The sequence below is a fragment of the Xyrauchen texanus genome, chromosome 42 (genome assembly GCF_025860055.1).
Source record: "Xyrauchen texanus isolate HMW12.3.18 chromosome 42, RBS_HiC_50CHRs, whole genome shotgun sequence".
Taxonomy (NCBI): Eukaryota; Metazoa; Chordata; class Actinopteri; order Cypriniformes; family Catostomidae; genus Xyrauchen; species Xyrauchen texanus.
Window position 1 is genome coordinate 11,622,459 of NC_068317.1, and position 144,179 is coordinate 11,766,637.

The following is a 144,179-nucleotide window of genomic DNA, read 5'->3' on the forward strand; positions in this document are numbered from 1 at the left end:
ATAAACCATACACAATAATAAACAAAATGACAAAAATGCCACACTGAGGATCAGCAACTTCCAAGGTCTCCCCTTAATGTGAACAAATCAACAAACAAAAAGAATCAAAACAGTGAAATCACAACAAATAGGTCCATCACTTTGGATATCAACAGCAGAAGAAATACAAGGGTTCAAGAAATAAACACCGCAAAACAACTTAACCAATGCAAGTTGCCCGTTTAACTTGAACTAACCGCGGGACCGGTGATATTGGTCCCGTGGAAAAGAGCAGCCGAATACTGACGCAGAAACCGTGGGCTGGCGTAACAACAAAAACATACGGCAAAGCAAAGCAGCAGATGTTCGACGTAGAGGCAGCCAACCAGCGGCCGCCGACTAAATAGCACTCCCTGAAATACACAGAATGTCTACTTACAAACATATCCCACCGTAATCATTCACTTATCACTCAGTGTAGCCACATACATTACCTATGATTAACAGCGTTGAGTCACGAGCCCCAAGCTCTGATTACCAATAGCAGGGTGCACACTCAGCTGATGAAAGGGCTGCTACAGCACCGGAGATTCTAAAACAAAACATTCCCTATAAGCAACTTATAAAGTCAAACAAGTGGAAGGAGGAACGGAGCTAGTCATACCTGCGGCGCTACGATGAAACCGATAACAAAGGCAGGCGTCAGATCACTAGGCAGGTAAACAAGGCAACAGTCAGCTTGCGGTGGCGTCACTTGTCAAACGAAAAGTCCCGATTTATAAAGGGGCTTGGCTATCGCGATTGGCTCGCAGTTGACTGCCCAGAGCCACTCACAGCACAGCAAATTAAGTAACACTTGGGGAAGCATGAGCCAGAAAGCTGCATTCTGCTACAATCTGCCCCCCTTTCTAAATCGTCAGCCCGACGAAAAATAATAAAACCCTTCCCAAACGGGGCTAGGTGATTGATTCAGCGTGTAGAGACGGAACTACGCACCGGGTCAGGGATCTAGAGGGCCTCTGTAGTCAGAACCGGCATAGACCGTGGCATATGATGGATATTAGAGTGCTTTCCGCCGTAGACCGAGATGTTTTCCGTCTGGTCACGTCACCAGCATCCGGATGCGACAAAGATGACGCTGTCAAAGAGGTGGATAAATCATCCGTCATATCATGATGGAATGACTGTGCCGAAGAGCTAGACTCTGGCAGGGATGTACCTGGAAGTGTATGCTGGAACTGCGACTCTGGATTAGCCATGACAACTGGTCTACTAAACTCTGGCACACCCATAGTAGCAGGCCCTTCACATCTCAAAGCCATCAGGTCAGAGTCAGAATAGAAGTCATCCTCGGTAGGCCGAGGCTCACGGGAAGGATTAGTGGACAAAGGTTCACCTGAGCCGACCAAAGCAGACAAGGGGTTCTGTGCCACACCCTTCAAAAGAGAGCGGTGCACTTGACGAGCCCTGGTAAGGTCAGCTACGGGTGCCACCGTATAAACTGACCCCCCATCCTTAGATGCCCTCAGGACTTGATGCACCACTGGGCTCCACAGGTCGCAAATCTTATGGCGTCCACGGGTGCTAAAATCACGCAAGAGCACCTGCTGACCCTCCACCAGTGGAGCATCTCGAACGTGTTGGTCATAGTTCTTTTTCCGGCGTACAGCCGCTATGTCCAACCGCTCCCTAGCCCCTTGGAATGCTACCTGTAGTCGGGCTTGGTGCTCCTGCACCCACTCATGAACCGTACCACCGACCGGATCCCGAACCCTGCCCAGAAGGAAATCCACTGGCAATCTAGGCTCCTGCCCGAACATGAGAAAAAATGGAGACTCTCCAATGGACTGGTGGGGAGTGGTATTGTAACAATAAAGCACCTGCGGCAAACAGGACGGCCAGTCCCGCTTTCTAGAAACAGGCAAGGTCCGCAACAAATTATGGAGGGTCCTGTTAAATCTTTCACATTGACCATTGCCAGACGGATGATATGGGGTTGTTCGAGTCTTTTGGATGCCATAAAAGCCGCATAGCTGCTGGATCAGGGAACTTTCAAAGCTGCGGCCCTGATCGGAGTGAATCCGAGCAGGAACTCCAAACTTGGAAAACCATTCTACCACCAGCACTCGTGCTACAGTGGGAGCACGCTGATCATGGGTGGGCACTGCCAGAGTGTACTTACTAAAGACATCAGTCATCACTAGGACATTCTCCACACCAGACCTACCAGGCTCCAGGGTGGTATAATCGATAGCCAGGATCTCGTTAGGCTGTGAAGCCAACAAATGTCCCATAAAACTTTGGGCCGTGGGTTGAGAATTCTTGGCAACCTGGCATCGCTCACATGCCTGACACCACTGTGCTACTTCCGCGGACATACCCGGCCAGAAACATCGTTGGCGCAGCAACTCTAATGTTCTTTCCACCCCTTGATGGCCATGCTCCTGGTGAACCTGAGTCAGCACATCCTGTTTTAATGATACGGGCAGCAGTACTTGAAGCACTGCCTCTTTTCCGTCAGGGCGCAATACTTGACGATATAGAACTTCACCAGCTTCCAGTAGGCGATCCCACTGGCGAAGCAGTGCCAACACCGTTGGAGACACCTGCTTCCGTTCCTCGGGGTTAGGCCGCTGCTTACGTCGCCAAAACCGCAGGAGTTCCCGAATGGCAGGGTCGGCCTGTTGGAGTGAGGAAACATCAGCGGGCCAACGACCTGGCAAAGCGGCGATGGTCGCCTGCGCAGCCTCCACATTTCCCAGCAGCAATACCTGCTGGAGTGGTTCAGACAAGAAGGTACCAGAAAGCATAGCTTGCATTTCCGAGGGGCCTGGGGGATGTTGGCGAGACAAAGCGTCTGCATTCCGATTACTTCTACCGGAGCGATATTTTAATTCAAAGTCAAAGGCAGCAAGCTGGGCTGCCCAACGCTGTTCAGTGGCCCAGCCTTGCTGATGCTAGATGACTAAGTGGGTTGTTGTCGGTGAAGACAATGCATTTGTGACCCAACAAATATTCACGGAATTTTTCTGTCATGGCCCACTTAAGGGCCAAAAATTCCAATTTCATGGAGCTATAATTTTTCATATTACGCTCTGTGGGCTTCAATCCCCGACTGGCGTATGCTATCGGCCGTACCTTGCCCTGTTGCTCTTGGGAGAGTACCGCTCCCAGGCCACCATAACTTGCGTCAACCTCCAAAATAAAAGGAAGGGAAAAGTCTGCATACGCAAGCACGGGCGCAGTGGTCAATTTACGTTTCAGGGCTTCAAAACTACCCCTACACTCCTCGCTCCATATGCTAATATCTCCCTGCTCAGACCTCCGTTTTGACTTGGTGTTCCCTTGGGCAGCCACCAAGCGATGTAAAGGGGCAGCCAACTTGGCGAACCCTTGCACAAAACGGCGGTAGTAGCTTGCGAACCCCAGAAAAGATCGAAGCTCTGAAGTGGTGGTGGGGGTCGGCCAGCCAGCGACCACCTCAATTTTACCTGGGTCAGTGGCCACACCCTGGTCAGAGATCACATGACCCAAATACTGAACCTGTCGCTGAAAAAAAACACATTTGGAGAGCTTTGCCTTCAGCCCCTCTCGCTGCAGCCGTCCCAGCACCACCTGCAGTCTCTCCAGGTGTTGTTTTACTGTGGAGGAGAAGATCACGATATCGTCGAGATATAAGAGCAACGACTGACATTGCTGATCTCCAAATAAACGTTGCATCAACCTTTGGAAGGTGCTGGGGGCATTGCAGAGCCCGAAGGGCATCCGGTTCCACTCGAATAACCCAAAGGGTGTACAAAATGCCGTCTTGGGCCTATCTACTTCTGCCACCGGAACCTGGTTATACCCACTTGCCAGGTCCAGCGTGGAGAACCAACGAGCACCGGTCAGTGCATCAAGTGATTCCTCAATTCGGGGAAGAGGGAATGCGTCCTTCCTAGTATTGTTATTTAGCTGGCGGTAGTCTACGCACATGCGCAGGCTACCATCCTTCTTTTTAACTAGGACGATTGGAGACGCATACGGACTACAGCTTTCCCGTATGATGTTTACCTCGAGCAATTGGTTAATATGCTCTTTTACTACCTCGTACTCTGAAGGGGGTATCCGGCGATAGCGCTGACGGATCGGGGTATCATCCACAAGAGGAATATCATGGACAATCAGGTTAGTACAGCCGAGATCCATGTCATAGGCCGAAAACACGTCCGTATATCTGTCCAACAACTCCCTCACTGGACCTTGGTCATCAGGAGGCAGCGAGGACAAATCTAGGGCCTCTATCTGGTCCGGCACAGAGGGGCGGACCAGCTGGGATGATACAGTAGCGATAACGGAAGGCATCTCAGTGACCCCTGCCGGCAGACTAACAATGTGAGCATGATCAATCATGCCTACAATAGTACGTGGGAAAAGCAAAACATCAGTAGAATTTACATTAACTATGGGTATGTAGGCTGTACCCCGATTGACCTGAACTAACGCCGGAGAGGCCAGCAGGCCAACCGGTAGACCGGAGTCCAAAGGCTCAAAGAGCACAGTGGCTCCGGAGTACTGTTCGGAACAGGTGGCTGCCACCAGCTTTATCACTCCACCTGGAATACGACAAGCCTTCCTACCTCTGACCCTGACCGTACCTGGAGCAGAACTGGGTCCCTGTATGCTGCAACTATAGCACTGTTGCAGCGCCTGCAGAATAGAGGCCGGAGCCTCTGAAACTGAGGGCAAATCAAAGAAAGCCGCGCCATGCGCCCCAAACAGCTCTTGACAACATTTACGGATCACATTCATCCCTAGAACACCGGGAACCGGATGGAACTGGCTGTTTGGAGGATCACGAACCACCAATACTCCACAGCTGGGCATTGATTTCCCACAGAGCTCGACATCCAACTCCAAATAGCCAAGGTAGGGGATAGCCAATCCGTTGGCGGCCCTAAGCTGCAACCAGTGACAAGATTGGAGCCGCTCTTGACCCCATGGTTCATAATGCTGGCGAAAGAAACTTTCAGTGACTGTTGACACCATAGACCCGGTGTCAAGCAAACAAGGTACCTTAACTCCCCCAAATAACACTTCAAGATGAGGGCAAGACGACATCAATTCTAATGCACCCCCCAACCCTTGGGACCCAAACCCTGAGCCAATAGTGGCCCCACCCAAACTGTGGCTCTGCAGTTTGGTGGGCACTAGTTTTCCGACATCGGAGTTGCACGAGGTTGACTACCAAAGTCTCGCGGAGCCTGGGAAGGAGGTGGAAAGCGAGGGGGAACACGAACCCCATCACATTCCCAGGCAAAGTGGCCAGGCTGTTGGCAACGCCTGCATGTCTTAACAGGATCACGGGGAAAGCGACTACGTTGAGGGGAACTTTGCAAAAGGGACAGACTCTGGGTGAGCTTCTGCAATTGATCTTGTTGGCATTTCAGCTGCTCTTGTTGACACTTCAACAAATCCCTAATCTCACTCAGTTCCGAAGCAGGCGGGACAAAAGCCCCCATCTGAGAACTACCTTGAACCCGGTACTGAATCCCTAGTGCTGAAGGGACAGAGTAGCTACGACCTCTCGTACCACCAGGTAAGCCCTCCCGCTCCCACCTAATTGCCTCACCCCGCACCTCCAATAAAGTAGCGATCGGCTGCCGGCGTACCATCTGCTTAAGTTCACGACGCAGGGCCCCATCGAGGACATGCTCCACGAACTGATCTCTTAGCAGGGCCTCGGCGTTGGGCATATCCCCAGGTGCACTCTCCTTCACTTTCGCCATAAGGCTCATCAAGGCAAGGGAGAACTCCTGCAAGGACTCCCCTTCCTGTTGCCTCCTAGAGAAAAAGGATTCTTGTAGAGCTACATAGGAATCAGTGCAGCCATACACCTCCCGCAACACAGCAAATATCCTATCTGGGTCTGCCCGATCTGTACTCGGACGGTATTTTAGCTCATCCCGAGCCTCTCCATCTAAATGATCGTAAAGAAAAAATGCCTGATCCGCAGGGGTCAAATGTCGTGCCCTCATACAAGCTTCCGCTTCCTCAATCCACTCCCTCAACTTCGGACTTGCCCTCCCACTAAACAGAGGGCATTTCTTATCACGTGGGACAAAAACTAACCTTTCAGGAGCAGAGGTAGGACCAGGAACAGGGGCAGAGCCTGGGGCCTGACGCAAGCGCTCATTATCGGCTTTCAGCTGAGCTATTAAGTCCCTCAACTCCTGCAACTCATTCCCCTCAGCCACACCTTGTTCCATATTCTGGCAGTGCACAATCCAATTAGTACAAAAAAACGAATCCCCACCTTACCTGCCTCGTTACCAGTCCACCAAAGAACAGCTGCTGCTTTGCTTATATAAAAAAAGAAAGAGAAAAACAAAACAAAAACACAGAACTGGAACACGTCTCTGGCTTTACAAAGCGTTCCTGCCGACTATACGCCAAATGTGGCAGGTGGAATACGAATAACAGGGGTTTAGCAGACTTTAATTTACATTACCTATGATTAACAGCGTTGAGTCACGAGCCCCAAGCTCTGATTACCAATAGCAGGGTGCACACTCAGCTGATGAAAGGGCTGCTACAGCACCGGAGATTCTAAAACAAAACATTCCCTATAAGCTTAACTTATAAAGTCAAACAAGTGGAAGGAGGAACGGAGCTAGTCATACCTGCAGCGCTACGATGAAACCGATAACAAAGGCAGGCGTCAGATCACTAGGCAGGTAAACAAGGCAACAGTTGCTTGCCGGTGACGTCACTTGTCAAACGAAAAGTCCCGATTTATAAAGGGGCTTGGCTATCGCGATTGGCTCGCAGTTGACTGCCCAGAGCCACTCACAGCACAGCAAATTAAGTAACACTTGGGGAAGCATGAGCCAGAAAGCTGCATTCTGCTACATATTGATCATGAAATTTGATCTGAACACAGGAGTTAATGAACAACAGAATAGCTTCAGTCAGACCCAGCCAGAGCCCTGACAGACCTGGCATTTCAAGTATACTGTCTAAACCGAAAGTGATTTTGTACAGAGAAATGGTTTAAAATGTATCCTGACCATAGTGCTGGTCTGAGAAGCTCTTGGTGTATTTCTGCAAAATGAGGGTCAACATACAACCAGTTATTAAATCCAAGGGTTATATATATATATATATATATATATATATATATATATATATATATATATATATATAAACCACAGTTAGTTCCGGTCCTCGAATCTGATTGGATGAGAGATGTTCCATGAGCACTGATGGTGTGACAGCATCAGCACTCAGATGCTTCACTGTGTGTATCACTCTGCTTGTGTTCGTGCTGTTCTAAACTAAAGTGTAAGCATAGTGCATATGTGTTAGGAGTTACTGTCTTTATTTTTGAAATGACATATGTTAGCCATCAGGTGGTGGCAAAAGATCATTTTTGGGTGTAATATGTGCCAGTTGGTGACGTAAAGTGAATCCGTTAGTCATTGTTAACATAGAACAGTGCTCTGTGAGTTTCCACACTGGATACATACTGTTTAAAGAGGCGGAGGACATTGCTGTTTTTATAGTGAATGACATTTGCACATCGGCTACCCCGAAATAGAGAGGAATACCCTGCTAAGCATCTCTGATTGGGTGTGGCAACAGGTGATTGCACATGCTCCATTTCTCTCTCTCTCTCTCTCTCTCTCTCTCTCTCTCACATGCTCTCACACACACACACACACACACACACACACACACACACACACACACACACACACACACACACTATATGTTGTGTTTCCATGTTTTATGGGGACTTTCCATAGACATAATGGTTTTTATACTGTACAAACTTTATATTCTATCCCCTAAACCTAACCCTACCCCTAAACCTAACCCTCACAGAAAACTTTCTGCATTTTTACATTTTCAAAAAACATAATTTAGTATGATTTATAAGCTGTTTTCCTCATGGGGACCGACAAAATGTCCCCACAAGGTCAAACATTTCGGGTTTTACTATCCTTATGGGGACATTTGGTCCCCACAAAGTGATAAATACACGCTCACACACACACACACACACACACACACACACACACACACACACACACACACACACACATCCATCCTTGTTTATCCAATGACTAGAAACAGCACAATTACAGTAACATTTTTGAATTACTAACGGAGGCTTGGACGCATCATTTGTTTTGAACTAGCAACGGCAGATTCTGATCGGTCACTTAAGAAAGTAGTTCCATGCACATTTAGTTTTTCCAAATGTTTTTAAATGTACTTGTTCATTGAACTGTTGTATATAAGCAATATAAGACTTGCAATCGTGCTATATGGCCCTACATCAGCACTGCTGTAATTACCTACGGCCGAATCACAGCAGTGCTGATGTAGGGCCATATCACACTCTTGCTCATGTGATGTTGCTTACATATATACACACAATCTACACAGTGAATGTTTATGTGGTTTGATCAATCATCACAATAAAACCTTCCATTTGTTTGTAATTTACTGTAAGGAGACTGTGTTTGTCTATTACTCTGAACTACACTGTAAACTGGAGCTTACTGGTTCATAAAATAAGGGACAAAGCAGTTTTAAAATCTTAGATTTTATTTTGTATTACTGAATTAACTTCAAATGGATATATTTGTAAAAAAATGCTCTCAGCTAATGAATCATGTAAAGGAACAGGTTTTTATAAAAAAAAAAAAAAAAATCTGAAAATTGACATTTGTCTGCTTTAAAACTTGCATCTTACTGTAATTTCATCAGACACATCATGCTATTTTTGTTTGATCCATCAAGCAAGAGTGTAAAGTCAATTATCTAATAATGGTGTTCAGTAAAGGAGTTAAATGATAAAATACATTATTTAAAATAAAACGTTTTCACACTATCCTGAAAATTGTTGACAAATTGAAGATTTTTCCATTTTACCCTTGTGTTGTACACTGGAGCCATTTGGGCTGTTGTTGTTGTTTCCCTCAGTTTAAGCTGCCTCTATAACCTAAATTATATTACCAAAAAATATTTAGTCATAGAAACAGATTTAAATAAAAAATAAATGTAAAACAATAGTGTATACTTATACACTTGTAGTTTTATTACAACTAAATTATAATTAAATTAATGTTTGTTAATTTTTACATTATTAAAAATTGTTTAATATCAATGCTCTTATCACAGTCATCTGAAAGTATAAGTAGTGCTTCCTATTTTCTCTCTGGGTCACACACACACACACACACACACACACACACACACACACACACACACACACACACACACACACACACACACACACACACACACACACACACACAGAAGCACTCAAGGAAAGTCAAATCAATGCTGCATGGAAGAAAGTGCATTGAGACAGTTCTTTTAAAAACAGTGAGGTTAGTCCGCTTATGCCAGATTTTCTGTCTGATGCATCACCTCGCTCTAATGATCTTAAGAGTTCTGGTAGGCTGTTTGCCATATGTATTGTCCAAAAGCAATTTTTGTAGCTTACTAAGGGAGATAATCTCCACTCTCAACCAATGTTCAATTGTATTAACTCTAGTGGATAAAGGGCACAAACAACAGTAGCTAAAGAAAAGGTGATTTTTGTGCCAGTTCAAAACCTAGTGAACCATGATGCCCTTGGCAAAGTTAAATGGTTTGTGCATCAAGACCAATATAGCTTATCCTTGTTTCCTAAACCCCAAACTAATGGGAAACAAAAAAAAACTCCAGCGAAGTTAACCGGATGATGGCATTACATTTTGTGAATTCAGATATTGATTTATAGACTGCAAACAATGTCCAAACTGGTTTGGGATTTACTGTAAAAAAAATACACATCCTCTTTGAGTCTAGTCATTCTGAAGAAATACATTATTTTTACCTGAGCTGTTACTGAAACGCAATTGCAAAAATAATAATTGTTACACTCCCATTGTTTTCCATTTGTCAAAAAAAAAAAGCATAGTTCTGCCCCAAACTCACGGTAATTGTTGAACCAATGTTGCTATGTCAGGCTGATTTGGATGCTTAAAAAGTGTTATATTTTGATAGCTCCGCAAAGTCACAATCAGTGACGTGCACAGACCTAAGCAGGGGCAGTGGGGAAAATGTTCACACTTTTTGAGGAAACCAACCTACAGTACAAATGAAATCATAGATGTACTTTCAGTCCAAGATATCACAGTTTAGATTTTCCTGAGAAAAGTCGATCACCCCATACTGCACAACCACATCTTAATGTACAGACTATTTCTCACCGATTCTTGAAATAAGGGACAAAACATGTCCTACGTAAAAACAATTATAATAATAGTTATAATAATAAAAATCCTCTTAAAATTAAAAATGATGAAATTCATAATAATAAAAATTATTATTTTGCCTCGCATACCTCTGAACTTGAGAAAAGGCCAATGAGAAATTGGCAGACAGAATTTGCATGTCCCGCCCCCGGACAAACGGGTATAAAGGGAAGCGGGCATGTGTCTGTCATCAGGTTTTGGCATTGAGGAGCCGAGAATAAGGTACGGCCGTTTACAGTGGTATGTCTAGTGTCGTGGCAAAAGGGACACAATGTCTCGTTCCCTCCCTCAGGGAACAGAGGTTACAACAGTAACCGTAATGTTCCCTTTCTCCTTTCACTCACTCAACATTGTGTAAAATGAAGTGACACAAGGAGTCCTGTTCAAAAGCGGCATGCACTAGACCGTGTTACGTGAACTGCTGACACAGTTGCAAGCAGGCTGCTGCTAGAAGCAACTGTATCGGCTGCACAAAACCCTCCCCAACGCTCCCAAAAATTGTGTCATATACAGACCTTAGGTTCGCAGCACCCCTGAGGGGGGAACAGGTGCTATATAACTAGCATGAGAGCAAGCCCGGCAGCCGTGGCCTTTGTCTCTCACTATGAAATGCATCAGGGATTGTGGTATTTCCCGATCCTATTCTTTCAGGGGGACAAGACCATGCGGAGGCCACATCCTGCCCAGAATAGGGGGAGGTGACATGTGGTAAATACACCATGTGGGTTGTGAAGCTACACGTGGGAATGGCGCGGTGGTAGGTCCTGCCTGATGAGGGAGGAGCTCTATAAACACTGCGACCGGGGGCAGTGGGACTGCGCAAGGGAGACGTGGGTCCTCCAACAGGGGGACTGTACTACTGAAAATACATCACAGGGAGTTGCCTGAAGAGGGAATTAAGCCTGTGGAGCCCTACAACAGTACAGAACACTTGTGGCTTGTAGTGGGTCTGGTCACACATTGCTCTGCTGAATTCGCAGGCCAGTAGGCTAGGGAGGAAGAACATCCAGGAAGCGACGCTTAGTGGCTAACCTGGGAGAGAAAGCACAATCTAAGGGACCTGATATGGCACTATGTTAAACAAACAATGTTTAAGTCTCTGCAGTCACAGCTTCGACATGTCAATTCAGTAAATTCCATCAATAATATAAAACTAAAAGTGTACAAGTATACACCATTGTTTCACATTTTAGTTTTACTTAAATATATTTCTCTGAGTAAAATCTACTGTAAATGCATTCCAATGACAGACTGAAGATGACGTGTAAGTAAACAAAACCGCAGGGGTTTGTCTGTCACCAGAGACGTATACAAGAATCATAATTGATAAAAAAATGCTGCAATACTAGCAATTGTACTACAGGTGTACAATTATTAAAAGAGAGTATAATTTACCATGTTTTATCAAGTGGTCTGAAGCCCCTATATATAAATGCCAATTTATTGGCTGATGACGCTTAAGCAACACCACTAGGGAGCTATGTCACAGGCTCCATAAAGTGTTCACTTTTGTGCCATTGAGTCAGATGTTCATGTTCATTCATTCATGTTCTTCAGTGCACGATTTTGTCTAAGCCCTTGTTTGTTTGTAGCGACTCACGTCGAAGCGAGGATTATTAATTCTCCCTTTTGAGTGGCAAACATACCCCTGAGCGAAAGCACGAGTCTCATCAGACATGCTCTGAGGCCAAGCTCAGTGACCATTTTCCGACAAACAAAGCATGCAAAAGAGATACCATGCGTATCTTGAGAATTTTTCATTGGAAGGGAACAAATTGGCCCCTTTGTCCCTATTGTCTTTTCTTGTTACATTCTGGGAGAATGCTCATGAATAAGACAATGGTGGTGTGGCCACTGCTTTTCTCTCCACTCCCCTTTCGAAGCGAACTGCTCACAGTGGAGGGGATCAAGCAGAACGATGGGGCTGGAATAAGAGAATATTCCCCAACAGCATAATGGCGAACCAACACATGGAGTGCTTCATCTGTGCCATTATTACTTCAGGATTCTGTCAGGAGATGCAAGGTATTTTAACTTGTTCAATGAACGAAACTGGGCTGTATCAACGTATCCATTTCTCTCCTGTTTGCCCTTCGATCAGTAGCAGTATGAGTTCGCTGTTGTACACACCTCAAACGTCCGACAACCAAAATATGGTTCAGTTTTTCCTCCGCAGCTTGCTGGGGAATGAACATTAAAAAAACTCTTCCAAAATTCAGCCTCTGTTGCGATGACCAAGGGTCTCGAGAGATGCATAACAGAGTTCTATGTTCATCAAACACAAGTGTACACAAAACACACAGTGAACATAAGCAACACACATTGTCCCCCCATAAAGAATGCTGGGGCCATTGTGGTGAACCTGCTTGCTCTCAGTTCAATCCATGTTTGCATATTCTTCCCCATTCTATGCTAGGGAAGATGGTTTATCTGGTATTCTCTTCTGTAAATATGTTCAGAATGACTGCTTTATGGGCTTGTTGGGGAATGAACATTAAAAAAACACTTCCCCTCTGACTCTTTGACCAGGTCTCGAGACTTGCATAACATAATTTGATTTTCATCAAGCACAAGTGTACACAAAACATGTTGTCCCCCCATAAAGAATGCTGGAGCTTATTCTGTCAGCATCCCTGCTGTAGATACATTTCAGAACACTCATCATTTATGCCTAAATACAATAAAGGGCGCTGGTTCTGGGGCAGTCGCCAAAAGTAAATAAAGTGTGTCATCTGGTGGCTACAGGTCACATTGTAGGCATTAGCCATGTATTTGCTCAGATTCATTTTTGGGGGCAAAGAGTACCAATTTTGCATCCTTCCATTCAGACTTGCACTGGCACCAACCATTTTCACAAAATTCTTGGATGCAGAATTGATGCCCTTGAGGCTTCAAGGCATATGTGTTTTAAATTATCTTGTCGATTTTTTTGGTGTTAAACTATGCGGGGTCTTTGGCTGCCTAGCATCAAGATGTCGTTCTCAGCCATTTAAGAAATATAGTGCTACATGTAAACCTAGACAAGAGTGTTCTGTTGCCAAGGCAACAGACTAGTTTCTAGAAGTGGAGCTGGACTTACGGGCAATGCAGACGCACATGTCTCCAGCTCACATTTCTGTAATTACATCAGTGTCTAGCGATGTTTAGAGTGGGACGCGTTCTCCCTGAAAGAACATTTCACAGGCTTTTGGCATGATTGCGGCATCCGCTGTCATTCCCCTGGGCATGTTGCATGCAAGACCTTTTTAGTGTTGGATGAACTCCACAAAGGGATTTCAATCACTGACGCATACAGTCCGTCTCTTTAAAGTGATGCGTGGGTGCTACCAAACTGTGTTACCATAGAAACGGACCTGCCTTCTGATGTCGGGCATTCCATTGGGACAGGTGATAACTGCAAGTTAATAATGACAGACACCTCCTCCACGGGTTGGGGCGCTGTATACGAGGGTCATCCAGCCTATGGGGTTTTGATGGGCCAAAGGAAATATTGGCACAAAACTGTCTGGAGATGTTCACTTTGCTGCTGGCAATAACGTTTTTCCTCCTGGAAATTCAGGACAGCCATGTCCTCATCAAGTCGGACAAAAGGATGGTGGTGTCATTCATCAATCACCAGGAAGGAGATATCATGTCTTGCTTAGGCTGGCACGTCACATTCTTCTGTGGGCACAGGACAATGTGCTGTCTCTTCGAGCCTTACATGTTTCAGGCCAGATGAATTCGGAGGGAGATCTCCTGTCCAGACAGGGCTTGGTGCCTGGAGAGTGGATATTACATCCTCAGATTATGGAACAAATTTGGAGAAGGTTTGACAGAGCGGAAGTGGACTTGTTCACTTTGAGCGAGACGTCGTACTGTCCCCTCTGGTTTTTCCTCTTGCCCCCATCACTGCTGGGCATCAATGCATTGGTGCATCAGTGGCCGACAGTGCATCTTTATGTGTTTCTACTTATCAGTCTGCTGCACGGGGTAGTTTTTGGCAAGCCCATCCGAACTTGCGAAAGTTATGGTCAAGGCCAATCAACGGGGCGCTCTTTTGAATGATGGATCATCCCCTGCTGTTGTTGATACCATTCTAAATGCTAGAGCTCCATCAACTAGGAGGCTTTATATGTTCAGCTGGTGTATTTTTGCTTCTTGTTTTTCTTTTTTTTTTTTTCTTTACTCAACAATTTGGAATGCCCAATTTTAATGCGCTCTAAGTCCTAGTGGTGGTGTAGTGGCGGAGGGCGAATTTCAGTTACCTCTGTGTTTAAGACTGTCAGTCCACGCGTCTTATCACGTGGCTTGTTGAGCACCTTACCATGGAGATGTAGCACATGTGGAGGCCCACTCTCTTCTCTGCGGCATCCACACACAACTCACCCTGCGCACCACCAATAGCATGAACCACACATTTTAGCGTCCAAGAGGAGGTTACTCCATGTGACACTAACCTCCCTAGCAACTCGGCCAATTTGGTTGCTTAGGAGACCTGGCTGGAATCACTCAGCACACTCTGGATTTGAACTCCACTGGGGAATATTCAGCGTCAATACATGCTGAGCTACTCAGGCTCACATATTTTTGCTTCTTGGTGCACATCGCGAAATGAAAATCCAGTTCAATGCACTGTCGGTATAGTGCTGGAATTTTTGCATCAGCATCTTGGGCCAGGACTGCTGTGGCAACGCTTAAAGTCTACATTGCCGCTACAGTGGCTGAGTATGCGCTTATCAATGGAGTCTCTGTCAGTAGACATTCTCTTGTCTTTCATTCTATGCACAGGGTACGCAGGCTTAGACCTTTTTGTCCTGTCCATGTTCCTTAATGGAATTTATCTGTTGTTTTTTAGGCACTCTCAGGTGCTCCTTTCGAGCCTGTATCAACAGTCACTGATACGTTTTTACTCTCAAAATGGCCCTGCTAGTGGCTTTGGCCTCGTTTAGAAGAGTTGGTGATTTGCATGCCTTGTTGAACAATCCCATATGTATGGATTTTGCACCGGTGTGTTCAAGGGGTTAAGACCTCGTTTGGGCTATCATCATTTTCGACATCATTTCGCTCGCAGACTATTAATTTTAAGGCTTTCTATCCTTCCCATTTTGAGTCGGAGGAGCATGAAATGCTGTATAAACTTTGCCCAGTTTGTGCGCCACGAGTTTATGCTGACTGTACTAGCGAGTGACGGAAATCAGAAAAGTTGACATAAACAACTTTGGTGGCTGCAACAGGGGTGTTTCGGTGTCTCATTGGATTATTGATGCAATTTTAAGTGCTTACAAAGCACATGGTTTACCTTCAGCTTTGGGTATTCAAGCCCATTCTATGAAGAGCATAGCATCCTCATGGGATTTGGCAAGAGGTGCCTCCTTGGAGGACATTTGTATGGCGGCAGGGTGGTCCTCTCCACATACAGTAGATTTGTTAGATTTTATAATCTGGATGAAGGATTGACTCCTGCTTCCCAGGTTTTCTCTATTGGAACAGGAGTAAACGCATAAATCCTTCTTTATATTTAGATGTTTTAGCTCGCTTGTGCTCCACTATATGCTTGCCACAAGAGCTTATATAGCTGGCAGCTACTGTTCACATGGCTTAAATGTATATCGTTCCTATAGTGAATACGCAGCTCGAGTTCCTACGAAAGGGAATATCTCTGTTATGTAGAGCGTAACCCTGTTTCCCTGAGTGAGAACGAGATGCTGCAAAGCTGGCCATACTCAAACAGCTGCATAGGCTCGTATCTTCCAGCAGAATATATGACAAGTGAATTCCTTTATGGAGCCCATGATTTTGCTCCCTTGGGGCATCGTTTATGTGCCAATAAAATGGCGTGATTGTATAAGGGCTTCAAAACTTGTGACACTTGGATGGTTTCCCATAGCGAATACACAGCATCTCATTCCCTCTTAGCGAGCCATGGTCACATTCTACGTAACCAAGATGTTTCTTCCTAAAAAAGAAAACTTATCAAGTATAGAGGCAGCAGCCACTGAAGAAAGTGTAATGCAGGCAGACAGTAATACAACAGATGAGGTTAGTAATGAAAAATCAGGCTAGTCAGACAGGGATGCCAGTGGACTCAGCCACTAGTATCGGCCATCAGTGTCCACTGTGTTAGCTGCAAATCCAGGTATGCGAAGTTAAGAGGGAATTCTAAGGACATTTAAAGCTCAGACCATGGTGACAGTAAAAACTAAATGTTTTTTATTTTGGTTCGTTCTTAGCAAAAACAATATTTTTGTTCCATTTGAGATGTTCCGCAGCCACTGTTAATAATGTTCTTTTTAAAATGACAGTACTCTGCATTAATGTAATGTAATCTGCCAGAGGGAGCCCTCACCTGAATTCTGAACTCTGTCACTTCCTGATCCCTGCCACATAAACTCCTGCTATATCACTTCCATTTCATTATGTATATAAGCGATGCGTTCACAGTCACAAATTGCGAAGTTTTGCCAGTTTACCCTGCCTTACCAGGCGATCTTTTATAGTGTTTGTTTCATGTGTATGACTTCATTGCCTGTTTTTGGACTCACGTTTTTGGACTTCTGCCTTTGTTTGTTTGCTGATTGGATTATTTGCCTGTGTTTTGACTTTTGCCTGTACTCTGACTGCATCTGCCTGCCTTATGATTTGGACCTGTTCTTTCTGTGTTTTTTTCTTAAATAAACACCTGCATATGGATTCTATCACTCCTCCTGGAGTCCCTTACAGCTAAGGGGTGGATGAAATAAAAATTGCAGTGTTGCCAGAGCTCGCCCACAAACAAGCCCAAAATAAGCCACTTGCCACACCAAAGTAAAAAGACAATAAGTAATTTTGTTTTCCCTGTTTGGTGGATTTATCTGCATAGAACAAGCAGTTAATTTAGAGTTAAGTATATTTTTAAATACAGATCTGCATCTCAGTCAAAACCCGGCAGCTTCAAATCTGTGTAAATGCATCATACCTAACAATAATTCAGTGAAAACTTGGAAATAACTGATATAACTTTTTTACCCGATACTTTTTCTTTCATCTGGATTAATGCATACAGTATATGTAATAATTATACATAGTTGTTAAAAAGGTCTTCATTCAGAGAATGCAACATCCACAATGGGCAATTAGGCAAATAATTGTGTGATACAGTAGTTTCCTTCAGTATCAAAGCCCAAATGTTTCATTACTTCTGGCAACATGCAGTTGTATAGTTCCAAAAATGAACTGTGATAAACCTTTTGGCATTTGGTTTCATGAAAAAAAAAATATCAGAACAAATTTAACTGGTTATAACCAGTTTCCAGCATTTATAAATTGCGTTTTAACTCTGGAACAATTGAAAATCACTTTGTTTTGGTTTTCGGTTACGCTCTGTTTAAGGTTTTCGTTCCTTAAACCGTTTTTAGTCCCTGGTCTAAACAACAACAGCATTAACGAATGCAGTAGTAAATGTTTTACAATTTGCTCCTAAATTAATATAAATGAATATCATGAATGTATTTTGGAGTAAAAGGGACAATAAAATGCACTTTGACTAGTTAAGGAACTTTTTTACTCATTGATAAAATATTTAACTATGTCATTTCAATATTTTTCAGGTTCAACTAGTGATGATGAACAGACATCTGCAGCCCCGCCAGTACACAAAGGTATGTCTGATTCTAACTCAGTGATCAGTAGTTGATCTGTAATCACTTTTTTGCTTAAGTTTGTTCAGAAATGGACCCTAGTGTAACTAATGTCCAATCTGTTGTTGAAAGCAATATTTCACTGTACACTGTAAACCCAGATTTTGTTTCTAATTAAACTTACGAGCGATCATTACTTATTCTTTTATGTTTAGTAAAAACCTGCTATCATTACTAAACAACATTAGTTGTTTGTACTTTTTAGCTGAAAGATTAATTGCACTAATCAGGTTTAGCAGAGATAACTTGGTATGTTTAGTTTCATAAGGACGGGGAGGGGGCTAATTCAAAAACCTGCCTGGTCACGTGAAAAGACCCGCGTCGGTCTAACGTGCGTCCAAGGGGATCTACATCTACACCTGGCGGGACAAGCACAGGCCTTGACAGCAGACAATACCCTGACTAGGAAGCAGCCTTACTCCAAGTGGAATGGTTAGTATGTAAAATAACTATTATAGCCTAGTTATCTTTGTGGGAATTTTTAATACCCAAAAACTTGCAGTTAAATTGATGACGCAGCTTTTTTTCCGTCTAATGTTAACGTTACTGTTTGAACCTGTGCATGGTGTTAATACATGCTTATTGCTAGTAACACTACTCAAAGAAGTGTCAGCTGAATGTTAAAGTTAGCTTAGTGTTAACAGGACGGCTCACATACCGGAGAGTTTTCTCGACTGTATCATTTATATAAATGTCATTTTTTTCGCAATAGAAAAGCGATTCAGCCATTTTTGTAAAACAACTTCAACATTAATTTTTGGATGTTGTAGTTTAAATCCATGTTGCTTTCTGTAACGGTTTAGTTCATCAATAAGGAATAATGCCACTTCCAATAGGTCCGTCTGATTCTTTCGTCTGTATATTACAGTCTCAGATGTTTAAGATGCCGAATACGCAGTGTTCGCATACTAATAATAATCCTGTCGACATGGCTCAATGCTAATAAAATGTCTTTGTGACTTAAACCGTGGAGAAAGATCAGTTCAGTTAAATATGCCATGACTTTTCAGAGTTCATTTAGGCCTAGGCTATAACGTTACCGTTCGTTCAAGTTGCCGCGTCACTTACAAAATATGTCGTTTTAATGACATAAGATGTCGTTATTACGAGAAAAATATTTCGTTTTAACGACATATGATCTCGTTATTACGAGAAAATATCTCTTTATTACGAGAAAAGATGTCGTTAAAACTACATAACATCTCGTTATTATGACATAATTGAGTGAAAGAAGAATATGTATGTGGCACACTTACACACTGCCTGCTAGAAATAGAACCGACGCCTATTTTTCACATGACAGGCAAGCGTGTTGGAAGCGTTTCTAGGCAAAATAGAAAAGGAAAAGATGTTTATGTCATTTTGACACAAATACATAATACTAAATGGCATATTGATGTTTGAAATTCTCTAGGTTTTGACATAAATGCAGATATAAATGTAATTTAAAACAGTGACATTGCTGAAATGAGTCGTTTTCTTGTTTTCTTTTTTTTACAGATCCTTTTGGTGTTAGGATGCTGTGGAAGTGTAAGTACTGTGAGTTTGTGTGTGAGAAAAGGGGTTACCTTTTAAAACATTATCGGTTAAAACACGGAAACTATGGTAGAACTGTCCCATTTTCCTGCTTACAGTTCGATGTTACAGTAAATGCAGGTAAGCGGGGAAGGCATTCAGCAGGACAACCAGCTAACAAGCGCATCAAGAAGGCAAACAAAGGTGAAATCAACTACTTGCCCAACTTTCCAGATGGATTTGATCAGGCAGCACTGGAGGGTGCCTGTAAAGACTTGGTAGATGAAATGCAAAAGAGAACATCAAATGGACCTCTTGTGAAACAGAAGATGGATCAGACCTTTTCTCTGAGAAGAAAAGAGGTAGTGGAGTCGGAACCCGCCATAAGCACGATGGTGAAGCGCTGGCCTGCCCTTTTCACTGAAGATCAAGTATGTTTAAGAAAGAGAACATAACATCTTTCTATTATTATATAATGTGTCTAGATGTATATTTCTCTTGTCTTGTTTAAGGAAAACATTGGTATTTTCAATTTGGGGCATGATGTTTTTCATCAACATTGCAAATCATATAAAAAGGACATTAATGGATGTTTTTCAGCACTACTTTGCAGATGGCTTAGCTGCCTTGTATAGTTCAGTTTTTTTGTTCTCTGTATTTTTCAAGTGTTCATGGAGTTCAGCAGGATTGTGGGCAAGAACCTCAAGCTGGAATTCTATGAGAGCATCGATCGGCACAGTCCTCGTCTCCTCGAGTTATTTCGATCCAAGAGAGCGAATGTTGGACAGTTGTTGACACAGATTTCACAACAGACCAATGTAAGTCCATACACATTCTGTACTTGCCGTTGTTTTTCTCAGGTTTTGTATAAACTTCATATCATAATGCTACTCTATTAGTTGTATAATTCAGTCCAAACATTGCTTGTTTTTTTTTTAAGCTTTATTTTTTTTATAGATTATTATTTGTTTTTTTATTTTAGCTAGCTAATTTGTGGTACTGTGTTTAATTCTCAAAAGACTACAGAGCCAACTGCAATCCGGACACAGGTGCTCAGAGGGCTTCCTATCATCCTTGGGGACAACCCCGCAAACTTCTTCAAAGCAGGCTTTGTAAGTAAGCTCTTGCTTTCTTATAATTTTTATCATTATTTATGTTTCACCATGACACTCTTATATTGATTAAAGTTTTTTTTTCAAATGAGAAATATAATGTAATGATTGTGCTCTTCTGTTATTCTTTATTTAGGAATCTGATTATGATGATGATTATTTTCGTGACCTTGACGTTGGGATACTTCTTATTGAGCGTGAAGGTGCTGTGCTCACATCTTCCCAGCATCTCAGTCCAGCCTCGTTGAAAATCATCATTGAGGGAGAAGTCGTGATGGACAATATTCAAGATCTGCCAAAAGCAATGTGCATTCTGTTTGGACTCATGTATGCACTCCATCTTAACTACCCCAAGACTATGAAGCTCACATTTCAGTTCATCCAACAGGTATTGCTCTTTTTAGGCCACACTGACCTAAAGCCAAAGCTACAGACTTTGAAAAATCAGCTTGCAATGTAAAGAGATGTCAAGTCTACTGTAAGAACCTGTTGACTACATTTTTTTTTTTTTTTGCCACACTAGTAAAATACTTTCTTACCTGTGGGGTAAACCTTTTGATTTTCTGTTAAACAAGTGGATGAACAGACACACGTAAAACGCAGACACACACAAACCACAGACACATTCAGCACCCACACACAATACACACGTACAACACCCACACACAACACACACGTACAACACCCACACACAACACACACGTACAACACCCACACACAACACACACAAACAGCACTGACACACCTACACACACTTAAGTGCTGTAGGAAGCATGCTGTAGGATGTGACTTGTGTGAAAACTTGAGTTGTAGCAGAAAGACAAGACATTATTGTTTCAGTTCTTCACCAGTCTATGTAGATGGAATCAGATTTTGTTCTGATATGATAGTCTGTTGGTTCAAGCTCAGGCCTCTCTTCATTTAGGCAGATGAAACAGATCCTGTTTGTTTGCGTTTCTTGTACATTTCAGTGGGTGTTTCTGGTCAAATTTGTTTTGTTTATGGATTTACCACTTTAATCTCAGGAGACATCTATGTTTTTTTCTTGTAAATTTGTGACACAGACAACACACACAGCAACATCCACACACAACACACACGGCAACACAGACGGGCAACACCCGGACAACACCCACACACAACACAGACACGGACAAACCACACACACAACACAGACACGGACAACACAAACACACACAACACAGACACACACACACAACACAGACACGGACAACACAGACACACACACACACAAAACACGGACAACACATACACGGACAACACCCACACACACAAACAACACAGACATGGACAACACCCACACGGACAACACACACAGACACATACAACACCCACACACACAAACAACACAGACACGGACAACACACACAAACACATACAACACCCACACACACACACAACACAGACACGAGACAACACACACACACGGATAACACCCACACGCAACACAGACACGGACAACACCCACACACACAAACAACACAGACATGGACAACACCCACACGGACAACACACACAGACACATACAACACCCACACACACAAACAACACAGACACGGACAACACACACAAACACATACAACACCCACACACACAAACAACACAGACACGGACAACACACACAAACACATACAACACCCACACACACAAACAACACAGACACGGACAACACACACAAACACATACAACACCCACACACACAAACAACACAGACACGGACAACACACACAAACACATACAACACCCACACACAATTGTTTCAATGATTTTAAATTACCTTTTTCAAGATTATTCATGGATATGTTGATGTTGACCTGATGTTAAGTTTGTCATAACAAGATTGGCTGTTTTGCCATTTAAAAAAAATAAAATGCATGGAAGCATTAAGAAGTGTTTCTTTTTTTCCATACAATTTAATTGAAACAATGTTTTATAACATATTTAAAAAAAAAAAAAAAATCAAAAGCTAATTAAATTATAGTAAAATACAGTAATTGTGTTAAATTATGAGTAGCAATAACAAGTCATAATAGCTAGTTTTATCTAATGATTTTGAGAACACACTACTAATAAATATAAATATTAAATTAAGGTTCCATGTTAATACAACTCAACATGTTTAGTTTTAGCTTGTGTAAAAACTAAAGTGGTGTAGGGCAATGGGTTTCCACGCGATTTGCGAGTTAAGTCAACTAATTCGGGTTAAGAGTGTATCTGCAGACAACCCAACCAGTAGTGACCAGTCCAAATTTTCAGATGGCCACTAAGAGTCTTCGTGTCAGCACAGCTCAGGGGGCAAGAGTGACAGAGTTGAGGCTCCACATGCTAGCATCTCCAAACAACCCATTCTAACAGGACCTTGTGGTATAGTCCTCTTACTTTTTTGTTTTAAATATTTCTAGAGGGCAATGTCTGAACATAGTTTAGTTCAAAACTAAACAATTGCCTACTAATTTATGGAGGGTCTAGGACTTAACAATTTTTTTCATTATTACTCATTGTTTTAATTCATTGCATGTGAGGACCACTGGTAGACTGGTCATCACTATAAGAAAACTAATGCAAATCCAAATAAAACAAAAGAGACATGACACTTAAGATACAGCCATTCAGATCAATGTCTGAGCAAGTGTGGAAGAACTATGTTCTGAATTAAGACCATGTTTTTACTTTCAAACACTTCACAGTCTTGGGCTGCAGGACCAACACAGCCACACTTGAAGATTTCATGGAACCATGCAGGGTGACCAGAAAAGAGCTTTCAACAAGATTTGGTACACACAACACCAATGACTTGAGTATTCTGTAAGCCATTATTTTTTTTGTAGACACTTTTCTCTCCCTGGTGTTCCAGATACTGTGATCACATCACCACCTGGGCTACTCTAATTGGAAGAAGCCAATGCATAAAATTTGGGGGTTCAATGCATGAAAAATCTGAAAATCATGTGAATGCCATGTTGGCATGGAACGAACACAAAAAAGGGTTATGACAGACACCAAAATGTTGAATGCCCTTTATAAGGAATACCAAAAAATAGTTGAAAAAATTAACACCTTAAGGCCGATGCATCCACAAACAAAGGAAACTTTTTAGGCATTATGGAATTGATTGGTAAGCATAATCCAGTGATTGCCATAAAATTAAAAGCTGTAAGAAATGCAAAATATACCAGTAACACCATACAAAACCAAATTCTTGAATGCTTCTCATTCCAACATCACATCTTTTTGTACATGTATCTGAAAATGTTCATGGGTTTACATTTTTTTTTTTAATGTTTTATTTATTTATTATTTCAGTGTTTGCACATACTTTAATAGTATGCCTATGTGATGTGTTGCAGCCTTTAAATACAAGACAGAATAAGAATTATTATATATACATATTAATTTACATATTGTTATCAATTTTACATACAGTGAATACTGTATGTAAAATTGATTATGAAAGTTATAATTATTTATATAGGTCCTAAATAATGAAGGCATTCTCCTGAACGTGACCATTAGGATCAATGATGAATGTTACTGACTAGTGTTAGATATGTAATAAGTTGCCTTAAGAAATAAACTCTGGCTTCACAGAAATTTTACTTTACAGATCTACCATACATTTTACCATGTTTTTCAGAGCACTCATGTTGGTCTATGGCAGCCACCCTCACTGCCTCAGCCTAAGGGTTAATATAAGAGTTAAAAAAAACACCAAAAGCAAAAGCACACTAGACACCATGTATATAGAGTGAGAAAGATGCATTTGAAAGTTTGTTTTTCAAAAGTTAACAGGGACAAAAATGCAAAAGAAACACCCATGCAGTATAGTCTGCGAAAATATTTCTGCCATAGTGCAAAAATAAAAAAATAAATTATAAAAATAATTTCTAGCGTCACCTGGATAATTTAATTTATTCATCAAATTGTATCTGCTTCCTTGATAGCAAGACTTAACTGAAAGCATGGCCTCATTGCTTCAGTGATGAGGTATACTGTAAGCTACTTCATAAGAGAAATCTGTGCTGTTTCATTGGCTGCTTGAGTGGCCATTCTATCACACAGTCTCGTATGGCTGCAGTAATCCTGAGGGAGGAAATAGCTCAAATGCAGCATATGGCTGAAGAGACACAGCAGTAGGCTGAAATAAGTGGAGCGTTGAACCAAAACAAATAAACTGATAATGCTAATCAGACACACAGCTGCATGCTTTCCTTTTTGTGTCTCTCCTCACTTTAAATGGGATTTTTTTACATCAACTATTATTGTAATTACCATTTTTAAAGTATCAATAGACTATTCTTGTTTTCAGATTTTGAGGGAATGCTTTTGTGTACAGTAATTACAATTTCCAATAATAATAGTAATAATAATAATTATTATTAAAACAATAATTTAGTTGTCACGATCCCCTGTTGTCTGCCCCGTGTCTCACTTGTCAATTTTCATGCACTACACTTCCCATGATTCCCGGCCCTCATCACTGCCAGCCCTGTGTCATTGTGCTCACCTGATTGTCGTTTGTCATCATTATGTCTCCTGTGTATTTAAACCCTGCAGTTTCTCTATTGCCCTGTTGATTGTTGATGTTTGTGCATGTTATGGTAGTCTCTGTGTTTAAATCCTGCCCGTATTCTCCGTCAATGGTTTTTAATGTTTATGTTGTGTTTTCCCCTCGTGGTTATTTTGTTTGTTCCTGGTGTTGTTTTATTTTAGTTATCCTGTTCACCCTTTTGTTCATCTCATTAAAGAACTGCACATAGATCCTCACTCCTCGTCTGCCTCCTTCTGCCAAACCGTTACAGAATGATCGACCCGTATGGATCTAGCAGCATTTCTCCAAGAGCTTACTCAGGCGGACTTATCAGTGTGGGAGTTCACCCACTTTTTCTCCTGCATGGCCAGTTACACCGGCTGGAACGACGAGGTCCTGAAGGTAGCGTACCGGTTCGGTTACCTAAACACAGATGGTGGAAGTTACCGGAGACTACACCTGGCAGGAGTACGTGGGACTCGTCGTGAAGGAAATCGCTGCCGGGGGACCACCTCTCTTGATCCCGGCTCCCGGCTCTGGGCTTTCCGCGCCAGTCACGGTCAGCGAGCCAGAGCCCACGACAGCCATGGTCAACGAACCAGCGCTGCCAACTTCGTCTGCCCGGAGGAGGAGGAGAAGAAAGGCCTCTGCTCTCCAGCCTCCGCCTACCACGGCCAACCAGCCAATGCCTGCAGCCCTGAACGTTGGTGAGCCAGTGCCTGTAGCCTCGAACGTCAGTGAGCCAGCGCACGTAGCCTCGACCGTCCCAGAGCCAGCGCCAGCAGCCTCGACCGTCCCAGAGCCAGCGCCAGCAGCCTCGACCGTCCCAGAGCCAGCGCCAGTAGCCTCGACCGTCCCAGAGCCAGCGCCAGTAGCCTCGACCGTCCCAGAGCCAGCGCCAGTAGCCTCGACCGTCCCAGAGCCAGCGCCAGTAGCCTCGACCGTCCCAGAGCCAGCGCCAGTAGCCTCGACCGTCCCAGAGCCAGCGCCAGTAGCCTCGACCGTCCCAGAGCCAACACCTGTAGCCATGACCGTCCAAGAGCCAGCGCATCTCGAGCCTTCCAGGGCTCCGCCTCTAGAGACTCCTACGGCTCCGCCTCCAGAGCCTTCCAGGGCTCCGCCTCTAGAACCTCCTAGGGTGTCACCTCCCTCGGCTCCACCTCCCAAGCCTTCCTCGGCTCTGCTTCCCTCGGCTCCGCCCTTGGAGTTCCCCATGGCTGTGGTCCTGAGGCCGACTCCCAGACCTCCAGACCCTGTCTTTGCTCTGTGGCCAGCTCCCAGGCCACCTGACCCAGTCCTCGTCTTGTGGCCACCTTAGACTGCCTGTCTGCACCCTGTGCCTCCTTGGACTGCCTGTCTGAACTCTGTGCCCCCTTGGACTTCCTGTCTGCCCCGTGTGCCCCTTTGGACTCTCTGTTTGCCCCTTGTGCTCCCTTGGTCTGTCTGTTCACCCCTTGTACCCTCTTTGGTCTGCCTGCCCCCCCTCACTCCTTGGATGATTTTTGTTTTTTTTGGGTATTCCCTTTTCAGGTTTTTTTTTTGAGGAGCGTCTGGAAGCCGCTCCTTTGAGGGGGGGGTTATGTCATGATCTCCTGTTGTCTGCCCCGTATCTCACTTGTCAATTGTCATGCACTACACTTCCCATGATTCCCGGCCCTCATCACTGCCAGCCCTGTGTCATTGTGCTCATCTGATTGTCGTTTGTCATCATCATGTCTCCTGTGTATTTAAACCCTGCTGTTTCTCCATTCCCCTGTCGATCGTTGATGTTTGTGCATGTTATGGTAGTCTCTGTGTTTAAGTCCTGCCCGTATTCACCGTCGATGGTTTTTCATGTTTATGTTGTGTTTTCCCCTCGTGGTTGTTTTGTTTGTTCCTGGTGTTGTTTTATTTTAGTTATCCTTTTCACCCTTTTGTTCATCTCATTAAAGAACTGCACATAGATCCTCACTCCTCATCTGCCTCCTTCTGCCAAACCGTTACATTAATAATTACTATTTTAATAATAATAAAAATAATAAATATTAAAGTAACATAAATGTAGCCCTCTGATCCAGGATCAGCAGCTCCTTGCAGCAGCACGTGTCTGCAATTCCGGAGTCTCAGTGAGATTGCGGCCCTCTCGGAATAAAATAATAATAATAATAATAGCTATGTTAACGAGGCATCTCCATCAACCCCGATCTCTCCAGACCACAGGTGAACCAGCTCACATAACACCTTGGGATGCCGCCTTCCCTCAAAGTTGATGCCGTCGCTCCATTTCAACTTTCATCAAAACTGCGAGGCGTAAACCATCAGCAAATCGGGATCTTCATCCAGCCAAAAGCATCGCATCAAGGCAGTAGCTTTAATACCCCATCAGAAATATGCTAAGTGCTCAATCATATTAATAAAATCTTATATAGAGGATGGTTTAAAGGTCTTAATATCACATTCAAGCAACAATATTTCATTTCTATTTAGTATTCGGCTCTCTTAGTTCATGGTTGGCAATCATGCATTTCACAGCGTGATGGCCGCGCCATGGCGGGTAACTGAGGGAAGGCCCAGGTATACTTCATTTTTGCGTGTTCTGGATCGTCTTGCATCTGGTCGAATGCATTGCCTTTGTGAGTATACTCTTCGGACTGCGAGCGAATAACAATGTGTTTGCAACTACTTTGTTATACTCATTTAGTAGTGTCAATGGCCGGCGCATGCGCCGACGATGTGCACAGACGATGACCGTCCACGAGTCGAGAAAATATTGCCGGTGCGCAGTCAGACAGAGCGAACAGAATTACGATGAAATTTACATCACGCAGTACTGTGAGTGGAGCACAAAGTATACTTTGGCCTTTAGGGTCACAGTGCATGATTTAGTCACTGTGTTGCATCCCTGAGTGTACCTCTATCGGGGAATCAAGATTTATTATTCATGCATGTCGCGATGTACAAGTACATATCCTATGTGGTCTATTACTCCATTTAGTTAAGATGATGCTTTGTTTTGTTGGTCGCTCCTATCCCATGTAAATCACAAAATATTTCTTAATTTTGTAAATAATGAGCAGTGCTTTCTTGAGGTAATGTCAGAAAAACAGCATCTGGAATTATTTACACTAAGTAATGACAAACCTAGACATGACATATATTATAATGGGCTTGTGTGTTAATTTTACTGGTTATTTAAATTCAGTTATTAAAACATTGATAACAATATGTAATCCTTGTTAATAAATGATAGCCTTGCGAAAACTTATCATTGATTTACCAATATAATTCTTTATAACCATAGTAAATATGACTATAGTAAACTTGTTTTTTTTTTCTTCTTTTTGGCAGTAACTAAGGTTTTTATAAAATTAACCATGGTTTTACTATAGGATTACTGTAGTATCCATATGGTAACTTGGTTTTAGTAATAGTAACTATATAATAATATCTATGGATAATTTTTAGGTTTTATATGTAGCAGGTAAGTAAGGATTGTTTACTCATTGGATAAAGCTGTGCTGGATTCTATTTTCACAGGTTCGAAATGTCAAAAGCTCATTATTTCTATTCGGCTACGGTTACATTTTCCGTATCGGCTGGTAAGACAAACTTCCTCATAATGATTTCTACATTATTTCTTTGACTATGTTTGCCTATATATATATATATATACACTCACCTAAAGGATTATTAGGAACACCATACTAATACTGTATTTGACCCCCTTTCGCCTTCAGAACTGCCTTAATTCTACGTGGCATTGATTTCATTTCATTTTCATTTAATTTATTTCGATCTCCATTAGCTGCACACGAGCAGCTACTCTTCCTGGAGTCGATACAATCCAACATGCCGTTTACAAAACTTTTACACCAATATTCAATGCATTACATTTTGCAAAACAAAACACTAATGCAATAAAGATTAAAAACACAACACCCCTACTCACACATACCTACATACAAATCCAAACAAACACCCATATACACAAGACCTAGTTTAGTCATAATTCTAAGATCTGAAATAATCTTTTGTTACAAAAATACAATTTGGCCATGATACTGTAAGCAAGGATTTATAGTGGAATAACAATTTACCATTCGCAATACATTTTAATTTATGATCAAATGCCGTTTTAAAAGGACTTTAAACTGATGTTTACTGTGTGCATTAACAATGTCTCTGGGCAAAATGTTCCAACCAAACATGGCTTTATAGAACATAGTTCTCTTTCCATAATTTGTTTTTACTTTGGGTAGTATAAACCTACCCTCTGTAGCATGTCTAGTGGCATAATGGTGCTCATCAGAACTAAAGTATAGCCTACAATAAAGTAATTTTGGTAATTTAGTTAAAATAATGTTCCTTGTTAAATTTAGCAAGGAAACTGTAAATCTTTCTTTTACCTTTAACCAGGACAGTGTGTTATGCATCCAGTTCACATTAGTTCCAAATGAACACTGAAGTACACATCGCGCTGCTCTATTTTGGACCATTTGTAAATCTGTTATATATGTCACAGCAGCACATGACCAAACCTCTGAGCAATAATCCAACTGTGACAAAACAAGTGATTTCATAACATCTGCCCTCATGTTAAAAGGCAGCATGTGAGAACACCTTCTCACCATAAACAGACCATTGCACATCCTGCGCACAACTATACTGATATGCTTGGACCATGATAAGTGGTTGTCTACTTCGATACCCAGAAGCCTCGTCTGTATTACCTGCTCAATATACATATCTTTAATAACTAGATTCAATTTGGGTTCACTCAACAACATGTGTCTGGTACCAAAAACAATACTTTTTGTCTTGCCTACATTTAAGACTAGCTTATTATTTGTAACCCACTATACTACAGACTTTAGTTCTTCCAATAACACAATTTCAAGGTCTTCAATAGTTTTGTGAGATGAATAGATAGTCGAGTCATCAGCGTACATAGCTATTTTTACTTTCTTTAAGACTAATGGCAAGTCATTTGTATATATAGAAAACAGGAGTGGTCCTAAACAACTTCCCTGTGGTACACCACAGTCAACTGCTCTTTCATGTGGAAAAACTTCCATTGAAAAAAACATTTTGCCTCCTATTTCCTAAATAACTCTGAAACCAAATTATTGCTGTTGAGCTGAAACCATAACAGTGCAATTTGCTTAGTAAAAATTTGTGATCAATCAAATCAAATGCAGAGCTAAAATCTAACAGTACAGCTCCTGCTAACTTTTTATTATCTAATGTTATTAGCCAGTCATTTGTCATTTGAGCCATAGCAGTGGTGGTCGAATGACCTGCTCTATAGGCATGTTGAAATTCTGTATTTAAATTATGATCGGAAAAATATTTTTGAATTTGTTCCACAACAATCTTCTCCATAATTTTACTTAACGCAGGCAACAGACTAATCGGTCTACAGTTGGGTCCACAGAAAGTTGAAGATGTATTTTTTGGTAACGGTACAATTTTGGCTGTTTTCCAAGCCTGAGGATAAACCCCTATATTTAGGCTCAAATTTAAAATATGAGTAATAGGGACAGCAATTAAACTAGCAACAGATTTAAACAACTTAGAATCAATATTGTCCATACCAGATGGTTTTTCCTTACATTCCAATAGTAATTCTTCTACCTTTTGCACTGTAACATTACCAAAATGAAAATAGCAGTTCTTTTCCTGCATAATGCTGTTCCTTATTAAGATCTCAGCTTTTATATTTCCAGTTTGTTCCATATCACCCCTTAGTTTATTGATTTTATCACAAAAATAATTATTTAAATGATTGGCAATATCCATTGGCTTTGTAATAAAATAACCCTCTGATTCAATAAATGCTGGGATAGATTTAACTTCCTTCCCAATATCTTGTTTAAGACATTCCATAATTTCTTATTGTCATACTTCTCATTTATAATCAAATTTTTATAATACAATTTCTTTTTCTTTATGTTTAATTTAGATACATAATTTCTTAACTTTCGATATATTTGCCAATCTGATTCAAAACTAGAAATATTTGCCACTTTTTTAGCCTCATCCCTCTCTAGCATACACTCCTTAAGTTCATTATCAATCCACCCTGCTCTAACTTTCCTCACTGTTCTTTTTTTTTAAAGGGGCATGTTTATCACTTACTTCTAAAAACAACTTATTAAAGGCTTTAACAGCATCATCAGGATTGTCACTTATGAGGACCTCATCCCAACAAATACTACGGACGTCCCTTATAAAGTCATCTTCAATAAACTGTTTATATGATCTTTTTACAATTATACTATGTCCACCCTTAGGAACTTTAGTTTTCCTCACGGCTACTATTAAATTGTGATCACTACAGCCAACTGGAAATGATATAGCTTTGCTACAGAAATCACCAGAATTTGTAAACATATGGTCAATTAGAGTAGATGTTATAGATCCATCACTCCTACAGCATATTCGAGTAGGATCGGTCACAAGTTGTTCTAAGCCACATGCCTCTGTTACAGAGTAAAGCTTATTTCTTGAAGAACATTGTAATGATTTCCAATCTATATTAAGGTCTCCCATAATATATACTTCATTTAGACTATCACACACATTATCTATCATAGCACATACATTATCTAAATATGCTGAATTAGCATTGGGTGGACGGTAACAACAGCAAACTAATAAGGGCCTTAAATGTGGAATATGAACTTGAAGCCATAAAGCTTCAATCTCAGATGTCATTAAATCCACTCTTAGTTTAACTGGTATATGCTCCTGTATGTATATAGCAACACCGCCACCCCATACATTTCTATCTTTCCTATAAATGCTGTACCCTTGGATATGCAATAACGAATCTTCAAATGTGAAATCTAAATGAGTCTCAGTAATTCCTAATATGTGTAAATGACCCTCTAATAGAATGTTTGATATATCAACTACTTTATTTCTGAGGCTACGAATATTTAAATGTCCCAACTTTAGTCCCTTCCTAGGCAATTTTGCGAACAGCACCATTGTCATTTATCCATATTGCATATATTACCATTTATTATTTCAGCCATTAAATAATTATGATCTCCATATTCATAGAAACCAGGTCTTAACATATAAACTTCTAAATGTTGAAACTTCATCCACACACATTCATTCCACCCATTCACACCCCCAATATCTGTGTCCATTATCAAGTGAGTACAGTAATTTTCCCCTCATCGTCCTGCTTAGACGTATGTTTTAGTCCATCTTATAAATAGATTCAGTGCACTCCCTCTCGTACCATGTATCATGAAAAAGTACTAAAGTAAAAAAAAACAAAATAAATAAAAAAAATGACTGAGCCGATGTCGTTTTCCAATACACTCTAGTCAGCATTCTCCTGATCGTACGTCTTGAGGAACAGCTCCACCTTCGCTGGATCCTCAAACAAATTGTGTAAATGGCCGTTGGATATTTTTATAGTTGCTGGGTAGAGTAGGAAAGCCTGGAAACCAGCATGCCGAGCCTTTTCCATGACAGGATAACACAACCTACGCCAGACCCGTGTTGTCAGGCTATAATCAGCTGTGAAGCGAATATCCTTTCCGCCAATCACAAGTGGTGAGTCCCTTGCTGCCTTCAAAATTCTCGCTCTGTCAGTGTATCTGAGGCACATAAAAATCAAGACCCTCGGTTTTAAAGCCACATTTTCCCAGGGGGGTCCTACCCGATGTGCCCTCATGATCTCCGGTGGCGCGTCTTTCAGTATAGGAAACCACAATGGTAGTTGAGTCATGACGTATTGTAGAGCATTTGAAATTTCCCTTCCCTCGCAAAGGCCATGGACAACAATATTATTTCTTCTGCTCCGATCTTCTAGGTCAGCTAACTTTGTCTCTACTGTTGTCATTGTTCCTGCTAAGGCTGTTGATTTCTGTTCCACACTTGCGATGCGAGCCATTGATTTTATGTTTGCCTCCCGAAGGACTTTTGTTTCCTCTTTAAGTTCTGAGAAGTCAGCTCGAAGTGAGTCCAAACGTTGCTCCAACCGATCGAATCCTTCCTTTGATGCTGCTTCTGCTTTAGAGAAGTATTTCTCAAGTGCCGTCTCGATGAGTGAAGTTAGCATTTCAGTAGACGCCATTGTGTTATCCGTCTCTGCGGCAGGTCGTGGAGTTACTTTGGTTTGACGCGGCATATGCAATGTCAAAAAAAATACCCAAAGCATTAAAAAAATATATACTTCCAAAATATACCCTTTACCACAGTTTTACTTGAATCAATTTAACCTATGGACTACGTGCTATGACATATCATGCAGGAGGGGAATCCAAACGCAGCTACATCCAAGCAGCCATCTTGTGTCAAAAACAAGGTGCTGAAAGCATTCTTTAGAAATGTTGGCCCATATTGATAGGATAGCATCTTGCAGTTGATGGAGATTTGTGGGATGCACATCCAGGGCACGAAGCTCCCGTTCCACCACATCCCAAAGATGCTCTATTGGGTTGAGATCTGGTGACTGTGGGGGCCATTTTAGTACAGTCAACTCATTGTCATGTTCAAGAAACCAATTTGAAATGATTCGAGCTTTGTGACATGGTGCATTATCCTGCTGGAAGTAGCCATCACAGGATGGGTACATGCTGGCCATAAAGGGATGGACATGGTCAGAAACAATGCTCAGGTAGGCCGTGGCATTTAAACGATGCCCAATTGGCACTAAGGGGCCTAAAGTGTGCCAAGAAAACATCCCCCACACCATTACACCACCACCACCAGCCTGCACAGTGGTAACAAGGCATGATGGATCCATGTTCTCATTCTGTTTACGCCAAATTCTGACTCTACCATCTGAATGTCTCAACAGACATCGAGACTCATCAGACCAGGCAACATTTTTCCAGTCTTCAACTGTCCAATTTTGGTGAGCTCTTGCCAATTGTAGCCTCTTTTTCCTATTTGTAGTGGAGATGAGTGGTACCCGGTGGGGTCTTCTGCTGTTGTAGCCCATCCGCCTCAAGGTTGTGCGTGTTGTGGCTTCACAAATGCTTTGCTGCATACCTCGGTTGTAACGAGTGGTTATTTCAGGCAAAGTTGCTCTTCTATCAGCTTGAATCAGTCGGCCCATTCTCCTCTGACCTCTAGCATCAACAAGGCATTTTCGCCCACAGGACTGCCGCATACTGGATGTTTTTCCCTTTTCACACAATTCTTTGTAAACCCTAGAAATGGTTGTGCGTGAAAATCCCAGTAACTGAGCAGATTGTGAAATACTCAGACCAGCCCGTCTGGCACCAACAACCATGTCACGCTCAAAATTGCTTAAATCACCTTTCTTTCCCATTCTGACATTCAGTTTGGAGTTCAGGAGATTGTCTTGACCAGGACCACACCCCTAAATGCATTGAAGCAACTGCCATGTGATTGGTTGATTAGATAATTGTATTAATGAGAAATTGAACAGGTGTTCCTAATAATCCTTTAGGTGAGTGTATATATATATATATAATTTTTTTTAAGTTACAATGCATTTTGCTCTCTTATCCTTTCACTGTTAATATATTTGCGGTCAGGGCAGCTTCCATTTAGCGGCAGGTAAGTAAGATTTGTTCTCTCTTGATAAACCATGCCAGATTAGCATTCTTGCAAAGCAGATACCAAATATTCAGTCGACTGAAGCTTTACCTGTCATGAACCATGCGTCGTGTTGCTGGTTTTACGGGCTTTATCAGAGCTTCAACTTCAAACATCACATCTTCACTTCACATACTTTAATCCCATTCAAGGCTGGGCATGGCACCCTCCACACCAAAGCAAACACCAAGATGCTCCAAAATTATACCCACTCACCCCACTGACTGGCCCATTTCGGCATCATGTGAAAAAAAAAAGTTCACTGTCTGGCTCACAACTGAGTGTAGAAGTAGTCCCCACATTTGATTCTCTGTCAGCAGGCTTCTCTGCAATCTTCCAATCTTTTAAGCTCTGTCCGTATGCTCCGATTCTCTATTCCTGTCCTCACAGCTCCACACTGTATGTTTAAACCCTTTTGTCCCTGCTAGATTCCACTAAAGATTTAATTAGGCATCGTATTTCCCTGTCTATGCTCAAAGCTTACGATTCTGCTTGGTCTCAATATTCTTCATTTTGTAACTCTCATAAAACTCAGTTATTCCCAGTGTTAGTGTCAACTGTCTGTGCCTTCATTGCTTTCTGTTTTAACATCCGATTATTGAAGCCTCTCCTCTAATAAAATGGTGGCGAGCATTCAGTTTCACGCTAGATGTCTTTTCTCCTTTCCATACAACTAATTTTAAGAGGTATCAGAAAAAATGTCCCTACCATTCCCTATAAAAGGCTTCCTATCACTTTAGACATTATTGGTTATAATTTTCAAGAATTTTGCATGACCAAACGCTCGCTAAATTAGGGCTCATGCATGGCAAGCATCACCGAACTTGATGATGTGGTTCCAGCTGTGCATTGTTGCACAGTCGTGAGTCAGCAGAGTGAACAGCAGTGGACTGAGCACACAGCCCTGGGGGGCCCCAGTGCTCAGTGTGGTGGTGGAGATGCTGTTCCCGATCCAGACTGACTGAGGTTACCCAGTCAGGTAATCCAGGATCCAGTTGCATAGGGAAGTGTCCAGGCCCAGCAGGTTCAGCTTTCCAATCAGGTGCTGAGGAATGATTGTGTTGAATGCTGAGCTGAAGTCTTTGAACAGCATTCAAATGTATGAGTCCTTATTATCTAGATAGGTGAGGTCCAGATGGAGGGTTGTGACAATACGCAAACTGCAGTGGGTCTAGTGAGGGGGGCAGCTCTTAATGTGCCTCATGATGAGCCTCCCAAAGCACTTAATGATAATGGATGTGAGTGCGATGGGATGGTAGTCATTGAGGCAGGACACTGAAGACTTCTTTGGCATGGGGACGATGGTGGTAGCCTTGAAGCACGTTGGAACAACGCCGCTGCTCAGAGAGATGTTGAAGATGTCAGTAAGAACATCTGCCAACTGGTCTGCACATCCTCTAAGCACTCTGCCAGGAATGTTGTCTTGTCCAACAGCCTTCCGTGGGTTGATTCTGTGTAGAGTTTTTCTCACCTCGGCCATGGTAAGACAGAGAACCTGGTTGTTGGGAGGAGGGGTGGTCATCCTCGCCACCACGTTGTTGTTCTGCACCTCTAACCAAGCGTAGAAGTCATTCAGCACATCTGGAAGGGAGGCATCTTTGTCACAGGCAACTGATGTTGTCCAGTAGTTTGTGATGGCCTGGATGCCCTGCCACATATGCAGCATGTCGCAGCTGTCCAGGAAGTGACGATGGATTCTCTGTGCGTGTGCACGCTTTGCCTCCCTGATGGCCTGGGACAGTTTGGCCCTCGATGTTCTTAGGGCTGCCTTGTCACCTGCTCTGAAGGAGGAGTCTCGGGTTCTCAGCAGCGCACACACCTCTGCAGTCATTCATGGCTTCTGGTTGGAGCATATGGTGATGGTCTTGGAGAAAGTGACATCATCAATGCACTTGCTGATGTAGCTGATCACTGATGCTGTGTATTCCTCCAAGTTGGTAGGGTCAACATATGATGAGATGGCTCCTGCTGGCCAGGTTTTCACCTGCTTCTGGAACAGTTATGTGCGTCTAATGAGTGGTCTGTATGCTGGAATTAGCCTAACAGAGATGTGGTCTGAGTAGCCGAGGTGGGGACGGGGCTCTGCCCGGTTGTTTGTGTGAACAAGATTAAGCCTGTTCGCCCCTCTTGTTGCAAAGTCCACATACTGATGGAATTTAGGGAGCACTGTCTTGAGATTCGCATGGCTGAAATCTCCGGTGACAATAAACAGTCCGTAAGGGTGAGCATTCTGCAGTTCTCTAATAGCCCCATACAGTTCACAGAGCGCTTCCTTAGCATTAGCGCTGGGGGGAATGTAAACTCCGGTTATTATGACTGTGGTGAATTCCCGTGGTAAATAAAAAGGTCTGCATCTAACAGTCACAAGCTCCAACAGCAATGAACAGTAGCTAGAGACTTGCACAGAGTTCTTGCACCATTCCATGTTGATGTAAACACACAAGCCACCACCGCAAATCTTACCGCACATTGCTGCATTTCTGTCGGCACAAAACGAGGCGAGCCTGTCTAGCTGAATGGCGGCGTCCGGAACTCTGTCGCTGAGCCAGGTTTCTGTGAAAACTAAGACGCAGCAGTCTCTAAACTCACGCTGCGTAGTCTGCTGGAGTCGGATGTAGTCCAGGGAGCAAACATTTGAGAGAAGGATAAACGGGAGAGCCGGCCGTCTAGGGTTTGTTTTGAGCCTAGCATGGAACCAGTCCCTCTTGCCGCACTTCCGCTTCCTCGCACACCGCTTACGACATCCTCTCCCCTGGTCACCGTCATCAGACAATGCCGAGGACTGGAGGCCTGGTCTCGTAGCTTCTCCTGCAGATCATCATACAGCATGGTTGTTGCATGTATCTTATATTTTAGTAGTGTCACCAGTTGCGCCGATGTCCATGTGCTGTAAAAGTCAGCCAAACTAACAAAAATAGCACCATTTTGGATCCGGACCGGCCGCTGCGTGCTACAACATCACCATCTTGGATCAGGATGTCATCGGCTAAAATGCACTGCTGTCGGTGGTGACTTTTCTCATGATATCAAATAATTTCTATTCATATTTCTAAGTTTAAAAACAATTTTACTATAAACAGAAAAGCACATTATAGTACACAAATAACCATTAATCCTTATGTAGGCTATATATGGTAATACAAGATAACATGTTAACATGAACATAACTACACTCATATTAGCTACACAATGCTTAACAGTTTACTGTGTATTATGTATATATATTAGTTCATTTAATTCATAGAAGCCTAATGAAAGCAACATTAATGAGACCTATTCATTTAAATACATATTTAACAGGCTAATGTTAAAAAAAAAATTTATGGAAAAAATATATTTCTTACACATTTTACACATGTACTGTATATACATGTAAATATATATATATACAATTTAGTGACAGTGTGCATGTTGTTTTATTAAAAAACTTAAACATAAATTCACAGTAGTCCAACCTCTTCAGCCACTGCTACAATAGTAGTACTCCAATACTCAAAAGAAGGTATTGAATGTTATTGATAAGTTATGAGGTAAGGTACGATAAGGTACGATGGCAAAATTCAATTCAGAATCAGACATTCCAGCACTTTTTTATTGTTATTTAAAAAAAAAATGTATCCCTTTTTCTCCCAATTTGGAATGCCCAATTCCCATTACTTCGTAGATCCTCTTGGTGGTGCAGTTACTCACCTCCATCCAGGTGGTAGAGGACAAGTCTCAGTTGCCTCCGTTACTGAGACAGTCAATCCACGCAGCTTATTACGTGGCTCGCTGTTCATGACACCGCGGAGACTCACAGCATGTGGAGGATCATGCTACTCTCCGCGATCCACACACAACTTACCACATGCCCATTGAGAGCGAGAACCACTAATCACAAACACGAGGAGGTTACCCCATGTGACTCTACCCTCCCTAGCAACCGGGCCAATTTGGTTGCTTAGAAGACCTGGCTGGAGTCACTCAGCATGCCCTGGATTCGAACTTGTGACTCCAGGGGTGGTAGTCAGCATCAATATTTTCTGAGCTACCCAGGCCCCATTCCACCACTTCTTAATGATCAGAGAATATGGAGCTGAGGCACTGTACTTTACATCTTCAATCAATACTATGGACCTCCCGTAGGCAGTGAATATTTCCTTTATAGATTTCTCTGCTATGTCCTCAAAACAAATAATTGTGCAAACATCATCTATACAACCAAGTCTTCTCAGATGGCCTGTGGGGTATTTGCCATGTTCAGGTAACCAAAAAATTATATTCCTTTTCTTGATAACAATGGTATATATAAAGTATCCCAGAGGGTGGACATGTTCAACTTGATATCTTTAGTATTTGTTGATATTTTTATGTTATGTGTGGTTCTAGAAGACATACCTCATTTTACATTTTGATAGACACTGATGCATATAATATCAACATATTGACAGCTTCTTAAACATAAACACTTATATCAATACAACTTTTAAAGTAATACTTACCCTGCAAATGAAAATTGGACAAACTGAAAATTAAGCAGTCATCTTCTCTGTTGCCATAGTGGAAGGGACACTCTTTAGAATTAACAAAAAGAAACTAAAAAATATAAAAATGTCTGCACTGTACATAACAGAAAACAGATTTGTATTATTGTGTGTGTGTGTTTATGTATGTATTTGTGTGTCTGTGTGTGTATGTACATATGTGTATAATTATTTTTATTATTATTATATTATTATTATCAATGTGTTGTTGTTGTTGTTTTTGTATTGTTTTGTATTGTTGTGCACTGGATAAAATAGGAGTTTTGCTATTAGATGTTTTGGCATTTTGAAAAGTTGTTTTCTGCAGCATGTCAACTGGTAGGATGGGTGACGTATTACTCTTTCTCCTTCAACTCTTCATCATCATCTTCTTCTCTTTCTCTCTCTTCAGGCCATCTGAGTAGGGTGAACATCTTTAATTAGTCAGTCTGAGTTGAGGCTCAGAGAATGAACCTAAGTGAACAATATTTTGTGTTAATTAGAAAGGATCCCTGAAGCCAGAGTCTAAGTCAGAGTCCTTTTTATAGGTCAAATGAGCTTTCTCCTTTGGACACTTTTAAACTTTTAAATCTCTGAATACCAATATCTTGTGTCCTTAAAATCCTGCATTACTTTCCTCACTTGCAGTATGATCTCATGCATAGCCGTAGGTGTTCGGACATAAATGGGAACGTAAATAATTTTGTATTTTTGAATTTACATTGAAAAATAAACTGATCTAAAACGTAAACAATTTTATGAGTGTGCAACTTAAAGAGACATTCAAAGACATTCAACTGTTATTGATTCCTCTGCAGACTGGTCAGACCCATTTTCACAGTAGTCGCATGCCAGTTTTTAGAAATCTGAATGAATGTCGTAATTATAAATGTGGAAAAGTTAACCTATGAACTCCAAAAAAGTCAATATTCCCCAAAGCATTGCATGTTTCTAAAGTTGTCCATAAGGATTTATGTTTTGAAGTAGTCCATGCATTATATTGAATGTATCAGTAGCTATCTACAAATAATAGTAATAATAATAAAGACTAATGCTATTATTGATCAGATAATTGTGGGATTGTATATGATACGGCAGTTTTGAAGAGCATCATTTAGCACTAATATTTAGTAATTATGTATTACCACAAAATATAATAGTGAAAAGTTCAATAAAATGCTGTACCTTTTTAATATTCTGCTCTTGACATGAGACAAGTCACAAAAGAACAACCAAGCAAAAAACACTTTTCACATGGCACGTAAATGCTTACCTCTTCCAAAAAACAAAACAAAAAAAACACAAAGGCACAAAGACCCCGTCACAAGTTTTTTTTTCTTTTCTGACACTCTACTTTAATATTGATTGCGCTGAAGACATTTTAGGACTTGACATTCCCTCCACTCAAACAACTTGACAACTACATTAATCCATGTCTTCTGAAGTCACAAGAGAACAGACCAAAATTTAACTCAGTATAAATCTTGCCATGTGCTATCTCCAAGGTGCGATTATGATTTGACGCTCGATTACTCTTCCTCACACTTGTTGCATGTGTAGAGTGTGTGAACAGTGTGTGAACAGTGTGTGTAGCCTACATGGGGAGAGTGCAAGTACAGCGCTCTATGGGATGCAGGTGCCCCCCAGCATTCATTGTCACATGCCCTCTAAAATAATTCTCTCCCTGAATCCTCATGATGTTTTTTGACCCTCTTTCTATTCACTCCAAAAGCACAAATATCTCCCCATTGTCAAATCCTCTATATACTGTAGCTCTCTCCATTCCCCCCCCTTTTAATTTATACCCACTCATGACTCGCAGCGGTTTCATTTTCCCAGTATTAGGGAAATTTTCATCTTTGTGTCAGACGCACAGAGAACAACAGGGCTGTCTGTCTGTCTGTCTGTCTTCAAGCCTTGCAAACCTACGGCAAGGACATGCCTGTGTCATGCAAAGTGTTTTAAACATTACATTGTTCTTTTGATGTGTTTAGCAGTGGATGTGCTATAAAACAAGTGCCATGGGGGAATTTTGTTTTTGTTTATCTACATTGGCGTAACTATGCTTCCCTTTCCCCCTTTTTTCTCTTTTTGACACTTTTTGTAGACTAACAACCACATCACAGACTGATGTGAGAGCCACAGTTCATTAACAGGAGTCATTTTAATATACATTTTGTTTTGTTAACACTGTACAATATGGTTCTATTCATTAAAGGGTTAGGTCGCCCAAAAATGAACAAGGTCTCAAAATGTATTCACCATTAAGCCATACCAGATGTCTATGACTTTCCTTCCTTCTTCAGCAGAACCGAAGTGAAGATTTTTACAAGCAGATTTTAGCTATTTGTCCACACATTGCATGTAAATGGGTGCTATTAGGATGCCGGCTGATTGAAGGTCCAAAAGGTATATTTAGTAATCCACACAAACTCTAGTTGATTAGTTAGGCTTGTGTAAAAAATAAAATTGATAATTAAACGTTATTAATTTTAAAATACCACTTCCTGCCAGCAGTCGACAGATCAGTGACATAAGCGCAATGGTGCGTTCAAGTGAGAAGTAGGAAATGAACACTTTGTATACAACAGAGGAACGAATGTCATGTGCAATTTAGTTAATTTCAAACAGAAATACAGAGCTAGGAGGAAGTAATGATTAAAATTAAAAGCATTTTAATTATTGATTTATTTCGTACGCCAACCTATCAGTTTGCTACAGAAGACATTAATTGATCGACTGGAGTTGTGAGATTAATTTTATGTTACCTAATATGCTTTTTGAACCATCAAACAGCCTGCAGTGTATGGCACCCATTCACATGCATTGTATGGAAAAACTGAGCTGAAATCTGCTTATAAAAAATCTTCCCTTCGGTTCTGTTGATGAAGGAAAGTCATACACATCTGGATGCTTAAAAATAAGTAAATAATGAGAGAATTTTCATTTTTGGGTGAACTAACCCTTTCAAATTAGTAAATGCATTCCTATATATTTACTGTTCATTTTTACATTGAGAATCAATGTATTCATCTAAAAGGAGGAAAATGTTGCTTTCAGAGGCTTTATATGGATTCGGATGAAAATAAGGTGCATTTTGAACTCTTCTCTTGACCAGTGCAGACAGACAGCACACTTGAAGTTATGTTATTCACTAAATAGGGAACAAGGGTGCATCATATAGCTTTCTACGCAGCTAAGTGCATTCACTCCTAAAATCCAACCAAAAGTTCAGTTTCATGCGGCAGATGATGTTTGGACCACTCCACATGTTTGGCAGACATGGGACAATTATAATCAGTACATAGATTCAAACGTTATAATGCAAATATTATTTTAACATGTTGGCAGTGATTGGATGATACTGGCCATTTCTTTGAATAATAATTGTTTATTCTATTTATAGAAAATCATCTGTAATGCCTATAACATCTATAATGTGAATAACAACACTCCTGGAAACATAAACAATTTGATGAAAAAAAACTTTCTATAGCTTGTTATTATTTATTTATACATTTCCCAATTTAGTCCTGCTGTCCACATATGTGGACATAATATTTTAGGAAAACTATTTGCACTAGAAATGTTTTTTGGCTTGTTTATTTTGTGCTACTAGTGTCGAGCTCTCTGGCTGATCTGGCGTAAGACTTGTCTATTGTGTTGTGTTTTATGATTCTCCTCACATGTGCTTTGTTTGTTAACAGGCACCATGAGCATGCCGGTTTCGCAGGGTTTTCCCTGCAGAGTTTGGCGGACTCATTACCCTGATTACTGGCACCTGTCTCTTGTCCTTCCCCTTTATTACTCCCTTGTGTTTGCTGTTCTGTGCCAGATCATCTTGTATTCCCAAGCGTCAGCCATGCTGGGCGACTCTCAGCTCTGTCTGTCTAGTTGTTGTGTTTTCCCATTCTGTTGGTTTTTGTTTTGGTGCTGTTCTCTTACGAGAGGTTCTCTCGTATTGCGTAAGCTAGCTTACGCTACGGGAAAGATTCATCTTTTCTGAGATATTGAAGCCAAAAAATTATCCTTAATTTTGTATCATTTGTCAACGCAGTGCAGCAACTGCAGACCTTGAGCGGGCTAGCTAGCGAGCTCATTGGTTGCTCTGCGGCAACTGCTGCAGCCTATAGACGAACTTGCGTGAACTCGCGCCCAATGAGAGGCGCCCGCGCGCTCACTGTCCCAAAGCCCGCCAGAATGGCCGTGGCTAGGGTGCATATAAGCGCAGTTCGTAGGCTGGAACCCTGATTTTCATCTCTTCAGCGAAGCTCTTCGCATCTCTGAAACTGCAAGAAGCCGCGTCGCCGTTCGAGGGGCATCAAGCAAGCTTGGACAGTGCTCGAAGAAGCCGGCTGCCGCCACCTTCAGCCATCCTGCAAGCTACGCCATCCGGCGACGTATCCTTTTTAAAGCAAACTAGTTCCTCAGTGAACTTCACAAAAGAGCACGAGCGTCTTTTTAAAGATGCCTCGCACCTGCGGTTCATGCCGCACCCCTCTCAGCGCCGGAGACCGCCACATCATCTGCGCTCTCTGCCTGGGACTGGGGCATGCAGAGCTCGCCTTCGCTGACGGCGGATGCGACCTCTGCGAGGAGCTTCTGATGTCGACCCTGCGGGCTCGACTCGAAGCACTCAGGACCGAAGCCGCCGCGCCGCCTTCTGTTTCGCCACGCTGGAAGAAGCGCCGCTCCCAAAGGCTGCCGGAACCGGGTTTAGAAGTGACTGTCTCGCCGGAGCCTCTCCCTCGAGCATCGCGTTCACCCTCCCCGCCCCCCCGGGACGTGCAGTTGCCGCCGAGTGGCCGCACTGCTGCCACCTCGGAGAGCGAGGCGGAGGACAAGGGCTGCTGTTCCATCATGGCTTCGGACAGCGAGGAGTGGTCACAAGCCTCCTCATCGGCCTAGGAATCCAGCAGGACCCGCGCCGGAGTCGAAGGGGAACTGATACGCCTCCTCACACAGGCCGTCGACCGCCTCGGGCTCGAGTGGTCACCGCCCCCTGAGCAGGCTCCCAACAGACTCGACGGCTGCTTTCTTCAAAGCCGTCACCGCGCGGCGCCCGCGGCCCGGGCCGCTCCCTTCCTGCCGGAACTCCACGCCGAGCTCTCTAAATCGTGGAACGCGCCTCTCTCGGCCAGGATTCGATCCCACGTCTCCACCTCTCTCGCTTCAGTGGACGGCGCCACCGAGAAGGGCTACTCTTCCATCCCCCCGGTCGAGGATTCGGTAGCAGCACACCTTTGCCCGCCCTCCGCGAGATGGCGGTCTAAGCCAGTGCTCCCGTCTAAGGCCTGCAGAACTACTTCCGCCTGTGTTGGCCACGCCTATTCCGCCGCTGGCCAAGCCGCATCTGCTCTGCATTCCATGGCCATCTTGCAGATCCTCCAAGCGGACCTTCTTCAGGAATGGGATGAGAAAGGCAGGCACCCAGAGGCTGTTACAGATCTAAGGAGTGCGACGGACCTCGCCCTTCGCGCCACCAAAGCTGCAGCTCAAGCCCTAGGGAAGTGCATGGCCTCGCTGACTGTAACCGAGAGACACCTGTGGCTAACGCTAGCCGACATGGGAGAAGCTGAGCGCTCCACGTTCCTCAACGCGCCGCTCTCTCCGTCCGGTCTCTTCGGTTCCGCGGTAAGTGGCAGTGTTGACCGTTTTTCGGAAGTCCAGAAAGCCACCCAAGCCATGAATCTCTTCCTGCCTCGCCGCGCTAGCTCCTCTGCAGGCCGCCCACGTAACCAGCCTCCTGCACGAGCATCTTCACAGCGCCCAGCTCAACAAAGCCAGACTTCCCAGCGTCGACAAGGCGGCCGCCCCAGATCGCGCTCAGACAGCCGCCGCAGACCGCCGCCCCCCCGCGGGCCTCGGCCTAAGATTGCGCTGAAACCTGAACAACCGAAGTCCTCCTAGCTTTGTTGAAAAAACGACGGCTCAGTCCCGCCGCGGCCGGACCACCGTCAAAGCTTCGCCCCCTGTCAGTCCCCTTCTCTCAGGCTACTACAGTGGTGAATTCAGCAGCCAACAAGCCGGTGTTACTACCCGCTTGCCTGCACTCAAACGCCGTTTTCACGGCGACACAAAAAGATCTTGTAAAGAGCAAACATGTCTTATGTGTAGAAAATGTGCCCACAATCCAGTGTTCACCCCTACACACAAGCATTACACTTCCCGTGTTCCTATCAGAGCACACTCACATAAAGCGGGCACAGCCCGCTCGAGTGTTAGAGTCAATAAACGCGCCCACGAGCCCGTGCGCGCGTCCCCTCTCTGCCCGCTCTGTCACACGGCCAGCAAACACCTCTCTATGTGTAAGTCCCGTGCCCGTGACTATGCTCGCGCATCACTTAACAGATGTGACTCTTTCCCCATTCATCTCAATCGGGAAGTCACTCACAGAACAGCATGTCCCTGCTGTCTGCGAGCAGTCATGCATAAGCACAATAAGCGCGCTCACACATTCTGTTCAGCCCGCTGTGTACGGCAATCAGGGCGACTCGGCCATTCACCCTCTAGCGTTACGCTTCAAAGCGTGGGAAGCTATCCCAGGGATATGCAAATGGGTGTTAAGCACAATAAAACAGGGCTATTTGCTACAGTTCGATCGCCGCCCTCCCCGCTTCAGGGCGCGGCTCGAAACTACTGTGAACACGGAAGCAGCCTGCATGCTTCGTTCAGAAATAGCAAACCTTCTGTGCAAAAGGGCCATAGAGAGAGTGCCGCCTTCACTGAGCGAGTCGGGGTTTTACAGCCGTTATTTTCTTGTCCCCAAGAAAGACGGCGGCCTCAGACCAATATTAGATCTCAGGGTTTTGAACAAGGTGCTTGCAAAAAGACCGTTCAAAATGCTTACAATCAGGAAACTCCTCGCGCATGTGCGCCAGGGGGACTGGTTTATTACTCTCGATCTGAAAGATGCCTATTTTCAGATTCAGATAAATCCCCGTCACAGGCCATTCTTGAGATTCGCCTTCGACGGTCAGGTTTATCAATACACCGTCCTTCCGTTCGGCCTGTCCTTAGCACCCCGTACTTTCACGAAGTGCATGGATGCGGCGCTCGCACCCCTGCGGAGTCAGGGCTTGCGAATTCTGAACTATTTGGACGATTGGCTGATTTTGGCACAGTCACATACGGAGCAGTCTCACAGGACAGTTCTCCTCAGTCATCTGAACAGTCTGGGTCTTGCAGTCAATTGGACCAAGAGCTCACTACAGCCCAGTCAGGCAATTTCCTTCCTTGGAATAGAACTAGACTCTGTGGCAATGACGGCTCGCTTATCTACACAGCGCGCGTCTTTTCAGATGAACAGCCTCACGCCTCTGAAAAAATTTCAGAGAGTGTTAGGTTACATGGCCTCAGCCGCAGCAGTACTTCAGCTGGGTTTACTGTGCATGCGCCCGCTTCAGCATTGGCTAAACACCCGCGCGTCTCGCCGGGCGTGGGCCACAGGCCGCCAGCCGATCAGAGTGACTCAGACCTGTATATCAGCTCTGCAGCCTTGGACGGTGGCCGAATGGTATCAGCGGGGAGTGACGATGGGAGCTGTATCTCGCCGAAAAGTCATCTCGACAGACGCGTCCAACACGGGTTGGGGCGCGGTCTGCGAGGGCTCGCCGGTTTTCGGCCTATGGTCAGTTCAGGAAAAGCTCCTTCACATAAATTGTCTGGAAATGATAGCGGTCGAGTATGCGCTCGTGCGCTTCCTCCCGGTCATTCAGGGTCACCACGTCCTGGTCCGTTCGGACAACAGATCTGTGGTATCCTATCTAAACCGTCAGGGCGGTGTCAGATCCAGGAACCTCTTCCATCTGACAAAACGCATACTAAGTTGGTCCCAGGGCCACCTGCGCTCGCTGAGGGCGACGCACGTGCCAGGCCACCTGAACGACGGCCCAGACAGACTGTCCAGAGACAATGTTCCCCCAGGGGAATGGTCCCTGCACGCTCAAACAGTCCAGAAATTATGGCAAATATTCGGCAGAGCAGAGATAGACCTCTTCGCGTCAGAAGAGAACTCTCACTGCCCAGTATTTTTCTCGAAAAGCGAGGACGCGCTGGCCCAGGACTGGCCCAACCGCCCGCTTTACGCCTTCCCTCCCGTCTCGCTATTGCCACAGGTAATGCAGAGGATCAGGGAAACGCGTCACTCGGTGCTCCTCATAGCCCCGCGCTGGGAGAATCAGACATGGTTCCCGGAGCTTACGCAGCTGTCACTGACAGCCCCGTGGCCCATCCCAGTGAGAGCAGATCTCCTCTCTCAAGCTCGCGGCACGATCTGGCATCCCCACCCAGAGCGCTGGGCGCTGCACGCATGGGTGATCAACGACTACCCGTCGCTTTGCCAGAAGGAGTAATGAACACTATCATACACGCTAGAGCCCCTTCCACGAGAAGACTCTATGCGTCCAAATGGTCGGTGTTTTCAAAATGGTGCACCGACAGAGACCTGGACCCACGGACATGTGGGGTGTCGTCACTGCTCGTGTTTTTACAAGAGCTGTTGGATAAGGGCAGATCCCCATCCACGCTCAAAGTGTACGTGGCGGCCGTCGCGGCGTTCGCCGAACCCCTGCACGGCCAGTCACGGGGAAAAAACGAGCTGGTCATCCGCTTCCTCAGGGGAGCTAGAAGGATGAACCCCCCGCGCCCCCCATCGGTTCCTATCTGGGATCTTTCTGTAGTTCTCGAAGCTATGAAAGCCCCCCCTTTCGAACCGCTTGAATCCGTGGATTTGAAATACCTTTCACTCAAAACCGTTTTTCTGACTGCCCTGTCATCAGTTAAACGTGTGGGAGACCTTCACGCGCTGTCTGTCAGCGCTGCGTGTATGGAGTTTGGACCAAGTGACTCCAAGGTCATTTTAAAGCCTAGACACGGCTATGTCCCCAAGGTGATCGGTACTCCTTTCAGAGCACAGATTATTTCCCTATCGGCTCTGCCAGCATCCGATAGCGAACGCGACACAAATCTCCTTTGCCCAGTCAGAGCACTGAGATTGTATACTGCGCGCTCCGCCTCTTTCAGACGCGCTGAGCAGCTTTTCGTTTCGTTCGGAGGGCGCACCAAGGGTCTCGCCACCTCGAAACAGACACTGTCTAGATGGATAGTGGACGCTATTGCTGCCGCGTACGCGTCGAAAGACCTGCCATGCCCGTTAGGCATTAGGGCTCACTCCACCAGAGGCATGGCCTCCTCGTGGGCATGGTCCAGCGGGATTTCCATTCAGGACATATGTGTGGCAGCGGGCTGGGCTTCCCCTCCACCTTTGTCAGATTTTACAATCTGGAAGTGCCCGCTCTGCAGGCAAAACTACTAGCGGTTTAATACGCTACAGCTCCCCTGGTGAGCTGCACTAATGGGACACATTCCACACAGACCGGCACCGCCGCTCTGTTTTTCCCTTCCCACTATGTGCTTATGTATCACACACACACTGACCCGCACTCTTGCCGGCCAAATATTATTTCCCCACTCACAAGGGCTCCCCCGGGTCCCCCCACCCCCCTGGGGCTCATGCAGTGGATGCTTGGCGCGCACGGCGTTGACAATGGGTTCCCGTAGCGTAAGCTAGCTTACGCAATACGAGAGAACCTCTCGTAAGAGAACGTCTCGGTTACCTACGTAACCTCGGTTCTCTCTAGATGAGGGAATGAGTATTGCGTAGCTGGCCGTGCTCGCGCCACGAGCGATTTTCGCTTCATTCAATGAAAACCAGGGTTCCAGCCTACGAACTGCGCTTATATGCACCCTAGCCACGCCCATTCTGGCGGGCTTTGGGACAGTGAGCGCGCGGGCGCCTCTCATTGGGCGCGAGTTCACGCAAGTTCGTCTATAGGCTGCAGCAGTTGCCGCAGAGCAACCAATGAGCTCGCTAGCTAGCCCGCTCAAGGTCTGCAGTTGCTGCACTGCGTTGACAAATGATACAAAATTAAGGATAATTTTTTGGCTTCAATATCTCAGAAAAGATGAATCTTTCCCGTAGCGTAAGCTAGCTTACGCAATACTCGTTCCCTCATCTAGAGAGAACCGAGGTTACGTAGGTAACCGAGACGTTTTCAGTCCATTGCCTCCCTATCGTTCCAGTGCTCACCCGGTTACCATCATCAACTGTCTACTCACCTTCTAGCAGCTTGCCTCCATTATTGGATTATCTCTCTCTCTGGTTTATCTACACCTTATCTGCTGTTCCTTGGATTTCGCCACCTCGCTGGTCACGGACATAACCCCTCAGCCCCCCAGCTTTGCTTCTGTTTGCTCTGTACTATTATTGTTTCTTTTTGTTGCTGCTGAAGTGTTTCATTAAACCTTAGTACTGAACTTTGGTTCTTGGGTCCTTTTTGATTGACCTTTACAAATAGTTAGTCAAATAAAAAAGGGAAATGGAAAATGCACACCGCAGTTATGCTTGGGTCACAGACAGAAACAACCTTTAACAATCTCAGAGCTCACGATAAATCGGCCTTTCAAAGTTATTGTTAAAAATCTATTTGTCTGTGGAGAAAATGTATGTTATTTTTTTTTTTTCTCATGGAAACCTACAGTTGTGCCCTAATAAGATAATATTCCAAAATAAGATGAATAAAAATCACTATGTTCAAAAGAGAGAAAATATTTGTTCAGTCTGTCTGCTATATTGCAGCATTCGGTGTTAGCAATTGTCACCCCCACTGATAACTCTCATATTGTTGTTAACATCTAATTATAAGCTCTCAGGATAAATATACAACTTGGATAATTGTCAAACAGGGTCTTTGCCACATTCTATTTTTCATTTTGGAAAGGTTGGCAGGTTGGCAGGATCATGGCATCAAAACACATTTTATTTCAAACAGTTGGTATAGAAGAACATGTGGGTGTTTGTTGTTCATATTTGCATTTTTAGAGGTGTAATGAACAAAAATGAAGGCAATGCTTGAAAGCATTTTAATTACATTTTACATGTGTAAGAATGGTGGGGGAAACCATCTTTGAGTAGTTTATATAAATTTGTGTTGTATCTTTCCTCCCATGTTTATAAATCAACTGTCATTTGCTCAAATTCTTATTTGGCAGGATGTTCCACAAACATCAAATGCTTTAAAGTATATTTGCAGATGATGCACAAGTAAATGGCACTCTTTAAACAGTACATTTTAACAAGCAGATACATTTATAGAGCACTAAATTATACTGTAAACTCACCAAAAAATCTATTTCTAGACAGGCCGTGAAGATAGCTTTTCAAAATTTGGCTGATTTCAGCACTGCCATGACAGCTTTAAATTGTACCAATAAAATGAAAATCACATCTTGAATTTTAAACAGTCCTGAAAACGTTTAACTATGACTCAGATAAGATGGCAAAGAGGTGATCTATACAGTATATACATTTTAAATCCATGTGTTGCCACTGATGATTTACCTGGATGAGGAATATTCCCAAAAAAAAAAACTAATCCTGGGCTTTCTCAAAGTGGAATTGATATGATTTATGTCCCATATGCTAATACAATGGATTAAATGTTACATGCAGAAATCACAAAAATTGTTATCTGAACCATTCAAGACAACATCCAGAGATCCAAGAAGCAGCTTCTTCTTCAGCTATTGTTTTGGGAACACACAAAGCCCTATTGATGGAATGCATTTCTTTTGTCAGACATAATCTCTGATACTCAACTGAAGCTGTTTGGCTTTCCAAAACTAGGACGATATCTTGAGAGGTGTGGCCAAAACAATATCCCAAAGGCTGTATAGGGATCAGAAGTCTTTTCCGCAGAGATCTTCGAGCAGATGGCAACACAGAAACACACATATATCTTTTCTGTACTTTCATTTAATTATAATTCCATACACATATACATTGTGTTCCTTTTCTGAGTAAAAAAAGGAAAGAATAAGAAATGGAAATAAGTCACGCTGACTGTTTAGTTTACATTGAATTTTAGGCTGTACAAGGCATCAAATATTGATCTGAATTCCATTAAAAATAATCAACTTCATAAACCTATTTATAAAACGGGTTTGTCTTTGAAATTTGAAGTATGTAATAGTGTGTCAACTTGTATCATTTTAAATGAGATTGTCAATTAACATCTAACAGATAAGCGTTCTGCTTAAAAATGCAACTTATGGGTTTAGATAAAGTGTTTTGTCTATTTACAGCACAATCAAATTTGGATCATCATTGATAGCCCCGTTTAAAGTACTGTCTTAAAGTAACACAAAGTTGTATGTAGATCAACCTACTCAAATCAACAAACCTACACTGCACTTACTACTGAAGGACTCTTGGAGAGCAGCTGCTCTAAAGTCATGTATACCAATAAATCTGAAGTGAATTTAGAGGTCCCAGCTGGTTTTATGTCTTGGTATTAGTCTTCAAATTATACAGAGTACAATTTGACAATGTCTTGTTGCATTACTCAAATAAATACTATGGCATATTTTTTAGTTTTATGACTCTTATATTTTGTGGTTTATGGATCAATCACCATTCAGCCATGACAGTACAAATAAACTCTAGGAACACTTTAGATTACAGTATCAAGGTACACATATTAATTATAATAGCAAAAACAATAAAGATGTGTAATTACAAGCTGCCCAGTAGCGGTTTTGTCTTACTTGGTGCCCTTAGCGAGATCCGACATGGCACCCCCCTTAATATCAACAACAACAACAACATCAATGTGTAAGTCCTTTTTATACACTAAATCTCCACTTTCACATCTGAAAGTCACATTTGATGCCTGTTCAGTTTCACTTTCACATTTGAAAGTGTAAGTGGAGATTTAGTGAAAAGAGACTTAAATATTGACCTGTTTCACACCCACATCTATCATGTCACGTCTGAAGATATTTATTTAACAACTTGAGTCTTATGGATTACTTTTATGTTGCCTTTATGTGCTTTTTGGAGCTTCAAAGTTATGGCCAACATTCAATTGCATTTTATGGACCTACAGAGCTGAAATATTCTTCTAAAAATATTAATTTGTGTTCTGCAAAAACATATTTCTGAAATGGCATGACGGTGAGTAATTTAAAAAAAAAAAAAATAACTAGACAATGAATATAGAAATTAAGTAACTAATATATATATAGATGCCCCACAAATTAATTATATATAAAGTACATTGTTTGTTATTAGGCTATACTAATCCATACACATTCATGTAATAACAGTGTAACACAGATACTGCAATGTAAAGTGTGACCTAAACTTTGTATTTAAGTTAGCAGCATTCTATGTTGGTTCTGGGTTTGTTGTTGAGAGATTCTATTACTTTTGTTTTTAAATCCTTGTACAATCTCAATGCATTTGTCTGAGGAACAAATAAATAAGAACAACTCAACAATGGGTGAAAATTAGTTTTCAAAACAGAGCTTAGATTTGGCATAATACATGGGAGACGTGCATTTTGGAAACAGTACTACAATGTGCCCATTTCATCAGTCTTTGGTTAAATTATATAAAAACACCCCAAGACATCAATGCCAGAGCAGAATGAACCTACAAATAGAGTAGTACCAAAAAAATCAAAGACAACTTTTTTTAGCATTTTTTTTTTTTTTTGTGCATTTTGAAGTTTCCTAATGTAATACACATTTTGTAATTATGAATTATATTATCAAGAAGTTTAATATATTTATTACACATTAACACATTGTATACATTTGATTAATGAACTAAAAATTTTGTGTAATCTTAAAAATGTCTTATTCATTTCAAGTCATAACATTTCAGTTGTTGCAATTTGTTGACATTTATCATAAACATAACACTTTTTTATTAGCAACTTTAAATGAATGAGTAAAAAACTAAATACATGTAAAAATATGAATAATAAAATAAAATAAAATCCAGAATTTCAATGTAGTTCCAGACGTTTGGACCCCACTGTACCTTTGCCTCACATAAACATCCAGCAATCATTAGATTCCACTGTGCGATGGTTAGAAGTTTTAATCTGGACTTTATTATCCACAACAAGTTTCTGGTGGGTATTTTATATTTATTTATTTTTTTGTAGCACTTCAGTCATCAGAACGAAGCAAAACTAGATCAACCAAAATAAAACCTCAATCGTTTTAAGAGGTATACTGTAAGGGCAACTCTCCTAATTTTTTTGGAAAATTTCACCTTCTTTTTGATAATTCATATCACTCTGCAAATCTACCATAAATTTAAGAGTCTAAAGATTTTATAATATTGTAACAAGGAACTAAGCTAATAATAATAATAATAACACACTTGAGAAAACCAATCCAACTATTCAACCACATCCAACTATTGATTTTGTCAGCTAAAGTGGAAATGTAAGGGTCTGGTGCAATGTGATTTTTGAAGACAGTAAACACATTGGAAATGACAGTTGCTTCAAGTGGTGCAAAGCAATCATCTTCAGCACCTAAACGTAGGTGAATCATACTTGGCATGTTTAGAAGGACGCAATCACAACATTTAATAGCACTGATGGCCACGTAACACCTTTAGTGGTTTGAAGGTCGAAGTAACATTTATTTCAAACAATTCCTCTGACTCATTAAAAAAAAAAAAAAAAAAAAGAAGAATGTCTTTTCAAGAAATGCCCTTGAATGGTGTTATGGTGTGATTTAGTTTCCAGTTGTAGAGTACTTTGCTTGCATGCTACATGAGTTCCTATACATGCTAACTCAACATGACATAGCATGTGGATGCATTTGTTGTCCTTGAATATACATATATAAAAAGGTGGAGAAAAAAAAGGAATATATTCATATTTATTATGCTAAAAAAAAAGAAACACATAATATCTGCATTAATGCAAAACACTGCAGATCAATGCAAACACTGAATTACCACATAAGTAAGCAGAGCTCAATTAGCGATCCAGACACAATATGTACTAAGCTGTGGTGCTGTTGTTTTCTTTTATTTTCAAGGCTGTCTTTGCATATGAATATATAGAATGAATGGCAGCTGTACAGAGTCAGGGGCCCTTTCAAATCAAATACTTATATATACTTTATATCGGTTCATATATTTATGTTACACAAATATAGACTCTTCGGAACCTCAGAGCAATTTATTAAAATCACAGCTGGAGATAGAACAAAAATTATATATATATATATATGGGTGTTAGATCCCATAAGAGTCTGTGTCCATTTTTGACTTTTGTTTGATTTGTAGCGCTAAGCACGTGTCCAGTATGGCAGTTTTCCTAGGCTTTTGAAATGAAGGTGCTTCTAGTGATGATCATTAGACTACATTGGGTGCTGTGTATTGTTTTGAAGAATGGGACAACTCTGCTGTCCGCTCCATCCAAAAAGCAAAAATTTTCTCTTGGCTCTGAAATACGAGTGACTCGGGGGGGGGGAGGGTCACTGTCTTGGAACTATAGCCAAGTTCCCTTCATGAGGCCAGATATGAGGAGAAAAATAGCAAGTCCATTACTTGTGGCTATCCTTGTACCTGTGGGGAAAATGATAGGACATTGATTGTCTCTTTGAAGTAACAAAATGCAAAACAGTTCTCAATGATAGATTACTGAAAGAAGCAGGACGTTAAAGACTGGACTCATTTATTTTTACATACAGTTGAAGTCAGAAGTTTATAGTACTGTGCAAAATTTTAGGCACTTGTGAAAAATGTTGCATAAAGAGGTCTTCAAAACGAATGACATAAATAGTTTTCATTTATCAATTAACATCATAAAAAGTCCAGTAAACATAAAAAGCTAAATCAATATTTGGTGTTGGCACCTTTGCCTTTATAACAGCCCAAATTCTCTGAGGAACACATGGACACAGTTTTTCTTGGTTGTTGGCAGATAGGATGTTCCAAGCTTCTTGGAGAATTCTCCACAGTTCTTCTATCTATTTAGACTGTCTCAATTGCTTCTGTCTCTTCTTGTAATCTCAGACTGACACGATGTTCAGTGGGGTGCTCTGTGGGGACAATGCCATCTCTTGCAGAGCAACCTGTTCTTCTATTCTAATAATTTCTACTTGCAAAATTAATGTTGTCTAGAATGTATTTTTCCTATTTACACACTGAAGCTGAAGATCTTAAGACAAATGTTTTTTGTGAAACATCTTAAGTGCATAAATCTTTTGCACAATTAATTTGTGACAGGGCAGAGGGCGAGGCCGGATCATGATTCTACACATCCGGTCCCTTATCAGGCTAATCAAGCCTCCGAGAGGGATATAGGCCGACTGCGGATGGTGGTGCGACAGAGAGAGAATGTTTATGGGTATCTGTCCGTCCTATGTGTGTTTGTGTCTTTTGGTTTATTTCTTCATAAAACTGTTATTTCTATTGTCAAGCCGGTTTTCGCCTCCTTTCCATTGAACTGCTTTACACTGGTGCCGAAGACCCGGGAAGGAGGAGGGATATGCCGTAATGGAGTTCTAGCCACTACCATCCACCCCAACGGAGCAGTCACGGCCATCTTTCGGGGGACGGAGGAGCTTGGCCGCCTGGAGGCAGAGGAATTGGCTGCCGACCGCGAGGGGAGAAGGGGCTCCATGCTAACCGCCTGGAGCGGTCAGGGCCGTGGCGGGGTCTGAGACCACCGACCGCGAGTGGGGAGGGGCTCATTGCCAACCGCCTGGAGCGGGAGTTATGGGCTACCCGGCCTGAGAGAACTAGGTAGGAATGTGACAGGGTGGGCCGGGTCATGATTCTACACACCCGGTCCCTTATAAGGCTAATCAAGCCTTCAAGAGGGATAAAGGCCGAGAGCGGACGGTGGTGCGACAGAGAGATAACGTTTACGGGCAGCTGTCCGTCCTATGAGAGTTTGTGTCTTTTGGTTTATTTTTTCATTAAACTATTATTTATATTGTCAAGCCAGTTCTCGCCTCCTCCTTTCCATTTAAATGCTTTACAATATTTAACCTCAGTTTTTCACAATACCTGACATTTAATTGTAATAAACATCACTTCTTTATTTTAAGACTGTGAAATTTCAGAATAATAGAAGAGAGAAAGATTTATTTAAACTTTTATTTCTTTCATCACATTCCTAGTGGGTCAGAAGTTTACATACACTTGCTAGTATTTGGGAGCATTGCCTTTATATTGTTTAACTTGGGCCTAACATTTTGTGTAGCCTTCAACATGTACTTCAACAATAAGTTGCTGGAATTTTGTACCATTCCATCTCCAGACATAACTGGTGTAACTGAGTCAGGTTTGTAGGCCTCCTTTCTTGCATATGCTTTTTCAGTTATGCCCACAAATTTTCATGTTGAGGTCAGGGCTTTGTGATGGCCACTCCAATATCTTGACGTTGCTGTCCGTAAGCCATTTTGCCTCAACTTTAATGGTATGCTTGGGGTAATTATCCATTTGGAAGACCCATTTGTGAACAAGCTTTAACTTCTTGGCTGATGTCTTGAGATGTTGCATCAATATCACGTAATTTTCCTTCCTCATGATGCCACCTATTTTGTGAAGTGCACTAGTCCTTCCAGCAGCAAAGCACCCCCACAACATGATGCTTCCACCCCCATGCTTCAAAGATGGGATGGTGTTCTTCAGCTTGCAAGACTCACCCTTTTTCCTCCAAACATAACGATTGTCATTATGGCCAAACAATTCATTTTTTGTTTCAAAATCAAATTGATGATTTCTGAACCTGATGACATTTCTCCAAAAAGTAAGATCTTTGTCCCTATGTGCACTTGAGAACTGTAGTGAAGTGGCTTCTTCCTTGCTGAGCAGCTTTTCAGGTTATGCAGATACAGGACTCGATTTACTGTGGATATAGATACTTGTCTACCCGTTTAATCCAGCATCAAGTGGTACCTTCAGACGTATGGAAATTGCTCCCAAGGATGAACCAGACTTTGTGTAGGTCCACATTTGTTTGGCTGAATTCTTTTGATTTTCCCATGATGTCAAGAAATGAGGCACTGAGTTTGAAGGTAGGCCTTTACTGTGCCTTTAAGCAGCTTGGAATAAACCAGAAAATTGGGGTTGTTGAGCTCCATAAATGTGTCAAAAAATCAAAGTTGAAGTCTTTTGAAACTATAAAAAAGCTTTTAATGAGGATCATAATTTTAACAATTATTTACAGAAAGTTCCTCTGCCAGAGATCTCACATGTCTGTTATACTTCTGTTCAATTTAAATAAATTAAACGTGTCGCCCTGTGGTTACAAGGTATATGAGAAGCAAGTTTATTGGAAGTCATTGACATCAAACCTGCAGCAAACGTGATGAGAAGACTTTCAACAATACATTTCTTACATTTTGGCCTATTCCTCACATAAATTATTGTGTTTGTTCACCGTAAACCCAAAGAGTACTACTAACTTATAAACATTATCGGTGTAGCAATCAAAACCAGTTATTTAGTTGACCCAACAATAAACATCTATGTTTTTAACGAGTAATATCTTTTTTAGTTTGAATGTTTTTGAGTAAACATTGCCTACTACATCATAATTTATGAGCATACAAAGTCACACAGCATCTGACGTAACAGAGCCAGGCAGCATTTTAAGTCACAGAGCTGTAGCCTAGCTGGCTGCGCTCATGACACATGGTGCTGATGCATTGCAGGTGACTCGAGTTTGAATCCCGGCTCGTGAGGTTCTTTCCCGATTCCATTCCCACTCTTCTCCCCTGTCATTTCCTGTCTCCACTCCACTAACTCTGTCATTAAAAGACTACAAAAGGACAAAAAAATAAATAAATTTGCTGTAAATGTATTTTTTAAATTACAGTTTAATTAAAACATTTATTACAGGTACTTAAAAATTTTTGGGCAATCGGTTACAACAAAAGTTTTGAGGATTCTCAACTTATCGGGTATTTGTTGTATTGTGTTTGTATTAGTTAATGCATAATGAACTTACATTAAATAACAATATATATATATATTTTTTTTTTTTATAAATGAACATTAAAAAATATTAATAAATGCTTTTAAATATGAGGCAGTTGGTGACGTAAAGTGAATCTGTTAGTCATCGTTGACGTAGAACAGTGCTCTGTGAGTTTCCACATTGGATACATACTGTTTAAAGTGGCGGAGGACATCGCTGTTTCTATAGTGAATGACATTTGCGCACCATCTACACCGAAATAGAGAGGAATACCCCGCATGGACATTTATATTCCACTTAGAAAGCTGACCTTCAGAAAGCTGTAAGCATCTCTGATTGGGTGTGGCAACAGGTGATCGCACACGCTCCATCTCTCTCTCTCTCTCTCTCTCAAACACACACACACACACACACACAAACATACACAGACAAACACACACATCCAGCCGTCTATCCTTGTTTATCCAATGACTTGTTAGAAACAGCACAAGCCGTGATGATATTTCTGAAGTGAACTTTTTGAATTACTAACCGAGGCTTGGACACATCATTTGTTTTGAACCAGCAACGGCAGATTCTGATCGTTCTCGTAATAAAGTAGTTCCATGCACAAATGCGTTTTTATGACCGTACTCCATTATTCCTAATTTTTTAAAATGTACTTGTTCATTGAACTGTTGTATATAAGCAATATCACACTCACAATTGTGCTATATGGCCCTGCATCGGCACTGCTGTAATTACCTACAGCCGAATCACAGCAGTGCTGATGTAGGGCCATATCACACTCTTGCTCATGTGATATTGCTTATATATAGTAAAGTATTACCACAGTTACATATGAGCATGCTGTTCATTTGTATTGCCAACTTAATTACACACTAACAAAAGTACAACACAGCTCTAAACTTCCCAGGTGCCACAAAATGGGAATTTTTATATCTTGGTTAGCATAACGAAAAGGTGATCTACCTATTCACAGAAACCTTGTGCTTAATTCTCCCCTTACAAATCACAATGAAAACTACCATTAGAGCATGGAAATATATTCAAGCATACTGTTTCCCTTCAAAGCCCAAACCTGCCTTTTCTAAAGGCTTTTCAGAATACATTCAAAACAACCCATGTGCTGTCAGCTGTGTTATGAAACAGAGCGCATAAATCTATAGGTGTGGGTAGAAAGCAATTTGAGAAGCAGAAAAAGCCCTAATTTGATATATTTGATAGTAGTCATTTAGTGGTGCAAGGATATATATGAATATTAGGATGCCATAAGCAACATGGCATTGTTGGTGATGAAAACCATCCACTATGGCAATTTACATAACAGTCAATTTCTTGTAAGCATCCAGTATGTTGTTCATGACGTACTGTATACGTTTTTCGTGTGCATAATGTATTTTCTCTATACTGATAATAAGTCTGCCTGTTATTTTTTTTCCCCTCATATTTTGTTAGACCCCTTTTGAACAATCAAATTAGATAGGACTGCAAGGCCTAAAACCTTCAAAGGAGAATGCGATCCGATTCTGCTCTGAACTTACTGCATACCTGCCTAGACTACAGAAACAAAGGGAAAACTCAAGGCTGCATTCTGCCCAAAAAAACCCTGAAAACAAGGCAACAAAGAGGAAATGGAAAATGAAATATTCAGCAAATCACAGTGGCATTTATAATATTTTTTGGTCAGAAAGAAAGAAAGCGTACAGTGAAGCATGGGGGGGGGGGGTCTGTTGAGCTTCAGTCCAGATCTATATAGGGGAAGAGAGCTGGAGAGAAAGAGGAGGATGGCTCATGACCCTCTGCTTCTCGCTGCCAGATCTCATTTGGCCCGAGGTGATCAAGCCGAACAGGATTGCTCCTGAAACAAGCAAGTGCATTGGGCTAGAGCTTCCCTCCCTCCTGCTGCTTGCAGGGAATAATTAATCATTCCTGCAGGTCCTTTTTTATTCTGAGCCAAAATGCACAGTCGATTATGTATTGCATCTATACATTCATGACCAGTCACATCTGATTAGCTGTAAGGAAGGGTATGATTGATGTCAGAAAGCAATTATTTATAATTGCAGCTCAGTGATGTTTTTGTCATGAAAGTTCTCTAAGGTTGAGAGAGCCTGCAGCACTCATGGTCAAGTGATGCGGGTTAGAGGTAATTGTGAAAAAAGGTATACATCATGTACCCATAATTTGACATAATTAATCTGACCTTGAATCATTTTACCTGCCGTACTAATTATACCAAAGAAGAAACTCTGCAATCAAATTGAAATCCACTTGATTTTAGATGGTTGATTATTGTCAAATTAGACCTTTGGTCTTTCATGATAAACCTTTTCCATCCTGTCTTTCTCTCTTTTATAGCTAAAACGTTCTAGTGAATTCTCTGATACCTCTGCAGTTGTACTGGGTAGCAGGGTTGGGCAAAATTTTGAGTTTAAAAGGAGATATGGCTGCCTTTCAGTTCACAAACAAAAATTTGAATGAGTCACGCCCCACAGGGTGTTGGAATGGAATGACAGGAAGAGGAATTTACTCAATTGCAATTCAAAGAAATATAGAAGTTACACAACAAATGAGCTTACAGCAATTAGTTCAACTGACACAAAAGTTTTGAAACAAATCAACACAACATTATTAATTTGGACATACAGTATTATCCAGCTTGGACCCAGCTATTCATTTTTTTTTCCCTCTGTAGAGGAGATTTTGGTTTTCATGTTGCTCAGAGACCACACATGCCACAGTTGCATCTTACTTTATCTTAAAGTGGAAATCCTGGGCTTTTCAGAGATACCTAGTGTTTTTGGGTTGGGGCACAACAGCTCACAATCGCAATTCAGCAAATTCTAGGAAAAGATTCATCGTTTTTCACGCACTCTCTGTGCTGGGTTAGCGCCACATTCACTAATTAAATCATGCAGACAAGGCATTGGTAAAAAAGTGGCAACAAAATCCCTGCTAAATGCAGTTTGCACAGGCAACTCTGATCTTGCGATCCAATTCTGAGCCTAATATAGTGGATGATAATGCAGACCTCAGTTTTGACACACCTTGCCAGTACTGTACAGCATCACTTAAATCCAGACACCTTGATAAAATGTGCTTGACGACACCACACATCTGGATACATTTTCTCTATCATTTGATCATTATTTAATTAATTACTGCTGATATGATCGTTTAAAAATGTTCACAAACATCTCTTAAATAAAATTAATTTTACCACCTACATTCACTTGCTGGTAAAAGCAATCTAAATTGAGCCAAGCAATTTCTGTGAATGAACTGCAATCTACAATGAGCTTAATTTACATAAAAAGGAGGCGTTCTTGCGTGGAAAGGAATGACATTGACTTAATTTAAATACTCATGATGCACCACAATTTTAGTTCTGATTGCACCTGCTAATTAATAAGATGCATGTTTTTGCACTGAAATACAAAGTGCAAAAGTGGCACAGTTGTTTACTGAATTTGCCCCTTTGTGTTCTCGGTTCCACTAAGTGTCACAGTCTGTCTTCACCACATTCAAGGACTCTTATTTTGAAGTTCTCTCCCTCACTACATTTCCCAGAAGTCACTGCTCTAATCACTCCATCATTATCCCCACCTGTGTGTCATTCCCTCGTTTAGTCCCAAGTGTATACACCCTCTAGTTTTGTCAGTAGTTGTCAGACCTTGAATTGTATTGTTATGTTTGCTCTACTCCAGCTTTGTGAATAAAGGATTTAAAGTTCCTACTCCTGTGTCTCTTGACTCCTAGGACACCAAACGTTACAGAAGGACTGACCAATACTATGGATATACCAGCTGTGAGAATTCTCCTCCTCGAACAAGGAGATCGTCCAGTCGAGGATTATGTGCGTGAGTTTCTCCATCTTGCTAATTTGGTGCACTATGAGGACCACTCTCTGGTCAATTTCTTCAGAGCTGGTCTGAATAGTGCGCTGAAGGAGCAGATGCCTCCGGCGGGTCCTCACTGGACGCTGTGCAACTTTGTGGAGGTGGCACTAAAACTTAGCGGCTCACCTTTCACTGTGGGTGTGGAGGATGAGGAGAGTGATATCCACTCTCCTCCCAGAGTGGATATCACTAAGCCTTGCACTGCCCCTGTCTCCAGGCCTTGCATGGCCCCTGTCTCCAGGCCTTCCACGGCTTGGGGACAGGGGCCATCTCCAAGGTAACTCCACTCCGTTCAACAACCCTAAATATTTTTTTTTGGGGGGAGGGTCATCCTATCCTGTTTCCAGTGGTCGATTCACTGCTGCAGTCAGCAGTAGCGGCCACGGTCAGTGAGCCAGAGCCCATGCCTGCCACGGTCAGAGAGCCAGAGCCTGTCTCCAAGGTAACTCCAATCCATTCAACAACCCTAAATAATTTTTTGGGGGGGGCTCATCCTTTCCTGTTTCCACGACCGACCCAGAGCTAGCGCATGTAGCCTCAACCTTCCACATAACGACGCTCCCTGCTGGCCGAAGGAGAAAGAGGAGGAAGAGGGCACTTTCTCTTCTGTTTTTGCCAGTGCTCTCCACGGCTCTGCCTTCCATGGCTCCGCCCACTCCCAGGCCTCCAGAGCCAGTCCCTGCCCTGTGGCCGCCTCTCAGACCTCCAGAACCAGTCCTTGCCCTGTGGCCAACTCCCAGGCCTCCTGAACCAGTCCCAGCCCGGAAGCCGCCCCCTCAGGCCCCGATCATCCTCCTGGGATCTTTCTTCTGTGTTTCCCTACCGTCATCTAGGAGCCAGGAGTCACCCATTTAAAGAGGGGGGGATAATGTCACAGTCTGTCTCCAGTGTTTGCTCTACTCCAGCTTTGTGAATAAAGGATTTAAAGTTCCTACTCCTGCGTCTCTTGACTCCTAGGACACCAAACGTTACACTAAGATTGTTTATAAATCTCCCATATTGCATATATTATAACAAGATGATGGATTCAATATTTTTATCAACTTCTTGTTTAGATATTTTGAAAATTATTATTTTGAAAATTTTAACATATATTTAAAATATATTTTTATTGATAAAGGATTACTTGAATAGAACTTATACAAGGCCAGTTGAGGTTACCCCCATGGAAATAAATAAATAAATAAAAATAAACAAAGTTAAAATGAACAAATCAGGTACCACTTGCTTGATCTGAACCAAATATGTGTCATTTTAAAGCTTAAAACCTGGACTTTAAAATGCATATAGCTAATGCTACCAATTCTTGTATAATTTTTTTTAATTTGTTGACGCATAAGAACTGTTTTGTTCTTATCATTTGCAAATTTGTTATCGCAACCGTTATATTCAGAGTTGGTAAAACCGTAAAAGATGAGATAGCCATGTGTTATACAGTATAACATTGGAAAGGTCTCAATTAGAAGAATGCAATGAACAAATTGTTTTACTTAGAGGCCAAATGGAAGTGCCTATATGAAAATACCACTTATACACATAAATATAATAAACATGAGTGTTTTTTGTTATGTTTTTCCTTATTTCTTCCTGAAACATACATGTAACGATATGTTGTAACTTACAGCAGACTATATCGATTCAAACGAGCCCAAAAACTAAATAATATTATAAGTAAAACTTGAAATATTCCCCAAAGAGTGTACATGGAAACACGACGAACAAAAGGGCACTCAACACATATTGTGTGTGTGCAGGGATGGGAGGGTTACTTTTTAATGCAATCCGTTACTGTTTACTTATTAATTAACAGTAAATGTAATCAGTAATGTAATCCAATAATATACATATGATACGTAATCAGATTACTTTTAATTACTTTTGGATTACCACAAGGGCACATATGTAAATAAAGTCAAGATAAAATCAATATTATATCTAAAACTTTTAATTATGCCTTGAATGCAAACAGAACAGAACATTAGCTGTTAGAACAACTCAGTATTTTTAAAGAAATCAGTTTAGTTCTCTGTGTGCTACAGAAAAAGAAAATGTATCATAAAGCAAATAAAATCGGAACAGATGCACTGAATTGTGTCTTGGTTAATATTAAACTACATCTGAGAGGATATACCTCATATTCAAAAACACTAGAAAGTGTCATTCTACCATGTATTGCAGTTAGTGTGTGTATAGGCAATTGTGATTTTCACTATTCGTTAACTTCAGACTGCATTCAATAGGTAGATCACACATTATCATCATCATCATCATCATCATCATCGTTATTATTGTCATAATTAAATGCTGGAGAGTGTATTTTCTTTGCATGCTCATGATCCAAAGTCAAACATCACCAGCTAACAGTTTATGGCTGATTTCTATGTTTCTGTTTAAGGAGGATTTTAAAGGGGAAAAAAGTTTTGATTCCAAAAAGAAAACAAAATCGAGTTATAAAGAATAGATCAAAACAGATTTAAACTTTTAGTGTGCCTTTTCAATTACTTATTCCTAATTACTAAAAGTGTTGAACATGTTACATTTGCCAGAATGTCTCCCTCACCCAGACATTTGAACTGTTCTCAACAATAATTTATTAAAATCAGACAAATTCTTTATTGAGCTTTCTTTCCTAAGAACTTATAAATGCCAAAATTAATTGAAAATGTTTTTTTTTTTTTGTGTAACATTTGTATTTACTAATAATGATCAGTAATACAAAATCATGCTAGATGAAAAAGGAAAGAAAGTCATAGCAGGTTTTCCGGGGGTATTTTTCATTTGATTTTTGTATTGTTGATGTATTAAAAAAAAAATCATTCACCTGGGGGAGGGGTAATTTTTTTCAGCTTCAATACTGAACGGAACGACACACAGGACGTCCTGGCTAATATAGAACAGTTTACATTTGATAATTTTAACTAACCTAATTAATGTGATTTCTGTGTGGTACTTATTAACTTCAAATTCTCAGGTCCTTGGATAATGAGAGCATCTTCACAGCTGGAAGGCATAAATTCCACTGAACTTTAATATTGTTTCACTTTTCTCTTTTAAAGAGCAAATAATGTTGACATTTCCAAGAAAATAATGCCTGTTATTTCGTGGCCATCGCGATGAAGCAACTGTTTGCATCGAGAGCATAGTGCTGATGTGAGACAGGTGTTTTTTGAGCATGCAAGTGTGTCATGAGAGAGAACCGAAGAGAATGCACATCTAAACCATCTCTCACGCTAAACAAACAAATGTCTGTATCACATTGTCAAGAAAATTCTATATTTCTTTTGACAGAAATTAAAACTTTAATCCTGACATTAATCCCAATTTTTTTAAATGTAACTGTAATCTGATTACATTTTTTTTATGCAACTGTTACGGTGTACAGCTACCTAATTTTTGCATCCTAATTACTTTACGCTTTTACAAGTAATCTATTTCTCCCCAAACCTGTGTGTGTATGTTTGTGTGTGTTGTGTGTGCACATGTCCGAGGACTTTGTGTGTGCAAACATCGAAAAGATTGAGATGCTCTTGAACAATTAATATTTCTGTATTTTGTAGTCTAATCCATTAATTTTCAATGGCCAGTCATTTTTGACCGGGAACACAACACGTGTAACAAAGTCAAATAACCCTTTACGTTTTTTTTTTTTTGCGTTTTTAGATACCATAGGCAAACTAAGTCAAGGAAATTTGTTCCAACTAGATTAAGTTAAAAAAAAAAAAATTATTTTTAAAAATGGTCCATGTCAAAATGACTCGGAACAAAACACAAGCTTTAATATTTGATTATTTTATTTATTTATTAATGTATAAAAAATACATTTACACAGCAAGTAAGGATTTTCTTTTACAAGAAAAGTATTGATTTCTACTATGTCCTCTATCGGGGATGTCAGGACTCAATACTTGTGTTTTCACTTATAGGGTGTCAATGCAGCTGAAAAGGGCAAAACAATAAAATAACACATATTTACATATAACTTGAGCTCTAACTATGAACTATCTAACGATGAGGTTGCTGTTTTAGAGTGCTAACAAACACTCATTATAATTGAACACTGATTAAATGCGGGCACTGCCAATCATTTGTATGTATACAGGAGTGCATAAAAAAGGCAGAGGCTAAATCATGGTTTTACCCATCAAACCTTTTTCTTAACTCCACCACCTTCACAATGGCCAAATCACTGTGAGGAAATCAACCTTTATTTGATAAACATGTAAATATTAAAAATATTTATTTGTATTATTATTATTCATTGTTTTAAGTAGTATTACAGGAAATACTGATATAGAGTGGAGACAGGAAACTGGATGGGAAAAAGCGGGCAAAAATGGGGAATCAAGATGGGGTCATCTGTAGGAGAAAAACACATCCACGGTGTCTTTACACACCACAACATTGATGCAAAACACTTGAGGGCTCAGTCTTAATTATCAACCATTTTTTACTATGTATTTAACCAAAACCTGAGACACAAATAGATATTCTGTGGGTCAGATATGCAACTCTAAATGTTGTCAGTGTTTTGACAAGATTACTTTTTTTCTCTCTCTGTTGCCTCCCAAATGTACAGGTTGTGCATGGTATTAAGCTGCACATCAAATTATAAAATCAGATTATTGAAATCCAGTTAATCCCTCAGAGGTAATTAACATGATCTTTTTATAAAACACTGAGGCAAACCAGAGTTTGTTTTCAAAATAGGAATACATTTTTGGGTCAATTATTTTCTGCATGCAATACCTAGATCAATGAAATGATGAGTGAAAATATAGTTTTTATTGCCTTCTGGGATGTTTTAGAAAATCTGTTAATGCAGGCACTATAAATTATATTTCTAGATCTTCAACAGTTGCAAATGCTTCTATTTCGAACTCTCTTAAATAATAATAATAATAATAAAAAAAAACGTTCTGCAGTAAATTCTGTTTTATCGCATGCATTTTTTTTTTAAACCAACCCACTAAGTCAAACTACAGTATGTAAGAGTAAATTACTTCACCAATACATTTTAATTCTTATTCTGATCTCACAAATGCATGTACAATTCTGTGTAATCTAATGCTACATACTTTTCAATGGCAATGCACAGGCATATTGAAACATAACGACCACTAATGGACCAATGGAACCAATACTTCTAGCAATATGACTTTCAAACATATCAAAGATGTTGTGGTAAGTGACAACAATACAACTGCTTTATGGCAATGCACTGGCTATTTTTAAACAGAAAGACAAAAAAATGTATTAAGTACCGTAGACATTAAAACTATAACAAAAATAAATAAATAACAAGAAAAAGGTAGATCTCTTAGGTGCCTGGAATAAATCTGTCTTACCTGACCCTGTGCTGTGTTTGATTGTTTTGGATTGTGATGTCTGAGAGGTAGAAGTTGACTCGGATCTCTGGTCCGAACTCATGCCTTTGCCATCCTGTTCCAGGGCTGAGCTGCTCTTGCGGGGCTTCTTATCGGTCAAGTGCAGTGGCGAGGTCTTCTTGATGGCCCGATTACGGGGTCGGATAGTGCCGTTGACTTTCAGGTAGGCTTGAGCCTTGTACTCCTTGAGTTCTCCATAGTTGGCATCTGTGACACGACATTCGTACAGGCCCTCATCATTCTTGCTCACCCGAGAGATCTGCAGCTTGTGGGAGATGTCATTGCCTTGGACTTTGACTGTCTGTGGAGAGAACAGAGAAAAACATCCTCACATAAACTAGCAATTTTACATGCAATACTCTTGAGGAACTTTTGCTGATTTATTTATCATTTGCTAGTGTCAGTAGTTTAATGTATAAAAAGTTGTCTCCGCAAAGAAAAAGAGGGGGGCATTGTTTTATTTCAAGTAAAATGTTGATTAAGTAGCATTTTGTGCCTGATTTAATAAACTACATAAAAACAATCAGTAAGCTTTAATACAAAAGCAAAAATCTGGAGAGTAAAGCACTTTTTACAAACTGAATATTGTGTTCAGCTGTTGTGTTAATATTTGGGGTTGTTCTGAATATCATACGACCATACTATGTTTTTTTTGTTTTGTTTTACATTGAACATCCGGATGAGTTTGTCTATGTTTGGAGTAGCATTCTAACTTTGCAGTGTGCAATGTATTATGCGCAAAGTACAAACATTTTCTACATCTACCAGAATCTGCACAAAATTATCTGCTGTATACTGCTCATTTAGGCAAATGTAATAGGTCACTCTGTTTTTCAAAAATTTATTAAAATGAAAATAGCTATTTTTAGTTGTTTACATATTTTCCAAGATGATAACTGAATGCCACTCTAATGCAACATGATGAGTTCATGTGACAACAATGTAGACATGTAGGTTTATTGTGGGACAATGCCTACTGCTTCACTGGGTGAATTCCAATCAAAAATTGGCATCCATATGCTGTACTTACTAAGAACGGAAAAGCATTTGAAATGGTACTCTGAAACAGGGCTGGACTGGTAATGTGGCATACCTGGCATTTCCCGGTGTGCCGACGCACTTTGGGGCCGATATGGGGCAGAATGGGCCGCGATAACAAAAATGACCAGCCGCGTTATGCAGAACGGACAACAAAACGGCGCCGTGATATGTAGAAAAGGTCAGCGAATGTAAAATCCTATGCTGGTTTCTCTTCCCAGTCCAGCCCTGCTCTGAAGGGAGTAGTGCATTCCTGTATCATGTGTCCATTTAAAACACCGTACATGTGTCCATTTAAAACACCCTACATGCTTATGAATGAGAAAGCTTTCTTGATAACTTCATGCTTTTAGATGTTAGGTTTGTTGTAAGAAATACAACGTTTGCATCATATATCTCCTCTTTGTGTCTATAATGACATTTTTGTATTTCAACTTGTGTACTGTCTCTTCATGAGGCGCTTGGTAATGACAAATGTGAAAATATATAAATACGTAGGGAAAATTTCCAGTGGGGTTTTATGCCAGGTAAAATCTCAAATAAATATCCCAAAAGAATCACCCAAACATGCCACACAGGATCAAGTGCTGCCCTCATCCCACTGTACTCTTCAAGTGTGCAAAAATGCTTTTTTGAATTCACCCAGTTATTATGCTTGAAAACTAGTTGGCAGAATAGAGTTTGGTGCACAGTGTTCAGTAAGACTCAGGTTAGAACATAGTCCTACTTTGCCAAAATGTACAATATAGTACCAGACCACATGTTGTGCAATACTGGGACACTATCACACCATGAAATGCACTCAATTTTCAATGTGAAAAAATTAAGCTAGATCAACTGTGACTTTCAATATCTCTTTCTGGACCTTTCTGTAGAGTAGAAGGCTAAGACATGTTGCACAAAATTTGTACCCAACTTTGTAAAAAACAAAAGCAAAATAAGCATATTTATGTCAGATGATCACCATTGCATATTGCATACTGTGTCACACTGTTTCACACAGTATGTCTTGCTTTATTTATTTTTATTAATTATATTTATTTATTTATTATTCACATTTGTCAGCATCCTGCCTCCTGTTGTTTGTCTCCAGGCCTCTAGAGGTCACCTGTGTTCCCCTCTGCCTTAGTTCTTCCTCGTGTGTCCTTGTTAGCGTTATCCAGGTCACCTGTGCCTTGTTTCCCCTAGAGTATTTTAGCTGTGTTTTTTTCCCCTTGTCCCTCACTCGGTTTTTGAGTCTTGCTATGTGTCTCCTGCTGTGTCCCACCGAGTCCTTCCAAGTTTTCCAAGCTATCCCAAGTAAGCTGTTCTTAGTTATTTGATTTTGTTTTTCTCCCCTCGTGGAGTTATTTTATTTCTCTCCTGTTATTATTTGCATTATCTCTACATTAACAATACCTTTTTTTGAGAAGAACATTTGTTGGATTTTTTTGGACTTGCAAAGAACCCTTTTTTTTTATAAATCTACTTTGCCTGGACTACTGCCTTGAGTGTTTCGTTTGGGTCCAACATTACCTCTGTGGCTAAGTGGTAGAACACTCAACTCTCCACATCTGCGACCCAAGTTCGAGCCCAGCGCATGACAGAAAATCTGAGTCAGTCATGGACCCAGAGACACTCAGTTCCAATTGGTGACAGGCCTTCTCCAGTGGCAGAGCCCCGACTTCCACCTCCCAAGCCCTTTGCTGGAGATCCAAGTGCCTGCTATGGTTTCCTTACCCAATGCTCAGTCACCTTCAAGCTGCAACCCTCAAGTTTTCCCACAGACCGTTCCAAGATTGCTTACATTATTACCCTTCTTTCAGATAAGGCCTCCGCTTGGGCCTCCGCAGTGTGGCAATCCCAGGAGGCCTGTTGTGACTCCTACGCGGCATTTGTGGAAGAGTTCAAACGGGGGTTTGATCATCCTGTCAGTGGTCGAGAAGCTTCCAAGCGCCTACTTTCTCTCTTTTAGGGTTCCCGCAGCACAGTTGATTTTGCCATTGAATTTCGGACCATAGCAGCAAGGAGCGGATGGAATGATGAAGCGCTGAGGGCCTGTTTTCATAGAGGGTTGTCTGAGCCCCTTCAAGATGAGTTAGCCACCCGAGAACCAGCTGGGGATCTTGAGTCCCTCATAGCATTGGCCATCCACCTGGACAATCGTCTGAGAGAGCGGAGAATGGCTCGCCGCCAGGTGTCTCAGTCCCAAGTTCCTCTGAGCAACTCTGTTTCTCCAGTTTGTGTTCCTTCGTACAGAGCTTCCCCGGCTCCTGAACAGCTCCATGATTCCCGGGAGGACAAGCAGTTAGGCCGTTCCAGGCTTTCTTCCAATGAAAGGGAACGTCGCATGAGGGAGCGTCGGTGCCTCTACTGCGGGGTTGCCGGTCACTTCCGCTCCACTTGCTCCGAGCTTTCGGGAAACGCCTGTCCCCGCCCAGCTACAGGAGGGCTGTGATGGGGAAAATTAGAGCTCCTCCTACGAACGCTGTCCTAGCTATTCCAGCCACTCTGTCCTGGGATGGCCACCAGCATCAGTTCCAGGCTATGATCGATTCCGGTGCCGCAGGTGACTTCCTGGATCTAACCTTGGCTAAGGAACTTAAGATACCTACCCAACTACTTCCTCAACCCGAGGCAGTTACAGCTTTGGATGGCAGACCTCTGGAACCAGGCAAAGTAACAGAGGCGACTCAGTCCCTACAACTTACCATCTTTCAACACCAGCAGGAGGAGACCTTCTATCTCATTGACTCCCCTGAGTATCCTATTATCCTGGGTCACCCTTGGCTGTGCAGACATAACCCCCAGATCGACTGGCCGACTGGCACCATTCTAAGCTGTGGTTCCACTTGCCAACTCACCTGCATGCTTCAGAGTCCCTCGGCCCCTAGTTCCGAGTTTCAAGAGTCTGTCGACCTCTCCCGAGTCCCCAGTGTTTACCATCGGTTCATGGCAGTGTTCAGCAAGTCCCGGGCTACTTCCTTACCGCCTCACCGCACTTACAACTGTGCCATTGATCTACTCCCTGGTTCCTGCCCTCCCAGGGGTCGGATCTTCTCCTTGTCCTCCTCCGAGCACTCAGCTATGGATACCTACATTAAGGAGTCCTTGTCAGCCGGCATCATCCGTGCCTCTACTTCCCCAGCTGGGGCGGGCTTCTTTTTTGTAGAGAAGAAAGACAGAGGTCTTAGGCCTTGTATTGATTACCGGGGCCTTAACAAGATCACGATTCGGAATCGATACCCCCTTCCTCTCATGGCCACTGCTTTTGAGCTGCTTCAAGGGGCTTCCATTTTTACTAAACTGGATCTCCGCAATGCTTACCATCTCGTGCGGATCCGGCAAGGAGACGAATGGAAGACGGCCTTCAACACCCCCACGGATCACTACGAATATCTGATGATGCCGTTCGGGCTCACCAACGCAGTATTCCAAGCCCTGATTAACGATGTTCTCCGGGACATGCTTAATCTGTTTGTCTTCGTATACCTGGACGATATCCTCATTTTCTCGAGGTCACTGAAGGAGCATGAGGTGCATGTTGGCCGGGTTCTCCAGAAACTACTTGACAATAATCTCTACATAAAACCTGAGAAGTGTGAATTTCACGTTTCCCAGACTCAGTTTCTCGGGTTTATCGTCACTCCTGGCCACCTGGAGATAGATCCCAAGAAGGTCAAGGCAGTCCACAACTGGCTCACACCTGCCACAGTCAAGGAGGTTCAACGTTTCATTGGCTTTGCAAACTTCTATAGGAAGTTCATTAAGAATTTCAGCTATGTGGTAGCCCCCTTGACAGCACTTACTAAGGGAGTAGGAACCAAGATTCACTGGGGTCCAAAGGCAGCGGGGGCCTTCGAGGATCTCAAGTGCCGCTTCACTTCTGCTCCGATTCTTGTCATCCCTGACCCAGAAAGAACTTTTGTGGTGGAGGTGGATGCCTCAGAGGTGGGGGTGGGGGCCATCCTGTCACAGAGGGGTGAGGATGGAAAGTTACACCCTTGTGCCTTCATGTCTCGCCGCCTGTCTGAGGCAGAGCGTAACTACCATGTGGGGGATCGTGAGTTGCTTGCGGTAAAACTGGCCTTGGAGGAGTGGCGCCATTGGCTTGAGGGGGCTCAGCATCCTTTCCAAGTTCTCACGGACCACAAGAACCTGGAATATCTCCAGCAGGCTAAGCGGTTGAACCCTCGGCAAGCGCGATGGTCCCTGTTTTTTAATCAATTCCAGTTTCTCCTATCTTACAGACCCGGCACCAAGAATGTCAAGCCGGATGCCCTCTCTCGAGTCCACTCGCCTGAAATACAAGAGAAACCCTTGGCATCTATTATTCCGGGGTCTAGGATAGTTGCGCCTCTTCAGTGGGAACTAGAAAGAGGGGTACGAGAGGCCCTTGTCCATGAGCCCGATCCAGGCGGTGGTCCTGCCGGACACCTGTACGTTCCTCTATCTGTTCGGACCCAGGTCTTGCATTGGGGTCATGAGTCGCCCTTGACGTGCTATCCAGGAAGTGCTCGCACACTGGAATTCCTCCAGCAGAGGTTTTGGTGGCTGTCCATGAAGAAGGACGTTCAGGTCTATGTGGAGGCCTGCCCTGTGTGCAACCAGGGAAAGTCTACACGTCAGCGACCCCAGGGACTGCTCCGTCCCTTACCTGTTCCCCACAGGCCATGGTCACACCTTTCTCTGGACTTTGTTACAGGACTTCCTCCATCCCAGGGCAACACTGTTATCCTGGTGGTTGTAGACCGGTTCTCTAAGGCTGCCCGGTTTATTCCCCTGCCCAAGCTGCCTTCGGCCAAGGAGACTGCTGAGCTCCTAATGAACCATGTCTTCCGGATATTTGGAATGCCCCTGGATATGGTCTCTGATCGAGGTCCCCAATTCTCAACCCGGTTTTGGGGGTCCTTCTGCAGGCTTATTGGGGCCACAGCCAGCCTGTCGTCTGGGTTCCATCCAGAGTCTAATGGGCAGACGGAACGGATTAATCAGGATCTGGAGACCACCTTGTGGTGTATGGCGGCCAGTAATCCCACGTCTTGGGCCACCTATATCATTTGGGCTGAATATGCCCACAACACCCTCCAGTCCTCGGCCACTGGAGTGTCCCCTTTCGAATGCCAGTTTGGATACACCCCTCCATTATTTCCAGAGGAAGAGGCGCAAGTTGGTGTTCCCTCGGCCCAGCACTTTGTCCTACGCTGTAGGCGGACCTGGAAGAAGGCCAGGCGTACCCTCCTTCGGACCTCCCAGAGATACCAAAGCCAGGCTAAACGCCGCCGATGGACGGCCCCTAATTTCCGAGCTGGTCAAAGAGTCTGGTTAGCCACTAAGAACCTACCCCTCCAGGTCGAATCTAAGAAGCTTTCCCAGAAATACATCGGCCCTTTTCGCATAGCAAGGAAAGTTAACCCTGTTTCTTATCGTTTGTTTCTCCCTCATTCACTTAGAATTAACCCCACTTTTCATGTTTCATTACTAAAACCTGTCTTGTCTTCTCCCTTTGCCCCCCCGCGCAGACCCCCTCCACCTCCCAGGATCATTGACGGCCAGGATCCGTTCCTAGAGGAGGGGGTCCTGTCAGCATCCTGCCACCTGTTGTTTGTCTCAGGGCCTCTAGAGGTCACCTGTGTTCCCCTCTGCCTTAGTTCTTCTTCGTGTGTCCTTGTTAGCTTTATCCAGGTCACCTGTGCCTTGTTTCCCCTAGAGTATTTTAGCTGTGTTTTTTTCCCCCTTGTCCCTCACTCGGTTTTTGAGTCTTGCTATGTGTCTCCTGCTGTGTCCCACCGAGTCCTTCCAAGTTTTCCAAGCTATCCCAAGTAAGCTGTTCTTAGTTATTTGATTTTGTTTTTCTCCCCTCGTGGAGTTATTTTATTTCTCTCCTGTTATTATTTGCATTATCTCTACATTAACAATACCTCTTTTTGAGAAGAACATTTGTTGGATTTTTTTGGACTTGCAAAGAACCCTTTTTTTATAAATCTACTTTGCCTGGACTACTAACTTGAGTGTTTCGTTTGGGTCCAAAATGACCTCCTCTGTGGCTTAGTGGTAGAACACTCAACTCTCCACATCTGAGACCCAAGTTTAAGCCCAGCGCATGACAACATTAAAGTAAGCAGTATGCTAGCATTCCACTCTAAATATAGCCATAGATTACATACTCACACTTATTTTGGTTCCTTCTTCATCAGGGTCTGGCTCTGGAATCAGCTCCATCTGAAGGGAAAACGAGATTAAGAATCTTTATGTTTCCAATATTTAAAGTGACATCCACATCAAAGCCAAAGAATAACAGAAAAGATAAGAAACATTCAAGTTCAGTTCCTCCACTCATATTACAGATTGTAATCAGGGCTCCACACAAATGCCAAGGGAGACATTGGTTCCCCTTCTGTCGCTCTCTCCACGTTGTGTCAGAGAAGCGACACTAGGGGTCTCTCTTGAGCGCCGATATTCACCTCTGAACTATGAAAAAAGGCCAATGAGAGTTGGCAACCAGTATTTGCATGTCCCGCCCCCGGACATACGGGTATTTAAGCGGCGCAAATACGGGAGTTCATTCAGAAAATTTCTTCGGAGCCGATGGTCGTGTCTGCAATTGCTGCATACTACACACCGAGTTCCTGTCATCCCTCTGCTGCATAACTGTTGGATTCCACGGCGACAACAGCGGCTTTCTCCTGTTTGCACGGCTGTGCATTCCTGCCCCTGGACGCATCGACAGTGCAGATTTAAAAACTCTCACGAGTTTTTTCCCTAAAAGAGTGATTTTATTTAAAAGAGTAATTTCCTCTAAAAGAGCAAAACACAGCGGCGTTGAACGTCCTTTTAAGGACGCGTCTTTATAAAGATGCCCTTCCGCCCCTGTGTTGTTTCTGGATGCGGTAGAGTGCTCTCTGCTTCCGACGGCCACAGGCGCTGTCTCGTATGTCTGGGTAGCGATCACAACGAGGCTGCGTTTGTGGATGGTTCATGTTCTCACTGCGAGAACATGACCATGACAACGTTGCGGTCGCGGCTTGCTTACAACCGTGAGCAAGCCACTCCAGCCGCCCCCTGTATTGCTCCTTCTTCCCACGGGATTGAGGACGATGTGGCTGGCGATGGAGGCGATTTGGGGATGGCTGCGGGTGCAGCTCCGCCGGGTACGCCCCCTCGGACCACCCGCGCCCCGACACGCTCCTTGATTCCTGTCCGTGCTCGAGGTGGCGGCGACTCGCCTCACAGCCAGTCAGCCGACCCTCTTGCGATGGAAGCCGATAAGCTCGCCGCGACATCGGAGGGCGCGGCATCTGATGCAGAGGACTCCCTGGGCTGCCGCCTTCGGGCTTGCACGCCCAGGCTGAGGCTGACGCACAGATATCCGACATGCTTTCCCAGGCAGCCAACAGCATGGGCTTGGATTGGAACCCTCCATCCTCCCCACAGCCATCTCGGATGGATGACTGGTTCCTGGGGTCTGCGCGCGCTCACAGCCTCGCCCCCCCGGTTCTGTTTTTCCCGGAAGTGCATGACGAGCTGACGTCTTCATGGAGAGCATCCCTCTCCACTCGTCACACCGCCACAGGCTCGTCCGCCCTCGCCACCCTCGACGGCGGAGCGCGCCACGGGTACGCGGCGATTCCCCAGGTGTATAGGGCGGTTGCGATCCATCTATGCCCCGGTACCCCTACCACCTGGCGAGGTCGCCCTGTACTCCCTTCCCGGACCTGTAGAGCAACCTCCTCGCTGTCAGCGAAGGCCTACAGCGCCACAGGACACGCCGCTTCCGCCCTGCATGCCATGGCTCTCCTGCAGGTCCACCAAGCCAAGGCACTTCGCAACATGCACGGGGGTCTCCCTGATCCCGACATGCTGCAGGAACTGTGTTCAGCGACCGACCTCGCCCTGAGAGCGACGAAGGTCACAGCGCAAGCGCTCGGGCAGGCGATGGCCACGCTAGTGGTCCAGGAACGTCAACTGTGGCTGAACATGGTCGAAATACGTGAAGCCGACAAGACTCGCTTCCTCAACGCCTCTGTCTCCCAGTTCGGCCTCTTCAGCGACACCGTCGAGGACTTTGCCCAGCAGTTCTCCACGGTAAAGAAGCAGACGGAGGCCATCTCTCACATCATGCCTCGCCGCAAGCCTGCCGCCACGGCCCATGCCCCGTCTGCTCGCCGAGGGCGTCCTCCCGCAGCCAGAAGACAAGCTCCTGCTCCGCCTCAACCCGGGCCCAGCTCTCAGCCCCAGCGTCGAGCAAACCGCGGGAAGCGCACGCCCCCTGTCTCACGGACCCCCTCGAGGACCCGGAAGGCTCCCAGAGCTCCTGAGACAACGCACCCAGAGTCCAAGAAGTTAGCTCCGGAGGTGGTAAGACCGCTCCGTCCCCCGGTGGAGGGCCGGGAGGAGAATCCTTTGTTTTTTTATTTGCCGCACCCCTTAATGGGGGCTGCGGTACCCAAATTCTCAATAAAAGAGCTATTTCCTTTGTCTCTGGGGTCACCTGGCCCGCAAATGCCGTTCTCACGGCACTCTGCTTTCAGGCCTCAACAGTCCCGGCTCCATGGACGCGGTGTCCCCGCCTTCAGCCCCACGACGGTTCCCTGGCCGGCCGGTTCAGACGAGTCCAGAGGACGCCAGCATCAGACCTCCTCCTCAGTCACGAACCCGCCCCCTGCCGGGTGCGCGAGCAAGGTAAGTGCTTTGAGTTTGTTCTCAGCACCAGAGCCTCAGGACGCCACGTTGCCTCCCGACGCCATGTTACCTGTTCCGCACCACTGCGAAGCCCCACCGGGTACGTCCAAAATACCCGTCCCTTTGGTGCCCCTAGCACGGAGTTTAGAGGCGTGGCTTTCACTGCCCAACCCGTCACACTGGCTGCACTGGACCATTCGACTCGGTTACGCAATTCAGTTTGCCAGGTCTCCGCCCCCCTTCGTGGGCGTACATTTTTCCGCAGTACACGGCCAACATGCCCATTCCCTGCGCGAAGAAATTGCCTCCCTTCTATTAAAGGACGCGATAGAGCCTGTCCCTCCAACCGAAACGAAGAAGGGTTTCTACAGCCCTTACTTTGTTGTACCCAAGAAAGGCGGCAGCTTACGACCGATCTTGGACCTGCGAGTTTTCAATTGGACCTTGTCCAAACTCCCGTTCAAAATGCTCACCCAGAAACAAATTCTATCTGGCGTCCGGCATCTAGATTGGTTCACAGCGGTAGACCTGAAGGACGCGTACTTCCACGTCTCAATTTGCCCTCGACATCGACCCTTCCTACGGTGCGTGTTCGACGGTCAGGCATATCAGTACAAAGTCCTCCCCTTCGGCCTGTCTCTGTCCCCTCGCGTCTTCACGAAAGTCGCAGAGGCAGCTCTTGCCCCGCTCCGAGTAGCCGGCATACGCATACTCAATTACCTCGACGACTGGCTCATACTGGCTCACTCTCGAGAGTTACTATGCGCACACAGAGACCAGGTGCTCAGGCACCTCAGCCGTTTGGGGCTTCAGGTCAACTGGGAAAGAGCAAGCTCTCCCGGTCCAGAGCATCTCTTTTCTCGGTCTGGAGTTAGACTCAGTCTCAATGACAGCGCGTCTCTCAGCGGCGTGCTCAGTCAGTGCTGAAATGCCTGCTTCCTTCAAGCCAGCGCCGTGGTCCCTAAGCGTTTCCAACAGCTCCTGGGGCATATGGCATCCTCAGCGGCACGCCAGGGTTGATGCATATGAGACCACTTCAGCACTGGCTCGGACTCGAGTCCGAGGCGAGCATGGCGCCACGGCACGCACAGCGTAAAAGTTACCTCTGCCTGCCGCCAGACCTTCAAACCCTGGACAGACCTTTGCTTTCTAAGGGCAGGAGTACCCTTGCAGCAGGTGTCCCGGCGCCTTCTGGTCACGACCGACGCCTCCAAATTGGGTTGGGGCGCCGTGTGCAACGGGCACGCAGCTGCAGGCGGTGGAACCGAGGCCGCTGCGCTGGCACATCAACTGCCTAGAGCTGCTGGCTGTTTTTCTGGCCCTGCAGAAGTTTCTTCCGTTAATTCGGCACAAACACGTCTTAGTCAGGACAGACAGCACCACGGTCGTAGCCTACATAAACCGCCAAGGCGAGTGCAGCTCCCTCCACATGTCACAGCTCGCCCGTCGTCTCCGCCTATGGAGTCAGCAGCGACTGGAGTCACTGCACGCCACTCACATCCCCGGCAACCTCAATGTGATGGCGGACGCGCTGTCAAGACAAAGCTTGCCCGGCGGAGAGTGGAGACTCCACCCCCAGTCGGTCCAGCTGATTTGGGACCGGTTCGGCAAGGCCCAGGTAGACCTGTTTGCCTCCCAAGAAACCTCCCACTGCCCGCTCTGGTATGCCCGGACAGAGGCTCCCCTCGGGGCAGATGTGCTGGCACACAGCTGGCCCACGGGGCTGCGCAAGTACGCATTTCCCCCAGTGAGCCTTCTTGCACATGTGCTATGCAAGGTCAGGGAGGACGAGGAGCAAGTCACTCTGGTAGCCCCCTACTGGCCTACCCGGACTTGGTTTTCGGACCTCACACTCCTCACAACAGCCCCTCCCTGGCGAATTCCCCTGAAGAAGAACCTTCTTTCTCAGGGACGGGGCACGCTCTGGCACCCGCACCCAGACCTCTGGAACCTCCACGTCTGACCCCTGGACGGGATGCGGAAGATCTAGCCGGTCTACCATCTGCCGTCGTAGATATAATCAATCAAGCCAGAGCCCCCTCTACCAGGCATCTTTACGCCCTAAAGTGGCATCTGTTCGCGGACTGGTGTTCTTCCCGAGCCGAAGACCCGCAGAAGTGCGCAGTTAGGTCAGTGCTCGTGTTTCTTCAGGAGAGGCTGGAGAGGAGGCTGTCCCCTCCACCCTCAAGGTGTATGTCGCCGCTATCGTGACCCACCACAACACGGAGACGGAAAGTCTCTTGGTAAGCACGACTTAATCGTCAGGTTCCTAAAAGGTGCCCGGAGGATAGCTCCCTCCCGGCCTAACCTGTTCCCCTCCTGGGATCTCTCGGTCGATCCTTAAGGGACTCCAGAGACCCCCTTCGAGCCGCTTGTCTCAGTTGGACTCAGGGCCCTCTCTCTCAAGACCGCCCTGCTGATCGCGCTCGCTTCCATCAAGAGGGTCGGGGACCTGCATGCGTTCTCTGTTAGCGGCGGCTTGCCTGGAGTTCGGTCTGGCAGACACGTTCGTGATCCTAAGACCACGACCGGGCTATGTGCCCAAGGTTCCTACCACACCCTTCAGGGATCAGGTAGTGAACCTGCAAGCGCTGCCCGGGAGGAGGCAGATCCAGCCCTTTCACTGCTGCGTCACGTGCCTTACGTATCTACCTGGACCGCACACAGAGCACTAGGCGCTCTGAGCAGCTCTTCGTCTGCTTTGGGGGACAGCAGAAAGTGAATGCTGTCTCCAAGCAGAGACTCGCCCACTGGGTTGTCGGCGCCATTTCCTGGCTTATCACACCCAGGCCGTGCCCCCCCCCCTTTGCGGGTCCGAGCCCACTTCACCAGGAGTGTTGCGTCCTCATGGGCACTGGCTAGGGGCACTGCCCTTGCAGACATTTGTAGAGCAGCGGGCTGGGCAACACCTAACACTTTCGCGAGATTCTACAATCTCCGAGTTGGGTCAGTATCGTCCCGTGTTCTCTCAGGTACCGAGCCCGTAGAACTTGGTGGCACGCTCACGATCTGACCGGGTGAATCGCTTGCACCTAGCGCCCTTCCCCCTAACCAGGGGAAACAGTGCGCCTTCATTCCCAGGAGATCTCAGGTTTGGGACACTGGTTGATTCCTCCCTAGCCCTTGTGGGTCGCAGTTCAGCGGAGGAACTCGCCGACCCAAGCCACTGCGGGTACCGCAAGCTACCCTGCACTGGTGTAGATGCTCCACAGGTAAGACCTCCTTCGGACTCCCCCTGTGTGTAACGCCACGGTTCTGTCCCCTCTGGCGAGGGGACTCCCGTGCTTCCCTTAGGCAGTCACGGCTGCCTCGGTTGACGTGCTGTATGTTCCCCCCTCTATAGGCTGGATCCACCACCGCACTGACTTTTCCACATAGGCCCTAAGTCAGGCCTCTGATGGTTTTGCCACTTAAACTTGCCTCCCCTCTCGGGTAGGCGTGGCCTCCGCAGGGTCTTCTCCGCCCTGAATAAGGGCTAAGACCCCCTTCCCTCAATGCGTGTAAGTGCCCTGGCCTAAGTTGCTCTATGCGAGAAACATAGAGAGAAAAGAGGCCCGGCCAGGCTTGGCCCGTTCCCAGGTTGGCAGCCAGCACCTTGTTCCCCCTTCCGGGGTAACGATAAGGAATCCTGATGGCTTAAATGGGGCATTGGGGAAGGGTACGTGCAGCCTGATACAGTTGGTTGTCCTGCACGTAAGAATACCTGCTCGCTCCTGTATCAGCAGTTCACGTACACGGCTCAGCGCGTGGAGCTTTTATAAGTGGACCCCTAGTGTCGCTTCTCTGACACAACGTGGAGAGAGCGACAGAAGGGGAACGTCTAGGTTACGTATGTAACCGGACCATTTCCGGCTCCTCAAAAAAATCCTGAATGAACTCCCGTATTTGCGCCGCTTAAATACCCATATGTCCGGGGGCGGGACATGCAAATAATGGTTGCCAACTCTCATTGGCCTTTTTTCATAGTTCAGAGGTGAATATCGGCGCTCAAGAGAGACCCCTAGTGTCGCTTCTCTGACACAACATCTCGTTCCCTCCATCAGGGAACGGAGGTTACATACGTAACCTAGATGTTCTTAAAATGAAACATTTATGATCCAAATTATTATTCTTATTATAATTTTTTTTTTATGTATAAACATATTTATTCTGAGTTTCCAAATTACAGAATCACTCAATTTAGATCATTATTCAAAAAACTGACTACTTCTCTAGACTTCTGTTGTTAGATTGATATTAGACCATGGAAAGGTGTTTAAAAATGAAAACAAATATACTGATTTGCGAGTCTTTCGTTCATGAATTGAACATTATGGGTCACACTGTGTTCATGTTTGCATGCATTGAGGACAATGCAAATGAAAGATGCTGAATTGCAGTGTTGGAAACACTGGCAGGAGCTCCAAATCTTACAAAACTGAATGTAGACACAAATAGATTTGAAATCATTGATGCATTTTGGTCCCATTCTGGAGCCCTGATTGAAAAGACCTTGAATTAATCCCTGGCTACCCACTACAAAATAAAAAACAAAAACAACATAATCTCACGAGGAATATGGATGTTAGTTCCAAAAATATTTGCACCCAAATTCCAGACTAGCGCCACCATGTGCCGTATGTTCATGCCCTGAAAATGGGCTGCTCCGTGCCTTTGACATCACATGTATTTTGATCTCCAGCTAGTGAGATACTACAATTTGCAAAGAAGTAAATAAAATAATGCTGTTTTAGTCTTAGTCTAACAATTTATTCGTATATTAACAACAGAATAAATACTACCAAACATTTTAATTAAGATAATGTTTACTTATTCTTGTGCTTGCAAAGGTGTACAAGCAATCAACTGTAGTTCAAGCTTAGGCCACTGGCAGCAGTTAAGAAATTCGAAAAGCAGAGACCGATTTCAGCAGACAAAAAAATTGACCAAATTTCCCACATTATTATTCTAATTTTGATCTGGTTGTATTCGCAACAATTTTAGTCATAGTCTATGTAGAGCCCTGATTGCAAAGTCCTTAAAGAAATGTTTTCAATTTAGCTCAATCAACAGCATTTGTGACATAATATTGGTTACCACAAAGATTTATTTTGACTCTTCCCTCCTTATCTTTAAAAAATAAATAAAATCTTGGCTACAGTGAGGCACTTACAATGGAAGTGAATGGGGGGCCAGTTTTTGAATGTTAAAATACTTACTATTTCAAAAGTATAACCAAAAGACAAAGGATATGCACGTAAACATGATTTTAGTCTGATAAATTCGCTTACTAACCTTTCTTGTGTTAAGTTATACACTTCTTGATGATGTAATGTCAACAATCCTGTACAAATGACTGTAAAAAATGACTATTTAAACAATAACATGAGTTTTAACAGAAGAATTAACCCTCCAAAAGTTGCCCCATTCACTTCCCTTGTAAGTGCCTCACTGTTACCTTTATTGTTTATTTTTATTTTTTTATTTTTGTGGTAATCAACATTACGCCACAAAAGCTGTTGATTGAGCTTAACTTTATTTGTTTAACTTTATTGCTTGATTACCCATGACACTGTTAAAAACTGAGCTTTGAAAAGCTCAGTTATTTTTTATTTTATTAATGTATTTATTTATTTTTTACTTATTTTTGTATTTTTCTTTAGGTAAAGGGAAATGCATAGCCTGCAGTTTGTGGAGAGTGTTTCAGAGCTAAACTGAACAATGAATCATTAGAACAGGCACACGAACAGATGGCACTGTAGACGCCATTTTCTGCTCTTTAAGGAGTTTGAAATATTCAAAATGCACCACATCAAAAAACAATCAGCCCAAAATCCATCAGGCTAAAGAGGAATAATGCTTCCGCTTGACAATGCTCAGCTAAATAATTCACTTCATCTGGTTGAGGTCTGAGGCAATTGTATTTAAATTAAGCAATGAGGAAAATAGTAGATTCATGGAAAACATGTTCATCCTTAATGCCGATAATGTCATGTTTGCTTGCAGCTCTCTTAAACCATTAAACGCTCAGGCTCATCCTAGGTAACCTTATGAGAGAAGACCTTGAAAATATGCTTGAATGAAAAGAATCCATGCTGCCTTATATGAGCAGTACCACACTATTTGAGCCCAGATTTAAAGCCACAAATGCTTCGGCATTGATTTTAGTAGGCATCATTTATTTATGTTAAAAAAGTGCCAAATGGTATTTTGCAGAGGATGGTCTTGCTGACAGTGTTCAACACAGAGGATCCTTGCACTGCCACATGAAATAATATTTTGATTACGCGTTGTGAGTTGCTTTGAGGATTAAAATAAGGGCATGCAAGGATTGCGAGGAAGTCTCTCTCAAAAAAAGAAAAAGAAAGAAAAAAGACAGTCAGTAAGAGCTACAAAGGGGACATATATGGTGTGGATTGAAGAGGAGCTTAATATAAAAAATTCAAGGTTAACTTGAAGTGCAGACGTTATAAGACTTTAGAAAACATTCAGTATTTTTTTTCCCTCAAGAAAAAAAAAAGTCAAACATAATTTACACACATGAGAAAAAGACAGTCATATCAGCAGCCTAATAAAGGCATGGAATGGGTCACCTCATGGGGCCACCGTATTAAAATTGCACGACCAGCTAAATAAAATTCCCTATATCTTAGTAATGGCAGTGGTAACTGAAAGCATTTGCTTTAATGTTTTGCTACATACAGGCGAATAGGTGTCAGTATATATCAAAGACGAATGCCTTTTTGGCCACCAAAACACAGTAGGATTTCAAGTGGGCAGGCGGTGTTAAATGTCACAACACCATGGACAAAGCAAAACTCAGAATTCTGAGGAAAGTCCTGTGTTTTATGAACTTAAGCCAAAAACATCTAGGGATCCTTGACAGCAACTGGGTTTGCACTAACCTCCACGTCTGCATAACCTCAATCCATAGCCGTGGGGAGGTTATGATGCTTGTTATGAGTGAAATTGTTTTTTCATTGGTTGTACGGTGTATTTTATTGTATAAAGTCTTTTTATTTTGTGTACATTGTATATTATTTTTATTGCATACAGTCTTCTTATTTTGTGTATACTGTATATTGAATATTATTAGGTGTATATTGTGTTGTGTAACAATATGTGTAAAATGTGTTATGTGTTAATTATTTTCATATGTTGCTTGTAGCTGCACTCAAGTCTTTCAACCACTATTGCACTTGTGTTTATGGTTGAGTATCAAATCAAATCAAATCCCTTAATTGTCAAAGTAATCCTGGCTAAATGGCATCAGACTCTTATTATAAAAGTATTTGTCTAAATTATCCTCTTTTAACAATGAAAGCTGGAATCCATGCCCGAAAGAACAAGTATGTTAATTAATTTGAGGGAAGGAGGATGCGGGTTACTCCCCAGCTCATGGAAGATGTCTGATTGGGTAGAACTCTTTTGCCTTCACTGATTAAGTTAAGTTCTCCAAAGTTTTACAAATTGTAGAGGTTTTGAGGGTCCCAGTGAAGCCACATCCAATCCTCCATCCTCGATTGATTTCTTCTGAAATGACTATACCATCAAATGAAACTCCAGGCCATCAAATAAGCATAAAACAAAGACTTTCTTCCAAACAATCCAAGACAAGGAACTTCCTTCTCTGCACATGGCAAGAACAAACCTTGGTGCTTAGCTAATCAATGTGTATTAAATGAAGTATTGATAGTTCGTTTCAAGGCATGGACTGCTAGGCTGCATGCATGTATACAGGGTTGGGAAGTAATGGAATACAAGTAACTGTATTCCGCTACAGTTACAATTTAAATAATTGTAATTAGAATACAGTTACATTCAAAAAGTATTTTGATTACTGAAGAAATTACTTTGCATTTTATTGTAATTTGTTTCATTTAATATTTAGTCCTTTCATTTGGAAAACGTTTATACATATAAATAATGCTATCCAAAGTGCATTTGAACAGTAGTGAAACACTTTCTTTTGATGTGATGAGACCAGAGGTCTCCATCACCCGAATACTAACTTTCCACCTTGAACTCCATTTCCCATAATCCCTGTTCTGACACTGATTACCTGCTTACCTGTTCCTGATTTACTCAATCTATTTAAGTCTCACTATCACTCGCTATCATTGCGAAGTCTTGTTTTGCCTCGGCTCCATTACTGAGTGTTTACCATTCCCCGTCTTGATTACCTGTGTTTGACTCAGCTTTGGATATTTACCGTTTACGTCTGTTTGCTGCCTGCCTGCAGTTGTGTTTGCCTGGATTACTGACATTGTTGTTTGCTGCCTGCCCTGAACCCCTGCCTGTCTCACTGTGTTTCTGCCCTGCTTCTTATATTAATGTTTTCCTGGATTTTTTGACCTACGCACATGGATCCCACTCAACCTGAGTCCCTGTTACAATAATTGCATTGTATCAAATGCTTAAGCACATAGTAGTTAAAGACACCTAATATAAAGTGGGACAAAACAAAGTAAAAAGAAGAAAAAACAAGAAACAATCCCCACAGCAAAGTGCTAGCATTCTGAATGTGGAGGCATTTTTATTAAAGTTTCTTTATCATTTTAAAACTGGAAGCCCCATTGGTTGAGGTCTGTTTTTTAGAACAGGAAAGGAATCGTTCAAATTGATAACTCACTCAGAGCTGACATTTAGGTAATGTGGGCCGTTGATCTCCATTATGTTGAGATCACTTATCTCTGCATGGTATAACAAGCTGGCCATTTAGTTGTACCTCCAGTAGCCTCCCATTAAAATCAAATACAATTAAGCTAAATGTGGTCTAATGAATTTTCAATTTTTAATACTTGTTCTGGGCATTCAGGATTGACTTCTAAAGACTCTGAGTAGTATCTGGGTTGCATTGCAAATGGTGCCACTTTATTTCATTAACACACTGAAAGTATCTCCGCAGCGATGTCTGCCCCATTATCTTTCAAATAAAAAAGTTCACCCAAAAATGAACATTCTGTCACATTACTTCTCCCGCAGGTTGTTCCAAACCCATTTGAGTCTGTTCTTCAATGTAACATAGAAGAAGACATTTTAAAGACAATTTGCACAACTATTCTGCCCTACAAAACAAAAAGGCAGTAACTGCATTTTTGGTCAAAAATGAGTTATCATTTTCATGACATTCAAGGCATCCTTTGTTATGTGACAAAACATCTTATCTCAAATGTGTGTCGTTTTGGACAAAAATGGTAGTCGTTTGTACAGTAACTGCAAAAAGCCCTAGTGAAACAAAGCAAGAGTACAGTAACATCCATTACAGTATTCTTGTTATGTTTTACCTAACAAAAAATAACCGTGTTGCTGCGCAGTGAAGTTACTGTTTCCATGGTGAACACACACAGCTGACTTCGCGGCATCCTCACGGGATGGTTTTAACATTTGCGATTTCACCCTTGTAACTTCACACAAATTTTGTTTGAGATGGCACAAAGCTGGGGAAAGAAGATGGTCGAACTGGCATTGAAAAGAAAATACCCGGAGAATGGTAAGTAACAGTGACAAATTAAACATTTAGAGGCTAGGCTATCACAATATAAACACCTGTCAGCCACCAGGGCGGGACTTCCTCTCAGAGGTCCATTCAGATAGCATTATACTAATTGACAGGCAATGTTTTAAATAGCTTTGCTTACCTGCCCCTGATCCTCCCTGCTCCTAGCTGTAACTTTATTCTCTGTAACTTCACATCATCGCCGATGCCATGTCATCATTTTGTTGTTCATGTCACAAAGTTATAATCCAACCAGCAGTGGAAAAATATTCAATAACTAGAAAAGCATGTGGTCCTATTCAAAATAAATTGTCCCAATTTGGGCCTTGATACAGCTTAGCAATGTGAGACTTTAAGCAGCCGTTTCAGCATCAGAACAGCTTCCGGGTGGAAAATATTGACCTAAAATGGTCAAATTAGTTTGGGTTTGGTATATCCATGTTCAGGAAAACAAATGGTTCCAATTATTTCAAATACAGTGTATCTAACACACCCAGAGCCCAAGTTGTGGCAAAATAGTTTTTGGAGAATCTGTAGTTACTGCCTTTTTCCTTGGTATGGTGCCACGTTTTTGGTAAGTAATACAAAGCAAGAATACATTAACTGCAAAATAGTGGTAAAATATCAAATTAAATATGAGGATTGATATGTACAAAGAATAAGCTAATATAAAGTAACAAAACAGCCACATGTCTAATAATCTACCTACAACTACTTAGGCTGGATGACAGGATAACTTTAAAGTCATTTTTCTCAGTTCTGCACTCTGCGTAGTTACTGCCTTTTTGCTTTGTAGGGCAGTATTGTCTTATAGGGAAATCATATAATGACTGGGGGCTCCAAAAAAACAAAACAAATGCACATTAAAAGTAGTCTATATGAACTGAGTTTTGAAAACTACAAATCGCTTTTTGCTGCCACACTTACTGCTCTGTTCTTGATGACCATACTGTACATGGAAGTGCATAAGATTGGAAAAGTTCCATATTAATAAACAGCATTTTTTTTTATTTTTTTTTTAAATAATTTTTCTTTATTAGTTTAATTTGTTGAAATGCACTACCCACTGATGGGCTAATATCTTTAGTAGTTTGGAACTGTAATTTGTGATCATGGCAGGGCGGAGGGCGGGGCCGGGTCGTGATCCTACGCAGTATCGTGCGGGAGAGAGAGATCGTTAGCGGACATGTCCATCATGTGTGTGTTTATGTTGTCTTTTAAGTTTCTCATTAAAATATTATTTATATTGAAAAGCCGGTTCTCGCCTCCTCCTTTCCATCGATCCCTTTACAGTGATCCTCGCTCTCTTAATAACAAGAAAGTCTGTCATTCTTCATGCCAGATGAAATTGACTTCTTGTAAAATGTGCCCCTGCAATTATTTTGCGTAATGCACGAGGCTCTAAGGACCCCTTCACTAAATTAATGTCGTGGAAGAAGGATAGCATCATCTATATTAAGATATAAACATATCTCACTTGAATGGCCACAGCCGCCAAGCATGTATCACTCCAGAGATTGAGATTAAGCCCTTAGATATCTACAGACAAACCTTGAGGATATAATTATTATGAACCTCTTTATGAGGATATTGAACAGTGTTTATTTGTTCTCAAGGCAAACAATATGATTCGATATTTGAAACTTTCTCTTTCACACCCACATACACACTTCTGTCCACTGCACACTCTCCATATCCGTTCAGCACAGTTTCGTCATCCTGAAGGCTGAAGTTCAACAAGTTATTATATTGCTCTTGTATGCTGTGTGACTGTGGTGCAGAACAGTGATGCATTATGATAGCCTTGCTTTATGGCCAAACAGCTCCTTCACCAGATGAAATACAGCTGAGGCAGCAGATGGCAACACTTGGTGGAACACAAATATGTGGAACATGTTCCCATCTTTTCTTAATGACATCTGGGTTCTGAGCAATAAAGCAAATGTGTGTGCATCGGCAGATTTCATAATATAAATGCTGCTAATTAATTGGAAGGCCGGGTCTTTCTGAAACAGTGCAGGTAATGATTAATCCAGTTATCCAGATGAAAATAAAAAAGTCAAGATCTACGTTTAATGGCAGTCATCAGAAATTGGGCAGTATTTAATTAATTTAGGCTAATTTTATTCAATTTCCTATTTTTTTTTTCATGAGCACTTGGGATAGGGCTGTACAATGATAAAATACAAAACATAAGAAAAAAAAAAATAAACAAACAAACAATATTATATTTCTTATTCAAATGCACTGCAAATGTGGTGAATTTGGCTCAGTTTGTCAAAATAAAATACAATAAAATAAAATAAAATCATTCCAAGAGCTATCCAGTTCATACACCCAATATGAAACAGAAAAATGATCTAGTGATAGTTACCTCCTCTGCTAAAGTGAATTCATTTATTTTTGGAGCCACTTATATACATCACGACCTACCTCAATACAAAACATTTGAAAATATGAAAAATAAATAAATAGCCTATAAGTAAATATAAAATTGTGTTTTGTATTTGAATGTTTGAATTTGCACTGCATATAATCATAAAATAAAAATAAAAAACATATAAAGCATGAACTTGATATGGATTGGCAAAACAAGTAACAAAATAAATACTATAATGATACAATAAGGTTCCAGTTAACAACATGAGTTAACATGAACAATTGCATTTTTATTAGCTAACATTATATATCTAATAAATGCTGTAAAAAAAATATCTTTTTAATTGTCTTAACAATAACTTATTGTAAAGTGCTCCCTGACTAGCGATGTATTGGTTGGAACCTGAATATATAAAGCTATCTAGCAATAGTTACTTATAAGGAAGAGCACCACATCCATAATGCAATTATACTATTTGCAAGATATCAATATCCCTGTTTCAAGCAATAAATTGCATGTGAGTTGCAACTTTACACCATTTCAATGTTTAAACTGCCTTCCCACATTGACATACAAAGGCAATGGAAGGGGGTGCTGAAGCACAAAACTGGAAAACAGTATCAACAAAATGTATATCTTTTTTATTGTATTTATGAAATAATTATAATACAGTTTTCGCTTTCTGTATATGATTTGTTAATAACAATGGCATCCCAATTCGGAGAGATTTGTCATGCTTGTGGGCGGGGCTCTGCTGAATTGAAGAGAGCCCTTGTGATGGGGATGGATGCTAGTGAGCTTTTTATTCTCTGTTTTCCTTTTATTTGCACAAAACCAAAAAAAAAAAAAAAGTGATCGTTAACACTGAAACAGAAATGTTTAAATAAATTATGATTAAATTGTGTTATTTTTTTCATCAATGTTGGTTAATAATAAATATTGTATTGTAATATTACAGTTTATATTAATACATAAAAATGTATCAATGTTACGTTTTTATTTCAGTAGAATATTGTGCTTTACTCATCCTTTGAAATTATAATTTATACAAAAACAAAACAAAAAAAACAGTATGGGTTAGAGCTTCGTGTTCTCGTGATTTGTCACCCTGCAGAAGGTGCTAAAACCTCAGCTGAGCAAAAATGTCATCTTCTGGCGCTTGTTTGTGTTTAACATCAGTCGCGTGGATATCGAAAGTCTCATGAAGACATTCATTAGCAAGCGCAAGGCCACATTTGGGGCCTTCAGGTTAAAGGTAGGACATTTCTTAATAGCGTAATATTTTAGGTTATGGGTTCAATTTAATAGCTGTTTTGTTTGAACAATTATATTGTGTTTTACGGTAACTTGTCATTCACACTGACATGGCAATTTCAATGTGGTAGAATATAACTAATGCAATGGCTGGCTTAATGAATGACTTAATTGCTGGTGAAAACGTTCCACTGCATTTTGATTGTGTGTGTGTACAGTGATCGTGAAAGGAAAAAGGTGTCTCTGGTTGTTTCTTGCGGAGTACTCCGCCTTACAGTATCCATATGGTTAGGATTAGGGTAGGGGTGGGATTAGGGCATCTGCTGCCTCCCAGGAACAAACAGAGGCCCCTTTGTACAGTGATAGGGAGACACGTAGTTCTCTGTTGCCCTCGTTACACGTGCATGATGTGTAAATCAACTGCCAAAACTGCAAAGCACCTTGCCAAATATTTGCTCCCATGTCTATGTTGACATATTGTTGAAACATGTCAAATGTGGTATACTAACATACTTGTTATGCAGAGAAAGCTTGTTAATGCCCAGAGGGATGGTATCATTTACTGCTGGGCACAGGCACACTGTTGTGTGAGTCATGAATTATGCAGGTCTGTGGAGAGGCAGTAGGGGTGCTAAGCATTGTGTGAATATATGTATGATAGAAATTATTGTATTTGACAATTCCTCTGGGTCTGACATGATACATGTGTTGCTGATGATTGATTTTGGCTCATCTAACATAGTTAACAAGTGTACCTAGTCACTTATTGAGAAACATTCAGACAACAATGCACCTTACCGCCTTTGAAACGCTTAAAACTCAGATGAAGTGCTAAATGTATTTTAAGCTTGATAGACCTTATGAAGAGATGCTGTTTTTGATGCTGGTCAATTATTGGGTCCATAATGTTTTTGCCTCTGCTCACTCAGCAGTAAAAACATGTATGCAAAAGTTATATTTTGGTCTGCTCTCACCCAAAATCAATTAGATTACTTTTATTCTGCCTTTATGTACTTTTAGGAGCCTTACATTTTTGGTCACAAATTACATTTTTTGCAGAATAAAAAAAGTCTTACACATCTGGTTTGGTATGAGTGTAAATAATGAGAGAATTTTCATTTTTGTGTGAACTATCCCTTTAAATTTGTAAAGCATTTACATTTATATTTATGCATTTGGCAGACGCTTTTATACAAAGCAACTTACAGTGCAATTATTAAAGGGACAATTATCCCCCCGGAACAACCTGGAGTTAAGTGCCTTGCTCAAGGGCACAATGGTGTTGGCTGTGGGGTTCAAACCAGCGACCTTCTGATTAACAGCCCTGTGCTTTAGCCACTATGCCACCACCACTCCATCTCTTCTTTTAGTTTCTCCCTAACATAGTGGATATATGTCTTGCAAAATTAGTGAGGTCTTTATCAGTTTTCTTGAATGAAAACAAATGTAAATGTATAATTTCAATACATTTTCAAAAGATTCTTGCAATATCAATTAATGGATGCTTGTGCAGCTTCCTTCAAACTCTCACGGCAAAACAGTAAGGATTAATAGGACTTTTCTGAATGTATCTAATTCATATGATATCGTATGACTGCACTCACGCATATGAATGTGTGCACTCACACATATGAATTCTCTGGACATTGTTTTCATCTAATACACCACAATTACTTGCTTCTATCACACACAACAGCTTCCTATCATGTTTACACACTCTACTAATCAGTTAGATTTAGATAAGTGTTTTGGGTGAGGACATAATATTAATAAGCATATCCTTAATACCTTGTGCACAAAACTTCATTAGACATCCTAGCATTTGCACGTGATGAAATTGTACAAATTCATATGAACGTGAAGTCGTACGGAATCATACGAAAATCCAACTCGTAAAATATATATACATTTTCATAAGACCGGGTTATATCTGATGAATAGTCACATGAAGCCTTCAAAAATACATATAGTACAATTCATAGTTCTATTTTTTATTTCATTTTTTTTAAACACCAAGACTGTCGTCTAGGTCTAAAAGCAAAGCTTTTCACTTATGTTCTTCACTTAATTATTAAAATAAATTAGTATATGCTGCATTATTAAAAGACACTCAGGGCATCCACGCACTAGAAGGCTGTATTGTTTGCAAAAGGACAAAAATAATATAAGTGCATGGTGTCCTGATGGGGGGGCAAACCCTTGTGATAAGTGAATGAGAAAAAAGTACATATAGTGCTTTTTCTTAGCACTGACAAGGACAGGAATGAAACCGACAGCAAGCGTATTCTCATATACAACATAAATACTATACATCCTGTTTTATATATATATATATATATATATATATATATATATATATATATATATATATATATATATAAATATATAATTTGTCATGCACTTGGCTATACACCATGTTATACTGAGTATGTGATGCACTCTATCAAAAGATAAAACAAAAGTCTCAGCTTTTAAATTGTGTCAATGTTTTCATTAAATTAAATCTGTAAATGTTGTTTTATGTCAGAGATGTGAGAACAGACATAGAGTGGATGACTCATTTCAAAGACGCTCTGGTGGATGCATGATCTGTGTGTGTCCTGTGGTGGGTTTGTGATGTGTGTGTAGGTGCCTACCCAAGTGTAAATGCATGGATATGTTTTAAGCACTGTACAATATGCTTTGTGAGCCCATATTGTTATATAGACACTGAATGAATTAAGCTGCACGTGTGCACACTGCAAAAGCAGTGTTCCTGCAATATAATTTTATTTTTAAGCTGTTATTTACATTTCAATTATTAAATGTATGTTTGAATACAGTACATTTCCCAATTCTGTCTGGCAACTGTTTGGAATCTTAAAAGACAATATTCTCAAAAACAAGGTATAAGGACAGCTATCAATTAAATGAGTATATCTTAGCACCGGTTTGGGATAGAAACATACAATTTATATCATTAGAAAGCTGCATTCATTTTTACTTTAGTGCATGAAACACAAAATGTAATTCAGTGTCAACTTGGCTACAGTGTGTTACATTTTTTTTACTGGACTTTTATTGATGCTGATAATAACCAGCATGCATATATATTAAATTCTCAAAATTGTAAATAGAACAAATATTGTGTGCTAAAATTGTAAATTAATCTAAACTGTTCAAGCACTTTAACATTCAGCTGTGGGTTAAACGCATCCGAATGTCTAGGGCAATGTTCGAAGGACTTGTTTAAGCAGTGGAAACATGAGCACAAATGGTCAAAACATATCATAATCTGTGAGGTTCCACCTCATCTTCTGAAACTTGAGTCCTGCATTCATCTCTTCATCAGTCCTGGCTATCTCATATGACATTGATGAGTGGTGTTAGACTACTGTGCATGATACAAAATTAACTCTTTTAAACCATTATGTTATTCCTGCAGTAACGTATTGACAATTAGACAGTGGTGCATAATGAACTGCAGCAGTACAGCAACAAGGATATCATTTATTTGGGGGGTGCAATCTGGCCATATCTGAGGGGGTCATGTCCCCTTCAATTTATATTGTGACCTTGGGGCTGAGTAATGTAAACTTTAAGGGTGAGCTGTATACCACCCCAATCAATCACAAAATAGCACCTAAAATGTTTAGTATTTTTCTACGTTTGTCATTGGCTGAAAGAAATGACACTCAAGAGGTGCCTTCATTCTGCAGATGACAAGAGAATGTCATGAGAGTCAAGAGTGAGAATGATAATAATAGTTATTTTTGTGGATTTTGGTGCCCATAAAGAAGCTTGTAGGTGGTGCTTCCAGCTATAGCAGGCTACTGTTGATGTACAACAGGTTTTCTTCTTCCCAGCTCATCAGATCCCTCTCCCTGCACCTCAGCTCCACAAAAGCATGCTGTGGGTGTTAGAGCACTTTTGGACCTGATTTCTAATGATTCTGATCAGTAAATGCTAGAATGGCTGGAATATAGTGTTTCATGGGACCAACAATGCTAGAGATGGGCCTGATTTTGACTAATGCAAAACTCAAGAAAATCCACCACTGCCTATCCCACAAACTTGTAAGTGAATGCTGAGAGTTTATGCACATATAAAACATATCCTTTAAGGTTTTTCAAGCTCAAATCAAATATTTTCAAAAACCCCAGCAATTGAATTAACCAAAGTTCCACTTTGAATAGTGGTTATGACATTGTGGTGGTGTTCATGTGAACTCATCTCATAAATACGATGTATTTGACATGACTTAAACGCAGCAGTCATTTGCAAGTATATTATTCATGCTTGATTTCTGTACTCATCATCTTAAACACCTTGTCGAGACCTCAACACTGCTTAGTTCCCTATCGCAGAAGGGGTGTTGTTAGCCCTGCCTGAGGTCATTTAGTATTCGCAGATGTGCCACAGTGACTGGATGTGGTTACCAGTGGTGACAGCTATGTTATTGATGGCTTCAGCCTTTAACCAGACACCCTGTCACCTCTGTGAGTGACAGACTGAAACGAATTATTTCACTCACAAGGAATGGTGCTAGTCTTCCTGCATCCCTAAGCACCCACAGCTTTCTTTTTCTAGCCTGTGTTCACTTTTCACAGCCTTGCTGTCTTCACTGTGGAGATGTGAGAAACCCAGTCAACCTGATAGAGATCTGACTTCTAAGGTGAATGTGACTTTACAGTTTGAAAAGTTTGCCTGGCAAAGCAAGGCAGGCTTCTAAACAATAGAATTATTTGCTGCCAAATAGGAAATTTCCACAAGAAAACAAGCAGGATGCATACCATTTTCAAATAAAGTGATAATTGTATCAGTTGAATGTAATATTAAGGGATAGGGTTGGGCTGTAATGAATACATGTAATGGTGCTACATATTCAGAAAATAAAAAAAGAAACTGTTTTCTTTTTTCCCCATTACATTTTCAAGCACATGTATTCATACTTTTAGAATACATCTCTCATAATGAACAGAAATAGTGCAGATGTGAAACAAAAAGTTATTGTAATTCAAGTAAGAAACGGCACACAAGCGCACACTACACACTCACTCTCTCTTCCTTTTAGAGTATCAGCAGCAGATGAAAGATGTTTACAGTGATGTACCGGTGGACTAGTGTATTCGCCCGGTCACACATCAGACTCGCCTGCGTCCATGGAGGAATCATGGATAAAATACTTTAATTGTCTCCGAAAGTTCTATTTGGCAATATTTGTGCTGTTTTCGGACCTGTATAAACTAGGCCTGGGACTTGGCACGGATCAAAAGCAATTTTTATGTGTTACTTGATATCGTTTTTATTTTTGTGACCATTGTCTCTTCCCGCTGATGGTCACAAAAATGGTGGCTGCAGAGAAAAGTGATGTCACTGAAAGGTCAATAGGCCTTAATATTGAAATATGCAAGCGAGCCTAGTTAAAAAACTTTATTATTCTACATGACCACGTGACCTTGCTACTTTATGGCATCATGTTATCATCTCAAAAATAAATAAGTTTAATTGCATTTCTTATCTAATTTTGTCTCAAAATGTATTATTCTTTGTCTGTCCAATCAAATAACGGCTTATAAATATAAAATATTCAAATATTGTAGGTGACCAGAAACTGCTTTCTTTTGTCTTCTACCTTCAATAAAAATAATAATAATAATTATATTAAAAAAAATAGTGTACAACTCTAATCTAATTTAAAGAAACTAGCTTTTCAGATTCACTTAAAATAGATAAAAGTGGAGGTTTAGCTGTTTAGATAAGATAAAAATAACAAATCACATGTAATTCCTCCAATTGTGCCTTGCCTTTATAAAACTGTATTCTAAAAGTATTCTTATACTCAATTTTATTTGATGTGTTTGGATTACTTTACTAAATGCATTTAAGAGAGTGTATTTAGCATTCAGCCCAGAATACTTTTCTAAAGTAATCTGCACAACCTTGCTAAGGGAAGGGAAAGTAGGTTGATGAAAAATATTTAGCTAGGTAATTTAATATTCATTATTCATATATATTATTACTCATATACATTATTCAATGTAATACTGAACAAATTAAAATCTAACATTCAGTTGGACGTGCTATGGAGCACCTTAATGCTTTCTGATTCATTGTTTACTGCTTGTATTATAACAAGGACCTTCAAGGACTCTTACATGGTCAAGACGATAATTTTAATAGTGAATCTATTATTATTATTTGCTTCTTTCCGAACCAGATGAATATATGCCAGTAAACCAGCTCCATGACCTTAAAGTTTTATTCAAATAAGGCCCTATTTATTTGAATGTTACCTCTTACAAATTCTCTGTATCCATGCTTTAACTACCAGATCAGTATGTGTAAACTACCAGATTTCCATCAACGTTTTGTACATCATTTTTTGTAATATGAATTTGCATGATTTGATTATCAAGTATTCAGACAACAAAAAAGACATGGTGTATGAACTCCCTATGGGAGGCATGCCATTCAAGCCTATTTTCAACATTTTGAGAGAGCAGGGCACCTCCAACCCCACACCTTCAATCTCAAGTGATTGACTGGAACACCTGACTTCGATTAGCCTTTGAAGAAGTCATTAGCCCTAGGGTTCACATACATTTTTCAGCCTGATCTGTGAATGTAGAAACAATGTGTTCAATATGTATTGCCTGGATACATATACAATTGTACCAATAGTTTGTGCTTATTCGTTTAAGCTGACTGTGGGTAACATGCTCCATTTTACAAAATTAGTAAACATGAACGAACAATAAACTATACTTATTCAGCATTTATTAATCTTAGTTAATTTTCACTCCAATATATACTAATACAGTTTAAAAATGAAAAGTTGTATTAGTTAACATTAGTTAATGCACTATGAACTAACAAGAACTAACTATGAGCAATTATATTGTTAATAAATAACATTAACAGAGATTACTAAATTATGTAATAAATATATTGTTCATTGTTAGTTCATGATACCTTATGCATTAAATAATGTTAACAAATGGACCCTTATTGTAAAATGTTACCCAGACTGTGTTTGTCCATTGCAGCTCATTAAAGTTGAAGAGCAAACCACAATGAGTAATTAATGTAAACAGGTAACTCCAAAAGGTTTGCAAACAATTTTTGCATCTGTATTCTGCAGTTCCACAAATCAATGGCGCTGTCTACATTGGAAGTACCCATGTATTATCCTCATCTGTCTGAAATCAAATATTTTACTTTTAAATATCACATCTATCTATCTATCTATCTATCTATCTATCTATCTATCTATCTATCTATCTATCTATCTATCTATCTATCTATCTATCTATCTATCTATCTATCTATCTATCTATCTATCTATCTAATAATTTTTCTTCCAATAACCTCTGCCCATTTTTGCCATCTCACAATATTATGATCTTTGGCATTAAAATGTAAAATATTTATTATTAATTGTGTGTAAATGCACATGTGGTATTACTAACATTATGTGGGTATTTGAAATGAAATACCTTTGGAAATTTGACATATCCACCAGTGCTTTACTCCATCGAAAACTTTTTTAACCAATTTTGCTAATTATTATGTAATAGAACTTTTTCACAGACGGTGATGACACATTTCTTTCTAAAGTAGCAGTGTAAATCTAGCAAACCTTTTTACATTGTAAATTTACAACATTTTGCTTTGTGTTATTGCATCCTGGAATTAGTAAAAAACAAAATACAGCTGTTGAGGGTGTGACAGTAAATTTTGATTCTCTGTTCTAACTTTATTGTTTTCCTTTTGTGAAAAGTCATGGAAATATAAAATACAAATATTTTATTTTGCTGTTGGAGCAAATGGGTATGCATATATAACATTTGCTTTCCTATTCAAGGTTACAGAGGTTTACACTCAATCATTTTCTTTCATGTTTGAAATTCCAGAAAAGTGTAAAAGGTTTATAAAATAGTTCATTTGTAACAACTCAAGACAATTTAGACTAATGAGGGCAAAACAAATGATTAAAATGGTGAATAACTGAAATAGAAATGGTCACAGCACCTGTAATATACACTTTCCCTTATACATGCATTAACATGCAATATTTATGTTTACTAAAAAAAAGGTCTAAGGATATATTTTGCATGTATAAAATTACTACCCATTAAAACCAATAAGATAACTATCCATGTATATACATGTATATAGTAATATATAGTATATATTATTGCACAATTTTAACAAAAACCATGCAAAGTCGATTTTTTTTATTTATAGATTTAATTTGAAAATGCAGTTGGATTTGTCTTTACACTTTCTTATTTTTAATCTACCTTATAGCTGATCACTCCATGTAACTAAACAGTTAGTAGAGTTGATGGGCAGCTTTGACAAAACCAATGTAGACAGCATAATAAAGATGCTGAGCATTTTTTATTTATTTTTTGTGTAAAAATTAGATTACTCTTTGTATAATAAGTAAAGTTAATCTGAAGTTCTGAGTTTAACACTCCCCTAAACTATTCTCTACCGTAGCAATGCAGTTGCAATTAAAGCTCTAAAATGGCATTCTTTATCAAAACCCAGTGATATTTTCATTTGAGCGAAACATTTGCTGCCAAGATCTCTCACTTACTGGGTATATTTCATTTGTAGGAAAGTATGAAAGGAGAGAGACCTGACAGGACAATGAGGTGGTGCTTAGCCCAGATGGGGGTCAAAGTCATCCCACACATCAAGAGGGATTGTTTAATCTGATCTGCCACTTTTATGTGTGGAAACTCATCTCCTTTACGGTCCTCTACAGACGTTCATGGGTCACGTATATGTTGGGTCACAGCTTCTAATTCATCCTGTTCCAGCTGAGAGCTGGAGCTTTCTGCTTCTCAGTGGCACTTGAATGAAAACTGAGTATTAGGAGTGGAAATGGAAATTGTGACAGAGCAGATCATTATCATGGATAGGTTGGGGATTTGTAGAGTTGTGGGAATGATATTAGGGGTAAGTACTGTAAGTCCCACGTATTGAATAAATCATTCTTTAATGTTTAATGAAGGTCTGGAGAGATAAATTAACCTGACTTTCTTTGATAAGGTTTTGATGAATACATGTGTTGGAGAAATATACAGCTCATAAGGTGCTCCATTGTAAAGATAAATCACTGTGAAGATGATTATTAGAATTATTACATTTAAGGCAAAGCAAAAGAGGTTATATCAGTGTAAGGCATCTTTGAAAATGGCCTTTACCCAATAAAAAGGTTATATTATGCATAACTACATAGCTAAAAGTATGTGGACACTCCCTTCAAATTAATAGTTTGGCTGGGCACCTTGATTCCATTCAGGACAAAACTTAATGCAATGGTATACAATAGAATTTCACAGAATTGTGTGTTTCCAGCTTTGTGGGACCAGTTTGGGGAGAGCCCGTTTCCATTCCAGCATGCATGACAATGTCCCTGTGCAAAAAGAAAAGTCCATAAATAAATGGTTTAGTCTGGTGTGGAAGAACTTGACTGACCTGCACAAAACCTGAACACCATTTAACAACTTTGGGATTAATTAAATGCCAACTTTGAACCATGCCCTATTACCCTATATAAGTGCCTGACCTCTCTGATGTTGAGGTATCTTAACCCTCTGGGGTCGACGGACGTACTGGCGGGGCATACAGATAAGTGTAAAACATCATTAGAGACTATAAAGGGTGTACATTTATTTGTGTACACTCACAATAACAACAAAACCTTGTGCTGTTGTAAAATAAAGAAAATAAAAAGGGTGCGCTTTCAGCTGTCTCATGAAACATATGTCTAAAGAAATTTCAAAATGTCTACTTTTAAATAAAACCTTTCAAATTTAAAACAAATATTCTCCTTCAATGTAATCTGTATGAAACAAAGCGATGTACAATTTGTCTTGGCTCAGCTGTTGATCCCTAATGTGATCACACATATGGGCAGAGGGTGCTATTCATACGGAAATGTGCTGAGATGATCAATGCAAATGGTAAATGCCCCTGACTGTGCCTTAAACACATCAAGTTCATTCACTTTTCTGCACATTTGGAAGATTTCACGATACACAGATGAGACAGCTCCTGGATAGTGACAAAGAGTTAACATTTTCCTCAGAAGAAGAGCGGGACTCCGATGAACGTTTGCATTTTGAAAATTGATTTGATCCAGCCGAGATCAATCGGGATAAGTCATTTAGTTTTACTTGCATATTAGTTGACATGCTATTTTATATAAACATATACATATTTTACTAGTGGGACTGTTTCCAGATTTGCCAGCCAGGATTCAGAGTATTGAAATATGACTCCTAATAGGAGTCCCATAAGTTTTATTTAAATGTTGTTTTGGCTAAAGCACTTAAAGGCATTTAAATTGTATGCTGTATGACATAAATATGATCTTTAATATTAAAAAATAATAATAATGCAAATATGTGTTCAGGTGTATATGTGTAAAATGTGATGTAAATATGCACATATTAGAAAATAAGCATATTATAATGATTTCTGAAGGATCATGTGACACTGAAGACTGCAGTAATGATGCTGAAAATTCAGCTTTGATCACAAATAGCATTTTACAATATATTCAAATAGAAAACTGTTCTTTTAAATTGTAAAAGAGTTCACAATATCACTGTTTTTACTGTATTTTTGAATCAAATAAATGCAGCCTTGGTGAGCAGAAGAGACTTCTTTTAACGGTAGTATAGGTCTAAAATTAAGTAAAGTCTTTATGTAAAGAAAATATATAGTCAGTGTGAAGGGGTTCAATGGGAAGGAGGAGGTGAGAACCGGCTTGATAATATAAATAATATTTTAATGAATAACTTAAAAGACACAAACACACATGACGGACATGTCCGTAAACTATCTCTCTCTCGTCGCACCACCATCTGCCATCGGCCTTTATCCCTCTCAGAGGCTTAATTAGCCTGATAAGGGACCGGGTGTGTATAATCACAACTCGGCCCGCCCTCCGCCCTGCCACACTCAGATTACTTATTTTATCTTAAAACTTGGTTTGGATCATTAAGTCTCCTCACATTCATTCTCTATCCCTCATTGATAGGCCCAGGGGAGGGTCTTTTTCTCTCATGTGTGAATTATAATGAATATTCATGATCATTCACGCCTATTTGCATATGACCTTTCAACACTAAAATTGTCTTACAAAAGTTAAATTACTATATTGTTTTGTATGAATGAGTGATCAGGATGGTTTTCACATTATTTTGTATAAACAACTCTAGGCTACAAGATCCAGTTCTCAAAAGTCTTGTGGACAAATGTTTAGTATGTGTTATATGACCTTATTTCAGTGACTTAAAATTTTTGTTTATTCAATAACCATGCATAAATGTTATTTTCTCAAAAATACAATCCTGTACATACATCTTGCTCACATATTATTGTAGCCCAGTTTTTGCTGAATACAGTGTTATCAGACTTTAGCCATTAATATTTATTTAAGCAACTGAAAAAAGCACAAATGTCAAGGCATGTCAAAACCTCTCCAGGGCCCAAAATACCATCAGACCCCAGAGGGTTAAAGGAAGCAAAAACCTACAGCCATGTTCCAACATCTAGTAGAAAGCCTTCCAAGAAGTGTTGAAGCTGTTATAGCTGTAAATGTAGCACTAACTCCTCCCTATTAATAATGCAAAAGGTTTTGACATTAAATGCTCAACAAGCAAATGTGGGAATGGCATTCAGGTGTATACATACTTTTGTATGTTCTAGAAGAGAATTTAACAGTCTCACAAAATGTGTTCAGATTTGCCAAGATACCAAACCAAACTAAAATATTTTAAATCAAATGCATGCAATGATATCCACATAACTTGAATCTCTTGAATCTCATTACATGCTTGCATTACTGTATGTAATTTTAGGAGAAACATGTCAGAAAAAGTTGACACTTTGATTAAATATAATGGATAACTCCAGTTATCCATGTTGTTTTAGCAATAGAATTGAGTAAACAGAGAACAAAAAAACATGAAAACATATTCAAACCATTTCTGTTGATACAGAATATACACAACAAGAGAGAAAAGAATAAAAAAAGAACAAACGTTTCTTAGCTTTCTTTACATCTTGAGCCTTTATTATTTCCAATATACTACCTTCATGTAATCCTTCAGTGGAATCAAACATTGGCCACTCTGGGATTCCAATCATTCAAAATACATTAGTAATTTCCTGCTGCAGTTTCTGGTAATCTGAGAATCGAATTTCAGTTCCGTAACAAATGAGATAAGAACAGCAAGAAAATAGAAGATACCAACAGAACATACAGCTCAACATATTGAACACCTCTTGTATGAGAACTATATAGACACTTACCTGATCTCTCTCTTTTCCAAAACATTGTTGTATAAAGCAAACATGTTATCAAGTTGTTACCTTACACTGGAGAAACATGGGAACGCACGTGTACATGCGGAAAAGCCAGTTCCATCCCTGATGTGTTGCAGAGACAGATCAAATGCAAGTCATTCACTAATTGGACCTCATACTGCCCAGTGTCTTCAAAGAGAACTACTCTTGTTTTAATCCCCTAAATTGAATTGGACTGTGCTACTGGCATCTCTTCTGCACATTACATGCTTGCTGAGTCCCCTTCCCTCAACACAATCATCTGTCCAGTCACTCCTCTTTCCCCTGCCCGTTTCTCTACTCTCTTTATTTCTTCGAAGCTGGTTGCGGTTGCAGGAAGAATCCATTATGCTGAAATCTCCAAATCCTCAATGGCCGAGAGTCAAGATTAAAAGAGTGGCTGCCTACACACATTTATACTTATCATCCAATGACAGCTTCAACTTGAAATCATCAACCACTCGAATCATGTCACTAAGAGTTTTATTTTTGTTGTTTCTCAGAGGGCCGATGAATATCTGTTCTTTGCCAAATTATTGTGATGCCAGTTATGCTAAATAACTGCATTCAGCAGCCTAGTCCATGAAAGCACTATGCCAGCTCATTCCTCAGAGGTGCTGTCCTCAAATGTTTTTGTGTCTGCGATCAAAGCTTTTGTTCAGTTATCACAGCTTGTCAATGAAAATAAGGCTCAAATGTCAGAATGTATTAAGATGTTTGAACAAATACCACACCAGCTATTGTGTCATGTAGAGCATGTAGGATTTTGTCTTGTCAGCCCCTGTTGATGGATGAGGTTGAAAGCCATGCTATTTAAAAGCTTGGTTGAAATGGTTCATCATCAACTTTCGCCTCTAGAGGATACCAACAAGTCCATCATGCCCAATAAAAACCAACACAATATTATGGACACACGGGAGGACATCATTTGGAGGACACTGTTCTAATATAGGATCACCAAGAACCAACTAAAACAAGTCGATAAAAAGGAGGTCTATAGTTCCTGGAGAGAGCTTTTCAGAATTATGAGAACTGGATGCTGCATACTCCGAGTATGAAACTGTTGTTTGCCCAGCTACTAATGCACCCCGACTTTTTTAAATTTAGCTTTTAAGAGCCCTTCAGAAAATTTGGCACAGGTGACAATTCTACTCTAATATAGTGAAATGAATGAGATTTATATAGTATGAAGCTTGCGATTTAATGTATTTTGCCATAATGCACGGCTACTTCTGAATGGCTGCTAATGAAGAAACATTCTTTTGGTAGGTTATAATGTCTACCAGTAGGGGCTATCTGTATGAGTTTACCAGCCAAATCTTGACCCCCATAAATGAAACTAGGCAATATTCACTCCTGATCTCATACCGCCTGCATCTATACATTCACAAAACAGAATTTCATACATTATTGTTCAGTTGAAACCAAATATTGCAAAAAGGGAAAATAGGTACCAAAAAGTGCTCAAATATAAATCATTATGATAAAATGTAGAGGTATAGTCTGGTTTGGAATTATCTATCATGCACATATCATGCCTGGGATCAGTTTGCCCCACCTAAATTCAAATCGTATGTACTAAGTATGCTTGAGTGTTGCGGCCGATTGCTGCGTGCCTGAGCAAGGAGAATGTCTTAATTAATTTTTTTACTTTTTATTAATTATTAAATTATTTATTAATTAATTTATTTATTTTAATTTGGTAGTTAATTCTTGAATTCAAATATCTGGACTATTTCTTAGATTGTCTTATGTAGGATTGAAAAGAGTTTATCCAATTTTATAATTCATATTTAATTCAATAAGCATGAGAAATCAAACTCGAAATGAGTATAATGGCACATGCAATTCCAATCGGTTCAGCCATTTCAATTTCATTTTACTGCATTAGGAGAGACAGTGCTTATTAGTTAATATTCACGTCCACTATCTGTCACTCACTCGATGTTGTGTTGATGTAGTGACACTAGGGTTCGCCCTTGTAAGCCCCAAACACCTCTGATATTTGTACCGGCATTGTGCAGAGAATGCCCCTAGGTACTTCAGCGGCTAAAAGAGTGTATTCTTTCCACAAAAAATGCAAGAAATACATTTCCTACTAAAAGAATGGCACTGATGGAGCGTCTTTTTTCAATATGCCTGTGTATAATTTCTGGTTGCAGTCACTATCTCTCCACTCTCCACAATAGCTGTCTCACGTGCTTGGGCGCATCCCACGCAGAGACATCGTTTGTGAATGGTTCATGTCCGCATTGAGATAACATGACCATAGCAACATTGTAGTCCTTTGTCAGAGGGAAAGCCACACAAGCAGCTCCCCACCTTGGTCCTTCTACCTACGTGTATGAGGCCACAACGTTTTGCACTGGGGGCGATTTGGGGACCTCAATATGAGCTTCTCCGCCAGGAAACCCCCCCATGGACCTCCTATTTCTCAGCATGCTCGTGTGCCCCGGTTGAGTTCTGGGATGAGACCACCGGCTTGTCTCAGGGCAGGTTTACGATCTCATTTGGAGCTCATGAAGAGGATGAGCTCTCGATCGCAGCATTGGATCGTCTGATGCCGTGGTCTTGGCTGGGCTCCCACCCTTGGGTGTGGTCACCCAGTTGCAGGCTGATGCGGAGCTGGCGGCCATGCTTGCACAGGCGGCTGTGAGTGTTGGGCTGGAGTGGAGCCCTTGATGGCGGGCTGCCAAGGGGTACTCAGCGATTCCCTAGGTGGATCAGTCGGTTGCGGTGCACCTGTGCCCGCAGAGCACCGCCACCTGGCAGAACCGTCCGAAACTCCTGTCCAGAGCCTGTAGGCTTACATCGTCACTGGTGGCTAAGGCCTACGGTGCCGCTGGACAGGCTTTAAAAAATCTGAATGAGTGGTTGCAAGCCAGCTTCTTTTGTGCCCTCTGCCCTGCACACTATGGCTCTCCTTCAATTGCACCAAGCCAAGGCACTGAAATTACTGCTCGAGGGTAGTACTGACCTGGGATTGATGCAGGAGCTGCACTCGGTGACCAATATTGGCCTCCGGGCAACGAAGGTCACAGCGTGGTCTCTCGGGCAGACGATGTCCACCCTGGTGGTCAAGGAGTGGCAACTTTGGCTCAACCCGGTCGAGACGAAGGAGGCTGACAAGATACGATTCCTTGATGCCCCCATCTCCCAGGTTGGCCTATTTGGCGACACCGTCGAGGACTTTGCCCAGCAGTTCTCGGCGGTTAAGAAGCAGATGGAGGCCATCCAACACATCCATGCCCCAGCGCGGCTCAGAATGCCGCACCCTGTCTGCTTGTTGCCAAGGGTGTCCCCCTGTGGCAGCAACACCACCTCCACCACAGCCCACCCCTGTAGGCCGGCCCCGACATCACCCGCAGGAAAAATATTCCCAAGGAAGGCTTCAAAGCGCCCCTGAGTCAAAAACCTGCTAAACAGGAGCTGGTAAGAAGACCACTAGAGGAGGGCCAGATGGAAAATCCTTGTTTACCTTTTATTTTGAAAATGTGGGTACCGGTGAAATTATAATAAGAGAGGTTTCCTTACTTCATGGGACACACATACCTTTATGGCTGTATTATGCTTCAGAGCCCACCCATGACAGTACGGTTGTGACAGGCCGTGAGGATGATTTCCCTCCTCCCCATCCCAGATAGCTCCTACGGTGGGTATACAGAGCCAGGTAAGTGCTCCGATGTCCCCGGAGTCAGCATGGCCACGAGTGGTGCCTCAGGCTCCCCCTGCCGTGAGGCCCCACCTGCTGGTACATCCAACGCGATTGGTAGACACGATCACTCAGGCCAGGGCTCTCTCTACGAGGCGCCTGTATGCCTTGAAGTGGTGTCTGTTCGCTAAGTAGTGTTCTTCCCGATGCAAAGACCCCCAGAGATGCGCAGTCGGATCAATGCTTTCCTTCCTGCAGGAGAGGCTGGAGGGGTTGCTGTCCCCCTCCACCTTGAAGGTGTATGTAGCCACTATATCGGCACACCACAATGCAGTAAGTATTTAGGGAAGCACAACTTGATCATCAGGTTTCTTAAAGGTGCAAGAAGGTTGAATCCTCCCAGATCACATCTCATCCCCTCGTGGGACCTCTGTGGTCCTCAAGGCCTACGAGGAGCTCCATTTTATCCCCTGGAATCAGCCGAGCTAAAGGCACTCTCTTTGAAGACTGTCCTCCTGACTGCGCTCACTTCCATCAAGAGGGTAGGGGACCTGCAGGCATTCTCTGACAGTGAAATGTGCCTGGAGTTCGGTCTGGGTTACTCTCACATGGTCCTGAGCCCTGACCCAGCTATGAGCTCAAGGTTCCCATGACCCCATTTAGGGATCTGGTGGTAAACCTGCAAGCGCTGCCCCAGGAGAAAGTGTTGGTGTTGCTGTGTCCAGTGCATGCTTTACGCATCTATTTGGATCGCACACAGAGTTTTAGATGCTCTGAGCAGCTCTTTGTCTGCTTTGGAGGACAGCGGAGAGGGAAACCTACATCTTCCTTGGACAGAGGCCCCTCTGCCTCCGGTCACGTGTTTATAGAGCTCCTCCCCCCTCTGGGGTAGGACCTAACAAGGGACTTATCCATATGAGACACATCTGACAAGACTCGGTAAGACCATGTGACATATTTACACATAAAACTCCCGTCGGGCGGGGTGTGATCTCTGTGGTGTTCTCCCTATGGGAGGGACACCCCCAGATGTGGACCTTATATGGCCCCCAGCTGAAGGATTTTGTTCCTTTTGAGGAGAAAAAAGGGAGAAGAGGCCACCGCTGGGCCAGCCAGTCCCTATTTTTGGGCAGTCGACTTGTCCCCGAGGTGCAGGGGACCGTACAATGCTTTTAAGAGCATTGGGGGAGGTTACGTGGTGGCCGGGTGCGCTGGCTACAAGGCACACATGGGTCTACCCTTCTCGCACCGCCAGTCCACGTAACACAGTTCAGCTAGTTGTGGTGTTTTGTATATGGACCCTAGTGTCACTACATCGACACAAATTCAAGTGAGTGACAGATAGGGAACATCCTTGTTACTTTCGTAACATCCGTTCCCTGATGGAGGGAACAAGATGTTGTGTCCCTCGTGCCACAATCTACCCGCTGAAATGGCCGGGACCTTGTCTTGGCTCCTCAGCACAAAACCTGATAGAGTGGTTGCAAACCAGCTCCTTTTATACCCTTATGTCCAAGGGAGTGGCATGCAAATTCTACTCGCCAATTCCCATTGGCCTTTTCTCAAAGATCAGAGGTGTTTGGGGCTACCAAGTGCGACCACCCAGTGTCACTACATCGACACAATGTTGCATTCCCTCCATCAGGGAACAGAGGTTATGAAAGTAACCAGGATGTTTTCTGTTATGCCAATAAAAGAAAAACAAATCATGCCTATTGCTCTAGTCATATAACTAATATTAATATCAATATGAGTACTGTTGTCGGATTGTGGATTGTATGTTGTACAGTAGGTAGAACATGTCATTTTAAAAAGAAAATCTTGTTTTGAATGTATGGCTCCAGATGGATTTTTTTTAAATATAGTATATTATATAGTATTAATTGATTGAATAATTTATTATACATACACTGCAGTTTTCAGTGCGGTTCGGTGGTATGGGGATCTCATCGCATGCAGATGATGTAGTCTTCATGTCATCATCTTTCCGTGACCTTCAGCACTGACTGGATCGCTTGGCAGTCGAGTGTGAAGCGGCTGGGATGAGGATTAGCACCTCTAAATCTGAGGCCATGGTTCTCAGCAGGAAACCGATGGAGTGCGTACTCCGGGTAGGGAAGGCGGTATTGCCCCAAATGAAGGAGTTGAAGTACCTCGGGATCTTGTTCACGAGTGAGGGGACAGTGGAGCGGGAGGTTGGCCAGAGAATCGGGGCAGTGGGGGCGGTATTGCACTCGCTCTATTGCACCGTTGTCATGAAAAGAGAGCTGAGCCAGAAGGCAAAGCTCTCGATCTACCGGTCAATTTTTATTCCTACCCTCACCTATGGTCATGAAGGCTGGGTCATGACCGAAAGAACTAGGTCGCAAGTATAACAGCCAAAATGGTTTCCTCAGAAAGGTGGCAGGCTTCTACCTTAGAGATAGTACAAGGAGCTCAGTCATCCTTGAGGAGCTCGGAGTAGAGCCGCTGCTCCTTTGCGTCGAAAGGAGCCAGTTGAGGTGGTTTCGGCATCTGGTAAGGATGCCCCCTGGCGCCTCCCTAGGGAGGTGTTTCAGGCACGTCCAGCTTGGAGGAGGCCTCGGGGAAGACCCAGGATTAGGTGGAGAGTTTACATCTCCACACTGGCCTGGGAATGCCTCGGGGTCCCTCAGTCAGTGCTGGTTAATGTGGATTGGGATAGGGAAGTTTGGGGCCCCCTGCTGGAGCTGCTGCCCCCGTGACCCGACTTCGGATAAGTGGTTGAAGATGGATGGATGCAAGGACACTGCAATTTGTTTACCATCACCTATGCTTTAATTTCACCAAAAGCATAGAAACTGAATCTATGGAGTATTAGTGATCATGCACTATAAGTGGGTTTACAATTAATTTTGTATGTATATATTTTTAAATGTTGCTGTGTAGTGCTATCAAAATATTTCTCTGTTAGTTTGAGCATTCAGACCAGAATCAACCAATAGAGTGAGTTTGGGGCTGGACCTGTTTGATGACAAATGTAAGATGAGTGTTAAGGTAAACTGCTTAAAAATATAAATAATTTCCATCTGGTCATGCAAATGGTGCAGGAATTACACACTTGAGCTTTAAATTACCTAATAGTGGGAGTCGTGTGTTTGAAAAAAAAAAAAAAAAAATGCATGTGTCTCTCCTGAAATGAGAACCCCTCTCTCTCTTAACACCCCAACTCAAAGTCTATTAGCAGCCATTTTCAAAGACCATGACATCCATTCCAGTGCTAATGCTCAACGGGACTGAAGAATTCTAACCAAGTATAGCTAATGAAAAATTGTGGCTGAAGCTAACACTAAAGTTCCCATTACTACTGCCCTAAACTCCCAGGTGGTATGCACATTATGCTAAGCAGATTGCTTATAACCACAAAAAGGATACGGCTGTGTACAGAATTTAAAAAATCAATGAAAGAGTGGCATTTCCATTATAAAGTTTGAGAATGAGTAGCTTGTCAACACATTTATGACTACTGAGATTTGAATGCAATTTTATAAGCATTAATTGTGTTACTCAGTTGTAGGTGTCAAAACCATAATAAGCTTTTCATTAAAGCCCACTGAGTGTTACAGGTCCCAGATTATACAACTGCTATAAATTAACTCAGTCTAATAACTGCCACACATCTCTATGCAATTAAGCCATAGTGAGTGCAATATCTTTGTCATAATTGACACATAATAATGAAAATCCGTGTGTACATTTTATGCCAGAGAAAACTTTTATTTTCTTTTCATTACAGTAATGTTCTATACATAAATGCTTGTAATGCACTGGGTATCACAACCTAACAATAAAAATTTTTACAGCATGTTTATTCTTGGTTTATGTTTACATATAAATATAGTATTGTTCAATGTGAGTTTGTGTTAGTACATAATGCATTAACATTATTGTAATGAAATATAAATTATAAACAACATTACTGTTCGTACTAGTATATATAAAAAATATAGATAAACCAATATTAATTAATAAATGCTGTGAATATATTGTTCATTATTAAGTTCATTATTAAGTTTATGTTATGTCAACATATAATGTCAACATATCTTTATTGTAACTTATTTAACTTGTTTTTTCATTTCTTTTCTACAGTAAGGTTCACTATGTTAATATTTGCAATGCATTATGTATCGTGAAATATCAATGAAAATATTTAAAGCATTTATTAAACTAGGTTAATATTCATTTACAAATATGCTATTGTTTATTATGAGTATGTGTTAGTATATAATGCATTAACTAATGTTAACATGTTAAATTATAAATGTATTAGGATGTGTAGAAATTAAAATTATTCATAATTAATAAATGATGTTAACATATTATTAATTGTTAGTTCATGTTAGCTATGTGTTGGCTAATGATAACATTTTTATTGTAAGCTGTTCTTTACTTTTTCATTCATACAATTTCTTTAAACTCAGTCCTGACTCGACTTGGCCTCAGGCTACAGCAAGAATTGCAGATCAAATATCAGGCAAAGGGGACATGGCCTGTCCAAACTCAGCACCATCCACAGACGGAAGGCTTAATCAGAGCAGAAATACATTGATTATGAATGTGTCTGCCCTAATAATAGCCCAGCCTAATGGATATAGCAATCCGAGCCACACACTTTCATTGACCTTCAGGGCTTATTGTCTTTAAAAGTCTGGCGAAGGGACTTAGATAGGGAACAGGCTGGTAATTGGGCTAAGGACAGAGGGTGACTGGATGTTATGGATTTTGCATTAGTGTGCACTTGCAGAAAGTATGCTATCCAGATTAGGCAGTTATTTCCATTAGCAAGACAAGAAATTTGAGTGAAATCTTATTTGATAAAACAAATCCTTACGTACTATATTGCTGGCAGTATCAGCAGCAGCTGTCAATTATGTTTAAAATGACTGAAATTCACATCACAAGGAGCAATGTTGTTTAGAATATAAGCAGAAACCAATGAATATCTGAACAATGAATTTCTCGTAAATCATATTTTTACTGTAGTTTTATGTAAAAACCAACATGTGTCATTTATAGCAAGGAATAATATTTCTAATGCTACAGTTAGTTCCGGTCCTCTAATTTGATTAGATTGCTTATATTCAGCACAACAGCACAGTTTCTTGTGTGATATTGCTTATATATTAAAAAATATTTGTGATTGAGAGGTAGGTTAGGCCTTATCAGAAGTGGTCACTCCACATAGTGTCAGTATCAAAATCTAATGGCAGTTATGTGAATGATTAATGCAAATTGTATGTGTTAGAATATCTTTATTTTGTAGATTTTGACAAATAATGGTGTATATAAGTGTTGTTTGATTACATATTAATTGCTTGTATTGAAGTACTATATTATTATTATATGCTATAATATAGTATAATGTATACTCATATATATATATTAAAGTATGTTAATATACTGGTAACTGCATCAACGTCACAGACCCATAGCGGTAGAACGCCATTAAATATTACTTCTAAAACTCTCGTTAAGGTTTTAAATGTCTACTGTACATTAGGGTTGGTAAGTGCATACAATCTGAGATTAAGCACCATTATCCGATCCTTCAGGATGTACAGGCATATGATATATAATGTAAATCTGTGCTGTATAATTTTGGCCTGTGAGTCATGAACAAGAAACATGTTCCATTAATGTGCTGCATACTTACTCTGGTTCACTGGTTCATGCTCCTGTCTCACAGATTCCCCTGATTGTGCATATTATGATTACACTGATGGATCTTTCCTCTTAAAGCCATAAGAACTGTTATTTACTTGTCTGAGTTGCCAAGGGTAATTTATCCCTTAAAAATAAGTCTCAGTTAAAGATCAAGAAAGGTACATGCCAGCATGTGCTATTATGTTGTGCACTTGTCTTGCAGGATGCAATCATATTATACTTGTTGTTCAGTTCAATCTAGAAAATATTTTTTGTTTATACACAGTTCTATGTACCTTTTTGCAAGTACCATGTATAGATTTGGTTGAAATAATGACTACACAATCTTGATGCTTAAAAACTTAACTGACAAACTAAGTCACTGCATTGCTGTGCAATGGTCACAAAGTAAGACAACTGCATGAAACATACAGCTACTTCATTTGAGTCAATCAGCAATTGAACTTTGAGCCCAGAAGCTGCAGGGGTCTCAACACTCCTATAGCTATGCAAATAAAGAAGATATTATAATTATCATTATCATTTGCATTTATATGGGATGTAGCTCCTCTGATAAATGACCTGGTGTCTTACAATGGGACATGAGAACAGAACATCCCATAACAGATAACATTTATCCAACATAGTGCATGAGGCCAAGCATGAGCGTACTGCATCCTGGTCTCAAAGAATCATGTTACTATACCTACAGATTTGCTAAATAATTTTAACGTGGTTCGTTGTACATATTGCAGCAGTTTCCTGGTGAAATGCTATCTTCTGACATCAAAACACTTTTACTACATAGCACAACTTGTAAGTAGGTACATTTTTATGTTTGCATTGCATAACTAACTCAATTTTACAAGCTTATTTGGACATAATCAAATTGCAAGATAGCTCAACTAAGAGAGCATTGCACTTGCGATGTAAAGGACTGGAATACGAGTCCTGAAGTGTACGTGAGCCGAAAGCGTAATATAAACACCACAAAATTACCTGGTTGCTTCAGTAATCTTGTTTTTCATGCCTCTTTTGCTTTTAATGACACTTTGTGTTAGGTTCAGTTTAAGGTTTAGGATAGGGTGATAGGTTTTGTTGATTTAAAACTCGATAGAGCATTAACCTTAAAACCTCATCTGTTTGGAAGAAAATGTATTTAATTTGATTTTAGAACCACACACTGGACATTTCACCTCGGAACTGCCACAAAATGTGTAATGAACCATTATCATTTTGCAAAAATACTGTTTGCACTGTCACACAATTTTTTTGCGATCAGGCTGGCTTTTGAAGGTCTGATGTACAACTGATTTCAGAGAAAACAGCATCTGTGAAGTTTAAATGCCCTAAATTGCTTGGGCTGGTCAGGGGTAAGTCCTATGCATCATTACAGAGAATGCATACCACCTCTTGTTCATGCCTATTAATAGAATTGTGACCTCTGAGGGCTTTCCATATTTCGATTTGAGCCACCGTGTCAGCAGTAGCAATGGCCATAATATATTGATGCCTGCAGATTCAGGGTATAGATCATATCCATTATACATTACCCTGTGACACAGCGAAGGCACTGCTTCAGTCTAGCACCAGTCTCTTTCCACTGTGCCAGGCAGAAAGTCACATATCATTCCTAATAGCCACTCTTCAGAGGTGAACGCTTTGATATTATATATCAGAATCCATTTGCGGATGTCACCCATCTTATTATTCTGACTTGTCATGGATGTCTTTTTATAGGATGTCTCTTCAATCCCCATTTTTGTCAAGACTTTGCTTCTCCAGGGACCCAGCTGCATGTCATTTGGCGCACAATGCTCTAATAAAGAATGAGTTTTAATGAATGATGCCACATACACAGTACCACAGCTCCTGCCATCCACATTCCAGACTTGGCAGTATGTGCATTACAAGAGACTACAATGGCTCTGTAATGGCAGTATTAAATCTGAGCAGATTCCTCCCGGGGGGGTAAAAACAAATGGCAGGTCTTCTTCCATTGAACTGTGAGTGAACAAATGGCATTTATATATATATATATATATATATATATATATATATATATATATATATATATATATAATTTATAACTTGTTTCATTTCAGTGATGACGAACTGCCAGATGGCCTTAAAATCACACAGAGTGTCTGAATGCTAACTTAAATTGAATGCCTTTGACGCTAACACAACTGTATATACATTCAGCCAAGCTTTTCATTCCCAAAACAAATCTCAAAAACTGGCAAAAACTCAGACATTATGACAAGGAAAGCCCACCACAACGCCACAAAAAAGCAAGTCGTGAGTCAGATATGTTAATGGTTGACGATACCCACCACTCACAATCTTTTTAAAATTGGTTTGTCATTAAACATGTCACGCCACATCACACAGTGTTTTATGTCACTGGCAAGTTGTCTCACAACAAAGACGCAGGAATCCACACACAGACTTGTTGATATTCAGCCAGTGGCAGAATATCCAAGTTTAGAACCTTGATGTTATTCCTAGATAGGCTTCATCTCCACGCCTTGTCCTTCAAAGCGAGACCAGTGAGCTCCAAATGAGTGTGTCACAGCAGTTTTGTCGCAGATCTCAAAGCCTTTAGGGGTCTCACATTCAGTATGAATCACAACGAGTGAATCAGGCTCCTGCTCGCAAGACAACATCCCAAAGCAAAACAACTGATTAGTCTGACATGTATTGTGCAGCATGTAAGTGCGTGTTTTGACGTAGAGGGTTAGGGGCTCTAATTATGTGGCATGAGTGGAAATGCAAGAATACTGCACACTCTGCCTCTCAAAAGGACAGAACAAGGGAAACAAATTGCCGAGGTGGCTTAGCAGAAGAAGGGATGTATCTGCCATACAATAAAATGTAGCAGCGTTTCTGTAGGCTAGATATGATGGTGTCACAACATAAAAGAATAATGCTGTCCATTTATTTCATACAATCAATTAAAAGTGTAACAACATGCATCAGAGGAGTTAGGTGGATATCATGGTGCATAATATAAATGTATCAAAATGCAAAGTGCCAAGGACATGCTTCAACTAAAGCTATCACTGTCATGCTTTTCCAGTATGCACTAGATTCACAAGAGAAGAGACTTTATGTTGGGTAGTTATGGAATGCAGCTATTAACCCTTACCAGACCCCTTGCATTGAATGTTATTACCTCTGTATCATCGTCATCCTCCTCGCTTGTAATCGGTTCCTCCGGAGCACGAATAAACCACCACTGGATCTCTAAGTATACCGAGGACATCCCACTTTGAAAGGCACATGCCATTTCAATGTTCTGCCCTTCCCTGGCAGTGATGTTAGAAGGTAAATCGGTAAACTTTCCTGCAAGAAAGATGTAACTGGTCAGCCTTAAATTAAAAGCAGTGTACAGTGTAATAAAATCTTAAAATTATAAACTATGTATGTGTTTGTGTCTATATATATATATATATATATATATATATATATATATATATATATATATATATATACATACATATACATACATACACACACACACATACATTTACACACCAATAATATTTATATAAAATATATAATTATATTTGTGTAATATACATTGTGTAAGTATTATTTAGATGATATAAATAATAAAGTATTATTTATAAAAATAATAATAGCAATAATATATATTTTTTTTATTGCAGCACATATTTACTATTACAAAAAGTGTAAATAAAATGTTGTCAAATGAATAGGCAACATTTTGAAAAAGGGGGAATTCACGTTCTTACGGTTCAGTTGAAAAATTGGCTTCTAAAAACATTTCCCCCCCTTATGTCAACGAATGAAATGTTAGGTTTGATTACATTTAATGAGATTTCCACACAATAATCGACGTGCTCATGCAGTAGGCTAGTGCCTCTTGCTGTTGTGTTGTAATAAATCAAGGACTTTCGCTCTCTCGTCCTGGTTTTATAACGGCGCGATTAATGCGAGCTGTCTGTGGTGCTGAAAAACAACCGCAGTCCGTTATAACGAAGCCCAATTCTGACTGAACATCCGCCACTTGAGATGCAAGTCGCGCGTGATGTCCTTTCAAAATTATCCATTTAAAACCACAATAATGATGGCAAATAACAAATCGCATGAGTTCATCTGAAGGGGAAAGACCAAACAAAAAAGAGACACTAGTACGAACATGTAATTAGTTATCCGCAATCAACAGTTGATTGTTCTCTTAGCCACATATCGCTTCACAAATAATTGGCTGGTGCATTAATAACTTTTATCGCATAGACTCTTTGTGTAAATAACGAAATTTAGCAAGTATGTTTACTTGTGAAATACCCAATATTAGGAACATCTTTAGAGTTTCAGTGGGGCGCATCATTGTATTTTCATTGATTTAATGCATTAAAAGCTCTGCCACCAGGGAACCTCTTAAAACATAATACTTACCGTCAAGAGACAATCCAATTTGAAAGGACAAACAGGAAAAGAGCACAAATCCAATACTGTCATGTAAGGTCCACATCATTCCAAAGACAGCTGGGATCTTACATTAGATGGGGAAAAAATGTCCTCCAGAAGTGTTCAACGCATTAGGCAAAAACCAAGTAAATATGCTTGGACTCAGAACGCCGTGCGGGAAACATGCTGCAACTCTGGTGCAAAAGTCGCTCATGAACTTGCACACATGGGCTTCAGGCTCTCGATTGCCTCTGTGAGGTGTTGTGAAGAAATTATGCTTTCTGATTCTCTCTCTCTCTCTCTCTCTCTCTCTCTCTCTCTCTCTCTCTCTCTCTCTCTCTCTCTCTCTCTCTCTCTCTCTCTCTCTCTCTCTCTCTCTCTCTCTCTCTCTCTCTCTCTCTCTCTCTCTCTCTCTCTCTCTCTCTCTCTCTCTCTCTCTCTCTCTCTCGCTTAGCTGGAGAAACGTCAGTGCGCGGCTCACGCGGAAAGAGCCGAGAGACACTCATGAGCGCCACACGGAAATCTGCATCAGTCCGAGATTTATTTTAAAGAAAAAGGAATGGTATGCCCTCATATCACAGGATGCTTGCTTCTTTATGTGAATAATGCGATTAAATAAAATAACGTCAAGTAAACTACACATTGTCTTATGGAAATACATTGAAAAGGAGGATTGCATTAAAGATTGCATGTGTTGCATACATTGCATGTATGTCAAAACCTTATAAGTAAAGAGATATAGCCCTGGTGACATCTATCCAATGTGACAACTAGACCCGCACTCCCCATAGAAAAATAAATTTATTTATTTCATACACCTTTGGACACCTCTCAAATTATAAAGACAATCTCCACTTTTACCTGAAAGAATGCACAACCTAAAGTGAGCTGACATGCTGTCTATGTGGCCAGCCGTCTACACATAAAAAAAGCACCTAACCCCAGCCATTCAGTGCACTTAATAGGTCTAGCCATGGAGCAATGCATGCTTGAGCCCAATTTTAGTAAAGCTATAAATCAGCATTTTAACATAAGCCAGTGAGGAAAGTAGCACAGGTACTCAATACTTGCTCACCCAACAAATTCCTTTGAGCAGAGCTGGCCGCATGGAAAAATAATTACAGCTTTTTTCTAGACTGATGATGGTGGCAGAAATGTAAACTGTGTTTAGCATCTGCGATATTTATTAAAGTGCACTCACTATTAATATTTTATAACCGGTCCGATAACTCGCTCTCTATCATGCAGACAGCATGAGGCACACGTACTGTAGACTACTGATGCCCACTATTATGATAAGGCTGATTCAATGGCCAAAGTTTAGATAAATATTTAACTCTGTTTCACAGACTAAAGGTTGTATCTACTGCAAACATTTTGAGGGACAGAGACGTGAGATGCATTGATAATATTAGGCCAAGAATTTGTGTGAATTGTATACATTATATACAACATATTAGGGCTGCAACGGTACATGTATCAATGCTGAACCGAATGGATACAGGGCTTCCAGTACGGTACACACAAACCAACATTAAAATGACATATAACAAACAACACAAATTGTGTGTCGGCTCTGTTTCACCGAAGTTTGGTATGTCTCAAGAAGTACATCTAACATGATGACTCATTTGCGGCGACATCATCCACATGAGTCTCTTGAGTTTAAGGGAGCAAAGCAGCCTTTCGCTGCAAGCTCAGATAGGGTTAAAGCGACCCATTATAAAGTTCCTACAAGAATGCATTTCATACATTATGTATTTTCCTGAAAACAAAACATTTAAAATTGAGTGATAAGTACTGTACAAGTGGTGAGCTAAAAAGGCAAAAGACACAGAAATCAGCACTGCTTATGTCTTAATTTTGTTATAATTATTATAATAGCATTTTTTTACCTGTATAATTTATGTTTTTATACAATGAGAATAAAGAGGCTCTTTGAATTTTGTATTGTAATTTCGTTGATGAAATATGCATAGTGCAGTCATGTATAAATGAGCCTTCACTATAATAATTATTGCCCATTGCCTGTGTTTTCAATATAAATAATTCAAAGAAAGATTTTGTTTTCTGTGCTGTTTTGAAACCATACCTAACAGACACCAAAACCGAGGTATGTATCGAACCTTGAATTTTGTGTACCGTTGCAGCCCTTATTATATGCAGTGCATTCAGAAAGTATTCAGACCCCTTCATTTTTTCACTTTTTGTTACAGTATGTTGCAGCTTTATGCTAAAATGTTTATGTGGCAGCGGGGGCGTGGTCAAGCGCCCGTCCGGGAGAGAAAAGCGGTAAGGGCGCTCACACCTGAGCTAAATTATGTCTAACACCTGTCTCTAATTTCAGTAGAGCGAGGAGAGCGGATAAAGAGCCAGCAGCCACAGAGCAGAGGGAGACGGACGTACAGCCACTCAGCGTTTCTGTGCTTACGTGTGTGTGTGTGCACATTATAAAAAAACAATTAAAAAGACTTACCTTGTGCCAGACCCCCTGTTTTCCGTTCCCCTAGGTGACCGGCCATGGGATTATAGTGAGCCGCCTGGAAAACCATTTCCCGGCGGCTCCGTGGAATCAATAATTGCGTTACTTCCTCCTTTGTTTGGGCGTCCTGCCTCACCCTGTATAAGCGATCTTTAATAAGCGAAAAATACGGATATGAAACGGCGACATCCGGCCGGAGTTGTTGACCATCGATTACTCTCACTTGGTCAAAAGCGTGCTTAAGGGTTTCATCTCGCGACTGCTCCAAGGGAAGTCCCCTCCGGGAATTCCCGGAGAGGAGGAGCGACAACCTCGCCCCTTCCCACGTCATTCGAGCAGCCGAGGACGGCCCGGCTCCGCCTCCCCGCCAAAGCATCGCACATCACACATCCCTTTACTTCCATGCAGGACCCATCCGCACAAACCCCTCCAATAATTTTCTAAAATTCGGCCAATCAGTACCCAAGATTAGCGGATGGGTGAGGCGGGAACTAACCGCTGCCTCCACACTATGTCTTTCTCCCCGGAATTTGATCGCCAGAGTCACCACGGGATACTTGTGAATATCCCCGTGCACACACCTTACCCTCACCAGTTTAGCTGAGCCCAGAGCCCCGGGTTGAACCAAGCGTTGGTGGATGGTGGTCTGGTTACAGCCGGTATCCAACAAAGCTTGGTATGTACCCCCCTGGATCCTTACCGGAATCCGGTACGCTCCAGCTCGTTCGGGGGCAGCCTGCGGGAGATCGGAGACCCGCACCACTGTCCCTATTTCCATCAGCGGACACTGATCCCGGAAGTGGTCCGGGTCTCCGCACCTCCAGCAGACCGGTCCAGGCGCTGCGGCCGCACCCGTGCTGGCGGGTGCCCCCACCTGAGGAGGAGAGCGGCTGAAGGACGGGGAAGGGCTAGGCGGGTGTTCCCACGGCCGAGAAGCTGGTCTCACAAACCCTCCGCGCCTGCGGGGGGCAGGAACGGACCCTGGGGAGAGAGCAGAGCGAGAGGGAAGAGGGGAGGGAAAAAAACAGGGGAAGACACCGGGGAAGGGGAGAGAGAGAGAGAGGGCTCATCCGCCCTGGGAATCGCCGCCATGTGGTCCTCCGCGAGTCGGACGGCTTCCTCCAGCGACGCCGGGCGGTGGCACTGGACCCACTCCGCCGTCTTCCGGGGCAAACGCTGGACAAACTGCTCCAGTACCACCTGATCGACTAGCTCCTCGACGTCGCGGTCCCGCGCGAGCAGCCACCTCCGACAGGCATCACGGAGCCGCTGGGCGAACGCAAACGGGCGGTCGGATTTATCGAGCTTCAAGGCCCGGAAGAGCTGGCGACTTTCTTCGGGACTCCGACCAACCCGTTGCAAGATGGCTCTCCTCAGATCAGGATAAGCCAGGAGGCTTGTTGCCGGCAGCTGTTGCGCCGCGAGCTGTGCTTCCCCGGACAACAGAGGGACTAGACGGGCTGCCCACTGGTCTTGGGGCCACCCCCAAATTTCCGCCGATCGTTCGAACAGATCGATGAATGCCTCTGGATCATCTGCCGGCCCCATCTTCTGTAACGCGGGTGGGGGCAATGTGGCGCGGGTGTCCGGGGTCGCGGCTGCGGCTGGAGCGGCCTCCTGGCTGAGGAGGCTCCGGATGGCGTGCCAGTCCTCTGCTTGAGCCCGCATGATCTCGAAGAACCGACGATCCTGGTCTTGCCGGAGCTCAAGCAGGGATTGTTGGTGGCTCTGATGGAGTGTAGCGAGGGACTGGAGGACTTCCGTCAGCTGGGAGGACTCTATGGGGCGACTCTGTTCCATCATCAATTTCTCCCGGTTTTCGGCACCAGTGTAGTGACTTTCTCAAGGAGGACAGGAAAACAGGGGGTCTGGCACAAGGTAAGTCTTTTTAATTGTTTTTTTATAATGTGCACACACACACACGTAAGCACAGAAACGCTGAGTGGCTGTACGTCCGTCTCCCTCTGCTCTGTGGCTGCTGGCTCTTTATCCGCTCTCCTCACTCTACTGAAATTAGAGACAGGTGTTAGACATAATTTAGCTCAGGTGTGAGCGCCCTTACCGCTTTTCTCTCCCGGACGGGCGCTTGACCACGCCCTGCTGCCACAGTTTGAAATTAAAAAAAATTCACATAATGAAAAAGCAAAAAAACTGATTTTTGATAACTTTCCAAACGTATTAAAAATAAAAAAAACTGAAATATCACACTGACGTAGGTATTCAGACCCTTTGTGATGATACTTGAAATTTAGCTCAGGTGTATCATATTTCTCTGGATCATATTTTAGATGTTTAAAATTTAATTGATTGGACATGATTTGGAAAGGGACACACTTGCTAATATATTTTCTAATTTCTGAAAATGCATATCAGAGCAAAAAAACAAGCCATTAGATCAAAATAACTGCCTGCAAGGCACAGAGACAAGATTGTGTTAAGGCTACAACATTTATTTGGCTGAATTGAAGGTTCCAAAGATCACAGTGGCCTCCGTAATTATTAAATTGAAGATGTTTGGAACAACCAGGACTCTTCCTAGAGCTGGCCAGCCAGCCAAACTGAGGAATCAGAGGAGAAGGGCCTTGTTAGGGCCTTGGTAATGGAGGTGACCAAGAACCTTGGTCACTCTGGTTGAGGTCAAGATATCATGTGTGGAGATGGGAGAAACAGCCAACACTGCAACGCTCCACAATCTGGGCTTTATGGTAGAGTGGCCAGATGGAAGACTCTCCTCAATGCAAGACACAACCAAGCACCTAAATGACTCTCGGACTGTGAGAAACAAGATTACCTGGTCTGATGAAACAAAGATGGAACTGTTTGGCCTCAATTCTAAGTGTCGTTTCTGGAGGAAACCAGGCACCGTGAAGCATGGTGGAGGTAGCATCATGATTTGGGTGTGTTTTTCAGTGGCAGGGACTGGAGGACTGGTCAGGGTTAAAGGGAAGATGAATGCAACAAAATACAGAGATATCCTTAATGAAAACCTGGTCAAGAGCGCTCAGGACCTCAGAATGGGCCGGAGTTTCATCTTCCAACAGGACAATGATCTTAAGCACACAGCCAAGACAATGAATAGTGGCTTAGGGACAACACTGTGAGTATACTAATGATGGGGTCTGAATAGTTTCTGAATATATATTGCCACACAGCTGAAGTTTCATTTACTGCCCTCTGGATTAAACAGGTGGTTCTACAAGCTTGCATTTCTCAGGAATATTCCATATCAGTGGTGGCATTGCGATTAATTGCGGTAATTTTTTTAACGCGTTATTTTTAGTCAAATTAATCGCACTGAATTAACACGTTAAATTGGCAGTCCTAATATATACATAAAGTATATATATATTGACCAATCAGAATCAAGTGTTCCTAAGAGCTGTACAATAAGATGGATCAAACTATGAAACACATTGTATAATGTATTCTAGAATTTATTTAGAATTTGTTTGATAGTTTAAACAATCTTATTAAACCACTTTCTAGAACACTTGATTCTGATTGGGCAATAGTGTTGTATAACAACCAATAAATTGTATAATTTTTACATAGCTGCTATTTTCATATCTCTCAACTTACTCATTGGTCTCTAAAATATGATTTTCACTTTGCTTTTGGGGTTATTTCACCATAATGGCTGGCTGACAGTACATTATCCCTTATATATCCTAGAACTTACAGACTCTAAAAGACATATCAGACTAACATCACTGCTGAATGAATATGTCTGGACGATGTCAATATGAGAAAGGGTGCTCACTTTTAATGGAATGGAGAAAGCAAAAGAAATGTCATCCGTAATGGTTAGTTACATCATCACTTTTAATAGAATGTAAAAGTGCACCTATATGTATCCACACATCTCAGAAAAGTGTCCACACATCTCGGAATGGCCAGTTCTTCTTATGTGAATAAGGCTCACATCTGCAGTGATATACACTGTGAGAGACTGCAATACATTTAAAAGACACTTCCAAGGACACATCTGATGTAGAACATCCATGAATCTACTCTGAGAATGAGACGCTGTCATAACCAGGTTTAGTTGGCCATTGAAAAGGAATCAATATTCGGTACTTTCAGCATCATTCACAATGACAGCATTCATTGTGTGTATACTTAGCATTAGGATGTATAACTCTGACTAAGTGAGTGTCTTGTATAACAATCTACTGCATATGCCCCTTCTAAGAGTCATTACATGCATATGCTACTGACCTCCTCCACTTTTACTGTCATGTCACGAAGCCACATTCTCGTCGGCTTGTAAATATAGATTTGCCTAATACTTAGTCATTGCTAATAGCATATGCATTAGACAAATGAGAGGTATGAGCCTAAGGGGGGTTTATTGAATACACCGTAACCTGGAAAATTAATTATAGCTCATGGTGTTGCATTATATGTCAGCTGGGTACTGCTCAAGAGGAACAGGAAGGATCAACGGTCAAGTAATTTAACCAAGGTAAAAAATGCAAGAGCCGTGATTGGAGAAATGAAAAAAATGTATAAATTAGTGATGCAACCCTTACATGTCCAAATAGTTTTCTCTAACGAATATATATATTGTAAACTTGCCCTTAAACGTAATATCTAAAAATTAGGGCTGTCTATTTAACATGTCAATTAAGTGTGATTAATTATATAAAAATAATGTGTTGAAAAATGTATGCAATTAACCATGCCTCCTGACCAGTCCATAAATTCTGTAATAAAATTATGTATTTTCCTACTATCAGTGTAATACTTGAAATGTATCTAACTTTGTGTTTTTACAAGCCGCATCAACAGGGGGCAGTCAGCATGCCTCAACAAACCTCACAAGCAGCGCGGCCACAAAATGAAAGCCAGTTTCCCAAACACAGGATGCTTCAAGGATCAAGGGCTCTAGAGACATTATGTTCAGTAATTATTTTTGCAATATCGCTTGGTGACACTAGTGGCACAGAAAAGACACACTTCATCTTAAACTTTGCCTTCCCAAAACTTCACACGGCTATAGATGGTATTCATATTCCCAGACTATCTGAGCATGGTAGACAGAGGGTGATCATCATTACACTTGGCAAACCAGTCATGGAACACCATCATCTCTCACACAGTCTAGAATGGCAGACAGAAGCTTTGCCTGGCCTATGAATGTTGGCTCAACTCAAGGCAAACTATTTGGCAGGGAAACCTAACACACAAAACTGCAGTGAAGTTGTGTGAGTTTCACAGATTTGGCTTGGCATGGCAATCATAAAAGTGGGCTTGCTCCTACAACAGAGAGTATCTGGAAGGTAGCTTGAAAGGCAGAGAGGATCAATTAGGCAGATATCAGTGCCAAATGACCTGACCACCTGGATTAAAGCCTGAATACATATTTTGTAATAACATTGGCTAGCAATACAGAGCTGTCTAAAAGTACTAGTTCACCAAAAAATGAAAGTTTTGGTAATCATTTACTTATTCCCCTCATTGGTTTCCAAAAGTATTTGTATTGCAATAATAATAATTGTATTTATTTATTCTGTGGAACACAAAAGGTAAAATGTTCATCAATCTGTACCCAGCTCTTTTTCATGCAACAATAGTTCAAGCGACTACTAGCAATCTTTCAAGTTATTATTCAAATAAAATCTTCCCTCTGCATATTTGATAGTCTTGAATAGGCTCCTTTTTTATAATAAGAAATGCAAATTTAGAGTTCCAGAAAACCTAAATAAATCATAAAAAATAAATAAAGCTTACCTTTATACCTACCATTACTATGGCTTTCATAGTAATGCACTCCTTAAATGAATTATTATAATTTCAAATTGTAATAAAAACTATTAAGAAGCAAAGTGCATTATAATGGCAAACTATGCAAATGTGACTATACTGTACAGATGTAAATGTTATTTCTTACCTCATTTAGTTTTACACACTAATTTGTTTTACAATTGTACTTTTAAAAAAAGTATTTTATGTGTAATGTAATTAAACCTGTCTCTGAAATGTTACTGGGAAAACTACCAAACTCGCTGTCTACACCAGCTCAAGCTTAACGTACAGTGTGTGTAAGAGCTGTTAATATGCACAACCTCTTTTATAAGTCAATACAATCATTCTCATTGTAAACACATTATACATACTGCTCTGTTTGCAAGCTTTTGTATCCCAGATACACACTCACAAAACATTAACACTGCTGACTGTGCTCTTAGCATTTTTCAGTGGTGCATACTGATTTACAGTGTATACGTTATACTTCATATATATTAGACTTGGTGTACTCAAGTCCATGTCACAAGTCCAATTTTAATTGGCTTGGATGCATTTTTACTCTAACTTGACTCGGACTCGAGCCTTTGGGACACAGAATATTTTTCAGAGTCCAGCCGAGTCTATGACAGTTTTGATGCAATTAAACAAATACAAAAATATCACATCTCTGTCTGCATGCAGCCGTAATAGCCCCTGAAGTTGTAGACATAGCCAGAGTTGTTTCAGTGTCTAAACAAACACACACACACACACACACACACACACACACACACACACACACACACACACACACACACACACACACCTACATGCACAGGCACACTCATCATTTAACCAATACACTTGAATGTTACTCAAGTGACTACTGTATAACATTGACTACTGAGGTGGCTGGCACGACAAAAACATAAAGACGGTTATGCATCCAAAGTATTAGAAACTAAACAAGGCAGTTTCACACGACACGGGACCTGACAACTGGTAAAATTACATGTGCCGTTTGTGCAGCCAAGACGGTGCTTGCATTGCGGTTTTATCATGGTTAAAAACGTAAAATCAAGAACTTGATTGAGTCAAGTCACCCACATCATCTCTCACAGTTTACTAAAAACAGCATATAGAAATAAAAATACATAAAAATAGTATTAATATTGGATATTAAGTATTTTTAGACTTAATTTTTCTACACATGTAGGCTTCTGTAGTGTCTTGTGGTCCACACATTGTTGTGAGTTTAAACTGGTCCATTACATCTTGATGAATTAAATGTGTAACTTTTAGTTATTGTTAAAGTATTCAGCGACTATAAACAGATAAACAGCACCAGTTTATTATTGATTGACTATTGCATTGACGAGCTGCTTAAAACACATTATTTTACAGCATTTGTCCACCATTCACAACATTCAACCATGCACAATAAAATATTAGGATATTTTGGGCAGTGACATGTTTTGTTTATAATTTAATGATAGACTATAAAATAAATGTATTATTCAAAGACAGAGTTTGTGTATGAAGCTAAACTTCATGTTACGAGATGATTATAATTGGTTATGACGTTTCTATTTTAAATATTTATTTTATTTTATTTTTATTGTAAACACCGGGTAACTTGTGCACATCTTTTTTAAAGTTATGACTGAAAATTATTATTCTCCATGTTTTTACGGTTAATGAATAGCTCAATAAAAAAATTTTGGTTGGTATTTAAAGATTTCAGAATGATTGCATACCAGAGTGGCTGCCACTCAAACAAATATCAGTTATTATTGTTTTTTTTAATCTTCTGCGGCAGCAGCTGCGAGATGGACGCATCAGGGATTTAGGTACACGAGCAGCACGCAGAACTGCCCTGCATTGTGTGGTTTCCCACAAATTAACTAGAAAATCATATCAGTGACGACATGGCCCTAATATTATCAGTGGGCTTTTCCAGTGTTTTTGGATGTAGCGTTTGCAGTTAAATTGTGAGATGTAACATCTCAGTGAGTGCTAATTACTACTGTGTGGACTCATTCGTACAGTATGTATTTTCATTAATCATTCGGAAGACAGAGAAAAAGGATTCAGAAAGAAATCTCAGTATAGACTATTTCTTTTGATAGGGATCACTTTAAAAAAAAAAACGAAATTAAATTGAATTGACAAATTGAAAATTAAGTAGAATTTTGAAGTAGTTAAAATTGGAATCATAATAACCTTAGTTGTAATGACTAACGCAGCTTTCACTTTCTTTAGTCTATGCTTGAGTGCAGGGGAAAAAGCAACAAATAATTGAAATGTCAACAGAACACAATAAGAATTGTGCTTAAGGACAGTTATGTCTTCACACACCTAAAGCAAATGCTTTTATTCTGAAACCCCTTTGAAGTTTGTTCAGCAGGATTCTAATCATAAAATGTGAATATGAAATGCAACAGAGGTGTTTTTGTTACATTTATATTGACAAACTGTTTTTCTTACATTTTAATTCAGATTCATGAACAGATACATCGGACACAACTCATTGTGACCACCCCATGTTGCTCCCAATGGCAGGCTAGCACCTTGTATGGCAGCTCTGCTGTCATTGGTGTGTATGAATGGGTGAATGAGATGCAGCTTTGAATACTGCTAAGGTTAAAAAGGTGCTATATAAGAGCAGACCATTTACCAATTGCATTCTGAGGATCTTCTCCAGTTACTGTCTACGTCCTATTATATATTTAATTATCTGACAGCCCATCCATACGAATTGTGGGAGTCTCAACTCTACCCTGCTCTTGACTTTATTGTCGACTGCTCTGGACCATGATGTATGTGTTGTATGTTCTCTACCTGCCTCTCTACTGGGACTTTTGACTGTAATCCTGCTTGCCCATGTCTCACCTGGATGAAATATGCTTTGTTTCAGTCCCATTGTTCATTATTTTGTATTGTATGTTTGTTATATGTTTCTCTGTTCAATGTTCAATTTTTTTGTATAGTGTCCTTGAGTTTTGGAAAGCGGCTTTACAAAAATAAACATATTATTATTATTATTATTATTACTATTATTAATCAAATTGATCTACTGACATACAAATCATGGCTCAGCTCTTTGAAATCATCTGCTTATCCCAAACTGCAAATGCAAGAACTGACTTTAGTCTTTAGACATAAGACATAGTGCACGGTTGTTGCACTTAGAGCTCCGCTTAGCACGTTCACTAAATTAGAGCCCATAATCCTGTTTTATTTTGCTTGGTAAATAAATTTATTTTTTTCAAAAGTTTAGATATTATTTCTGCAAAACAACTAAAATACTAAAAATACTGAGTAAGATATTTCTTTCTTCAGTGTTAATTGTTACCTCAAATGTGATCTTTTGTTACCTCATGGATCAGATATACTGTAATGCACTGCATGTAAAAAAAAAAAAAAAAAAAGGTGTTTAGGAAAGTGCTGTGGTGATGTTTGTTTATTGAGAAAATAAAATCAAAAAGGCCCTTTACTCCAAAGGGCCTTTAGCTCTGCTGTACTACTTTTCCTACTACTCTTCTACACTTTTGTGTGTACAGGTTATGATCTTCTGTGAAGGGGAACGACCTATGAAAGACATAATGCCAGAGAGGAAGTCCCAAAAGACTTTTAATTTCAAAGAGCTTTTGCATTTGTCTGTTATTAACCAGCAGTTGTGACGCTAGTGAATGCTTGTGCTCCATCAGCCTGAGCCTTTCCATTTGGTCATGCATTATGCACCGCTTCATTTTATATATATATATTTATGTATTATTTGTCTTTCAGAATGAAAATGCCAAGCAAGCTCAGATTATAAATACTGTAACATAGACAGACAGAATATAATAAATGTGCAAAGGGTAAGCATAGAGTCTTAACCGAAGAAAGGATAAATATAGATTATTTAAATTTGCCAATAGCAGCAGTTAAAATAGAATATATTTTTTAAGGCTGAATTATGTTTGTCTTTCCATCTGTCTAGAGTCTTCTTACTAAATAATATTACATTTAAAATGATACAGTGTAGTGACTTGGTTCTTCTTGGAGCTGTGTTTGTCAAGCCTTGGAGGCCACATGACTAACAATAGGTCACACTGGTCAGTTCAAAACCATTTTAAAAAAGAATAGCTTAAGTAATTTCCTTCCTTTCAGCTGAATACCCACTTGGCTGTAAGACGAACCAGTGAATTTGTCAAAATTTGCAGATGTGTCATTCAATGCCATATATTTTGAAAGAAAGAGAGAGTGAGACTATGGGACAGAGAGAAAGAAATGGAAGAAAATGTGTCAAGAGGAATGGCGATTACTAACAATTGTGTCAGCAAGAGCTATGAGCTGCTTTGGCTTCTCTTTTGGAAACATTTCATGGCAGCATTTTTTACAGCTGAATCAATGAAAGAATCTATGAAGGAATTACAGCTTGATTTAAGTCAAGCAGGCAGCAGTCTGAAAAGGAAATTTCCAAAAGTTGTATTAAGGCTGAAAAGACAAATTTGCAATACTAATGATGAACATGCTGTCCTTTAAGTCTAAGTGTTTGTCTAAGTATTGCCATCCTAATGCAAGACATTTATGAAATACATTTAATCAAACTTAAAAATTTTACATTGTCTCTGGAAAATTATTGGACAATTAAAGCAAAAATGTCAATGTCAGAAATGCTTTTTACAGGACACAACAACACAGGCACAAAATACAAGTTCCGGAAGTGTAACAATGAACTCCTAAAGAAAGAGCACTATCACTTCAATTCATTCTTTATTACTTAAGTTAAAGCTGCACCACGTAACTTTGTGCTCTCTAACAACATCTGTGGTTGAAACCTAAAATTGCAAGATATTTGCTGAAGAGTACATTACGTCAATTGTGTTCTGTCACTGCTATTCTGGTGGATGAATCGACCAATTTGAGTTTACCTGAACATCACCTGAGTGTTATCATGACTGGAGCCGGAGTCATAATGTGCTTTTTTCATGTTGATGTTATATGATTAAACATTTGAAATGGATATATTACATGCTTTAATGAAGATAAACAACAATTAATTTTACACTTAAATCCCTTTTCTGACACTACACACAAAGCACTTTTAAATAGAGAACAGGGGACTCTCAGCCACCACCAGTTTATCTTAATATTGTTATTCAAATGTTTTATCTACTGTCAAAGTTTGACTTGTACTACAATTTTCAATTTAAGAGGTTAAACTCATGATATGGCTAATACGAGTTCAATAGAAGACTTAATTATTTTTAATAGTTACTACAATAGCATGTCTATGCTATGCAAACAAGAACAACGTAAACCTTAAATATAAAACGAGTATTCAATATAATGGGGACAAAACAGACTTTATTAAACATAAAAATAATATGCTTAAATATGCAATATAACAATTGCAAGAAGTCAATTTCAGAAGTCATACATATTAAACATGTCACAGTAACTTCACCGGACAACATAGATACATTGCGATAGGTTAACATACGAGTAATGTTCGATTCACACAAGCATGAAAAGCAATATTAGCTTCAACAACCCTGCCAGAAAACATATCCAAGCATTATGACAGGTGAACAACTTTGCCAGATGACTAACAGATAAACATCCATATAGACTGCAACTATGCTATCCTAAACTATGTGAGTATTACTAAACTGAGCTGAACAGCGTAATTAGTTTCTCCAGCTGGAACATGAGACAGCCAGCACTTCTTTCCTGCATGTGCGGACATGACGTAATGATGCAAGGATGAAAATCATAAGCCAGCGATTTCACACCAAATCAAAACCAACAGCTAAAAATACATATCATTTTTATAGGCTTACGATAGTGAATCAGGGTAAGGTAAGAACATTGTTTTGAACACTGATTGCTTATGTACTCAATCAATAATTTTCTATCAAAATATTCAATCAAAATATCTTATATAGTGCAGTTTTAACTTTTGAATAATGCCTGCAGTGCAAAAGTGATTAAGGGCATGCTGTGAATAACTTTACTGTAGTAGGGATACAGCAAGTAGTAGCAGAGCGTCAGAACCGCCGACTTAATCGCAAGACACTCCTTCTCGATGGTGCTATAATTTGTCTCCCTGATGGAGAGCTTGCGACTAATAAAAAGCACTGGCCGTTCCTCCCCTCCAACCACCTGCGAGAGCACTGCACCCAGCCCCCTGTCAGATGCATCAGTCTGCAAAATAAAGGGAAGAGAGAAATCAGGTGCATGTAAAAGCGGTCTCCCACACAGTGCAGATTTTACCTTAAGGAAAGTCTGTTGGCACGACTCTGTCCACTGGACCGGTTTTAGTAAGGTCAGTCAGCGGGCTGGTGACATCAGAATAACAAGGCACAAACCTTCGGTAGTAGCCAGCCAGCCCCAAAAACTGCCTTACCCCTTTTTGGTCTTGGGTGCCAGGCAGGCTGCGATCGCTGCAGTTTTGTCAACCTGTGGACGCACCTGCCCGTGACCCAAGTGGAACCCCAGATACCTAACTTCCACCCGCCCAATTGCACAGTTCTTCGGGTTTGGCATGAGTTCCGCCCACCTCAGCGCTCTCAGGACAGCCCTCAGATGTTGCATATGCCGCCGCCAGTCATTACTGTAAATTATAATGTCATCCAGATATGCGGCGGCATACGCCATGTGCGGTCTGAGGATCTTGTCCATAAGGTGCTGAAACGTGGCCGGGGCTTCAAACAAACTGAACGGAAGTGTCACAAATTGGTGTAATCCAAATGGTGTGGAAAAAGCGTTTTTTTCTCGGGACATTAGAGTTAAATGGATCTGCCAATACCCCTTTGTTAAATCCAGCGTCGAGTAAAATTGAGCCACGCCCAACCGATCGCGTAACTCATCAATTCGCGGCATTGGATAAGCGTCAAATTTGGACACCGCATTCACTTTCCGATAGTCAACACTGAAACGGACCGAGCCGTCGCTCTTCGGTATCAGAACTACCGGGCTGGCCCAATCACTGTGCGACTCCTGTATTACGACCATTTCGAGCATTGCCTCTAATTCCTCCCTAACAACCTTTTTCTTGTGCTCAGGGAGACGATAGGGCCGGCTACGAACCACCACACCCGGGGTGGTCTCGATATGGTGTTCTATAAGTTAGTGCAACCGAGCAGGGGAGAAAACACATCTGCGAACTCCGCTTACATCTGTCAGCTGCGACAGCGAGAGGTGGTCTCTGCAAGGGACCAGGGTAAATTAATTAGCTTTGAGAGATACCTTCCGGAACCGCCATCGCCAAGGCTACAGGTGCCGCCTCTCTACATGGTTTGAGGAGGTTGCGGTGGTAGGTTTGACGTGACCCTCTCCTATCCGTTCGCTTAACCTCATAATCGAGATCTCCAACTCGTTGCATGACCTCAAAGGGTCCTTGCCACTTGGCGAGTAATTTGGAGCTCGAGGTGGCTGACCTGTTGCTGGATGGCTTTCTTCAGATGGTTATTGTTATGTTCTCGTGTTGTCTGCCCTGTGTTCTCTGTTTTCCTAGTCATGTTCTTGTCAGGTTTCCTTGTGATCTGCCCCGTGTTTTCTGTTTCACCCTCGCCAGTCACGTTCCATGTCACTCTTCCTCGTTGTCCGTCCCGTGTTTTCTGTTTCACCGAACACGCTCCCTGTCATGTCTTCCTTGTTGTCCGCCTGTGTTTCACTGTCTCTTTTAAAACTACACTTCCCTTCTTCCTCACTCCTCATCACCGCCACCCCTGTCGTACAGTCGGCATTGGCGTTCTTGCGCTTGGAGAAAATTCTCCTGTGTTACCCGTCCCAAAGTCTGGAGTTTTGCTCGAAGGTCAAGAACGTATTGAATTAGATTTTTGCTATCCCAAGCTTCCCGTATGATGTCAAGCACGCCCCGTGGCCGTACAGAAGTTAAAACGAGGAAAAGCCGGTGGAGGCTTGCGGGACCTCTCGTACTGCAAACAGCAGGGGTTCGACCCACTTATCCCAGATTTTAGCATCTTCATGTACGAACTTACGAATCATGCACAATGGCGCTTTTGGGGTGGCCATTGGTTTCACCAACTGACATTCCCGGTACACCACACACCTCTTGCGAACGTCCACGTGAATGTCCGGCCAAAAGAAACGGGCCATTATACGGATCAAAGACTTTTCGTGACCTAAGTGGCCATTGGATTATAGTGAGCCGGCTGGAAGAGTGTTTCCCGATGGCTCTTCGGTACTAACAACTGAGTTGTAGTCTCTTTGCTTTGAGTGTCCTGCGTCACTCAATACAAACACTATTTGATAATAGAAAAGTACATGTATGTGAGCGCAAGACTGGGCTGGCGCTGTTGACCATCAATTACTTTCACTTGGCCTGAGGGACTCGTCACACGACTGCTCAGAGGGAAATGAGGACGGGAATTCCCTCGTCTGCATCATCTTGATGCGGAGCCGACGTTGACGGCCCCGACACCACCTCCCCAGCCATAGTATCACACGCCACACCCCGCGCCACCACTCTGCAGGACCCATCCACACACATTACCCTCAGTCAATTTTTAAAACCGGGCCAATTGGTTCCCAGGATTTGTGGATGGGTGAGGTGGGAATTAACCACGGCCTCGACTCTATGCCTTTTCCCCCTGAATCGTATCTCAACGGTAACCACTGGATACTTGTGAATGTCCCCATGCACACACCTCACCCTCACCAGTTTATTTTTATCCAATGCCCCGCCTTGCACCAAGCGTTGGTGGATCGAGGTTTGAGGACAACCTGTATCCACCAAAGCTTGATGTGTATCTCCCTTCACCCTTACCGGTATGTGATACATTCCTGCCCGATCGGGGGCGGTCTGTGGAGCGTCGGGGATCTGAACCAGTGTCCCCACATCCATCACTGGACACCACTCCTGGCTATGTCTGGCTTCCCCGCAGCTCCAGCAGACCAGCCCAGGTCTTCCTTCTGCACTCATGGGTCAGGCTCGCCAACCTTGGGGGAATAGCGGAGAGAGACAGGGGCGTTTGAAGGGGCAGACAAGGGAAAGGGTCCTCTGCACCGGGGTCGGGGTCTGGACGGGCCTCCCCACCTCCGAGGAGCCGGAATTGGGTGGGAGTGAGGGGAACGGGGGGAAGGGGAGAGAACACAAAACACAGGGAGAGAGAGAGAGAGAGAGAGAGAGAGAGAGAGAGAAGATATTGCCTCGCCGCCTCCTAGGAACGCTGCAATGTAGTCCTCGGCCAGCTGGACGGCTTCATCCAATGACGCCGGGCGGTGGCACTGGACCCACTCCGACATGCCTCGGGTAAGTTGGGAGACGAACTGCTCCTATACCACCATGTCGACCACTTCCAAGACGTTGCGGGTTCCCCCCACCAACAGCCATTTCTGGCAGGGGTCACGGAGCTGCTGCGCAAACGTGAATGGGTGGCCGTCCTTCCCGAAGCTCAACGAGCAGAATAGCTGCCGACTCTGCTCCGGGGTCTGACTGACCTGTTGCTGGATGACTTTCTTCAGATGGTTATTGTTATGTTCTCGTGTTGTCTGCCCTGTGTTCTCTGTTTTCCTAGTCACGTTCTTGTCAGGTTTCCTTGTGGTCTGCCCCGTGTTTTCTGTTTCACCCTCACCAGTCACGTTCCATGTCACTCTTCCTTGTTGTCCGTCCCGTGTTTTCTGTTTCACCGAACACGCTCCCTGTCATGTCTTCCTTGTTGGGCATTGGAGAAGTGGCAATATTATCTGGAACATAGATTGTTCACAGTAGTCACCGACCACTCCTCAATACACTGGATTATGAATTCCACTAAAACCGCCTGTTCAGATAGACTGTCTGACTGCAGAAATGTTCCTTCATCATTGAATATTGCAATGTAAAATTGAATATGGCACCCTATGCACTTTCTCGGATATATAGCCGACCTGGCAGTTATCTCTACTCCAGTCAAAAAGAGAATCAGGAACTCCCAATATCATAACTACATTATGGGAGGAACTATAACAAATTGTAAAAAATGTTAAGGCACTAACTGATGACAAGGACCCCCTGAATCAGAGGTATGCAGTGATTGAAGATAAGCTATATTTATCTTCTAATGAAGTTAATTACATACTATACATTCCACAAAGTCTCATCCCCACACTCCTTGAACAATAACTCTACAGCCCTATGAGTGGTCACATTGGAATCTTCAAGACTTTCAAGCGGGTTAAGATATAGCTTTCTGGTCAAAGATGTGGGCCGTTGTGGAGCAGTATGTTAAAATGTGTGTAAAATGTCAAACCCACAAGAGTGACAACCGTAGGCCTGCTGTAAACTTAATTAAATGTTAAGTGTAGACGTAATTCAACACAATCCACGGTAACCGTTGGAACAGACTAAATAATAAAAAAAAGAAAAGCACTCGTGGCTGTCTGTGCTTGTAGGTCACTCTCTTCTCTCTCTGGCACTCTGGCAAGCATTTTCAGGTCTCCCTCTGCCATAATTATAATGAGAGACAGGTGTTAGAGATAATTACAACCCAGGTGACAAGCCTTATCGCGCTCCCTCTACCGCAGACCGACACATGACCACACCACCCATGTCACACACTTGATAAAATATTTACTGTTATGGTTCAACCCATTGGCTTCATCACCAAACACCAACACTGATGCAGAGCAAACACGAATATTGAATGGTGGAAACCCTCATCCATCTGGGCTGCTGGGGAGCTGGATACTGAGGAGCGATCACGCTGAACAGCTTCAAAGACTCACGGCTGGTTCTCACATGCGTACGTGTTCATTCATCGCCACAACAGCCAGTCTCTTCAACTCTCCAACTACTTTTCATCCACCATGCTGGTCAGTGACATACATTTCCCATTGGAACAATCTGGCTGGTTAGTATAATTAATTATATATAGGAATAATCTTACATTGACATTATACACACACACACACACACACACACACACACGTTGTGTTTCCATGTTTTATGGGGATTTTCCATAGACATAATGGTTTTTATACTGTACAAACTTTATATTCTATCCCCTAAACCTAACACAACCCCTAAACCTAACCCTCACAGAAAACATTCTGCATTATTACATTTTCAAAAAACATAATTTAGTATGATTTATAAGCTGTTTTCCTCATGGGGACCGACAAAATGTTCCCACAAGGTCAAAAATTTCGGGTTTTACTATCCTTATGGGGACATTTGGTCCCCACAAAGTGATAAATACACGCTCACACACACACACACACACACACACACACACACATCCCACATATATAAAATCAATCATTAATCCTACCGGTATAACTCAAGGTTCTTAAAGGGGTTTTCATTACAGTTGAACTTTTTCTGAACTATTTCATCATTTGGTTATGGTTGTGTGAAATTATGTATGTATGTGTTTTTTAGTTATATTTACGACAGTATACAAAAAAAAAGAAAGAAAGAAATTGAAATAAGATTTGTAATTTTTTTTTTTTTTTTTAAATAGTTAGTAAAGAATATACAGTTGTTTGAAGCATATGCTTTTCCCACATTTGTGACTGGTGGTAAGGGGCTATCTGGCTACAGCCCTAATAATTGAACTTTGATCGGTTTAAACCCTGCCTGGCACCTGAAATACATAAAAAATGACTTGTATTTACGTTGTCTTGAGTATGCCACCATTACACAATAGTACCACTCCCAGTGTTGAAGTCCCTCAGCCGTTCTCTCTTTCACTGTTATGATTACGAAGGTTGTGGAGCAGGACACTACGCTGTGACAACAGAGTGTAGCCAATTTCAAAACGAGTAGTTTTTGCTGGGTGGAAAACATAAATGCTCCTTTCAGACTGGAGAAGTTTTGAGTTCTGAAATCTACAGTATGTTTTTATTAATTTTTTTATAGTACAATGACCTCTTATACTGTATTTCAAAAGATCAAGGACATTTTGATTCCTCATGACATGACCTCTATAAGGATGAAGGCTGCCTTTCTTTTAAAAAATTACATTACAGTCCCACCAAGATTCTGCAGCACTTTTTCTTGATTATTGGCACAATTTTTATTTATTTATTTTTGCTGTGAAAACTCAAATATTTCGAATTTGTGTCAACGGCTGTAAATGGAAGTAAATATTTTAGTGCATAATAACTGAATATGCAGTTAGCAAGAATATACATAAATACAGAATTACAGAAATAACTTACATTTGAGAGGTTAAACCTGTGATGTGTGTGGCTGTGGAGCTGGATATGTCTGGACTGTGTCAGTTGACTAAATTACAAAATGTCAAGCTTTCACTGTCAAACATGGTCAAAAGTGATCTCCTCACACATTTTAAGGTGGGTGTACACGGTGAGATCTTCAGCTGTCATGCGACCAATTTTTTTCCCAGTCGGGAGAGATCGCATGGAAATCATTGGTCACAACCTCATGAAAGTTTTTCTAAATGTCTAAAAGTTTGGCAGCTGTCGGCTTGAATGCATGATGTGTGTGTGTGCAAGAGAAAATGCAATGGTGCATTTGTGTTAAAACAGTAATAATCTCTGATTCATGTCAAAACGGAAGTTGCTGCTTTCAAAATGTGTGGCAGGTAAAATCGTAGGACATATTTTATAACATGTCACAAGTGTCAGCATCAGACTTCTCATGGCAACAAGATGGCACAGCAGAGCTAATTAAAATAAATAAATAAACTAATTTGAGAGATCCTTTTATTTTTATATCAAAATGGACATGCTGTACCTCCAACATAAACATGCTTATCAAATGCTAATTATTATAGTCTACTAATGAGAAATGACAATTTTATTTCTCATTCCACAGTGCTAAAGACCCAATGTGCCAAAAAGCTCTTCCTGTGTCACAGACAGCTGCTCTCCGCTTACGATAATAATCAGATTCTCCACAGACAGGCAGGGATTAGTATACTCAACAGGCGTGACTTCAAAGTACATGTGATTCCTCTATAAATGAAAACTCTATATCCAATATGAACTGGTAAGTCTGCCACGATGTGCTATCTTTGTTCTGTTTACTGCGAGTTTGCTGTTTCTACTATTGAGGGTAAATATGTTCATGCTAATGAAGAAAGTGACATCAAAAATTTAACTAGTGGAAAAGCCAAGCAAATAACAGCAAAACAAAATTGGCATAATAACTTGCAGTATGAGTGGCCACTGCCGCCAGGTGTTCTGTATTAGCATATGGTAATATGAAATAACTTTTAACATGATTTTCTCTGAATCCTCATATCTTATTCATGTGGTTTGAAAGACATATGATACAATCTCAGTATAATATTATTTATGCAGTCAAATCTCATATGCAGTGTTGGTAACATTGCTGACAAAATATTCTACAACCCGATGATCACAAAGTCGCTGTGCTCCATCTACACACTGTTTGTTCCTAGCCTCATTGAGAAAATATTTCATTTGTGGCCTCTCTATCTCTCTCGACTGGGGTCATATACATCATTAATCTAATTCTACCAAAAATATCAGCTTACTGTGAAGCAGGGGAAATGGAATGTCTGTGGTGTAGAAACTTGTTAAGAAAGAGGGTGGAGAGGGAGAGACAGACAGACAGACAGACAGAAAAAGGTAAATATGAAATCAGATACAAAGCATACTGTCTTAATATGAACAGTATATCAACTGTTTCAAGACCTTCAATCTAACAAACATCTTATATTGTAATATGTATTGCTTGAAAAAATTTATAACATTCTTAGCAAATGGTGCATTATTTCGAAAATTTCGCCTTCAGTACAAAGTTAACTCAATTGACAACATTTGTGACTTATTGTCTTAATGATTTCCACAAAAAAAATAAAAAATTGTGTGTATTAAAATCAAGGTTACAGTGAGGCACTTACAATGGAAGACAAAGGGGTCCATTTTTGAAGGGTTAAAAGGCAGAAATGTGAGGCTTATATGTAGCCAAGAGGAGAAATTTCATGTAATTTAAATCTTGTCATAAATTGTATGTGGCCCTTTTAAGACTGTAGCTTTGTGATACCAGCATTTGCGACGTTCGCTGTTACACATGTGTGTTGGTTAGAACGAGAGAGTATACATTGTGAATACATTGTGCAGGAGAATTCATGGTTTTGTTCATCGGTTCATAAATATTTGGGTAACTATAAAATTTACACAAAATACTCAAAATTGCATTACATTTTTGTTCAGAAGAGACATGTTAAAATTGAGTGTTTGTTTTGGGTTATTTTTGAAGGATGCTTATGGATTGCATGTGTGAACTTTGATGACGTTCTGTGCACACATGTGAGAACTGGGTTTGTAAATGTAGTATTAAGTGTAATATGTGTTTTAAACTGCAATACATATCTATAAAGCCTGGTTAAAACACGTTATTTAAATACATGTTAAAGGCATAACATACTGTGAATTATTTTAGCATGTATTATAGTGATGTATGCTGAAGCATATGGGTAAGCTAATGTTCTGTTTGTATTTTTATTTATTTTTTGCATTAGCCTCTATCCTATTTCATTTGTTGCATTTCATCGTACCCTATTTAATTTCCATTTTTTATTTTACCATTTTTTTTTTTATTCATGTTTTCAATATGGCCCTATCGACAGCAGTCTTTTTAATGGGCTATATGCATGGATCGTTAATTACAACTTCCGGAATAATATAAGCCAGCTCAAAAACTTGTCACTTGCGGCATATTCAATTTTCTGCTAGACAGTGTAAATAGCCTGTAAGGCGATATCAATCTCTTTTTTATATATATATATATATATATTTATAACTGTGAAACAGTTATTCACTTGTTTAAATAGATTATAAAAATAAGTGAACGAAATGAAAAAGACGTTTAAATTTCAGCGCTGTGAGTGGACGACAGCTGAGCACCGTAAGTGATAAGAAGATCTTTGCAGAGTCAGAAATACTTACATTACTTAGGCAGGATATGGCAATAATGGTGGACAGATGCTTTCTTGTGGAAGACTGTGTGCCCTGTAACGTGTACAGGCCTGCATTTCTTTCTGGGAGACCTCAGATGCCAGCACACGAGGTCAGGGAGACCCAGGCTATTTCACATCTGAGAGTGCATGTTGAGCGCCTTATTCACGGTTTAAAGGAACACAAATTCTTTGACACGGTTATCCCCCTAAATATGTTTGGTAACATTAACCAGCTCTATGTAGTTGCATACCTTCTGTTAAATTACCAGAGTGGCCCACTTGTAAAAGCTTTGTTTAAATAGATGCATCAAGACCAGTGCACAGATCTGTTTAGTATTTAAACTATTTTATTGTTGTTAGCTACTGTTTTGATAATGATAAAGAATGGATTTACATCTCTACAACTTCATACAGGGATCTGTATTTTCCCCTCATTTTCAGTTTCATGCTTCCACTGAATAAACCTACATTTCTTTGTAACTGCCTTTTTTTAATTGGCTCCCCAAAGCATTGTGTATTTTATTGTGACCACTACAAACAGCATTTAAACAATAATAATTTTAGGTACTAATATGTTATAACCTCAAACACTCACATAAATAACATTTATTGGAAAATATATCATTTTAATAAATAAATGATGACCTGTTCAACTACATAACATAATTTGTATACTAGAATTATATTGCATTAGAATATATTTGTGGCAGATGACAATAGTGAACACCTGAAATCTGCTCAGAAATGTAATGAAAACCAAACTATTTGAACTTTGTAAAAAAACGGATTGAAAGTTAACCATGGAAATTTTCAAGCCAAAAGCATAGGTAGGTAAAAGTAATCAACCTTTTGTTTGATTGTTTTTATGACTCTCCCATCTCTGAATATTCTTTGAATAAACAATTCAATAAATGCTATTCCCATTGTTGTTGTGGGTGGAGCCGTTTCCCTTGGCATTCCTCGGTAAATCTCATTCACACGCAGAACTGACATGTCTGGAAGGTCACAGGTCCAGTCACAGGCCCCTTTGTACAAGTTACTCCTGAAAATATACACAACAGAACAGTTAGACAAGCGTTTATGTACTGTTTGTTATCATCAAGTAATGCTTTTCATGTCAAATTCTACTTCAGTGTTGTGTAGCTCTATGCTACAGGGATGCTGTGTGTGTGTGTCTGTGTATGGACATTCATCAATTAGAGGTTCATCTTAAGTCTAATAAAGACTAGTCTAAAAATACAAAGTACAATTTTACATTTCAGGTACATATTTTAATTCATGTAGCAGACATACTGCCCATTTCTACGGATTACCTGATCAATTTAGCCAATCTTCTCTCCTTGGGCCTAGCTGACAACACCACAATCTCATTTGTAGGACCAGGCTTAAAGCCCTGTCAAGAAATGTTGAAAAATAACTTATTTACTTTGTGTAAAAATGTTTTAGCTCATATGATCACATTTTCATAAGGAAGGATGCTGCATGGAGCCTTGAAAGTTGATTCGATTTACATAACATAACCAGGAAGAAGTGAGACACATAATGTAACATAATATGTTAATTGTGGTAGTGTTGAAAACATCACCTGGGTTCTAGGTTTGTGCCACTGCAGCTCAGACCCTGTGCAGCTGTGAGTAGGGGGAACAGCCGTTACTCCCTCCTGGCTGTAATGTGAGGTCTGGTAGAGCAAAGCTGCAACATGATTGCATAGTGCAAGCCCTGCCACACATGAGCAATGACAGGCCAACAGCTCAACAGGTTAAGAGTCTTTGAGAACAACCTGTAAATAAATAATAATAATTATCAATTGATACTGTAGCTTATGTGTTTTGAGGTTCATGTAAATCAATTTATTGAGAGTGGCTGAGATTACTGAAATACATATTTAATAACAGAACTACTTGGAGTCAGTGTAGATAGTGTTTTAAACATGCTCACTGTGTACAATTTCAAATGCTGGCAACCTACCTGCCTCTACTCTCACAGACACCTCTCCTGCCTCATTCTTGTCAGAAACTGAGAAACAGAGGCAATTAATGAAGCAAAGACCACATAGCAAGACAAAATGTTATCCTAGTGCCAAGCCTGGTTATGTCAACGAGAGTAGCGGGAGACAGATCTACATATCTAAATGCTGCCAACTTAGCGGTTATATTCTGTTTACCAATGCTAACGTGAAGCTATCGTTGGTCTTTCAACTTAACAGTAGCTACGTTACGTTCAACAACGTTAGCAAAGTTAGCTGTCTATATCTAGCTTACAGAACAAAAGAATTATAGCATACTTTTGCTAACTTACCTTCGTAGTCATGGATATAGCTGGATATGTACAGCTTAAATCCCTTTTCATGTTTGCTCGATGAAGTCTTCGAATTTGACTGAATCAGGCGGTGTACATCATTTATGTTGAATCGAGGTAGATCCTGCAGGCAGCGAGTATAGAACATCTTTGATATTTTTTTTTCAGGAATGACAGTTGACTGGAAATGTTTGAGCTGGCTTATCTAAACCAGGAAGTAACCGTGCATATAGCCAATTAACAGCCATCAGAAGAAAACCCCCAAAAATATATTTTTGTGTTCAGTGTGGTTATTTGCAGATACACATTTATGGTACCAGGAGTGGGGTATCTCACTGTTGGGAGCCAGTATGTCCATTTTGTTTTTTTTTTTTTTTTAAATACGGTAGCGGTGAAGATAGGTGCCAGTAGGACACAGAGTGGAGGTTGTCTTCAGTGGTGCAGTTGTTCAGTGAACAGAAATTGGCCAGAGGTGACATGGTAAGTTGATGAGACTGCTGGAAGAGATGGAGAGTACCTAATTTCCTAATGACACAGCTATCCAGTGAAGGTCTACAAGAGAACATAGAAGCATTATACAGACATTAGACTGCATATCCATTGGTTTCAATGTTACAGACTGATTAAAATACTTTTTTTTTTACCCACAAGTGAACTGACATCATTTTTTACTGAGTTGAACTGAGATAATTTGAACATTTCAAAATGTCACAGTGTCTGATGATGATTGTCTAGTATTACAGGGCACTGATGATGAGCATGGTGCAGGTGGTAGTATGCATGATGTACAGCGACAGATTCAAGAACTGAACAGAAAGATGATGATGAGACCATGGCAGCTATCGCCATCTAGAGTCAACCAGGTCTTATGTATATGTGCCAAGAGAACATCACATCCAACCATTTAGTTGTGATTTCAGCAAAGATGGGAGACATGTTGATGAGTTTATCGAAGAATTAGATAGGGTGTTACATGCTAGAACTCAGACCACAGAGGACCAGTTAGACCTCGTACCCTCCCTCCTGAAGGGTGCAGCCTTAGAAGAGGTTCAATTACAGATGTGGAATGAACCATGCAACATCTTTGTGCACCTGAGAGAAGCTTTTCTCTGAGAGAAGCACCCTTGCTTGCTGTGAGCCAGGCCGTGTGAGGGTAGTCCAATATCGATACTTGTCGTGACTGACTACTCAGGCGTGCTGTGGGAAAATGTCCTGTCAATAATCTATATATTTGTGGAGTAATGTCACCTTGTTCTTTTGGTACAGGAAGCCAAGTCAGTACTATTTCTGAAAGTTTCTTCAGAGTACACCTGTCTGGTGAGGATGAAGATATGCTGTCCACAGGAGGATTTAAAGCTGCCAATAGTTTAGATACTTTACCTCCCCAATTCCTCTACAGTGTTTACACTGCCATGCAGTTGACTGGCCAGGAAAGGGTCAATGTTTTTGAGAATTAATTTAACAACTTCATTATACATTAATGTAGGTTTCCATAGTTTGCAGAGTGCTCTGTAGGAGTAAGCAAAATCTCTGATGGGTCCTCCTTGGATTCTGGTTCTCACTTGTTCTGCTAACTCGTCTCCGTAATCTTTGGAAATGAATGCAGTAAGAGAGGCAATTTCTAATTCCACCAATCTCTGGCTGTCCCATATAAAGCCATGCAAAAAGTTGCCAAAATGTCATTGTCAGTAAAAGGATATATCACTACTAAATTTTGACATCTTGTTAAATACTGCAGGGGGTCTGGGTCATCACTGGGTTTTTCACAGGAAATGTCAGATTGATGTGATCACTTTTAAAAACCATAAGTGGTTGATTGCTAAAGTGGTTGGGATTGTGGGTGAAGGAATGTTTAATTGTGGCTGGACAATTTTGTCTTCACTGGGCCTTTGACTAGTTCTTTTGCTTTCTTAGTTTGGGTGCATAGGTACTCCATTTTAAGTTTGAATGCTTTAACTTGCTCTTCATGGTAGTGTTGCAAACTCTTGTACACAGTTTTGATATCCTGTTGAATTTCTAATTGTAGCTGTTCCACCATGAAACATACTTCAGGTAATAACATACTCTGAACATGTTGAAGTTCAACAGAAATAACAACTTTTACTACTTTCACACATTGGCCCACTTCAGTATCATGTTGCTGTTTATTTTCAAAGAGCATGGCAAGAACTTTCTGCAGAATTTTCTCTATTTTGTCCTCCATGGAATTTGAGCATTATGACTAGATGATTCAGCTTTTACTTTTTGAGTAAGTGCGCTGACTGCTTTGTTAACCATGAAATCATTCATATTAATCCAATGATCATGCACCTGTGCAGTGAGTTGTTATTTATTATCCTGGTGTTGGTAATATTCGTGGTAGCTCATACTGAGCCCCAGACATTGAATGTAAATTGTTATCTGCAGCAGTTATTGGTGAAGGGGTACACAACTGCATGTGGTCCCATTTCTGTTACAAATTGTGAGCTTATGTATTATGAACAGATTCGAAGAAGGAAATCTTACATTGCTTTCAGGTTGTTTGACACTGGAATGTGTTGGATAACTTTGGATGGGATGAACTCTTTGATGAAACTGTGGATAAGCAG

The 144,179-nt window shown here is 41.4% G+C and overlaps 1 protein-coding gene across 2 annotated transcripts; it reads right to left on the reverse strand.

The window, feature by feature from the left end:
- Nucleotides 1-52,823: 52,823 nt before the first annotated feature.
- LOC127635278 (V-set and transmembrane domain-containing protein 2A-like) lies at nucleotides 52,824-117,433 on the reverse strand. Of its 2 annotated transcripts, none has more exons than XM_052115188.1 (5): nucleotides 117,269-117,433; nucleotides 114,932-115,101; nucleotides 74,461-74,511; nucleotides 67,234-67,573; nucleotides 52,824-54,619 (listed from the first exon to the last, which is right to left on the reverse strand). In XM_052115188.1, the coding sequence occupies exons 2-5, from the start codon at nucleotides 115,043-115,045 to the stop codon at nucleotides 54,543-54,545; spliced, it is 582 nt and encodes a 193-aa protein (XP_051971148.1). In that variant the 5' UTR covers nucleotides 115,046-115,101; nucleotides 117,269-117,433; the 3' UTR covers nucleotides 52,824-54,542. The 2 variants fall into 2 exon arrangements, with proteins under 2 accessions (XP_051971148.1, XP_051971146.1); XM_052115186.1 differs by lacking the exon at nucleotides 117,269-117,433 and adding an exon at nucleotides 116,182-116,438 and having other exon boundaries at nucleotides 52,831-54,619.
- Nucleotides 117,434-144,179: the final 26,746 nt, after the last annotated feature.

What these genes read in the sequence shown, in the direction of transcription:
- LOC127635278 (XM_052115186.1), bottom strand. Translation starts at nt 116,260, where the DNA reads ATGATGTGGACCTTACATGACAGTATTGGATTTGTGCTCTTTTCCTGT. An exon ending in AGGATGACGATGATACAGAG is followed by an intron (nt 74,512 to 114,931) that starts GTAATAACATTC and finishes TTTTCCCTTCAG; the next exon opens with ATGGAGCTGATTCCAGAGCC. An exon ending in AAGAAGGAACCAAAATAAGT is followed by an intron (nt 67,574 to 74,460) that starts GTGAGTATGTAA and finishes TTCTCTCCACAG; the next exon opens with ACAGTCAAAGTCCAAGGCAA.